The 144,179-nt window shown below is 38.8% G+C and overlaps 3 protein-coding genes across 3 annotated transcripts; 2 read left to right on the top strand and 1 right to left on the bottom strand.

The window, feature by feature from the left end:
• Window positions 1–75,006: 75,006 nt before the first annotated feature.
• On the top strand, window positions 75,007–95,809 carry TMC3 (transmembrane channel like 3). The gene is made up of 22 exons (XM_032700584.1): window positions 75,007–75,131; window positions 76,388–76,531; window positions 77,295–77,370; window positions 80,135–80,216; window positions 80,931–81,037; window positions 81,838–81,936; window positions 82,029–82,171; window positions 83,602–83,749; window positions 85,038–85,081; window positions 85,237–85,384; window positions 86,154–86,263; window positions 86,419–86,497; window positions 86,976–87,209; window positions 88,803–88,931; window positions 89,589–89,656; window positions 89,897–90,025; window positions 90,809–90,919; window positions 91,342–91,467; window positions 92,823–92,901; window positions 93,099–93,141; window positions 93,563–93,857; window positions 94,593–95,809. The coding sequence occupies exons 1-22, from the start codon at window positions 75,022–75,024 to the stop codon at window positions 95,401–95,403; spliced, it is 3,315 nt and encodes a 1,104-aa protein (XP_032556475.1). The 5' UTR covers window positions 75,007–75,021; the 3' UTR covers window positions 95,404–95,809.
• Window positions 95,810–96,506: 697 nt separating this feature from the next.
• On the top strand, window positions 96,507–99,562 carry STARD5 (StAR related lipid transfer domain containing 5). Its single transcript, XM_032700583.1, has 5 exons — window positions 96,507–96,612; window positions 96,727–96,776; window positions 96,874–97,006; window positions 98,333–98,450; window positions 99,445–99,562. The coding sequence occupies exons 1-5, from the start codon at window positions 96,523–96,525 to the stop codon at window positions 99,540–99,542; spliced, it is 489 nt and encodes a 162-aa protein (XP_032556474.1). The 5' UTR covers window positions 96,507–96,522; the 3' UTR covers window positions 99,543–99,562.
• A 3,862-nt stretch (window positions 99,563–103,424) lies between these two features.
• Window positions 103,425–143,545, bottom strand: IL16 (interleukin 16). Its single transcript, XM_032700634.1, has 22 exons — window positions 143,448–143,545; window positions 133,974–134,027; window positions 129,457–129,862; window positions 121,608–121,744; window positions 120,774–120,906; window positions 119,043–119,136; window positions 118,547–118,689; window positions 116,554–116,664; window positions 115,780–115,894; window positions 115,498–115,571; window positions 115,191–115,404; window positions 114,512–114,629; window positions 113,201–113,333; window positions 112,247–112,334; window positions 111,046–111,521; window positions 109,380–109,521; window positions 107,093–108,182; window positions 106,405–106,588; window positions 106,096–106,197; window positions 105,145–105,397; window positions 104,153–104,278; window positions 103,425–103,889 (listed from the first exon to the last, which is right to left on the bottom strand). The coding sequence occupies exons 2-22, from the start codon at window positions 134,021–134,023 to the stop codon at window positions 103,696–103,698; spliced, it is 4,383 nt and encodes a 1,460-aa protein (XP_032556525.1). The 5' UTR covers window positions 134,024–134,027; window positions 143,448–143,545; the 3' UTR covers window positions 103,425–103,695.
• Between the last annotated feature and the right edge of the window lie 634 nt (window positions 143,546–144,179).

Raw genomic sequence — 144,179 nt, 5'->3', positions numbered from 1 at the left:
GGGGGAAGTCCACAAACAAAGGAAGGTACCATTTGGAACAATTTATATCACAGCCATGTGAACAGCCATTTCATCAAATATCATCTCTGGCTCTATTCTTTCAAATAAACACCGCTTTCCAAAGTGGCAAACAGGAAGAATAGGTTTTGTTTGTCAAAAGGTAAACTGGCTAATATGTTACCAACCTGTTTAGAAAAGCTGAGGGAAAAGAAAGCATCTTCCTAAGATTTTGGTATAATGGTACATGGGGACTTGAGAATTAGCAAAGAGAAGGGGAGTTCTCTTGTCTTGGAAAAACTGAGTGAGAAAGAATGCCTTAAAATAGAGTGACTATCAGTGATGGCATAGGATGGAGTGAAAGATCTGTAAAATAGCCTGCTTTGCAACTTAGGAAAACTCTGTCAAGGCTTTGAATTGCTCAAACTGGAATTAAATAGATTATGGGTTTGCTTCTGGTATTCTTTTTTTTCTTATCAAGGGAGAGAAAAAAAGGCAACCCCCCCCCTCAACTTCACAAAAGGGGAAACCATTCTTTTATTGTGTAGTGGTCTCAGTGTCACCTTGTTTAGTGTGAAGGCCAGAGTCCAAGAAATGAGATCACATACAAGTATTGGGAAGAATATGTACTGATAACTATTGTGTGATTATTTTTCTACTGTTAAAAGTAGAGCCACTTCAGGCAATATTTTTGTCTGGAGACAATTTTTGCTTCTCTTCTTTCACTTATGGGGATCATACATCTCCTCAATGCCCAGAACAAGTCCTTCTCCTCACCTGCATTTCTGAGTACAGCACACAGCTATCTGTCTAACATATTGAGACACTTCTGGCTAGATTGCAAAAATCACAGATCTAATTGCCTCACACAAGCTCTACAACAAAGCAGTGACTGGCTCTTCAGAGGCGTCCTGTATTTGCCCTTTGTTGTGAGCCTGTAGTGTTTTGTTTCTCTGGCATTTGGTTTCTGTGTTCATCATTCTGACTAATGCAGAGGAAATCTGGAGTCACACTTTCATGTCTCTCTTCTGATCATATTTGTTATTCTAAAGTAATGCCACTGTGGTGGTGGTTTAGTTAGCAAAGCAAATAATGTCTGTTCAAATGAGTGTAAAACTTATCTTCTTTTATGTCTGATGACGTGGTAACGTTAATATATATATATATAATAGTTTTGGGCAGTGTTTTCCAACAATGTTGCCTTTCTTGTTCTTTAATATGCAGTGTGATGTGATGTGTTTGAACTAAATTCTGGTAAACACTTGCACCTGTTGCAAGAACCTCCATTTGTTGTCACAGCCATCAGGGCAGTTAGAGATGCACTGAAGGAGGTGTCTTCAGTTGTAATGGATGAACTTGTGTTGCAATTGCTCACTCCATGCATAAACTAAGTAGCTCAGCCTCTTCTCTATACACCTTTCTAGTACAAATTTTCTTTGGCAAAAAGGGACAGTAGAATAAAAAATTAAATCTATTTGTGAAAGGAACATGGACAAACATCTAGGGCTTTTATTATGAATTAAGTTTTGGGATGTGTGGTCATTATCCTTGAATAAATCAAGTGTAGCACATAATAATGGCAAGAAATAGAATATAAACCAGTAGCAGATGGATAAGGGTAGTCCTAGAGTACTTAGGAAAAAAAAATCAATCCTTATCCAAAATGCAGGAAAAGTCACATTCTCATGTAGCATTTGCCTGGAAGCATTTTGGATGATCAATGGAATTTGAATCAATATCTTTGATTTAAAGTTTTATTGAATACTGTTGTGCTCCAAAATAGAGTATTGTAATGCTAAGCTGCTTGAATCCTGTTTTGACCAGTTTAGGTGTCTTTGGTTTTCATACTTTACCTGTCATTCCTTGTTTACAGGGGTATATGAACAGTTTGTCTTAATTTTCTTAGAGTCTTGCCCTCATACAACAACTAATACTGTAGATCCATAGATTAAATTCTGCAAGCAAATACATTCTCTGCTATTGTGGGATTACAGAGTTGTGGGTGAAGGATTAGGCTCCCCTGAGGAACTGACTACTTTTGCTTCTTGGAAACTTGAGCTGAAGTTACGTGTACACTGCTGTTTGTGGTTTCACTCCCTTCAGTTTATTTTGGTTTACAGTCATGGTTAAAAAATGAAATTAAAATAAAAATGAAACAAACATTACCCAGAGCCAATTGATCTGTGTACCATTTGTGTGAGAGAGTCTTGAGGTCTGGTTTTGTTGTGTCAGTCTGGAGCATAAGGCTAGTCCAAGGAAACAGCTGGCAATAAGTGCTCTGCTAACAACTAGGCAATTGCATTAAAGTAACACTAGAAGACTGAGAAACCAAGAAAAGAAATGCAATTCTAATGTAGGAACTGCACAGCATTCAGAAGTAGAAGAGAGTTTGCTGTGGCTTTGCTGCTTATTCTTGGAGCTCCAACTGCGTGTTGCTGAAAAGAAATCCTTGTCATGAAGAAACATTTGGATATGAACTAGGCCACTTTGAAATGCCCATTCTGTAAAAGTTTATAAGGAAAAAAGGAAACATGATAGCTGAAGTTGCAATGAATAGCCCCATTTGAAAATAATTCCCAACAGAAGCCAACCCCCTGGGAATTTAGCTTGGCACAGCCCAAGACAACTTCTGCATGGTTTGACTTTAGCTATACAAAACCAACCTAGGAAAAAGTGGTTTTAAAACTTTAGCTATTGCTTATAAGGTTTAGGATACTGGGGTGGAGGGAGTCTGGCTTGGATTCTTAGCTGCTGTTCTGTTTTCATATAAGCCCAGGTTGTTTTGTCCTAGAAATGCAAAATTCCAGAGTCATCTCACTTAACTGAGATGTTAAATTTAGGATCATACATGTCCTAGATTCTCAATATAGTCAATGAGATATAAGCATCTCTGAAGGGTAATTTGCCCCCTGTGTGAGCTGAGCCTGCCCTGAAGGTAACTTTTCTTTGTTCATATGGTTGTGAGAGTACATATGACTAGACCCCCAGTTTATAAGGCTAATTTGTGTAACTATCTTTGGGATTGTTCCTGAGCAAGTATGTCTTACCTGGTTTTACTTCTTTAAGCAAAATGCCTTGTGGTTTTTATACATAAAAAATTATCTTAAAATGTCTGAAAAGTGTGCAGAGAATCTTTCTGAAGCTTAAATTCTGGGTTTAGCTGCTAAGGCAGAGGGGCAGGATAAATAAATAGCAATAGATATTATGCAGCATGTAAGCCTGGGAAGTGCATGAAGCATGGATACGGAGAGAGACACCATAAATCCTCCAGGTTTTCAGGGGTATGGGTCAGGGAACTTACTGTCTAGTATTTGAGGTTTGAAGAAATTGAGAAGAAGAAAGATGTGGTGCTGACAGAGCATAGGTGAAGGGATGATCGAAAGCACAGAGCTGTGCTGAGGACAAAACACATAAAGAACAGAGACATACTGTGACAGTTGAATAGGGGGAATTGGGGCATGCTATAAATGCATTAAGGGTTATAAATGATGTTCTTAATGTTTTCCACATTTAGAATAAAATACATGGTGCAACCTCATTTTTGAGGGCTTTGAGCAATTCCAGCTGTCCCATCTCAAGGATATGATGGAAGTTGTGGAGGTACAAAAGAAAGTGAAATGATCAGAGGGGTGTGAGGGCTTCTGTGCAAGGGAGGATTCGGTGACCTGGGTCTCTCCAGTTTTGAGAAAGGGTGACTAATAAGGGGAAAGCAAGATATACTGAAGCTACATAAAGTCAGAAGGGACATGAAGACAGTGAAGAGATAGTGATTATTTATTCCCACTTGACAAAAAACAAGTGAAATGATCAGGCAACACTTAATTAAATTGTGGAAGCTATTGCTGCAGGATGTTGGAGATGCCAAAGTACAAATGGTTTCCTAAAGTGATTAGATAAAGCCATGGAAAAAGTAGTTCATAAAGAACCATTAAAGATACTGATATAGGGCTAGGCTCCAGCTCAGGAAGTTTCTAAACTGCAGGTTTGCTGAGAATTGGCAGGACATACTCTATACTTGCCCTGTGTTCATACCCTTTCTTTAAGCATCTGCTTTGGTTGTTATCAAAGACAGGATATGGGGCAGAGCTAAATGAACCTTTGGTTAACCTGCCATGTGGGCTCCTTGCTAAATGACACAGTAAAGGTCTGCACTGTAGACCGGATGCAATTTAGCTCTAAAAATCTAATTTCTACATGTATTACTATTTCATTCACAGTATTATTTAATCATGTGCATAAAAGTCAATCTGTTGGGCTAAATCTAGTTGCACAATTATGACTCTTTGTTCCCAGTGTGCTGTCCTGCATTGTATTCTGTATCAGGTTATGTTGATATTGGCCCATATTACGTGTATTTTCATTTGGTTTATGTAAATCATCTTTTGGTACTTCACCGTAGCTGTTTAATAAGAATACTGACCTAGGTCAAATACCTTTAATTGTCTAAAAGACTTCTTTTTAGGATAAGTATAACCTTGGAAAATTAGTAACTGATATGTAGACCCTGGTGTATAGGTCTCATTGAAAGCTGTTCCACAAGCAGCTAATAAACGAAATATAATGGAACTGCTACTATCTTTTTGGAGTTATTAGTCATGTCTTAAAATAGCTTCTGCTCCAGTCCCCACTGCTCTGTCTTCTTTAGATTAGCAATAATTGTAGTCTCCTGCTGAAGTACTGCAGAGAGAGCCAGAACTGAGTGGTAAGCATGGTGGGATGCTCTGTGCATTTTGGAGCTTTTTCTAGGGTTTATCCCAAGAAGACTTTCATACCTGTGTGACACACACATGCAGGCCAAGAAGCTTTTGTTTAAATTCATCATGCAAATTGATCTTAAGTTTAAAGATTGGGTGGTATTTTCTCTGAATGTTGTTTATTGGGGAATATCTGCCCTTCCATACATATGATCAGTATATATGGATAGTAGTCCCACTGATGCAAAATAATTTAGTCCTGTCAATACCCTTTAAAATTTTTAATGTGAGTCCTTTTGGAGAATTGTTTGTGCAAACTGGGAGTCATAGAAGTGTGTGTAGTGTATTACTGACATGCAATTGGTTGTTAACAAGCAACTGAAATAAAATATGCAGAATTTTACATTCCTGTGGAGGGGAATGGGGACTCCAATGTATTGAAAACACAAAAAATAATTTCAAATGTTTTATTGTCTTCCAGAGTAACAATTAGCTATCCTGACTTCTTGAACATTCTCTGTCCCAAGAGTCTCGATAGCATGAGAATCCTTGAGGATTCACAATAGTAGTGCATCACTGTGTGGCATGAGTGAATCCCATATTGAGCTAAAAGTCCCACAGCACTGAGCTGCCTGGTGTTTGGCCCAAAATCTGTAGGACCTATGAGCATAGTGCCATTTGCAGAAAAGGGTAACCCCAGGGTTTAAGTTCATGTAAACTGACGTTTTGCAGCACTTGGAGAGGTAGCCTGGCCGGAATTCAGGCATTCTTCCACTGTGTCTGCTGCTTGTTCAGTAGAGATTTCCTGAAATAGATGTTTCCATGACATATTCTTATTTAAACAAATTGGCACTTCCCAACAAAATTACCTCCTGTTAGAATTCCCTCACCAGCTCTCATTCAGACATCACAGGGGGTGAATATCTTTCTTTATTCTGGTGTTACTACCTTTACATTCTCTTCTCTCTTTCCCTCCATTTCCTTTTCTTTTTAACTTATTTCCTCTGAAAGTGGATGCTGTGAACTGATGCTACAGGTGGGTACCGGTTCTGATGTCTGTTGTGTGCTGCTTTGATCTGTCTTGTTACAGAAGAAATGGTAGTGATTGAAAGGCACTTGGTTTTTAAAAGGTAACTCAGATGATTGCAAAGACTGATTAATCTTGTTGTGTGAATCATGAGTGACTGTGGGAGCTGCCTGTACTTGTGTTACTCTCTTACTCTGTTAATTCTGTTAATGTGGGCACAGCCATCGATAAAAGACTACTTTGTAGGTTCAGGATTGTACTTTGAGTGTGAAAATCAGAATGTTTTGCACTTTCTGTTTTGTTTTAGGGTGTGTTGCCCTCCTCCTTCACCTCTGGAAGCATGGAAGGGTCTTGCCTGAGATATTATTTAATACCCACATTTAGCATTCACTTTGGAAAATCTTGGAAGTTTGCCAAGCCAAAGCAAACACTTCTTGTACAATCTTTTTCTAAACATGTAGGGAAGCCTAACAACCTTTAAAGCTACAAAGCATCAGACAAATCAGGGACGTTCCTAATGTTTGCATAATGCTACAGATATGGTGATACGTGAAAAGCTGAGCTAAGGAAAAAAGAAACAACAAACAAATCCCCTCTTCATTTATCCAGCTCTCAGGATAGGTGCTGTGAACAACACAAAGAGAGCAACTGCTGCTCAGAGAATGGAAAGTGGGTTACAGCTCGTAGAAGGCTATTTGCCAGGGGACAGAGAACATTAGGTTTGATCAAATGCCAGATTAATTTGTTGCAAGTTAGCTTGAGTAAATAGACATCATCTGAGACCTCCTAGTGTGTCATTAAAAGTATAGTATCAGTCATGTCTTACAGATGGGAAAACTGAAGAAGAGAAAGATTAAGTGACTTTCCTATGTGTAAAAACAGGGCACTGACAGAGCTAAGAGAAGAACTGAAGCTTCTGGAATCTCACTTTTCCTCTGTTGAACTGTGTTTTCTCAATTACTGGGGAGGGAACACTAAGGAAACCAAGCCTTGGGGGGCTCTCTCACTCTGACCTTATCGCATGCTATTCCTCTAAGAGAGCTCCTCCAAGGATTACAGCAAAAGAATGTGCTTCTAAAAGCCATTTTGATGAAATCCCAAGACTAGTAGCAGCAAGCAACCCTTTCTCACTTTGCAGCTTGATAACAAGTCTCACCGGTTGACAGTTTTCTTTCCAACAATCAAGTCTTGAGTGAAAGAGCACTCGATTCTTGAGTAGGCAATAACAAGCGTAGGCATGGAGTTGTTGCCACTTGTGCTTTCATTTCAACAGAAAAGTAGAAAACCAGATTTGCTGAAAATGAATTGAAATGTTTTCCTTAGACGCCTTCTCCATGTACATCTATTTTCTGTTCAGTTTTCTTAAATGGCATTCACAGAAGTTGACAAAGATTCCCACTTAGGTTTTTTGTCTCTTTCTTTTGGCTTTTCACTTCACGCTTATATAACAAGGTAAAATATTTATCAATCTTTCTAGCTTTTATAATGAAGTAAATGTCTTGACTTGCTGTCCAACTACGGATGTGGTGAACAGATAAGGTGAATCTGAAACAAAAGCGTTAAATCAAACAGTGAAGCTCACATAACCTTGCTATATGCAGTGAACTCAAATGAAGAGGGAGGTCAGTGAGCAGCAGTTAAACCCATGCCCTTAGAAAATCTGCTTAAATCAGGGAATGCATTGCCTTGCTTGTGTCTGTAGTATCTAGAGGGCAGAAAACACATAAATTATAGACTTGACTGAGGTATCTGCTTTGAAGGTATAATAGTGCTTCTGTGGAGCCTTTGTCCATTCCTATTTCATGCAGTCTTTTCCCATTTCCAGAGCTATAACCTGGGAACAGGACCAATATATAGGTATGCTGGCAAGTTTGGAGTTCCGGGGGGCAGGAATTGCTGCTGTTTCATACAAAACCCGGGGCACTGAAGTGGTGGCCTTGATTTGGATCCTGAGGGGGTTACTGTGCAGAAGCATTTTGTGCATAAGGGAATAGAATTATGGAATTACTACTGAATGTTCCCAGGGAGTGTCATGTCTAGAGAGACGACTTCTCATTTATTGGAGTAAGAAACCTTACAGATCATTGGCAGATACCTTACAAAACTTCCTTTCTCAAAGCTACCTACAGTTTTATAGGCTGGTTATTTTAAAGATATTCTGAGGAAACTTCATTCTGAATTATTTCAAATCACCATGGCTCCATTAATTTCTCAAGTTCATTAGCATCAGATGTTACTACCATTTCAGATTCCATAATTTCCATAGTGTTTGAATAGGTAGAGCCTTTAAATCCCATCCTTCATTAGAATAAAGCTATTTTTTCTTTATTTTATACTGTATAACAGGTGTTAATATAAGAAAGTGATCTGCCATCCCCAAAAATTCTTTGAATTTTGCTTCTAAAACTTTTCTTTGAATCATATTTTCTAGCACCTCTTGGGGCTTTGAGCAAAAAAAATCATTCTCTTCAGCATTAAGCAGACATTGACTGGGAAATCTCTTTATCAGTGGTTTGAATCAAAAGTAATTCTTTTCCTAGAATCCATTTTAGTCTCCTGTACTGCTGGTTCTCAGTGTGAAAGAATCTGTTTAACTGCCTGCTTTTTGGATGGCTTTTAATGTTGTTTTTAGATTTATACAAAGAGTATTTTGCCAATGAGCCTCTTCATCTTCACCACTAGAATGATTTTTAATGGACATCCAATAGTTTCATACTAAGTAGTTTCTTTTAGCTTATTCTCCCTGGGGAGGAATGCACTGAATGGCTGGAAATGTCAGCAGCTGCATTAGCTGAAGAGTTTAGCTGCTGCCACCTCCTAGATAAATGTTGCCCTTTTGCATTTCTGTGTTTCTTACTCTTTCCCTCAAAGTCCTCTGAAACTTCCTGAAGCCAAAGAAACTTCCTGTCTGGCATAACACAGATTAGGAACTAAATTAGCAGCTACTACAGATGGGCATTTTTCTATTTATTTCAGGGAGAAATCCATTAAAACTGGCAGAAGAGTTGGCTCCATTTCCATAGAGTCAACAAAATCAAATAGAAATACGAAGCTGAGAAAAAGACAGGAATGTGTGCAGCTGTGTGGAGTGCAGTCCAGCTCAGCCACTGGGAAGTGTAACGAGGACCTGGGCTGCCCAGCAGGGAAGGTGTGTTCCTCGTGGGCATGGCCACTCCCCTTGGCTGTTATCTAACACACAGGTGAGATTTAACATGAAAGTAAATTGGCCAGAATAGTTATTCTTTCTTCCAGAGCATCTGATCATGGGCCTAGTTGGAGACTGGAAATGAATTAGGTGAACCTTTGATATTATTCAGCCAGGCAGTTTCTGTCTTGCCCTCATGAGCTGATAAAGTTTGGCATTGCTGATGGTGATGACCTAGTGTTGTGTTTTGTCTGAAAATGCATAGACCCTTCTTCCAGGCCATGAGTATTGTTGATATTTCTTATATTTGTCTTCATTCATAAGCATGTTGTGGTGATTAAAAATAACAGCTGGATGGTTGGAGAAATTCTCTGTGTAGTACAATGCACCTGCCAGCACATTTTGCTGGTTTGTTGACCTCTCAGGAAAAGTCCATGACCTTAAATATCCATCCTTTTATTCATGGTATGTGATCCATAAATTCAGAATTCTAGTTAAATTGTTCATGTTATGTGGAAGTATCACAAATTGTGCCTTAGAATATAGCTCTGGATCTCTCCTTCATCCAAGTTCCTCAAAGAAATGAGAGTTTGTGCTTTACAGTGACAGAATTACATTAAACATATATAACTGCTTGATTACAACTGAGATCTTGTGTTCAAAGTTCTTGATGTTTAATATTGGAGTCAGCATATCTCACAGCTGTGCAGTTATTTCTAGAAATCAGGTTTGTAGGAAAGAGATTGTATGTGTGGAGTCATCAGTACAGATTAGCCCCCAGAAATGTTATTTAGTGTAATGCATTATTAAACTTCACGATTGCTTTCAGGAATGGGTGTTTTTACAGCTTTCTGGTAAAACTGTAATTTGAAATTTTATTTTTTGAACCACTAAAATATGGTGGCCATCTAAATGCCATGGTGCATGTGATGTTAATGAGAAGACTGGAAGGCTTTCCAAAAAAACATTGTCATATTTTTGAGTTAGTCAAGCATTTGGCCTCACAAGTTTGTTCCAGTTAGAAAGAGAATTTGATGTTGGAGACAAATGTCTTTCCTGTAATCCTGTTCATTTAAAAAGATGTGCCAAGTACCTTTTCCTTGAGCATAGGAGGATCAAACAACAGGAGATTGTTTTCATCTGGTATCCAGACTCAAAAGTTCTGTCTAGGATTTTCTCTGTGCAACATCTCACATTTGCCCAGCCTGCATCTGGATTTCCTTTCTAAAAATCTGCTTTTCTGTGCTGTTTCTGCTGTCTTTTTTGTCATACTCAGATGCCAGTCAAACAAATAATCTTTTGCATAACTTAAATTCCTACCTGTTCTTTTATATTCCTGTTTTGGTTTGTGACAAACTACATATTGGGTTCGAGGCTCTATTTTCTTTTTCTTTTTTCTTTCTTCTCTCCATTTTTTTTTTTTTAAAGTATATATAAAAAGTTAGACCCTTCTGTTTTAAGGGAAGAATATTGGTTACAATAACATCTCCAGTAGTCTGTTCTGTACTATTGTTCCCTTAAGAGCAGTAGAAGTTTTTTGATATTATGTGGAAAAGACCTAAGAAAACAGATCTCTTGTGTAGAAATGTTGTAGAATTGGGACACTCCCCTCATCCATGGGTTTTCTGAGTGTGAGGAAAGTTGCAATTGGAATTGTTTGTTTGGTGATTTTTGATTTTAACATCTGTATTCATCATTTCCTGAGTGAATGAGTGTTTCTCAGCTTTAAGAAAACACTCCACTATTCACCCCATCAGAGCCTGAAATTATAAAGGCAAAGAGCAGGCAATGATTTTTAGGTCAAGGTCCAGAAATACAGCCAGAGAAGTGTCTTTGACAGAGGTCCTTCCCCCTCCTACAACCTTGCTCATGGGAGTAGGGATTGATTGCTGACTGGTACCACCAGCAAGTGTGTCTGGGCTGTGAGGAGAGATGGGAGCTGTGCCTTGCCCACCTCCTCCTGCATCAGGTTGTTGCTGGGAGTGGTGATGTTAGTCCCAGGAAAGGATGGCTTGGCCACAGAGTAGGTGTAGCGTAGACCCAAGCCATTTACTGTCATTCCTGTATTCATTAAGATATGGCTCCTACGTATCATTTAGGTTAACTTGCCTTGTGTTAGCAGTATTATTGTTAAATAGTGTTCCCCTGGTGTGTCCTGACTGTGAACACACACCTTACCAGTCTGCTGCCTGCAGAGAAGAGCAGAATGTGGGCAAGAGAAAGGTGTATGCAGCACAAAGCAAAACTAAGACTCAGGTCGTCTGCCAAGTCACTACAGAGGAAAAGGAATATGTGTAAGTCGTCTTCAACACTTGTTTCAGAGGCTAATTTCTTATTTTCTTTTTTTCAGCACTCAGGTTACAAAATAAACAAGCCAGAATTTTGAAAACAGAGATGATGATGTTAATAATAATAATAATAGATTGTGTCTAGAAGATAACTAGGCTTCTGGTTGTGCTTCATTACTTACAAATCCCAAGCATATTTTAACATAGTTTGTCCAAGTAGCACAGTGCTGTTTTATCATGTTCCTTTCCCAGACCATCTATCCTTCTTGTCTAAATGTCCCCAGATTGTTTCATCTCTCTGCGGGAAACTGTCAGACAGTTATGCAGTTCCAGCAGGCAGAACGAGCTTTTCAGTGGCACTTGTGACTCTGAAGACAGGATTCCATCTTGCTTACAGCGACCCTTGGGCTGAGTCAAAGGCCACCCATTTACAGCACCAGAATTGAAGTTTTTCAAATGGCTTTTCCTTGGCTCTCTTAAGTAGAAATAGACAAATGGGGCACAGGGCTGAGTTTTCCACTTCCATACATACTTATGGATAACTTACTCTCGGGATATCAGATTTGCAATAACCTAAAGCCGTTAGAAATGGTTCATGAACATTCAGGCATGCATGCATAATTCATGTTAACTGAATACATTTATGTGCACGCTCATAAAACAGAAACAGGTTGCGACTTATTAGTGGAATAAATGAAATTGCTTCTTTATAGCATGTGTTTTATGCTTCTCCCTAATTTAAAGCTAGATCATTAAAGTATAAAATTGGCTGATAATTACAATAAATATTCCTATAATGTTTCTACTTGCCAGCTTGTACATAATCTTCCTTTGTTTCTCTTTAAAAACATTTATTCTATCTCAGTTTGTTCAATATATGCCATGAGGATTTCAAATCTGTGTACTGGTGGGTTACTAACTTCTAAATGAAGGCTTGAGGTAAAATGTCAAGTTCTACCTGAGTTAAATTATTCTTGGTGGAGATTCGTTGAAAGGATTGAATCCCTTTCACAATGGCTGTTGCTCCTGGCTAAATTCCTCCTACATTATTAGACAGCTTTACCAATGTTATGTCACAGTTGTCTAGAGGGAGGAAAAAAAAAAACCCCAAACAAACACCACTTTCTGATGTTGTGTTGTGTAGGAAAAAAAACGCAGTGGAAACATATATTACAATCTAAATCCTGAAAATGGAATAACTCTCAGCCATACCTTTTAATCTACATGAAATTAGGTAGCAGATCACATGTGACAAACCATTAGACTCAGAAAGCTGTTTGGTTTCAGGGAATACAATATGTGCCTCAGCACTGCCAAGTAACATGCAAAGGCTTTCTTAATGTTGGGGTTTTTTTCAGTGTTTTAAAATAAAAAAAATCCTGGCATAGTTACAATTTTGAGCTTCACTGCAGTAAAAAATAATTTTTCCTATACTCAAGAATTAATGTCTGTCTCGGGACTTGATATTTTAGCAGACTAATAAGCAGGTATGCAAGTTTAAATCTTATTGCACTCAGTGCAGGAAAAGGTGTCCTGTGAAATTGAACTTTGACAAAAGCCTTGGAATTTGAATATCTTGTGTGTCTACAATTTGAAATCTGATAAGTTTTAACTGTTTTAAGAATTTAATTGAAAAAAAGCCACAATAACCTTTTGTATTTAAATTGGATTAGATGGATTTAAATCACAATGAATTATATATTTGTTATTAAAACCCCCTGAATAATTTCATTATTTATTCTTCATTCTTATTTAGTAACTCTTTATTTTTGGGATTAAAGGCCATATGAAGGAATGTAGTTTCAAAGCCACAGATTTTGCACACAGTTAACTAAAGTTAGAGCAATTGGAATGACTTCTATTGATTCTATGATGTATTCTTTCATTAGTTTGCCACAAAGTGAAACAATTATAAGTCTTAAATCTGTACACACTGTGATGCTTTCTGTCCTTCTAATGTTCAGGTTATCGTATTTACAGGATTTGATGCATTAAGTTTCCTATATCTCTGTCCTTCCTATTTTAAGTGAGTTGAAATACCAATGGAAAACAAAAAAATCTCTGGACTTTTAAACCCCACACAATTGGATGGCACCTTTCTTTTTCCCTATGTCAAACTTCATCCTCAGTATTTCCAGAAATTTGTCCATTTCTTAGTCCAGTTTTATCAAAGCTGACACCCAAAGCTCCATACTACACAGCTTTCCTGTTTTGAAATACTCTAAAGCATCCTGCTTTTGTTGTGGGGTTTTTTTGCTGTTTGTTTGGTTTCTTGGTTTTTGTCTGACTGAAATCTCTTAGTTTACAAATGCTTTCTCATGCTGTACTAAGGAAGGCTGCCTGGAAGCTACCTGGATATAGTGAGCAGAAGACAGGAACATTTTCAGAAGTGTTGAACTTGGAAGGTTGGCTCTGGCACACAGTTTAAGTAGAAATCGTTGTTGTAATCACCCCAGCTTTTCTTTGGCAGATTGGTTAATAGCAACCCAGGGTTATGTGGCCATGAGTCTAATGTCTAGGTCAGACTACCCAGGATGGTTAGAACTTTAATTCCCTTGCACTAATCCTTTTGATGTATGCCATGAAAGCATAGCCTGTAGCTGTCAAATTATATATGCACTGTGGGTGTAGTCTGTTTAAGTTCAGGACTTAGCATCATGTATTCCAATTCAATTTATTTTTATATCTCATCTTTCACACAGAGGGTCTGAAAATGCTCAACAGTGAGAGACAGAATAATGAGATAATGCTTTACAGAACTGTGAAAAGTGACTTGCATATAGATAGCAAGTAAGGCAAAGGTTGGATTTGAGTGAGAGAAGACAGCTGTAAATTAAAAGCAGTAGTAGTATAAATACAGAGCAGCTCTGATAGAAGAGACTTGAAAAGTGTATGGAAAAGGTTTGTGTTAATGTTAACTTCTCGTGAGAGTCAATAGTAGAATAATAAAGCTTCCTACATATGCAGTGTTGATTGTGCTAAATGGTATTTTGTTTTGCAGGAATTTGTGTTATTGGGATTGAACTGCATGCTTCTAAATTTGTTACTTATGGGAGAAACATTATAACAATGGAAAGGTAAAAATCCTATTATAGCATGTACCTGATGACAAATAGAGTTCCTACTGAGGGTCCTTGAAGGGATGGCATCATTAAAGTGTGCGAGGGAAGGAAAAAAATCAAGAAAGTGGGCTATAAAGGTCATTTTAGATAAAATTAATCCTGATCTGAGCAAGAGTCATAATGACAAGATGGAAATGTTGGTAAGCCTTCTGTCAGGAAATGGAGGGGGAGGGTGTGATAGAAATATAGGAGTTTGGTGAGATGACTAGGTATCTTGGATTGGATGTTCATTCCCAGATTATTTCACTTGTCTTTCCTCCAGAACATTTTCTTATCTCTCCCAACCTGCAATATCCAGCACTGCATAAACAAAGAGTTTCCCACCATGGGATTTTATCCTGGTTTTCTTTGTTAAAATGCAGACTTTCTTGGTATGATCTGAGTCTTGTGATCTTTAGTGAAGTAGTAAAACTGAGTTCTTAGTTGAAGACAGTAGTAGCAGAATCAGGGAGAATATTTTGCCTTTGAACTCCTCTACAGAAAAAGACAATATACTATAAATTCACTTCCCCCACATTCGTGAACTACCTTAGTTGCATGTATACAACTGATAACATAGACCAAATTTGAGCTGAGGAATATTAACAAATTTACATCAATTGGTTAAAATTGATGGGCCAGGCTGAAACAAGAATAGAAGTTGAGAGGGGAAAAGTGAGATTGAAAGTTCAGAGCTTTAAGCAGTGAAAAATGGACAAGATGTATAAAGCCTAAAAGAAGTAGAAAAATGCTTCAAATATAGACTTTGCTCTTTCAGGACATCATCAAATGTTGGTTGTTGGAAAGGGTTGGGAAGGATAGAGTATAAATAATCAGTGTTTCCATGAAGATGGCTTTGGAGAAACCCAATATAAAAACCCAATAATTAAAATAAGAATGGAAGTGGCTCAAAGTCAGAGGGAGAAGGATTTGGGAAGAGAGTATCACTTCCATTGAATGTTCAGACAAATCCTGAGTCTTGCTCCAAAATTTGCCAAGTTGATTGTTTGGTCTTTACATGGCCTTCACTCATCCCCTTCTGAAAAGCCTTGGGTTTAGAAGGTAACCTCACTCTGATTTGCAGAGTTGTGAGCACCTGTGTACAGATTTCTGCAAATTTTTGATATACACCTTAATATGCAGTGTAGCATGCTATAAAATTGAATTACCACAGAAGTTGTTTTATTCCCAAACTTCCTTTTATATAAATGAGCTGGCTGGAAATAGTAGGCAATTGTGGGGTGTTTCTCACCCAGTGATGAATTTGTCATAGGACTACAATGTAACTAGTTATTAAATATTGTGAATATATTATTTGCTAATAAAAAAGTCAAACTGTTTAGCCGCATTATACTAAGAAACCACAATGACCCTTAACATAAGTCCTGACACAAATTATTATTGTTTACACAGACCTCCCAGGAGTCTGCTAAATGCAGTTTGCCAGTCAAAGTGTTGTAACTGTGATGCTTGAGACAGTCTATTCTTTTACATGCAGTACTGGGCTCTAATGCAGACTATTAGTTGAATAGTGCATAAATAAGTCCTGCTTTCTGCTCCTTTTCCATGTAAGTTATGAAAACAGAAAACGTGATTGAAATAGCATCCTCTCAGATTACCTGGACAATCTTGCATATTCCCTCTATCCTTTTTATTAATGACTTTGTTGGTGTAAAATTGTAGCCTGTTGAGAAAGGTTTTGGATCTAAAAGATTTCATCACCTTTAAATGACATTCACTGGGGGAGATAAAGTGAACACATGCTCTTTCTGCTCTGTGGAGTAGTTAATAAAATATGAACTTAGCACACAGTCTAATATTGATTTCTCTGGGAAAGTCTGGATTGATATTAGATAATGATGTTGCATATGGACAGCAAATGACTTAAAAGACCTACTCAGCTTTTTGATATTCACACTGCACTTCCAGCACATTCTGCAAATATATCAGAACATTTCCTATCTAATCAAAATGACTGCACCTGATATTTGTCAGAATGTTTGTCAGCATTCTATTTATTTCTCAGTGAAATGCTTTAGGTTAACTTTTGCAGTTTAGGAGCTTGGTTAGAGAAAATGATGATGTACCTTCTGAAATTCAAACAAGTAAACCTTCTGATACACCTCAAAATAACAAGGCTACAGTCTTTCAGAAAGTGAGTCAAAGAATGCTCAGCCCCCCCTCTGGGGAAAGCAAAACCTTCTGCTCCCTTGGGTTGCTAGACCAGAATCTGAACTGTACCTCTACAAAAACGTGAATGTAGTGAGGAGGGTGTCAGGGAATGCCAAAAATTTGGTTAATATTAGGATTGGGAAAGGTAGAGCTATGTCAGTTACTATAGTGTGTTGGGTCAGTCCTTCAGGACCTATTGGTGCTCTTTTTTTAATATGTTAAGCTGCAGATCTAATCAAAGGACCAACTAAACAATTTACCTTTGCTTATACTATGTCTTTATTGAGATTTTAAGTATATTGTATGGAATAATGGTCTATATAACTGAGGAGAGTATGTGGATTTTTTTCCTGTTTTTGGACCCTTGTAGTTTTGCAGTAATCCTCAGCCAGTGTTAGGGTAGAGTGGTCATATAAGAGAAATGGTTTAGCATTGGATAATGAAAGCCTAGCAGTAGAAACAGGGTGGAAATGTAAGCAAGAGGCTGGAGATTTGTTCTGTGGCATGTTGGATATGAAGAGGTATAGTTAAGACTGGAATGAATGTTTGTGTTGGGGTAGCAATAGAATTTCATAAATAGTGGGATGAATACCTCCCCTCAATAAAGCCTGAGTATCATTATGAAGAAGCTACCACAGCTCAGTCTGAAACTATAGGCCTGATCCAGAAATAATTGAGAGAATATTTGGCTTGTGGTATATTTTAGCTGGACTAGATGATAGAAATTGTCTACCAGAATTCAAAGGATCTGCCTCATAAGATGAAGAACTCTGGTTAACTTTTTTCTTTGTCTTATAGGTAACAACATCTGACATAAAATTCTTAAAAAACCTCAGCTAGCAGAAAGAAAATTTAAATATTTTACCTTCAAGTTGAATTAAGTGCACATACTAGATATCTTTCTTTTTTTTACTAACTTTTCCTTAAAGAATCAAGGCTTAAATGAGTGTTCATTAAGTTTATTGCTTATACATGAATGAAGACTGAGGTTTTCTGAATATAAGCCTATAGATAACAAGCTTCCATATTGAAGTTGGTTAAAAGATTGACAGAAGCTTATAGGTGGTTACTTGGTCCATGGTGTATAACTTTTTTAATGCGTAAAAACACCTTGTACATTAGGATAAATAGCCATGTGCATTTCTAACTGAATGCTTCTATGATGTATGTGGTGACATAAGTTCAAATGTTTTCATAGTTTTTTCTGAAAAGTGTGTTATTTACTTACTACATCTTTCAGATAATCTGGACTGTCTTTTCAGAGGTTGGGGTGGGTTTTCTTAAAAAAATAGATTGATTTTATTTTCCTTTCATAATTAAAACTAACATAAGTAATGTCATAAGGGAAAAGTTAAAAGATGTAATCACTCACGAGGATCAGTTGTGACAAAGATTTCTGTTCAGTCAAGTTTTAACCCTTGGAGCTTTGGAAGTGGTTAAATGCTCTTGTAGCAACGTGCTGGTATTGTCCTGGTTTGAACAACCTCAGCTGCAGGTGCCTCCTGCTCAGCAAACTCAGCCTTGTGATTATTTGCAGCACTGGGCTGCACAAACCACACAATTCCTTTACCCTACTGAAGTGTCAAAAGGAAATCTGAATGGGCTGCGACCCCCAAAAGGGAAACTTTAACAGGATGATGCTTGATTGCCACTAATATTCTGGAAAAGATACTTGGGGATCTTTGACCTTGTGCAGTTAAAGGTCTCTCTTTAGCATCTACCTCATCATAGAACATCTCTGGGTTTAACAGCATGTGGTGCCTTGCTTCCATACCAACTCCAAGGGAAGGCTGCCACCTACTGAACTCCCGATTCTGTTTCCTGCAACATCTGTATTTGCCAATTTGTCACCCAAAACAGTGATCAAATCCTGTCTTGCTTTTATTGTAAGGAATGCGTGATGATCGTTACATGGCACGGCTATATACGATGTTGCAAATCTGGATGAGATTACTGCAGCCTGGCATTTGCTAACAGATGTATTTTATTTCTTTTCATTGCGGGCATTAGAACATGTATTTTAACACACTAATTATAAGAAACTGCAATAAAAGTGAAGTTAACAGCAGCCCACATAGCATTACTATTATCTGACCCTGATTTGAACTCTTCACTGCTGGAAGTGCTAAAATATACTGCTAAGGATTTCTTTAGAAATTCACAAATAATTGATGTGATATTTCAGTCTCAGTCTCATAAAATTTAGAAGTGTCTTTAAAAAGAATTAAACCAATAAGACTTCTCCTGCTTCCCACTAGACGCTCAAGTGCATTTCATCAAAGTTTCTCATGCAAAAAATTTCAATTATCCATCCATAAATATTGATGAAATAAAGTATATATTTATCCCATAAACTCTTCTATTCATTCCAGCATGACTAAAATTGCAGATCTCTTGATGGTTTTTCCTTCTAAAATCTTTCTTTTGGCAAAGCAGAGGGAAACAAATTCCATTTTTGGAAATATGTATGTTCATTTCCAAAGGAAAACAGGACTTCAGTTTTGTGCAAAAACTGAATCTCATAGAATGAATATTTTGTGTGCCTTTCAGATATAGCTTCAAACTTTTGTTGAAAGTTGGTGATTTGGTTTCTCATGGATCATTTGGATTAGAGGATGACTTCATGGAACCAACCCAAGTATCTCCAGAATGCAAAGCTTTGTTTTACATGCCTCTACTAGGGAAAAAAATAGATAATAAAAAAAAGATGATGAAACACAGATCAAAATAGGAGCAATGAGGGTCTTTCTGATTATAAAAAATGTTTTGAAAATTCTTTAGAAGTATTTGCTTAGATTTGCATTACAGTAGTTTTGTGACCTTGTATAAACAAACTTCAGTGTGTGATAACTCGAGGTCTTTCCTTTAGGCAGCTGCTGGACCATTTGTAAAATTAAAATTGTTCGTAGTTCCTGCCACACTTTGGCAAAAGCTTCTGCAGACACTCCCTGTAAATTTGGAACAAAATAAGAGAATGAGCATGAAAGAAGTGGGGGAAAAACATGTAGAAATCACAATTGCAGAAGCAAAGCTAAATCAGCAAGCTCTTGTGTCACAATTTAGTTCCCAGTATTGCTAGACCACAGAGGTGACTCTCGGCCAAAAAATTCCCATTACTTCAGTAGTTACATGTTCCTTTTTATTGTGCAGTGTGTTTCTTAAGAGCCATCACAGTTTGCAATTGGTGTACTTTAGTAGAGGTAAAAGTTATTCCAGCTGGCAGGTGATTCTGGATATTCTACGCATTGGGGAAAACAGGTGGTGACTCGGCCATGGCAGAATCTACCCATATCCCTTCACCCTGTTTTTGCACTCATTTAAATGAATTATCTCATGGATTCACTCTTTTTCCTTTGAGGCAATCAGAGCCCCTGCTGTAACTCTGGGTAGGGTGTAGATGAGACCTGGTGCAAATGAACCAAAATGCTCACTCTGAGCTTGAGGAAAATAGAGGCTCTTGCTCTGTCTTTAGCTTAACTACATCAGCACTGCTTCAGGCATCCTGAACTGGTTATTTTGCTTTGAGAAAAGAGCAGCTGATGTAGCCACTCGTTGTGATGAAGCAGAAAATTCAGTAGAAACAAGCTGTTATAATGTGGGTTTTATGCCTTTTTCTTTGCCCTCCTTCATAGTTTCCATTCTTGGGTTCTTTTCAGGTGAGTTCTCCCACTCATGAAAGCTGACAGGCTTCAAAGGATGCTCAAACAGCTGGTTCTGATGTGATGGTTACCCTTTTCCAGCAGGCATTGGCTTGAAACACACCAAGTCTTAGAGATCTTTCATAGGGATCAAGGGCTCAACTCTAGAAAATATTAAGGCATCCAAAGACTTGTGATTGCAGTGAGATTACTCACGGGCTTAATGTGCTTAGTACCTGGCTGATTCATGCTGTAATAGGAGGCTCTTTGTGCTGTAGAAGGAAATAATAAGAGGCTTGACTCTGGCTTGTTAGGTGAAGTTCAATAGTAAAGCTCTTATCACCAAATAGTTGGTATTTAGGAGATGATTCTATTTATAGAAGCACACTTTCTTTGTTTTATTTCCATGCATTGTTTATTCCGAGGTTTATCTTTTCTGATTATCATAAATATGTAGGTTGCTAGAAGTGCTTTTATATGTCATGCTTCTTCCTTTGTGCAAGAACAAACTGATGCTTTATTCTATTTGCAGCAAATCGTTGCTGAGTATAGATGGTGCAGAGCATTGAGCTTCATGTGTTTGCTTTGTTTCTTTGCAGAAAAATGAAGTGACAGGTGCTTAGCCTCATTTTTCATGCTAGCTTTGCCATGCCATTTTCACCAATAATGAAGGCAGCTGCCAGAGCTTGAGGAAATCAGGCGAAAAATTCAGCTGGCAGGTAGACCCAGTCACTTTAAGAAATGTAATCTTGTGTTAGCAGATGGTAATTAAAAGGCAGAAGAAATAAAATTTTGTCTCAGTTTTCTGCACTGTTACATCAATTAAATCTGCAGTAGAAATGCAAGCAGAAAATATAGTTTATTTTCATGTGGCTACACAGTATGATTGTATGCAAATCTAATGATTTGTTTTGCAGAGACAATTGCAATTTTTTTTAACCTAAGTAGAATAACTGATCATTTGCAAGGAGTATGTGTATGCAGTAAATCTTCAGTCTTTAATATCCCTAATGCAATGAAAAGCATCTCCTTGTTTTCTATTAGTTGTTAAACCTCAAATTAGATTCTGCTGTCTATACACTTCCAGCTTTCAGTAACACCAATTTAAATCCGAGCAGTTCAGTATATCTTAGTGTGGAGAACTAATCTAGCTCAGGCCTCAGCAGGGGTGCATCCTTTTAAAAGAGAATATCCAAAAGGGCAGGATTGAGCCTGGTAATAGTTGTTATGACCTTGCAGGAAAACGATGTTTCAACTCTGACAAGATTCCTAAGGATTTTCCGTTGTTCCTACTACTTGCAGACGTCTAGTTTTGAGCATGGAACCTTATCATTCCTCATATGTTACTACTTATAACTGCTACAATCATGAACAACATGTGGAAATCACTTCAAGTGTGAAATAATGACATAATTAAAGCTCATTATGGCAGAGGCAAAACCCTGGTGTAGCTATGTCACTGTTTCTGGAGCAAGTTGTGATTTGCAGGGGTTTTATGAGTAATACATAAATATTCACCCAATTTTATAAAAATTCACCCAATTTAGAACGTTACAGTATAGTCGAATTTGAATGGTATTTTACTAAATGCTGTTATTAATTTTTAAAAGTCACAGGGCTGTTTAGTTTAAAATTGGTTGAGTGACCAGATGTTTATTTTTTATTTCTGTAACTTCAAGCCAGGTTTGTATGTGATGCTAAAACCACGCATTGTTTTCCTACCTCTCTTGCACCAAGTCTGTGTTAAAGACAAAGAAAAATAACCTAGATATGTTTAAAAGCACAATTCCCTGTTCTTCAGTCCCGTTGACTGATTGCTGATGACTCTGAACATAATGGAAATTTTATCATTGTATCTCCCATTGTAGTGAGACTGATATAGCAAGCAACTTTTTTCAGTTTTCCTTAAGTGTTCAGTTGAGCAGAAATGCAAACACACTCCTTAAAGCTACAGTGATCTAAAGCATCAATTCAGATCAAATGATTAAGTCTAATTGTGTCTGGTGACATTCCTGCTCATTTAAATATATAAAAATAGTGATCATATAAGGATGTGGGATTTTTATTAGTTCTTATGAGTAACAATGAATATTAGTTTTGAATCATAATTCACATTTATTTCACATTTGCCTGTGGAGTATATCCATGGATTTGCATCTAAGAAAAGACATTGCATTTAAGTGAGAAATTTCACTTAATCAACTCTACTTAAGAGAGAGAAAAACCTGGAGCGGGGGAAGTGGGGAAGGGGCATCTAATTTATTGAGACAACCATACCTCTTTTGCCAGGTGCAGATTTACCTGTGTGGAGTCACCAGTCATAAGGATCTGATGGGATGGGTACCAGACTCTTCGCTAAGCACAGAGAACCCTGCAGGAACAGGGTAAGACAGAGAGCAAGTGTGGGGGCACGGCTTCAGATACAAATTAGACTGATGGTGGCTGGGAACGCTTTTATCTCCTGACATAATCCCTGAGGTTGGCTTTTCCTGTTTTTTATTCCAGGTCACAAAATTTGCCTCGTGGACCCTGGTGCTGAGCACTGATGTCCGCAGATGTAGACTGGATGCAGTGGTAGAAAGGGAGTAGAGATCAGAGACCTAGACCAGGGCTGACTCTTGGACCTGGCCTAAAGGTTAGACCATTTAACCCATCCTCCCAAATATCAGCTTGTAACTTCCTAGGTTTTACCATGTTTGCCTCACCACATGTTCGAGCTTTAAACACTTGTTTAAACAAGAGATTACAAAGGAACAAAATAAATAAAGGAATTAGCAAGGTAAAAGGACAAGTCTGAGAAACTTTCCCTGGTGCTCTCTGTTAAATGGGGGAGCACTTGATATAATGTTACTTAGTATTTTTTAGTTGTTTTGTAGCCTTATCATTTTGCCTGGGCATTAAGGTAGTCTAACACTGTTAAGCCTTTTGCTTTCTCTAGAGACTGACATTTAACCTCTAAGTTGTTCAACCAGAGATTTTAGATCAGGAATCTCCATTTGTACCTGGCTTTCCCACACACAGGAAGCCTGTGGGAGAATCTGAATTCTTATGCTAGCTGGGGATGTTCATTGTTGCAATGCTTCTGGTTTTGAAATTTTATCTGTGTCTTCTGAGAAATGATCTTTTTATATACCCAGAGGACAAAAACATTTTAGCTAAGGCCTTCCAAAAAAATGAATGCTGTATTCCTCCTGCTGGGACTTTGTGTTGAAAAAGGAAACAGATGCTTCACTTGGTTTCTCCTCTCACACAGAAATCAGTGAAGAAGGTAATATAAAGTCAAACTCTGAGAATGTGCAAAGCAAACTCAATGCACTGCCATTGGGCATTCTATAAAATAGTTAAATGCCCCTAGGACTTTTGTGGCCTTAGAGTATCCCATTTCGGGCACTTACAGGGGCCCAATAGTCTTAAAATGCTGAACAACCTTTCTTGATAAATTGGGGTTACTACTGGGTGTGATGCATCCTTCACTAAAAGCATTGATAATAAATAAATAAATACTTGCTTCAGTATTCATGCCCTGTCCCTTATTAACCTTCTAAGCAGTTTCCTCCTCCATTTTCAGAGTTGACAGAAATGTTGGGAGTGGCTTGAGAAATGGCAGGGATGTTTGGGCTAGGAAATTCTGTGGTCTGAATATAAAATCAGAGGGGGTTGAGTACACTGTTAAAGAAGGGGTGAAGTGGGAGAATAAAAAAATAGTTTGAATTCAGTTTGACATTTTCTTTTATAATACTTGGCCTCAGTCAGCTCGTGCAGTGATAGTAATTTCTCAGCACAACGTCAGGTACATAAAGGAATGTGACAGCCTTCCCTGCTAACCCAGGCTGCCTGCTAGAAATTATCATTTATTATCATTATTAGTGTAACTAACCAACCCCAGGTCTGATCCCATTCCAGTGGCACTGAAATGGCAAAAATCCCAGTCACATCAACAGTACAGGCTCAGGCCTGAAGCCCTATTATTTAAAGAAAGCCAGTGGTGATTAGTGACTGGAGTTCTGTTATTGTATGTGGGATTTATGTTCTGTTTTTTAATGGAGTGTGTGAAATGAGGAGCTTTAAAATAGTAGCTACTATGAGAAAAATAGTTTAATGTGATTTTAGAGGTTTTATATAATATATTACCAGATGTTTTACTCAATCAGTAAAACAGCTTTTCTTGAGCAGCATTCTGCTCCAGTGGATAAACTTCCATAATTACCCTGACACCACAATTAAAAATTATCTAGACTCCTTCCTTCTAGTTTGTTCAAGCTGATGAGAAACTGATAAGATGGCGTTTCAGTGCCTGTGACATGTTGTTATCACTTGGCAACATTTAAATGCAGAATATTTCAAAATCAAATCTCTAAGACTGAACATTACTTTGAAGAAACGTGTCAACAAAATGCTGTCAGCTCCTTGCCTCTTGACAAGCTGTACAGATTTCAGACTCTGAACCATAGCCTGTCCATCAAATCAGCAGATGTCCTTTCTGGCACTATTGGTGCCACTAACTGTGCTCAGTTAGGTTGGTTGGTGGCTTTTCTAAAAGAGACTGAGATTGTAACTGAGGCCGAAGATCTAGTCTTCAAGTAGAGATGAGCAACTCAGACTTATTGCTTATGTATCTGGCAATGAGAAGAAGGAAGCCCTGAAGACTTTGGTGCTTTGCTCATTTGATCTCAGACAGGGATGGGGTGTCCTGAAGGACAAGAATGGCTAATTGGAAGCTGCTTCTCTCAGCCCTAGAAAAGGAAAGAAATGCTCAGAGCACTTTTTCAGGCTGCAAAGTGTCACACATCCAGATGATTCTGACTGCTGTCACTGTAGTATGTAATTTCCTACTGTTTCAAGAAGGACAGCACTAAAATAGCACCCATTTCCCTGTCTGAGAAAACCCTCTGCTTGTGAGGTACTTCTGGCTGCTATTATCCCCACTTCTTGTGAATTGGCTTGGCTGGAAAGGTTCAGCTGTTTCTGGTTTTCGTTGAAAGGGATTATAATACACAGATTCAGCAGGTTTAATGTTTTACATGCCAGTTTTAATTGATTGTTAGACTCTGAAACATCTTGTCATGAGTTGAGAGATGATAGAGTGCCTTTTTCAGATTTATGTGTCTTGCATGTATCCTGGTGCTGTACTTACCTAGCGCCTTTTTGGGCCCATAAGCTGCTTTTATTCCCTAAGGCCACTGTACATATCCTTCTCAAATAACACAAAACTGAAGGCTATTTGTAGCCTACCAAATACAGGTTTGTAGAAAAGGAAGTTGATATTTTTCATCATATGGATTCTTCAGTTTTAAATTTAAATGGGTTGAAATATCTTTGATCAGTATACTTTAAAGTATACTTCTGTAAAACGTATGTGCTTTGACTCTGTCTTTGTTTGTAAATTAAACCTGATTTCCTTACATTCTGTAATAACTTGCAGTTCTGTTTTTCTTGGCGTAAAACCTCTTTCCGTCTGTCCTTCAGTTAGTCAAAGGTAGAAGACTCTCCCTGAGAGAGAGATTAGTTTTTCTCACTGGAATTCTTACTGCAGGATGACAGTCTTCTCTGGCACACAGTAAGCTCACCACCATCCACAGTATACATGAAATCATAATCAAAGACAGATGCCTTTGCCTGTTATAAATAATCAGTGCTGCTTGCATAGACCAGGAAAAATCCTTGTTTAGACTGGTCTTACTTTCTTTCTTGGACCTCTGTATTTCCCTTGGCCTTCCCTTTTTTCATCTTTTCTCTGTCTCTAATTCTAGATATTTGCCTAAGGAAATAAGAGGAATGGGGAAAGTAGGTCTTGGCACTCTCTGAATTCTCAGTGGATTACCCTATGGAGTGAAATTAAATACACATGACATATAAAAGGGAACAGCCTTTTAATTTATAGCAAAAATCCCATTTCACAATAAATCCGTTCTTTCCTGTTTGTTCATGTGCATGATGAGAACATGTCATATGCTTCTGTGAAGCTGATATAGAAGCTCTTTGTTCTGTGTAGGATTAATTTTTTTTGAATTGGTGAAAGGTTCTCTGTAAATATCAAATAGCAATTGTGGATATGCTTTTAAATTTGCTTGCTTTTATAGCAAAATCCAGCACAGCACAGTCTATTCTAACAGCTTCTTGTAAAGGCGTGGTCCTGCCAACTACAAATTGTCCTCAAATTGTGGTGAGATTTCTGACATGTCTGGGCTCAGATTAGAGCTTTTATGGGGGAATATTTTCAGATCTCTTTGTGGAAAAATTCAGCTCTAGAGGAAGATGCCATTGTGAATTTTTAGCCCCTGGGCAGTACACACAGCACTCCTTTGCTGAGTGTTGGGTAAGGTTTTTCAGCTGTAGTCACCACTCTAATAACATGCTTCTTATTCATATGTTCTGCACTGTTCCTGGCTAAACAGTATGTGTGAATGTTTTGCTTGTAGTGTTTTGTACTTTAGGCTTCCAAATTCTTGTGCTGGTTTATTTTTTTCAGGAATATATAGAGTGACAAGGCAGGGATTGTGAAGGGGGAGTTGCACCACTAATGGATCACTGCTACACAACCAACAGTGTCCTGTGTTCTTAGGGGAGTTTTGCAAAGACCTGGTGGTAAGAAGTAAGAATATCAAGGAGAGTCAAACAATGTACTTGGATATCAAGGCTCCATTGGATGATTTTGCTGTAGAAATGTCTGCAATGTGCACTGTGTTCTGATCCCAATGAGACTGAATTTGGTAGCAGAGCAAATCATGATCATTCTTACTCCATTCATCAGCAAAGTCTTCTAATGTGGACAGTAATTTAAAAAAATATCTGACTAAGAAGGGCTCTTATGATGGAACAGCGGGATTTTTATTTATTTCTTTATTTTTTAATCTCAATGGTTTACCATGAAAAACACCACTGCCAGTGCTTTGATTAAAAATCCAGTTTGTTCCCCTTCCAAGGGACCCATCATTTTCTCCCAAAGGTCAGCTTTGTTCATGATTAAGTGGGGATTGAAAAGCTTCTTTTTCTTCTTTCTTTTAAAACATATGGGCTAATTCCAGTATTAACTGCTGCAACTCTTATTTCACCATGGTAAAAAATAAATTACTGTAATTTCTTGCCTATAAGTATTTATAGTTTTCTCCTTTACTGACTATTTTCCTCCTCTGCACAAGACCATAAATACATTAAGGAGCAAAGGAAGTTGAGATCAGTTTGCCTTTGACACGCAAACTCTAAAGCTTGTTGATATTAGTCACATTAATTAATCATTTTATAGACTACAGGTTTTCTTAACGGAAGCATCATCTAATTCAAGTAATTAATCCCCCCCTCTGAAAAAAATACACACTCTTGACATTAAGATGACTTATTGATACCTGTTGCCACAAAAATCATGCCAAATAGGTCAGATGTGGTTAAACTCTTAGATTTCTGAGCAGTGTTCAGGCTTCGTCTGTCATAATTTTGCTTGATTTTCCACTTCTCTGGGAATCATTTAAGAATATAATAATACAAGTTTAATGAACTGAAATCCCCGTGCTTCAGCTGCCTTGGCACTATATTTTTTCCCCCTTCTGCAGTGAGCAGGATCTGATTACATTCAGGCACTTGCATTTTCCTCTCACTGAGCACAGAGTTGGTCAGCAGTGCAGGGCACGTGCAAGGGAAGGCACGAATCAATCTGTGTTTGCAGACCAGCTCTCTCTTTCATAGTGTGTACAACTTCAACACTGTTCTTTTATGATATGTCCTAGGGAATGAAAGCCCTATGGAGCAGGCTATATACTCAAACTATCACTGAAATTCCTGCTCTATCTGGAATGCCATAGAGTCTTTTTGAAGCCTTTGAGTTAGGAAGTGGCACATTGGGTTAATACAAGCAAAACAAACTGTGCTTGTTTCTGTGGAAGGGGTTTCCTTTTTTTTCCCCCCTCCTTTGCTTTTTCTTTCTTTCCACCCTGTAGTTTGATTTTTCTGTCTCTGATAAAATTACAAATTAGAACAAAAGCCAATTAAATTACTTTATTAGGGAATGCCAAATCATCCTATCTTTGGGTCATGGCTGCAAATGGAAGCATCTTGTCCAGAAACATGAATTTCACTAAAATGTTGCATAAAATCCTTTCACTTTAACCAATGCAATCTGTTTAAATGTTTGTTCTTGTAGGTGAGGTAAACCCAACCGATAAATATTTTAGGACAAACCATTAGATTAAGGTGAATTGCTAAAGGATGTAGTTTATGCTTTTGTGATTAACCAGCACAAGATATGTTGCTGTAAGCCATCTGTAAACAGTCTTCACCTCCAGCCTTTTTTGAAACTCTCTTTCGTGAAAACTAGGCAGTATAACAGTATCCTTTGCGGTGCACTCTCTGCATAAATAATACTGTTGCCACTGAAACAGTCCCTGAGACTGATTTTGTGAACGCACAAAAGGTATAAGGACTTCTAGTTAGTAATTGTATATTTGACCCAACACACTGTGTTTGCAATCCTTTCAATTTATGTCACTTGAAATTTCAAGTCTAGTTCCTTCTTCCCCTCACCTGGTGAAGGGTATCTGTAAACCAAACCCCATGCAACTGGGATTTTATCTTAATACCTGTTACACCACTGAGAAGCCTGGCTTAATGGTAGCCAGCTTGTCTGTGTGGAGACAGTGAGTGAAGAAATATATTTGCTATTTGTGCACAGGAGTGCAGCATGGAAGATTTCAGTAGGGGTGCTGTAAATAAAAAGTTCATTACAAAAGTAACCATATATGAGCTATCTAATTAGAACATTTCACTCTCAAGCATGAGTTCAGTTACTCTCTAGTACCCTGAGATCAACTCAGTTGGTTAGAGCATGATGTTAATAGCGCCAAGGCTGTGGGTTCAATCCCTGTATAGGCCATTCACTTAAGAGTTGGACTCGATCCTTGTGGGTCCCTTCCAACTCAGAATATTCTGTGATTCTGTCAATCTAGTAATTTATTAAAGCTCAGATGTCAAGGGCTATATAAACCTGGTTTAGCTTCTCTAATATGCATAAGTCCACATCACCAACTCACTTTGAAGAAAGTGGGTTTGGGAACAAGCATGGATCAGAGCAAGGCAAGTGGTTGCCAGCAGAGGAGACCTTCAGCTCTGTTTTCTGAGAGGTGTTTGTGTGTACAGATATGAAGGAGTGTACCTGTGCTTCAGAGGCAGGTATGGCTAAATGGGAACAGCCAGGAGTAGGGACAGGGACAATACTAGACTGGTGAGGAATAAAGAAGGAAGGCAACAGAGGATATATCAGAAGGAAAAGCATTCCGAGTTAGATATGGACCAGCCTTCTATTTTAGTTTACTAGGGGAATTAACTCTCTCCAGCACATTTAATAATCATGTCTGCCTTACTTTTTGGTAGTCTGCCTCTGCTATTCGCTTAGGTATTTAAATGGCCTTTTTCACTTGTTCCTCATCTTGGCAGTGTTCAGTGGGACTGCCAAGAAAACTAAACCCTCTTCCTTAGTCTTCGAAAGCATAATCAAGGAAGCCAAGATTAGTCTTGCTAATAAATGTGTACAAGAGAACTCCTTTGGGTATTTCTGTTTTTCTAAGTATTTGCTTTAAAGGATTATGAGTTTTTACCCTCCCTCAGGGAAATAGTTGGAGTTTGTCTCGTCCTTCTGTGTGTTGTGGAGGGGAAGAGAAATTACCCAATCAGTCTGCTCTTTGATTTTCCAGAAGACCCTTTTTTCACTTTTTTGGCAGTTGTAATGTTTTGCTTTCCAAGGACACTACTGAGACACCAGCCATCCCCTGAGGAACTGTGGTCAGTACTGTCTGTTTCCTCCAGGGAATAACAGCAGGGATGGTAGCTCTGTCAAATTAATGTGGGTTAAGGTCACTATCCCTTTGGGGAGGTTGGCTGGCTTGCCTTGGAGAAAGGGACAGGGGTCTGTAGGTAAAGAGAAATTGCCGTGCGATAACGAGCGTACACTCACACATATTCAGAACCCTTATTTCGGGTTGCTTTAGGCTGTGTGAGAACACGTCCCAGCGTATCTTTGTCTGATCTCAGCTCGTGCACTGGAAAACGAGCAGACGTGTGAGTGGGTGGAATTTCCACCCGGGAACAGAGGCTGTCCACCAGCCCATCGCAGAGCACATTAGCCTCTGTCGAAACAGGGTGAATGGATTCAGGCTGATCAATGGCTTTGTGCTGGCTGCAGTCACTGATTACTCTGAGACCATTCATAAATTATAGTTTAAACAGTAGCATTTTTCAAGAGCTTGAAACAATTATGTGCATAGATTGAAATAACACACTGTCATGGTAGTTTTACATTGCGTGTCTTGAGTGCATGGTATTTAGTCTTTGCTGTTGGGAGCCACCATCTGTGCAAACATTTTAACTGATAACTGTTCTGAGAGGAATTTGATGAGTGGCACAGGAGAAACAAAATTATTTAATTAATGATTTGCTTGCACATATGGACACGTAATCCCTGGCCAGATGCATTCTGACATTTTGGGTCTTATATAAGCAGCATGATAGGTCTTTACATGGCCAGTTACAGGCATCCACAATAAAGTTAATACTGACAAGACCCCATTTTGAGGGCCCTTTTTTGGGGGGGCTGGAGGTGGGAGCTGCTGTTTGTGTGTACAGCATACCTCATCCCCATCTTGTGTTTCTGTTTTTGCCTTTTGGTGCAGCAAGAACCCCTTCAGCTGAGGCCCTTCGGATTGCTTTGATATAAACATTCAAGAAGATCAAAGAGAAAGCAAGGCTCAGCTGGTGGCCTTTCCCTTTAAAGCAGTGGCTTTTAGGCCATGTCTCTGCTACAGATGTTTGCTGGCAGGGCTGTGTCAAGCCAGGTTTGATGAGGAGTTTGATCCCTGTCAGGCAGATTTGTGTGAGGAGAAGCCCTTGGAGCAGATGCAATTTTTCTGGTTAAGCTACATGTGCTTGCTTGGCAGGAGCGAGCAACAGATAGACCTGACTTATGCTCATGGTGCAAGTGCAATTTTGTCAGTTCAAAAGGAATTTGCACATGGGAGATCTCACCCTCCTCATGCAATAGTGCCTTGCTAGCATGACTTCAGCCCAGGCTGAACAGAGCTCATGGATGTAGCTCTGCTGCCCAGGAAGCAAAGTAACTGAGCCTAAAAAATGATACTGCTCTATTGGCAAGAACTCTGAAAGAAATGTGGTAAAACAACTCTCTAGTGTTGAACTGTCTTGTGTTTTAGCAACTGTTTTGGCCTATGCTGGCACAGAAGCATATGCTTGCTTAGGCAGGCTTTTTTTCAGCTGGAATGGATTTATCCTCTGTAGTTTAATTCTATCTCATTTGTTGGAAAACCTTTATGTAAAATCAAGACATCAGTTTTTCCCCCATAGTTGCGTTTTTAGTAGAAATCCTGCTGTGAAGACTCAGAGACAGAAGATGGACCTCTAAAATGTGGCTGGCCTCAGAAGCCTTTCCATTTTGGTGGAAATGCAGTGTTTCAGTGTTTGCCAGCATGGATCATAATTCCCGTGTTCTAAGAAATGTTTCCTCTTGGTAATGGCTTGGACATGTCAGGGCTTGGACATTTAGGGCACTTAAGAAAAGGAGAATTCCCTTCATTTTCAGAATGTTGTGTTTGTAGTGCCAAGGAGATGCATTTTGGGGAAAGCAGCTTAAACTCTAAGTCGCTAAGATGGAATTAGGGGCTGCTGAGACTGTACTTGATGGAGGTGCTGCTCAGGACGCGCATTTGTGCCTGGAACCAATATTCAGAACTGCACCTTCTGGAATAGAAGAAGAAATTACTCTAATTTTTGCAATGGGAGCTGTTCTTGGCTTGGTCTTCAAATGAAATTTAGGGTGTGATACTGTTCTCTCCTGCCACAACCTAGATACAATTAGACTAAATTAGTTTTCCTTTGAATTATTTTTTTATTTTATTTTATTTTTTCTTTTTTTTTTAATAGGTACTAAAGATGGTCCAGGATGTGATTACATGCAAACTTTAATGCATATTACTGAACTCCACTGTTGTGAAGTCTGGTAAGTGCTCTTTAAACAAAGTGTTTATTCAGTTGGGATTTTTAATAAGAGAAATTATCTTTACTGAAAAACAAGCTTTACAAATGCTATTTCCTAATGCCTTCATCTCTTTGAATGTATCTGGAATTTACACCTTTCCTGGACTTTTTGCTTTTACCTAAGGTTTTAAGGCTTATAGTGTTGCTAGGTTTACTGGGCTTCCAGTAAAGGATTTTTCTAAATAATGATTTGATTTGAAGGTGTGGGGTTTTTTTAAAAAGTATCATCTTCAAGTCTGCTTTTGCAACAACCTATTCACTTGGGAGATTGATCCAAAGCTCTCTAAAATCAATGGAAAACTTCTGACAGATTTCATGAGTTTTGGCTGAGGCCTTTTTTGAGGGCATTTTTGGGTTTCACTGTTGCATTCTTAAATCTGAATGAGCAGAAAAGTGGATTTATTACTAATAGAAGTGGATCTACAATAACAAAGGACCTGTAGTTCTCTATTCTAAGGGATATAGTTTGGCAAGATGTAGAGCAGGTAACTTTTACAAAGAGAAAAATGTAGACAACTGGAATTAAATGCAACCAAATGTACCCTGGAACCACGGCTGTAATTTATAATGCAGTCAGGAATGTATTGCAGACTCTTCAGTCGATAAGCTAATGAGAAAAAGGTCTGCAATTAATTAGAAATCAACTGGGTCAATATCCTGTAAATGAAAGATATGAAATTGCTAACATTTGGATGAAACTTCTTTGCCAAGTATATTTATAAACCTCATATAAAATATGATATTTATAAAAAGAGTAAAAGCTCCTTTCACTGTTCAAAGGCAACACTATGAATGCTTGATTTCTTTTTGCTCTGAAAATTCAGCTGAACTGACTTTATTTCAACAAGTTTTCTACTGTGCATAAAAGAACTAAAGTAATCTTTTACCTTTAATTCAAGACCCTACAGTGAAGCACAGGAGCTATAAATAGGACTCCCAGGGTGACGCTGCCCATGACTTAATGGTCAAAACATCTGAAATGATGAAAGTTTGTGGTCAAATGATTCTCCTAGTAGATGTCAGGACCTGATGCATTCTGAATGGTGACCTTGTCAATCTAACATCTTGTTATATTTGTAGAAATAGCCCCAAAAAGGGCAGCCAGGGAGTGAAGAGATTGGCTAATGCTGGCACTTGAAAGCAGCTTGTTGTCTGTGTGGGTCTCCAGCTTCAAAAGACTCTGTGCCTTTACAAGTTGCGAAACTGGGAGTGCTGCTTACCCGAAATCCTTTTCATCTGGCAGTGATGATTTTTTCCATATATATTTTATAACACTTCTGCTTTTTATTAAAAAGGAGGAGGACAGTCATTGCCAAGGAGGAAATGATAGTATTAAGCTTGTGAATCTCTACTTTTTTTTTTTTTTAATGAGATAAGTTTGTTTCATTATCTTGCAACATGCTTTTTATTGCCCTTTCAGTGGGGGTGATGGAAATCAGAGGATTGTACTGTAATTATATAACATTAATGAGACTTTAACTGAAAAATAACTATTCTTGAACTGTAACACATTCATTGATATTGAAGAATTCTTTTCAAGCAGATGGAAAAAATGCCCTAACAGACACTGACAGTAAAAGAAAAGGAGGACAAAGTTAGGGCTTTATTACTTAGTTTTTCCCCTGTACCTTCATAGGCCACTGAATTTAATTTTTGTCATCATAGGATTTCACAGAGATGTTAACAGGCTTCCCAGGTTGTCTGGGGTTCCTAAGATTGCTTGTTCACATTAAAAATATACCAGTCCTGTTTGTTGCAGAGAAGAGCAATTTCTTTTCAGCATACAAACAAGGAAACCAAATTCTGCCCACACATTGTTCCTGGTTTCACCACAGAAGTCCAAACCACAGCATCCCTGGGAGTTGCTGAGATGTGGTGTGTGACCAGGGTACCTTTGTTCTCTTCATCTTTCAGGGTAGAATGAGGCTCCACTTTCCAAGTTAGTGAAAGAAAATATTAACATGTGAAAAGAGAAAGAGAATCTGGAAGAGCATGTGGAAGTCAGTGAGCACTGACCTGCTGAAAGAGGGCCTGTGCTCTACACATGGCAAATGTCTGGAGCAACCCTTAGTGGCAGGGACAGGAAAAAAGGTGTTTGCTAACTTTTCTAGACTTTCCAAATTCGGAAATACATTGTTGATGAATTTTTCTTTGCCACTGTTTTGTTAATTTTTATTTTTAAAAATCTTCCTTGAGTCCCTTTTTATTCAATGATAAAATACTAATGAATCAAGGTCTTCTCATTTATGTTAAAATTCTGGTATTCATCTTGTAGACCCTTGACTGCAGGTTTAAAACATTAGAATGTTTGGTACAAAAATATAGTAGGCCTTGAACCTTATATACAAGGCAGGATACATAGTAAAAAATATAGCTAAGGGGTGTAGTATTTCATGTTTTTAGAGAAAAATGTCTGACAGCTTACATCATAAGAAATGACAGGGGTGATATCTGACCACTATCATTGCAGATCTAGCTTAGTGCTTTTTCTGACTTCGCTGCAACTATCAACACACCTGACACAAAAAATTCTGTGCTAACATTTGAACAACACTGAGTTGTTGTTTTTTCACCCCACGAATCTCAGTGTTTAGAGTATCTTGCTTTTTTTCTCCTCCTTCCCAGATTGTAATGTTTAAGACAGTGTCATCTCCATCTACCCAAAAATGAATAGTCCCATGATGACAGTAGTGAAGAAAGCCTTCTCAGAGTCTTGGCTGCTGTGTGGGTTCCATGAGACTTCTATGAAATGTCTTCAATCTGGACTGTGGTTTTCTTTTTAAGCAGTACATTGCTGAGCTAGGCTAGCTCTGTCGAGGCTAGAAGCATTAAATCACCACCAACATTGCAACATTTTAGGTGAAAGCATGGTCTGTCTCAATGTGAATGATGTCCTTGGCTCATAAACAGTTTTGTTGCTTGGGACAAAAGTGGGATCTGTTTCCAGTCCTCTCTTCTTTCTTGCAATGTATTTTTTCTCAGCATCTTCCAACAAAATCTGGGGGGTTTATAATATGTAATAAAATGTAGATATGTTAGTGTATTATAATATGTTCATTAGTGTAAAGGTAGGAAGTAAGAAAACCATAATAACTGTTCATGATTTTATTAAAGAAAACAATTTTTTGGGTGAAAATTATGTCATGATGATGGTGTGTTGTCACAGCAACTAGAAATTTCTTTGCTATTTAACTCTTTCAGTATATTTCATATACAGCCCAGAAGTTTTCATGCCACTTATTTTTCACCTCCAGACTTTTACTACTTCTCTTTAGATCATTTCATCTTTCTAGAGACTCAGTTCTGATTTGAGTTCCTATTTCTCACTTACAGTAACAGTGAGAAATATTAGTCAGCCTGACTGGAAAAGGAATTTAGAATAGAAATGTCCAGGCATAGGCTGTTTTTAAAAAAATAAAAATGCAGAATATTAAAAAAAAATTCCCAAATGAACAGTGAACAAATGAATGGCTAATACGATTTTAATAAAAGATAATATTGACACAACACTGACAAATGTATTATTGTTTTAGTCAAAATGTTAGTGGCGTCACTGGTGGTGATACAGGCACCTGCAAATTACTAGAGAAAATGTCTGAATTTCATATTTATAGAAATAACACTGCAAAGCTAGAACTGTTCCTATTCCAAACACATTCCACCTGCTCAGGAAGTTGCAGATAGATTAGAAATGTTGATGAAATCTGTACAGCAAGAAATTCTGTTACAATAACATCAGTTGATTTCCATTCAATGTGCAGAAGCACAATCATTTTTTTGTCTGCATTTTCCTCATTAGATATTCAAAAGAAATTAAACACATGAAATCTACATTATTATGAATATATTTTTTCATTAAGCTACAGAAAGTAATTGGCACTGAAATTAGATTTCACAATTCATGAAGTCAAGTATTTTGAAAATTTAAAACACAAAACAAATACAACCAAGAAAAACAAAACCTACAGCAGTTTTACATAGAGATATCTGCATTTTTAGTCAAATAAGTAATGCTGCCTCAACAACTGTTGTAGGCCATGCTTCATTTCTTTTGACTTTCTCTTAAGTTAATCATTGGGTTTCCTAAGTGCAAATTCATTATGACAATAATCAGGTTTTAATTTAAATGCATTCCTTTATGTATCAGGTCAAGAAGTCTTCCTTCCTTTCTTCTGATGTGGCTTTCTTTGGGTAAAGTGAGGGTAACATCATGGAAATTTTTTCTATCTTTGTCATTATTTAGTCAGTCACTCTCATAGGGACAAACTGTGAACCTTTCACAGTCATTAGAATTGTGAGGCTATTAGATTGACTGGTCTCATGGTGTAAGTGGGAGAAGAAAACAGTTGTAGTATGACCTTTATGAGGAATTTGTAAGTGATGCAGCACAGAAGAGTTGAGAGAGCTGGGAAGGGAAGACATCCTGAAAAATACGAAGCTAGAGGTTATTTGGGAAGACACAGAATCACAGAATATTCTGAGTTAGAAGGGACCCACAAGGATCATCAAGTCCAGCTCTTGAAGCAAATAGCCCAAACAGGGATTGAACCTATGAACTTGGTGTTTTTAGCACCGTGCTCCAACCAGCTGAGCTAACCTCAGAGTCACTTTCTTGTCTCATGCTATATACTGCTACTTCAAGAATTAGCAGTGATCAGTTATTTAAAAAAATAAAAGGAAAGAAAATACTTATCCCAGTATTACAGGCTTCTTGTACTTGTTTGTTTTGAAGACTAAAATTCTGCAGCATACCACAGCATGGTCATTTCATAGCTGAGCAGATGACAAAATAGAAAAACAGCCAAAGCAGCCTCTTTGATGGGGTTATTTCTCACCATACAGGCATGTACTTTCATCTGAATTTCAAAAAGGTAATGCAACATTTTCTTCTTTAAAAAGACTGGGATGGTGAGGAGAGGTGAGTCTGTAGTTTATATGGCCCCCACTTCTGTTGCATGTTCATCATTTCCAGCAAGGGAGGTGGCTTTTTGTTGGCAGCTGACATTAGGCAACAAATCATGCTCTGGAGGGCAACGAGCCTTTCCCTCTCAGAAACATCTGCTGTGTGGGGAAGGGCACCCAGGGAGAGTGTGGTGTATGTGTGCTGCTTGTATCCGGTGGGCTTAGTGAAAATAAATAGTGTGACAGGATTTCTTGCTTTGATTTCCAAGTGTGCTGTTACTTTGTTCCACCACCTTGCTCAGTTCAGTTCAGTTTACCTAGTTGTAAAACGTGTTTCATAATATTTATTTCATTTACTGTGATTAAATCTTCTGTTATTAGTTTAGGTCCCCTTTCTTCTAGTTATTGTGTACATTTATAAGAAATCGAAGTCTCTTCTTCAGTGAAGGTATTACCTTCATACATAATGTAGACAGAGTAGCAAGAGATTCTAAGATGAATTAGGGGAAGCCAGGCGTCTGGAAACACAGCTAAATAACATGGACATTCTTTGCAAAGAAAGCTGGAGATCTACTGGGTTTTGAACCAGCATCTGGTAATTGATGAATACATATCTGCTGTTTCTTCCCAAGGGGTTGATTTGACTTTTTTAACAATTTATTAAAGGATTTTCTGAAATCCTTAGAAGCTTACAAAAATAATTAAATAAATCACATATGTCTTTTGTGTGAACATTATAAAGTGAGTCAGGTAAAAACAATATCTGTTAGGACTGGACTTCTTAAAACATGTATTTCATCAAATTGACAAATGAAGAACCTTATTTCTGTAAAATTAAAACAACAGACAATTTGTCATGAATTTTAATGTAAACTAACTTTTGCCCTTTCCTTCTTGTATGTCCTACATAATTTCTGTAATTGGTTTTAGCAGCTATGTACATTTATTTAAATGATGTATCTGGAAGCACATAGTCCTTCTGATCTAGCTTTTAAGTTAAAAATACACACGCTCATGACTCATACTTAAGACAGCCTATAACAAAGCTCAGTTGTTTCGTTCTTAGGAGACAGCAGTGTAACAGCGTTACACTGGGTTACATGGGTTACTGAAAGGTGTGCTGTACAGGGCACTCTCCTGGATTTTTAAAAACTATTTTAGCATCCTGACACAGTGTCTCATTGGTATAAACTGCTACCAACTGTAGATACAAATTTAGTGTGTCCCCAACCTGTTTTGTGAAATTACGGCACAACATTTTGGAACTCTGCCAGTTTAAGATACAAGCAAAAAGTGCTGCTAGCTCAGGCTTGCTACTGTGAAACATTAAAATGATGATTAATGGGAAATTGATGGAATTCAGTCCTCCTCAGGAAATTCAAAGACCTAACAGGGAAAGGAGACAGAAATATGTATCATGGTTCTGGGGCCTGATCTGTTTTCTTGAAATTTGATTCTCTCTCTGAAATCTGCTAGAAGTTAGGAAAGATCAATAGCGTTTGATTGTGTGCCCTAGGCAGGAAGGAATTGCTCTAGGCAGTGATAACAAGGGGTAATTTGAATTTGATGCTATTTTTCCTCTTCTCTCTTTTCTCATCTGCCAAATTCACTTTACTTTGGCACTTTTTTGTCTATGACCTTTTCATCTAACTTGCTTCTGGGGTTTGTTAGTTATTTTCCTTCATTACCCTCATCATCTAACCCAAGTGCTTGCCACTGCTTACACGTCCTTCTGCAAAGGTAGGAATCAGAATCCAAATCCAGGAGAAAGTGCTTGGCCAGCATTAACAGCTGGACATCAGCTAGTGAGTGAAAAGTTAGTAGTCTGAAGAGGTGGTGAACACCAGCTTTTTCCCAGTTTTTGAACAGTTACACAGCAGTTTGGAGACCCCTCATATCACAGGGAGATACGAGAGAAAAAAAGGAAAAGACACCTGTTGAGAGTTTCACTTTATTGTCTGAAAAATTGTGCTTACTCTTATCCTTGTAGCTATTTCATCCTTCTTCCAAATGCTTCTGCTGTTTCCTCTTAACTTCCTCAGCTGCAAAACAGCAATACCACGTCCAGTAGCTGCTGCTGAAGTGATTGATTATTGTGTTGAAATTCCATTGAACGCATGAAGTGCGAGGATCACTTATCTGTTATTACTTATCTATTATTGTCCTAGCAAGATTCCACTCTGGGCATTCATTTTAATTGCTCAATAAATTTATTCTTCATAAATCCTCTCTCCCCAGTAGTTTGGAAATGTGGATGGGTCTGACTGACACAAGCAAAATCTGACTTGGATTGAAGATATATTGATATGTTCCTTTAACGCTATATTTTTAACAGGTGAAGTCAAGGGACGAGAACAGTTATATTACTTATGCAGAAGATCCTTCAAAAAAAGTCTTCACCAACATTGCTAGAAATACCCACAACTTCATTCCGATCACATTTAGGTAACTTAATGTTTTTGTATCTTGTACTTTTTGTTTTGTGGTTGTATTATAGTTGTGCAACAAAATTGAAAAGAAATACATAACATGTTTGGGGGGAATTTCACATCATTAAGTTGAAGTGTATCATTTCCTTTGAAAAATTAACATGGCAAGAGATTTAAATTTTGTGTTAATTTTAATAGATACAAATTACTGTAATCACATCGAGATATAAATTACTGTAATCATGTCCGATTAAATCTTTCCGTGATTATAATGCCACCGTTTTAGTGTCGTGTTTCTAACAAGATATTAATTTCTTGTTGCAAGTAGTTTTTGAATGGGTATAACCATGTATCTTAAAACTCACTGCTCTTGGGGAAGACAACTATCACTTTCAGTGGCAAAAAGAAGCGGTGCACAAGGGAAAGAGAAGTTACTGTAGGTGGATGTGCAGATAGAATAACTGCGAGTCCATGCTGACCTCACTGCTGGAGTGCCAGGCCATCATTACTGTTTAAAAACAGTTGTGGTGACTGCACAGGGAAACTGGAATCCAAGGAAGCCTTCAATGCCAACACCGACTTCCTCCAACTTAAAAGCAAAAAGGTGTGGGGAAGGGAAAAAACTTTCCACAGAGGAGACCTGATGTGTTTAATACACAGAGAGCCCTGAGGCTCTGTGATTACAAGGGTTTTTTTCTCCACTGCTGTATGAGCATCCTGGAATTTACTGGGGCACTGCACACACGCTGCACAGAGATCCTCTGTAGAGAAATCTGTGTCCCCATTGCTGTGGACATTTAGTGTGACTTGGAAAAATTGTTATGACAGTGAAAAGGGACTGCTATTTTCTACAAATTTAAGGGTAAAGGGTACTATTTAGCTCCTGTTCTCATCAAAATTAATGTGGACTTTTGTAAATCAAAACAAGGGAGAGAAGTCTGTTTTGTAACATTTTTCTGAATGTCACTTTTCCCAATGTGGGAAAGGGAAAAGGAATTGTTTTACACTTGAAACTCCTGCAGAATAATTGAAGGAGAGTGTTCACAACTTACAAGTATTTGCTGTGTCAGGGATTTCCCCCCCCTCTCTCTTTTGGGTCAATTTAAAAAAAAAAAAAAAAAAAGAGGTGAAATAAAAGAAAGTGACTTCCAAACTTCTGATTTCTTTTAGCCAACTCCTTGATTGATAGCAGTTTTGGCCACCTAAAATTTAAATAACTTTTGAGAAATGTATTGTCCAGTGAAATCTTTTCCTTCTTTAATCTTTTTGACTAGGCCTGTTCATTGAGAAGAAATATGTAAATAATGATATTACCAAAGAGGAGAGTTAATAGCCTTTAATGGCTTAGATTCTGTGAATAATCATGCCCATGAGGAACTCCTTACACAAGTAATCCTGGTAAACTCACCAGGAGTCTTCATGTGGTAAAATTACTCATACAAATAAGTGTTTGAGAGCAAAATGTCAGAGTTCCTTTGCCGCATTCCTCCTGTTCCTCCATGAAAAAAAGCCAGCACATGAACATCAGAAGGCATTTTTAGTCTCATATGTCCCAAATAAGGATTTAATCTAGACTAAACAACTGTTTTGAGTATTTGCTGTAACTATTATTGAAAATGTTTTGAATTTTTCTATTCACTTCCTAGCTTTTAGTTCTTGATTTAAATCATCTGTAGTGTTCCTTCTTAGTGTGTTCACTTGGTATTTAATGTTTAGAATATCTTTTTATTACAATTTAATAACCTCTATAGTTTAGCTGCATTTTACTTAAAAATGCATCCATTACTCTAAAAAGCTTTTGGAATGAGTGATTCATCTAAAAAGCTTAAATAGCTCAATATTATGTCCTACTAATAAGGCACCACATATTTGTTTAATTGTAAGTGCATATTCATAGCATTTACAATCAGCTGCAGTTTAGTTTTCAAGGACATACTGTCTGTAAGGAGCTGTCATTTTTGTCTGACACGAGGTTTCTTGAAAAGTCATAATTTCCCCTGCAGGTACTGAAGTTATCCAATTACACCTATTTATTTATTACAATTAGTGCATTCTTGGTAAGCTGTTTCATGGATAAATGTTTTATTTAATTGCTAAACCAACTATTTTTCTGAACTGGGTGATAAAACAGATCACAACAGACTTGTGAGTTTTTGGAAGCAGGTATGCAGAGTTTCCCATGGTGATTTTGGGGGGTTTGGTTGTTTGGGTTTGTTTGGGGATTTTATCTGTTTGGTGTTTTTTTGGACTGCTGTATTATCCTTGATCCTAATGGTAAAATAATAACTAATTGTGTTTAATTTAGGCTGATTGTGAGTCAGCTCTGTGTCTGCTGAGGAAGTTATCTGAGGCACCCTGTAATTAGGTCTCTGCAGCACCTTCCTCATACATAAATGGGCAAGTAGATTCCTGGCTGTTTTCCTGTGGTCAACAATGCAACTGAGGGACACATCTGAGTGTCAGGTACTTAGATTCATCTGGAATTTTTAATCACATCTTAACACTTGTCAGCTTCAAAGTATACACTGTTGGGAAATTAGTGTCGTATCATGTGATGCAGTGGTTGTAAGGCTGCAAAGAAAACAGATTGTTTGATTGTGGTTTTTTTTTTTTCCTGTGGCTAAGGTTAACTGTCTGGACAGCTGCGAGTCAAGCTTTCAAGACACGCTGCTTTATCTGATTGGTCTCAGTCTTGATCTGGCACATGAAAGGAAATGTGAGGAAGTTTCCAGCAGAGATCATTTTACGAGTCCAAAGATGAGGGTAAGGTCAAGTTCACTTGTATTTTCACAGTATCTTGTTACAAACATCAGCCAAAGTGCCACCTAGAAAACACGAGTTTAGTATAGCAGTGGTTTTCACCTTCAGGAGATTTCCATTGCTGGAGTATTTTTCACGTTCTGTTTACAAGCATCAAAAAGACCCACCACAGTCAAGCAAGAGCAGTTACATTTTTTTAAAAGTGACTCTTTCTTCTAGGGACCAAACATATGGGGACTTTATCCAGGTTCTGATGTTTAACTTGCACAGGTGTTGCCAACCTCTCATGGGGCTGCAGGGTAACCTTAGCTCTAGTTAAGGAGTAATTCATGTTACATTAATTTAGCCTGTAATGTTACTGTAATTGCTTTTCTCCTGTAGGAAACTACCACTTCTTCCATGCATTCAGAACTGTGGGGGATACTGAAGGACTCTATGAGGTGGGAAAATACAACTGTGCTTTTTAAAATTTATTTTTTAAACAGTGTCTTTTATGGTTACTGTGAGCAGCGTGTGAAACTTAAGACTTTTAGCCTGCAGGGTGGACAGATCTGCCTCTGCCCCAAGAGGCTCACCAAAAACATTCCCTGAGTTATGGATGAGCATTGCCTTACAAAGCCAATCCTACCGACTGCCTTCCTTCTGGAGACTGTTCCAGTCTCAGTGCTGGCTCCTCAGTTTGTAAAGTTTTCTCCTAATTCCACCAAGGTCTTGGTGAGATTTCCAAATTACTTCTCAATTTCTTAAATACATATACAGTTATGCTGCAGTGCTTTATGGCTTTATGTAATCAGTTTTTCTTATGGCAGAATTGTTGGTTAGCTGTACATTTCAGTGAAACCACAATTTAAAATTTTGTTAGCTGTTGTAACATGCAGTAAATTCTGTGGTTAAAGAAAGAGGCATATTGAGGGAGCCTGTGTACTCTTCAGTTCAATCAGCTAAAATGCTATTTTGTGTATGCTGTGCCTGAGGAACAGGTCTTCACACTTGTGACTGCTGTGTGAATATGATGGTTCTCAACATCTACCACAGAGAAGCAGAAGTTGTGAGGCTTCTTCTCTCCTTTTTTTGAGGTCTGCAGATGTCTTAATCTGAGATTTTAAAAAGTAAAGTTGTCATCCCCTGAACTAAAAATCCACACAGTTAAAAAAATTAGCCTTCTTTCATGATGATGTTTCTTATATATGCCATGAAAATACAGGATTATAAATTGCCTGTAGAATGTCTTAATAGCTATCACACAAATTATTCTATCACTCCAAAAATGTAAATAAGTGCAGTCAGTGCATTGGGTAAAGGAACATCTTTCTGAATCCTTTTGGCATCTTTTTTCAGATAGGAAATTATAGTGGTGCAAATTAAAATGTAATATAGAAGTTAAGGTGAAGTGTGTCTAGACAAAAGTTGAAAAGATAGAGGACTGTTTGAAATTAGTTATGGTTTTATTTTATTGTAAATTCTCCAAGGTTTTAGTCTGGTTTGGATTTGAGGATGGGTGGGTGGTGGTGGTTCTTTTGTCTTCAGAAAAGCATCTTTTATAATCAAAAAGGCACCGTCCTGGGATGCTCTGGTCACTTGGGTGGTTATTAGGGAGAGCTGTGTGCAAGCTGGCACCGAACTAAACTCTCAGTCCAAATCCCCACTGTGCTCTGAGAGGAGGATAATACAAAAAGGAGCATGTCATGTCCTCATGTCTCCTTTGCTGGTCTTAATAAGACCTTGGATGATTTCATGGGGAATAATGATAGGTGCATGTTCAGCTGTCCTACAGCAATGGATAGAGAAGTGCCCTCCCATTAGGAACAGGGTGTGGTCAAAAGGTTCAGTTTTAGGGCAGTTTTTATCACTTCCTTTAAAAGTTCCTTCATTTACAAATTCTCCCTGTCTCAAAGCATTTCTCTGTTTTTCTGTGCCGTTTTCATCATTTTCTCATAATACCAGGAAACCGTGTTTAACTTCATGTAATGCTTTCTTCCAGGGAGAGCTGAACTCCATACAAATTTATCCTGATCAATCTGTGACCAATCTGTTACTGGCTTGATCAGATAGAAATGGATGATATCAGTGAAGCTGGCACATTGCTCCTAACCTTTCCTGATGGTATATTCAATACTTCAAAATACCAAAGGTCTAAATTTAAAGGAGGATCTATAAAATCACTGTCCTCTTTCCAAGAGATATTTAATACATCTCTTGTCTCTCTAAAAGTCTTAATTGAAATCACATTTGCTGCTGTTTGGTCTTTATTTCTATTTAATGCCTAGGACATGTCACATTCCCTTAGAGTACACCCCTAGCTTTCAACTTTTCCTCATTATTTTGCAGGGTTTTATAAATAAAAGTAATGAACATTTGCCTTTCAATGGACCTGTCCTTCCTTTTCAAGGCAGTGTCTTTTATTATTGACTTTCAAAAAGCAAATCAATCTCATTAAACTGCCGCACTTTTTATCCTAATGATTTTTTCAATTGTTATGTTTCTTATTCTATCTGCATTAGTATAACTTTGGTCTTTTCCCTTTTAAAAAAAACCCCATTAATATTCACTTATGTCTTTTTGCTTTCCAGCTTTATTAAGGCATTATTGACTCTCACCTTTGTGAATATTTGCCCTTGAAGTTTAAATGTTTGTAATAAACACACACTTTTGCTATTATTAGCAGGTATGGCCACAAATTAGCTACTTCAGTTCAAATTCACCTCACGGTTCTCCTAAGGTATCATCAAGAATCCTTCTCTCCTGGCCAGCCTTACACCAGAGGAGCAGGGAGACCAATTTCAACATTTTAAAAACTACATCAGCATAATTTTGGTGGTAGTCAGGAATAAGGCACAACCAATAGGAGGTTGTTTTGGAGAGAAGTAATAACCAGTCTGTGATATTAGTTGAGAAAACTTCAGTGCTGTGATGAGTCAATTATAAGGAGTTTAAAAAAGTTCTGGCAAGGTCTTCCATGTTAACAAAATTTATATTTTAGGAATTTTGCATATTCTGTTGTTGATTTGTAATTGACATTCTGCACACACACCCCCACACACCCACACCTTTTTACCGGGTGAACAACACAGGTTGCCTTGGTCTACTGGCAAAGCCCATTTATGCAGCACATACAGCAGCTTTACCTCACTATAATTCAGCCTTTTCATTCCTTTCCTCTCAAGTTCACGTGGATTCCTCATGTGCAGGTATTTGTGCTGCAGATGTGTATCTATTTCTAAGGTTTGAGAAGACGAGTGTTAGCACCTTCTCACTGGAACAGACGAGATATTTGTCTGAGTTGGGAAGGTGATCTGAAAGCTGCAGAATAAGATTTCAAAGTCTTGGTCCAAGGGAGAGGCTAGAGCAGTATCAAGTCATCCTAGAAGATTTGGATCTAGTTACGAAAAGAACGGCTACACTCGAAGACATTGGAAAACTGCATATTAATAAGCTTTTCTAGGGTCAGTCTGTGGGGAGGTGCTGTAATACACAGGCTGGTAACATAGGCTGCTTCAGAAACCCAAATGTTTTTGTTCTTTGATTTTTAATTATTAATTTTTTTGCATTCTGCGCAATGTATTAATTCCTTTGTTTAAGTTACTCCCTAATTTACACACAAGTGTCCCAGGCCCCTTCAGTTCCTATCTATCTTAGAAGCAGCAGGAGGAATTCAGCTTTTCCTCACTTACTCTTCAGCAAAACATAATAATAATTGATTTTTAAATAGAAAATGAACTCAGGCAGGGAATCTTGCTTTTTGCAAGGCAACATTTAAAAAACCAAAGACTGATGGCCTCTGGTACCCATAATTTCTTGTTATAAAATGGAGTTTGAATTACTCTCGGTAGGTTCAGAATATCTTTTTTCTAGGCATAAACCCAATTTTTCCCCACTCTATCTTACAGAGGAATATACCATCAAATAATAAATATTTGATGCATAATTTTTTGCTCCCTGTGAGTTGACTCTTAAATATACACATTGTTTATATGCACACATATTGTAAATTAACAATAAGAAATCCTAATACAATCTATACTGAATAGTCATGTGGATTATTCAGGTATTTTAGTGTACATAATCCAATAATTCTTTTACAATTAGACAAAATTGACAGAAAAAGTTGTTAGGATGCAACTTTCCTAGTAAATTAACCCTTTGATATTTCCATATATGCTACAATTAGTGCTGTTGGGAAGGGTAAAATGCAGTGATCCTACATTGGTTATAGGATAGCTGTTATCTGGGCTCTGAAGGCCACTACACATACATATCCACCCTCCTGTTTTTACAAACTGTGTTTCCCAACATTGTTGCTTTTTCATTTTAATAAGATGTAAATGTATTTTTAAACAGCAATTGCATTTAAGGTGCTCCTTTAAAGGGTTTTCTTTTCTCTGAAAGGGCTTTCTGGCCTCTGGTTTCTCCAAGTCCTGGAAGCTTAAATCTAAATACTCCCATTAGGCTGGTTCAGGCGGATATGGACTTTCAGGAGGACCATTTATGTGTGTTTGAGGTTCATCAGTAAGGAATGGACACAAAGGGTAGAGAGGTGTTACAGACACACTATTTAGCTTATGCCTCTAAGCCAGTCACAGCCAACAGGTACCTCCTTAGCAGCCTTGCATGGACTGACTTTTGTGGCGGGTGAGGATGAATCTTGGGGCCAGTCTTTTTGGTGACAACATAAATGAATGTCAGGAAAATTAATTTACTGTATTGTCTTCTAGGTCTTTGTTTCATCTCTGGAGGAAGATGGAGGAAATCCATGCATGAAAAATCTACCAAGGGATATCCAACAAAAAAGACAACTGACTTGAAGTCCCTGAGCCAGAAATCTTTGGTAACTGGGAGAAGACACCTGGGGAAGTGTTGATTACTCTTTTGCTGTACTTTTCTGCATTTGTCTTTTATCACACAAGATAATTTGGCTTAATCTAGTACAGATGTTCTTATGTCTTGCACTTGGATATATATGGATTTATTTACACACGGTGGATATTTATATGTCTGTTTTAACTACTATGTGGTAGTTAGTTTTCCTAAATCCCCTTTAGAGCCAATGGGGAGCAAAATATTCTCTCAGAAAGTGTTTCAGAGCAAAAAAAAAAAAAAAAGTCTAGCTTGGGTTCTCTTTCTGCAGGTAATCCTCGATCCACTGATAGCAGAGGGAGACAAAACAGCTGAACTGGCTGATATAAACTGTTCAATGTTTGGTGGTTTACCCCATCATCACTGAATGTACCCCTTTAACACAGAATGTGCTCAGTCTGTGGCAAGTCCTATGTAACAAAAATTTGTGTTGTGCTGTTTCAAAATACCACATCAGATTTATCAGCAAATAGCAATCATAATGCAATTGTTATAGCTACAAGGAGAGCTAGACACAATGGGGCCTTTTGTTGGGAGTGTGTGGCTTTTTATCACTGTTAAGCTGCAGTGTAAAATTCGCTGTATGTCTCAAGCCCCCAAGGGGCATCTCTTGACCCTTCTGACTGCTGCTCAGCAGGGCGGATGGGGCAGCTCTGTGTCTCTGAGAATTCCTGTCATCCTGGGGGTGTGTTTGCTGCCAGCACAGTTGTAGCACAGAGCCCGACAGAGGAACAGCATGCAAAGATTCACCCGTGCAGGGTGGGACAAAGGGGAGGCTGCAGTAGGTGGGGTGAGGTACCACAGTTTGGAGTTTCTGGTGTAAATGTTTGTGACTGAACGTGCACCTTGAGCTGTGCTGGAGCTGCCATGGATCCTGGTCCCATGGGCCTCCAGCTCTGCCTGTGTTTTCTCACTTTATGTGAGAGAAGCAGCAGAATAATAAAAGACTATTTCTGACACATTTCACCAGGTTTCTTCCCCTCTCTTTGTCTGGGATTGTGCTGAATATAGCTGAAACCCTAGTGCCCTCTTCTGATCTTGAACTAGGTGTCAGTTCTCAGCACACCTGTCCCTGCAGCTCCCGCTCAGCAGCCAATTGTTTGAAGTTAGGTGAGCATTTGGGGACATGGATATTTTAATTTGTAATCAGCTTTAAAGCTTTCAACATTTACTCTGATCAGAAACAGGAGCTTAGTCAGAAATTAGCCTTTCCTATTTAAAAAACCATTTTTTTTCTCCCCTGGCAGGAGCTGTAGGTTTGATCTGAAGTCCACAGAAGCAAAAGGATAAACCCTTATCAGCTCTGGCCCAGCCCTTCACTCAGCACGTTCCCTGGCCAGTAGAGTCACTTAGGCTGAAAGAGGCATACTATTACAAGATCTTCAAGGGACAAAGACTAATTAAGGATAATCTTGTAAAAAATGTTACCTTTTTCGGACATATTTAACATGGGAAATACTGGTAAGTGGTAATTGTACGATTTCTTACTTTTGGGAGGCTTTCCAATGCTAGTAAACCAAATTTAGTTTGTGTCTGTATATCTAGACAGACATATGTAATTTCATATTAGATATATCTCTTACACTCAGATAGCTGCAGACTGTATGAATTAGTTCATTCATCATTTCCAGGCTGCCACCTCTGGGATGGAAGGCAGCAGCTGGCAGGGAGTAGACAGCAGTGCTGCACAACAATGTCAGAGTCAGAAACTCTGCATCCAGTTTGCATCGTAGGGTGGTTCCATGCCAGGGGAAACTAGAAACCTCTTCCTTATAAAAACACGTTTGTTTTCTCAAATCATCTTCAAATCATATTTTTTGCTGATCACAATTGAAAAAAATTCTAATAAAATGTTCACCCTTAAGGAACATGATATATCCAAAGTATTCTAAATGTTGGTAAATCTTATAACACTAAATTTACTGCAAAATAAGGTTTTGAATTCATTTTCACGGTCCTGGCTTTTCTAGAATGTGGCTGTTTGCTTACATTTTAAGCAATTAATATTCTGCAAACTGAGAGTTGTGCTACTGCAAATAAACACTCTCTACTGACCAAACTATTTGTTGATAATTTTAGATGGGAATTGTTGAGAGACTGATGGGCAGATTAACACTAAAGGCCTCTCTAGCAAGAGGTTTAACAACACATTAAGCAACAAAAGGGATATTTATAGCACGTTCCTGGAATATTCGTTTTCCAGCTCTCTATTGCCACCTTGAGTCTCTGACTGCCTTCAACAGAAAAAAAAAAATGGGGCGTAACACGGAGAGAGACAAAGGGAAAATGGATTTCCAGTCCTGATGACCAGAGCCCTTTCCAGTCATCAGGTGTAAGTCATCAAGCATAACAAAAACAGCATTATGGGCTTCAATTGAGGTTATGCAAGTTGTGACACACTAGAACAAGAGCTGAAGTGAAGCGCCAGGGCACTGTGATGTTGGTGCAAATTTGGTGTAAGGGGTTGCAGAATGAGGTTCTTGGAAAGCAGCTGAGCTTGGGGCCAATGGGGAATTCTTGGATACGTGCATCACACACACACCTCTGGCAGAGGAGCTAGTCAGAGTTGACAGTGTATTTGCAGGGGAATAGAACTGTGAAAGGACTATCCTTCCTCTTATGCAGATGTTTTGATAGCATTCTTTTTGTCCTGTAATTGCTCTTTGTCCTATAATTGCCCTTCACAAATTTTTCACTGTCCTCTGAAAACCAGTAAAACAGGAACTGCAATACCTGATCTGTCCAATCTCATACTAACTACAGACTAAAGAAAAACTATGGATTTCCAAGTCCCTTGAGATAGGTGGCATAAAAAGTAGAAGCCTGAGACCTTTCCTGTGTGGACAGTTCTCTGACACCTCCTGCTTTCTACCTTGTAATGTTCAGATTTCTTTTTATAGGTTTATAACTTTTGGGAGTCTTTTATTATTATTATTCCCTATTCTCTCCCATTGCCTTATTTCACACTTGGTGACAGTGTTTTCAGACAGTATTCAGAACTCAGTATTTTATGAGTAATGAGTGTCCCAGGCAGCAGGAATACAATTGTGAGATCATTGTTACTAACTGAATACTTGGTGGGGGATCTCTTTCCCTCCACTGAGTGCTTGACATGTACTAAAAATAAATCGCTAAAACTTGATTCTAATGAAATCTACTGTCCATAGCCCATTTTAGACTCTTTAGTGTATTTGGGCATCATATTAGCAATCCCAAGTACTTTCCTCTTCCAAACAGAGGATACTGTTTTAAGGTGCTATTTACGCTCTTTTCTAATAAATCCCACAGTCATAGACACTTAGACAATTTAAACTGTGCTAGTTAGATTTTTCACCCTGCTTTTTGCTGCTGCTCTACTGCAGCAAATATTGGTCTTCTCTCTTGGCTTATTGACCTGTGAGTTTCTTCAGCATGTGCCAAGCTGGTAACCAGCTTCCAGACCCTCCTGCCTGGTGCAGGGAATATGCTGGGGTGAGATAGAGGTGCCATTCCTTAATGCCCCAATGCAGGTAGAACTATGAAGGTGTCAGGCCTCTAGACTGTTACTCCATAGAATAGCTGGCACAAGGGGAAATTGTATGTTTTATTCCTGCCACAGCTGAAAAAATTGGTATGTCCATAGTCTTCTGGTTTTATACTCATTTCAGTACTTGCATTGCCTTCCTGGGATTTGGGTGATTCTTCAGATACTGGCTATGTATCAACCTTAGCATTTCTTTGAAAGAATGGCCTAATTTATTGGATTCTGCCTTCTGTACTCTGCTGGCAATGGCCTTCCAGAGAGGTACTTTGGCACATCCATCCTGGGCTCTCAGAATTCATACAGCTGATTATTTTTAATAGCATTCTTGGAATAAACTCTGGATGGTGTGTTTTTATTTATATTGATGTCATCACACTGCTGCAGTTCTGCCTTCAATACTCCTTTTTATGTATTTCCTGCAAGTGCCACATTAAATGATCATGGGATTCTTGGAAAAGCAACAGGAAATTATATAATGGTGCCCACAAGTCTGTGTATTGACTTTTCCACAGACTTGCTGGTCTCTGAGCCTAAAAATTGTTGGTAAAACAAAGATATTTGATCTTATTTTCTGTTCTTCATTCTTGTTAGTGTCCAAGATGCCCTGGTCTTTTGCTGTTTTGCTGTGTAAAAAACAAACAAAAAAAAAAACCAAACCAAAAAAACCCCCTAATTATAGAGATTATTGTGGTTTTGATTATAAGGATAGTTGTTTAATTTAGTTGCTTTATATTCCTAAGTAACTACTAACAGGATTTCACATGGACACACTGTGTTATCTTCAAGTAAGCTACAGCTTGCATTGAGATGAGCAGAAATGTCGGTATAGAATCACAACTCTGGTACAAAACTTGTAGGACATGGAATAAGTAATTGTCTTTCAAATCTACCTCAGTACATTTAAACCATAAAGCATAAGCTGTAAAAATGAAGGAAAGCTACAGGGAAAACTGTTGTCTGTGGCATTGTTCCTCAGTAACCTTACAGAGATCATGAGCTGTGGAGGGCAAGGCAAAGATTTTTGTGGAAAATTATGGAAAATCCCCTGATGCCAATGTCACAGAATAGCTGCAAGACCTGTGCTTTTGGCCCTATCTAAGGGGATCTCAAAGTGCTTCTTGGAATATTTTGGATATTTATAGCTGAGAATTCAAAATCTTTATCTCTTTGTAGGCCCAAAAATAGCTTTGCTTTTGAAGATATGATGACTCTTTCTGGTTTATTGTGGTGATTTAACCAAAAAACTTTTCTCTCTTATGGGTCTAGCTTTCATCTGAGGGATCCAGGGATATTCCCTAGATGCTAGAAATAAATGACCTATTAGATTGTTTGAAGCCTTCCAGCCTCATCTGGATAATTCCTTCAGTGAATTTCCTTCTTGTCTGGGATAGTTGATCAATTGCCCAGGCCAAGCCAGGTTTTCACCACATTCCTTTAAAAGTCTCATTACTGGATAAATCCCAATATGTCCTTGTCTAGCACAGTGTCAGGGTGGTGACACTGCCTGGCAAAGGACTGTCTCCTCACTTGTGCCATTGCTGTGACACCGGCTTGCCAGGAGCCCTTGGTGATGCTCCTGCCTTGCAATCCCATATATGCTACTGCAGAAGGTGCAAATGCAGTCTTAAACTGATAGTCACAAATCCAAGGAAAGGAAAAGAGCAGTCTGCCTGCTCTGAAATCTGCAATCACAGAATCACAGAGTCAACCAGGTTGGAAAAGACCTCTGAGATCATTGAGTCCAACCTGTGGCCCAACATCACCTTGTCAACTAGACCATGGCACTAAGTGCCACAATCAGTCTTTCCTTAAACACCTCCAGGGATGGTGACTTCACCGCCTCCCTGGGCAGCCCATTCCAATGTCCAATAATTCTTTCTGTGAAGAACTTCTTCTTGATGTCCACCCTAAACCTCCCCTGGCACAGCTTATATATCTTCTATATCTTCTTGTCCTAATATCTTCTTGTCTCAGGCTAGTTGCCTAAGAGAAGGGACTGACCCCCACCTGGCTTTCAGGGAGTTGTAGAGAGTGATGAGGTCTTCCCTGAGCCTCCTCCTCTCCAGGCTAAACAACCCCAGCTCCCTCAGCTGCTCCTTTTAGGACTTGTGCTCCAGTCCCTTCACCAGCCTCGTTGCTCTTCTCTGGACACACTCCACCACCTCAATGTCCTTCCTGAACTGAGGGGCCCTCTCTAGAGCCCTCCTGCCCTCCAGCATTCCCCCTCAACTTGGTGTCACCTGCAAATTTGCTAATGGTAGACTCCATCCCCTCATCCAGATCATCAATAAAGATATTAAACAGGACTGGACCCAACGCTGATCCCTGGGGAATGCCACTAGTGAATGAAGCCTTTCACTGTGTTAAAATAGCTCTGGTACCAAGAACGGTCTAATCTTACCAGGGTGAGGTCAAAAAGTGCTGTTTTACCCTGAAGCAGAATACTTGACTCAAGCAGTAGATGAAATTAATCTCTCCTGATCTCTCCATTGCAACTTCTGGATGGCTTCCAAGGCTCCAGCGGGCCTGTGTAGCATTAGCTTGAGTACTTCAGGATTTCTGTGGTCTGAAAAAAGACATATCCTATAAATGCTGCTTCAGTTCTTCATTCACAGTGCTGGCAGCTCTGCAGCAAGCAGAGGACAGGACCCAGTGGCAGATCTTGGCGGTTGCATTTACTGAGCCTTTTCATAGGGCTCAAACCAATTGCAGCTGCCCTGGTTCTAGTTCATCAGTCCCAGTTTTTACCCTCTAGAACAAAGACACTGACAGTTGTCCTAAATCATTAAGCACTTATATGATAATTAAAAAAATAAAATTCCCAAAGACACTTGAGGTGTGACTACTGGGAACTTTTTAACTCCACAGGCACGAGATTCTCACACCCACTGTCCTGAGTTTCCTGCTTTGCAATTAATTGAAATCAAATATGGATTTGTATTTTCTGAATGAGCACAGCCCCTCTTCAGCATTTATTTTGTTAAGATAGGCAACACGCAACAGAAATTCTGAAAAAAACCTAAATGGTTTAATGTAGTAATATAGTGAACAGAAAGTTTACTGAAAAATCATTAAATTTTTCCCCTCCAGCATAGAACCACTGTATTACTGTGGTACATGAACTGTTTGCTTTCTACTGCTTGGATGTTTAGACTGTTTGGAGAAACTGCAAGTGAAAACAAAAAGTACTGGAAAACTCTAGAGCATTTCCTGAAAAAGTTCCTCTTTAGTTGTTTGCTTAAATCTTTTCCCAAAGTAGACTTTCGTAGCCGTCTTATATACTATCAAAAAGGTTTGATTCAAATGATATGTTTTGTTGTGATTGAGAATGAAGAAAAATTAAACTGCTTTCCATTGTAAATACTTACATGTTGGGTGTGCAAAAATTTGCCTTGAGATAAGTGTTTACAGTGCAAACACTGACCGTTTTTTAAGTAGCCATAATATTCTGAATTCTGTTGCTAAAGCTTAGTTACTCTTTCTTCTTTGTTTTCTGACAGATTGTATGATGAAACCTCAGGTAGTACACTTTCAGAGCACGAAGCATCATCCCATTTTATTGCTTTAATCAGTGTGAAAGGAATGATTTCATTCACTATCCAATTACCTTCCTGAGTGTGCTCATTTTAATAGGCTCAGTATTTCCCTAATTTATCTGCTAATCATTAGAAACACATTTGGCCTCAGCTCAGAGACTGCTGTGTCCTAGGTTTCAAGCTGGGATTAACACAGTTCTAAGAAATCCAAAACAAGTCTGTGTAATGGAATTAGAGTATTTTGCACACACTCAGGTGACAACAAGTAGGGCTGATGGTTTGTGCTCTGAGGGCTGTGTTTGCTCATCTCCACAGGCACCCACAAAGGTCAGGATTTTCACTGGTTGATACAACTTCCTTAGCAGGGTTTAATTACCAGAAAAAGAAGTGCCTACAGTGACAGAAAAGTCAGTTTATCATGTAATTAAATTGGCCCTGCAGGGTTTTAAAGCGGTGGTTTCGAACTGGTTGAATATTTGTGTGTTCTTTGATTTTAGGGACTGTGCTGTAAATGGATCCATGTATCTTCTCTGAAATGAAACATGTTTTTCAGAAAAGTTTACCACTTGGTAGGAGTCAGGCAAGGGTGAGATTAACTTGCAGCATTATCACAAACTTGTTCAGCGCAAATCTGCAAATTGAATTTATAAACCAGGGATTAGTTTTGCTAGGATGCTTTCCCCACACCAAATTAAACGTCTTAAAAACATTGCTCATCTTGCTTATCTAGCTGCAAATACTCAGTATTTATTTATGGAATTATGGATATTATTGGTTTCTACAACATTATCTTTAGAACTAAATTTTTATTAAAAATAAGCCAAACCTGAGCAGTGAAATTAAAGGGTGGGTTTTTTTAGATGTCTAAAGTTCAATCAGGTTTTAACTTGGACCTGCCATGAAGATAGTACCAAGAAAAAGGTTTCTAATAAGTCTCAGAGGATACTGCTAAATAAGAACTTATCTCAAAAATAATCTGTTTTAAAATATGATTAGGTGATTTCATAAAATCTTGAGTCTTTATTTCTCTGCAAATGGCAGCTCTTGGACGTGATATAATGTTCTGTTTCCTGTTGGCTATAATTAGACCAAGAAAACCAAGATTCCCATACCTCCCTGGAAATAGGCTTATTCCCAAAAAGAAAAACTGACAACAAGAGCTATTAATGTCCCCAAAAGCAAACTCCTACTCTGCAAGATAAATAAAAATAGTTCCGTTTTCTGCAATACTGTGAGTAGAGTTAGGTAGCTTGTATAATATCTGGAGTCAAGAAAAAAGATAAAGAAAAAACTAAAAGTCATCCTATAGAAAATACAATACTTTGTGACAGCTACAATATTTAACAAAGTACATATAGAAAAAACAGTATTGATATCCCTCCAGAACACCTATGAGATTAATAAATATAATATCCTATTATATTTATATTTTTATATAGTATATTATATAATATATTATATAGTATATTTTATATAGTATATTAATATTATATATTATATAGTATATAATATATATTATATATTATATTAATATTATTATATTATATATTATATATAACTTTAACAGAAGTCCTTTAATTGAGATAAAATGTCTATTTTGATCCTCTCTTGGAGAACCACACTTTCATGTTCCAGGATGACACACTTGTTGCTTTTAGCTTTTTATGTTCCTAGTTCTGCAGTGAGAGTTGATTGACAAACAGTAAATGTCATATGCCTCCTCCTCACCCTGCAGCCAGAAGGTTGGGGTTAAAAGTCAGAGGGAAAAATGGGAGAGGAATAAATGAGAGCACAAGAAATTTGGCAGCATCAGAAATCTGTATGTACAGGGCTGAATGACGCATTAAGGCAAACCACCTTAATTATAAATTATATGTGGTAAATTACAAGATAAAAATATTTTAGAAACTAAATCCATCCCATATTGGTGTGTTGCATTATCCTGAAGTGACCCTGGGCAGCCAAATGTTCTTGCAGTCTGTCCTTGGCTCCTTTTGCATTATACAGGTTCCTAAGCCAAATTTGCAAAGTTAAACATCTGAGCTGTAAATAAAGATTCCCAAAGCCTACTGTGCTTTCCTTTTTCTAAGGGAACCTTCACAGTATGGCCTCAATTCAACTAAGTACTTAATATGTACTTAAATCCCACTTAAATCAATGGGATTTAAACATTTGCCTAAATGCTTTGCTAAATTATGGCCTATTAAACTGTCTGTGTTGGAGATCAAACTGTAATTTATATTGCTGTGATTTCTTCTTCTGATGTTATATATTAGACACCAAACTACATTTCACTATAGTCTTGCTTGACTAAAGCTGGAACTGTTTAAAGTGTGCAAGACCTGTACTCCTCATGTGCAAGAAATAGGTTTCATTTATTTTGGTCATCAGCTACTGTAAACTTCTGTTCCTGATAAAGTAAGTCAAATTAGCCCAGTTAAGAGACAGAATGTTTTTCACACACCATCATTTTGAAGATGAGTAACATGAAGTTTTCCTTTTTCAGTAATAATTGCAAACCCTGGTAAATGTGGGAACATACAGTTTTTTACAGAATGTAGACACATGAAAATATTTGAGGAGGAAGAGAGAAGATTTTTATTCTCTGGGTGATTTGTTGGCAATCTCCTCTTTGCTATTTTTTTTTCACAAATGCAACTAGGATTGACAAGAAAAACAGCCTTTTGTAGCTGAGGAGGCAGCAAGAAAAGAAGTTGCCAAAAGAGCCGTCAAGGCTCCCCAAGTAATTTGATGTGTAGGGAAAATATGTTGAAAATATTGCAGCTGTATATACTATAAATTTTTTATAAGAGAGTCAGATGTCCCGCTATGCCTGAGATGCCCAAAGAGATTACTCTGGCCTTATCACTAGTTTTTCTGGAGAGAGTGAGGATGAATGGTGGGAAAGTGAGGACACTTCTTGACTTGTCTTGTAATGCAAGCTCTCTGCTTGTAGTGGAAATCAGCCAAAAACACAGCTCATATGCCAAGAAAGCCCAAATGAAGAGATGAGTGGAAAATACCAGATGCTTAAATTTGTCTTGAATTTTCTCAAAGCTGCTAATACTGGTTTTCTGCTTAATTAGCCAAATAAAGGATGGACTCTGTTTCTCTTTCACTTACAGGTACTTTTTGGAATGTATAAGGATGAGTTAGCCACCTCCAGGGCACTGCTGTCCATGTCAGAGGAAGAGATAGCTGCTGGTTTCTTAAACAAAATTCAGAGATGATAGTTGCTGTAGAGCCCATCTCATATCCCTCACCCACAACACCACCAGCCTACCAGAACTGCCCCAAGATTGGGATTCCTGAGACAGCTTGCTGTGTGGAAGTTGCTTTACATTTCTATCCTAGGAGGGAATTACTCTCAATACGTGCGTTTTCCCAACCAGACGAGATTTATTTTCAAAGTGCTGTCTTTTGTTCACAGCTCAGTTTTCTTTTAAGCAGCTAAGCTTTTCCCAAGAGATCTTGGTATTTTGTCTATAACCTCTGGGGTATGAATGGACAAATAAGTCTACCCCTCTTGGGCATCAGGTAACCTTTCCACAAGGGATGTTTTTTCATGGGCATCTCTAAGTGTTCTTCAACACTTTTGTGCCGTCTGAAAGGTGAGAATGAGTCAGACATGCATTGAGGTTGTTTAAAAGTACAAAATCATGAGACCACACAGATGGGCAATTGAATTTAAGTAAAGAAAAGGTGAGCAACCTCTCCACTGAGAAAAACTGTATGATACCAATCAACTGTAGAATCTTCAGAGTACAAAAGCAGATTCTGGAGAGGAGTAGGTGGGATAAACAACATCATTGATATTTATAGTTTACTTTTTCTTTGTGTCACTTGTTTGCTACATAATTAGAAACCCTACAGCACTTGATTAGTCTACTGAGTAATCTGATATGGCCTTTTCTGACAGCAGATATAAGGGGTCTGAATGCATACAATTTCACAATAATTTTAATATTTCATTGATTTTCATAATTGTATAATATATACATATATATTAATATTTATGTAGCACTTATAGAAAAATTAAATACATGCAGCATAGGTTGTGATTTTAAAACAAATGGATATAAAGGTAATGTTTATATTCAGAATAGAGTTTCATAATTATTTAATACTAGCACGTAAAATTCATGTGTCACCATTTGGAAAAAAATCCTACTTCAGAATGCAAAACATTCAAAAAAAGTTCATTTCTGATTGAAAATATTTGTTATGTATTAAAATATATATCTCTATCTATAGATATATACTGTAGATGGGTAGATAAATATAATTAAAGTGTTTCTTAGCAGGATTTTTTAACTTCTACAGTGAACCATTACAGGACTTCTGTGAAAAGGAAAAAATAGTAATTTATTGAGCAGGGGATGTAACTTTTTCTCATACTTCATCTGATGATACAAGTTCTTCATCTTTCTTTGTTCATTGAGGACTCTTTCTTTTACAGCTTCCTTTGTTCCCAAGCCTAGATAAAAATTATCATTATTTTTGAAAATCTTAGAATGCTGCAGTGCACTTTGTTTCACCTCAAAGGCTGATTTGTGAATTGTACATGAAAGTGTTACATGTTTTCATGTTCTTCTTTTTAACATTTAGAGTTTCCCCAAATATTTATAACTACCCACTCTTTTCTCACAACTGAGAAGTATAGATATAAAAAAGACACCACCCCTTTTCACACTCTTTATCACATATTGAATTAAATTAGAAGGGAAAATGGAAGAGAAATTAAATTGCAATTATGTTACTTTCTTCAAGTGATCATAATTTATTTTCTAATAAAATATTAATAAAATATTAACTTTTCTTGGAGAGAAATTCCATTAATGGAACAGTTTCCCAGGGAAACAGAAGCAAAGTGATTAACTGTCATTTCTGCTTCAGTAATGAGATCTTTCTAAAATAAATAGTTTTGCTTGGTTTAGCATTTGTCTCTCATATTTATGCACAGATCTAGAACATCAGCCTATATGTGGTATGTTGTGGACCTTGTTTTGGGGTCTCTTAACTCTCCCTCTTCATTCTCACACTTGTTAGAGTGAGTACAAGCAGCATACAAGAGAATCTCATTCAGATTCTATAAGGAGAAATAGGGAAAAAATCATACACATGTCTAATTTTAGTGACACAATGTCTGAAAGTATTTTCAAAAAAAAAAAAAGAAAAAAATGTCCATATGCAAGTTCTCATGAAAAGGTTCACAGTTCCTAAATTAGATAATTTTAATATACTCCGATGGTTGTTTTTCAGTTAGAAAATTGAACTCCAGAAATGTCCCCCTGGCTAAATGAGGCTTTTGCAATGTTGAAATTAATCAATCAGCTCTTCAATAAGAGCCAAGCCTCAAATCCACAAGCATGAAACAACAGCTAGTAATGGCTATATAAATTGATTTCAGAAGGTTAAATGTGCACATTCAGGGCTTAGAACAAAGTCTCCATGGCCTTATCCAAATGGGATATCTGTGTGATTTACATTACTTTACATGCACTGTAATAATGAAAATTAAGGGACTGGGTTTAGATGAGGCCATGAAGTTTGATTCATAGTTGAAATTTAGAGTAGGACTTTTTTTTTCCTGATGAACAAGGTCCATGGAAATCTGACACTGAATCATTTTGTTCCCTCCTGTGGCAGAAAAAAGGATGTAAAAAACCCAAAGGTACTAAATATATGTGTGAGGGTAGATATTTTTTTTTTGGTTGACGGTTGGGCACATTTACAGGATGAAATATGATTTTTTTGTTAGACCTAGATGAAAATTAAAGTTGGCAATGGCAACAGTAGTTGGCTTCCATGCTGAGGTTGTGGCTGAGGTTGGCATCAATACTTTGACTAAACTTTAGAAGAATCAGTCTGAAAAATGGGTGCATGATAAGAAAGGGATGTAAATCTGTAAGTAATCACATCTGAAGTCTGACTGGGTAGAAACAGGTAGGCTTTGATTTACTGTTTAGCCAGAAGTTTGTTCCAACATAAGCATACTTAATTCATTTGAACTGGTGTAACAACTGAAGGGCAGAGAAACCTGATAGAGAGCCAGGTTTCAACCAAGAGTGGGATACAGATGGATTTTGGAGAAGTCTTTTGTAGGTTTTCTCTGTAGGACTTTCCAAACTAAGGCTATTGTTAGATACAGACTGAAAAAGGGATTCTGGGCTTTGTGACATTTAATCTTTGTTACAGAAGAGGTTCTCAGGCTAAAATCAATGTTATGTCCTTTAGACCTCAGAAAATTACAGTTATGAAAAGGGCATGTAGATCTCCCTGGACTAAAGTTTTTGTGTAACCCATGCTAAAACTGTTTCAGATGGATGAAGTAGAACTTGGATTTCAGCTGTTCACATTCAGGCAGAGTGAGTAGAAGTCCTTGGCTTAGGTTGTTGTTTAGATGGTGTTGATCTTCCTTGTCAGGCCGAGGTTTCCAGCTTGTGTTCAGAATTATGTATATGTTCCTTGGCTGAATTAGAGCTTAAAATCTGCAGCTGGTGTCAAGCTAGGACATGGAATGGGCAATAATGAAAAAAATCCAAAATTAAAAGGAATGGGTGCTGTGGTGACCAGGCACTGTGAACAGCAAATGACAGCCAAACACGGGACAGATGAAGGGTTTGGTAAACAGTGTAATTAACACAAAAAGCCTAATTGCAGAAACACAGTGACTTCATAAGATTTAAAAAAAAAAAAAAAAAGATTTATTTTGAAAAAGCAGTAAGAAAAAAATAATCTGATGTTGATGATTTGAATCATGTGCAGCATATAACCAAAAATGAGAAGAAAAAAATGCAAAACCAGAAACAGGAAGAAAAAAAAATGTAAAGGAAAAAAAAGGGGGGGGTGTTGTTTAATTTCTTTTCTTTTCTTTTTTTTTTTTTTAATCCTTTTAAATAAGGTTTTGGCAAATGTCACAAGGATTGGCATTTTTTAATAGAAGTAACTTTTTGGAGTGACCGTGTGCGTTTGAGATACTTTGAGCCCTTTGCCTGAGACTCCTCCCGTTGAGCGGCGATGCCGCAGTCTCTGCAGCCACCTCGCGGGGACTCTGTGCGCGGTCACTGAGGCAGAGCCAGGCAGGGACACTCAGCTGTTCAGCAGCACAGAGCCTTGCTGGTAAAGTCTGATCTCTAGGCTTTACTTCCTTGTCACAATGAACTTTTACTGGGGCAGAGTAAGCAGAGTCCTACAGCATGTCAGTGACTTGTGACTGTAAATAGTGGCAGGAAATTTCTCATTTACATTCAAATCCTGGGCTTCCCTCCCCCCCACCCAATCACCATAGACTTACTATCGGAGTAAGAATGAAGAACCTGAGGCCCTGGCTGCAAAACAAATGAAGGTGCCTTTCATGCTGAAGCTACATCTATGGTGTTATGGCAGAGCATGACTTCCCAAAGGAGCCTTGGAAGGTTTGGTCATGTTTGACAGCAGTGCCAACAGGCTGCAAGGCTGAACAGTCTATTTCTGTTTCCTGCTCCTGTCGACTTAGATGCCTTCTGTTTTCCTGTTCTCTCTGATTATACCCTTTCTGTTCCCATCCTTCCAACTCAACCAGCCAAATTGGACTTGGAGATGATGATATTTCCTTTTTCATAACTGTTTTACTGTCTTCCTCTCTATGTCTTGGCAGTTTTTTTCTCTGCAAATCAGTGAAAGGATGCTTACTTCTCTGGAAAGAACAATGACTGTCCTGAAGGTTTTGTGTTTTCAGCTTACAGGAAGGCAGAGAAACAGAAGGAAGATTCCCTCAGAAACTGATTTATCCTGACAGGATCAAGTGATGCAGGTACAGGCCATTCACTTCATGAATTCTTCTCTAAGGACTCCTAGTGCCTTTTGACTACACTTATCTCTGTGTCCCACTACCAGCAGTCAGCCTTTTGCCACAGCAGGTGTGGTTACATATTCCAGCTGAAAGTTCCCTTTCTGCTTCTAGGAATTCGCTGGCAGTTTGGGACAGAAAGGTATCAGAGGTTGTTAACCCAGCCAGGTAGAAATATGTACATGACACCGAATGTAATTTTCTTTTAGTTCCTTAGGGAAAGTTCCTGCAGATCCCTGGCAAGCTGGCCCATCACTGCCATTTCCAGGTGAGCTGGCCATGTTTAACCATCCACTTGACAATGGGAGGATTCCAGTCCTCAGGTTTGTCTCCTAGTGACCTTGTTTCCTTGGTATGGTGATCAGAGTGGAAATGTTTTCTTGCTGATGATTTGTGCCTTTTTTTTCCTAAATATACACCTGGTTTATCATGAGCAAATTCCTGAACTGGAAGCCAGGATTATCTGTGCACCATTCTGGGAGGTCATGGCAAAAGGCTCCCATGAGCTCATGTTCAAAGCTTTGTGAAGAGCTGAGTAGCTGGAGAAGCTGTAGCCTCCATTTCCTCCTCAGGTTTCTCTAGCTTTGGTCCACCCCTGAAGGTAGCTCTGTCAACTGTGCTTCAGAAATGCATACACAGAAAAGGTTTTTAAAAATAGAACTTGCTGTTTGATCAGGGAATTGCAGTTTGTTCTAGCACTCAAATGCTCAGAGACTATTACCCCCAACAGATTATCTTGCAGTGAAAAGGTTTAAACAGCCAAACCACCTACGTTTGTGTAAAAAAGCAACATAAATTGATCAGGCAGTTGTCAACTGGATCTGAGATGTGGGATGAAATATGAGAGCTAAATCGAAGTGTAATTACCAAGAGTGTAATAATTATTGATGTGGCAATCCAGGTTTTCAAAGATGTTTGTTACTAAAAGAAAATCTCCAGATATTTCAACATCTCCCCTGTAACTTCTGTTCCTAGGAATCTCTCAAGAATTTGCCCTAACCTGATAATTTGTCTTTATTTGTCACTCATGTTATTTGCCAAAACATCGATGGCTCATGAGCTACAAGTGAAACTCATTGCTAAATGATCTTTTATGTATTCTGAGATCTGGACATTTAGGCAACATGCTGTTTTTCACACCGGTGTCCCAGAGGAATTCCTTTCAGACTGGTTGGGATGTGGGATGAGTCGGAGCACCCTGAGTGTTTCCCAGCATCAGGTCTGATGGAACCTGTTCCCCTCCAATTCTTTCTGTTGCCATCTGGTAGCTACATTGCTACATTTCCCACTTTTGTAAAGTTGTATCTTGCAGACACTTCCCTTAGTCAGGAGAGAAACACTTCAGGCATTGCTTTTATGCCTTGCTTTTTCTTTTCCTTGTGGAATTTCCTGCAAGGTGCTGCACTGACCATGAGGAATGGGTGCATGAGAATTTTCACCTTCTAAAATGGAGATCTGTGATTCAGTGACTTCAACCTTTCCCTTTCAGGTATTCTTGGTTTCTAATTATCTACAGCAATTCACATTAATGTTAAATGCTCCAGGAAATTAGTGCATGTCATCTGAAATGATAGAATCTTGTTTAGCTACGCTCATATCAGATTCCAGTTGTTTTGTCTCTGTGTATGTCTGTGGATTTATTCTCCTGGCTTTTTTTTCTCAGAAAAGTGCAGGTTCCTAATCTCATTGATCTGATTTCTTCATCTTAGGTCATGTTACAAATTCCAAATCAGGTTACAAGAAAATCATGTTCGTTTCTTATGCTTAAATAGAACAGCTTCAATGTCTGGACCTGGTACTTAAAAGTTTATGTTTTACAGAATTTTTCTACTTTAGGTATGCAGGAGGAGCAGAACACTCAGTATTGAATGCATCACCCCCTTAATTTTGTTTAAAGGAGACTTTCCATAGTAAGTAAACAGAGACTACTTTCTCGGTAAATCTGAGAAAGTGGTTTTCAGAAGAATACTCTGGTATTTGAAATTCTGCTTCTGTTTCAACTGTAAGTTTCCTTTACCTTCTTCAGAAATTCCTATGAACATGACAGATCACTTGGTCTGCATTCCAAGCTTGTTTTATGTTCTGGCACTTGCAGTATATTGATTTTATTATTCATCGTTACGAGAAGAAAGAAATCAGTTCTACAACAAATAGATAATGGAGTCATATTTCTAGGAAACACATTACTCATTGGAATCAGATCTCTCTTTTGCATCAAAAACATTATATTACTTGTGAGGACTTCACCTTTCAGCAGAAGATGTTATTTCTCTAAGTGTATTTATTTATTTTAGCTCAGAGGGTGTGGGACCAGACTTTGAAGAAAGCTGTATTGCATTCCCACATTTTCAGCTTCTCTGTGTTGGCCAATGAATTGGAGCCTCCATCCTGTAAACAATATTTCCAAGGTCTTTATGGCTGGAATCCTTGGTTGCACTAGAGCATTTTCAAAACCCTTCACAAGCACTGGAAAAACTACAGAAAACTTTCAGTAGGCTAAGAATGGGAGCCTAAATATCCCTCCATTTAGATTTCCTGTTGATAAACGTTAATAAGAGTAATACAAATTCTTTATTTGTCTACAGATATTAGGTGTTTAATGTGGCACTGAATATTTTTGTTATACTGAAGAAGTAGTGCTTAAAAAGTTCACTGAAGATTTAAGCAAAAAGTTTAAAGTAAAAACCATTCCATTCTTCTGATATTAAAAGGAAATGAAAAAAACCCAACCCTAAATGAAAAAGTGATGCACCTCGTATATCTCAGAGAAGAAGAAAGGAGGATAACAAAAGGATCTTGCATACTGCATAGTTTTTCTTCCCCCCCCCCTTAATTTCTCACTTCTTGTTAACAAATCAAAAGAATGGTCTCCGAATTTTAAATGCTGATTTGGACTTTAAACGAGGATTAAATTTTTTCTTGATTTCCACATCAGTTTCCTATGACTTTAGTGTTTCTGGGCTTCTCAGCTTCCCAGCCCCATCCTGTGCTCTGCAATTACCCAGATACATGTGACTGTGTCTGGAGTGTTTGGGTTTGTGGGGTTTTTTATCTGCAAACATCTTCTTTTCAATGTTTTGTTTGCTTTCCCAAGAATTAATTGAAGTTTTATTAAGGTAAAACACATTTACCCAAGGAACCTGTTAGCTCTGACAGTGAGCAATGTACAAAGGAGCAGCTTGGCCACAGGGTGGAGCATTCAGCTCTCTCTGCAGGAAAAAATGGCCAAAAAGCTGCCTGACTGCCAGGATCCTCCACTAAACAGGGAGATATTGAGTTCCATAAGTTCTCTGAGAAACACTGTTCTTTATGGTGATTTATGCTTATATGGGTAATAAGAGGTGAGAATTGCTTTCACCCCAGAAAGTGCATCTAATAGTGAAATTAATTACTAATGCATTTAATTTAGACCAGCAAGTCCAGTTTACCTTCAGCATTATAGCTGCACTCTCAGCTGCTGACACATGCAGGTGAAGGGGCCCTCAGCCTATTCCTCACCCCCAGATGCATCAAATTCATCACACATACACATTTATGTTACAAATAAAAGCAGTATGCAATCCTCTCCCTGTTTCCCCACTGGACTGCTGCCTACAGGATGCTCAGTATATGCTTTGCTTTTCTCCAGGCTCATCTCTTGTTGTATTTGACTTGAATCACATGGAGGAGAAAGGCTAAGGACCAGCAGCAGATGCAGGAACATTACTTAATAAATTGCTAATACATCCTCATTAACAAAGAAGCCCTTCCAGAGTGGATATTAAGACGGAGAGCTTTTGGCATTTGTGCAGACTTAAGGGAACATCTGTGTTTGTGATGGCAGAAGATTCATTGTGTGATGATAGAAACAGAACCTCAAAGGAAAATCGTTTTGCTGATAAAAAGTAAGACTTCTTATAAGAACTTTCACTGATGTTCTTTCTTTTTTTTCTTTCAGATGTCATTATTTTCATCATATTTTTTTACCTATTGATAGACATGTTATCCCTTTTGAAATGAGTGGATGTCTTGAAAGAACTAATTAAATGATACACCACTTCTTTGAGTTATTTTGTTTTCTTGTTCATTTTAGTGTGCTTTGAATTAGAATACAAATCTAAAGGTCTGCATAGGGTGACTTAAATAACTTCCTAACTTGGAGTTGGTTCAGTTTAATTCTTTAAGCATTTAAACCAGTTACCCAATTAAACAAATCAGTATTAGTTACAGCTAAGATGATTTACAAGATGCAAAGATATTGCATTCAGAATCAAAACATACAAAAAATGGATTCAGTTCCATTGATGTAATTTCTGCATTTAGGTTTCAGCTTAGAAACATTTTTAAATTGTGAAAAGAACTGCACATCTTAAAACCTTGAGAACATTTTTTTTTAATGAGTGAAAATTAAATACTGTGATCAGAAGAGAATTTAATGATTATGCCATAAGCAGGAAAATACAAGAAAAAGGAGCAAAACAAAGGAGATCAGGCTAAGTTTGTTGTGTAATATTAATGAAAAACTAAATATTAGTAAGTTGTGACTCACAGCAAGATTTAAACTGCTTTCCACGAACTGAGCCTTAGAGGCTGCCCATATGCATCTTCATAGCATATCTCAAATCTTACATGTGTTAATTTAGTGAAGCCCATGCTGGCTGTTACAGGGCTTTCTCAAAACATTCCGCCTACAAAGGATATAAAATGTACCGTAAGACCAGTGAACACAGTAGATGAACTTACCAAAACCAGCATGTGTTTAATGTGTGCTCACAGGAAGTTCATTACCACAGTATGTGAGAAAGTCTCCTCACTGCTTATATAATTTGAGGCTTTTCTTCTAACTTTTGGGCTCCAACGCTTGATCTCCATAACCTCAATATTATTTAATTGAGCAGCAGAGAAAGGCTTACATATTTGAATTGGGAGATCCTGGGAAGAAAGGACTTTTTGAAATATTTGTATTAGGATTTTGTTAGTGTTTACTTAATATGCGTAAAGTACATTTTGTATTCTTTCTATAATCCTTTTGCACTGAGGGTAGCACACAGAAAAGCCCCTAAATGCAAGCAACAAAACATTCCTAGATCTTCTCTCCAAAAAAATGTGAAGATGTGAGTGTTCTGTGTGGTCTTCCATGAACTAGGCTGTGAGCACTTATTGCAAAGACTTACCATCCACTGAAGTGAGGGGCAAAAATGTGATTTTATTCATCATTGCAGTGCTCCTACTGTTCAGCTGAATTCTGTGAGTTGGGAACACTCAGAAGCTCTATAGCTGTGTCTTTTCCTTTTGAGACTGAAAAGCTATTATGAGAAAAGTTGTTACATTGAAAAGTGAGGGTGGTAATGGATTATTAAGTGTCTGGGTCAACCTTACTGGAGATGTTTTCATTGGGATAATTCAATTTAATACAGTATGATAGAATTTACTAGTATTTGTTAAAGTCCAAATGGTGATGTGTAAAAGCAAAGACAAAAAGTCCCTCTGAGAAATCTGCTTGAAAGCTGATTATTTGAAATGGCTGTAACCTTATAACGGCTTATTTCCAGTGATGAGATAATGACATAATTTAGAGACGGGTGGCTTAATGATATATGTTTCATTTAGATTCTTCCTAATAGGTGATATTTATTGAAAGATGACTCTTGAACTGTGTTGCATGCCTTGTGCTATCTATCTGCCTTGGAGCTGTTGGACACACTGTAATTACATTTTGTTTCATTTCCCATATAATTTATGTGAAAATCCTTCCATGGTAGGAAAGTATGAAGTCCAGATAATGAGTACATGACAATGTGTAAGATTTAAGATGGTTGTTTAGATTGCAGCTTGAACTGCCCATGACTCAGGCACTTTCAAGGTCAAACAATATATAGTAGGCTCAGGTATCACAGAGCTTCTGAGACTGTATAAAATTAAAAACATTTTACTACTTTTAATAAACATGAATCTTTACATCATAATTCTTAGCTATATAGATGGGTCTTTTGGGTAGAGTAAGAAGAAATGTCAGATTTTATTGTATTGAGTTACTGCAGCATTTAGCCACTAGCACAGTGTCTTTGTGTGAAGAATATTAAGTATAGTTTTGAATAGTTTCCTGTAGGGGGTAATGTTTTGAAGTTCTCCAAAGCTTTCGTTTTTTGTTTTGTTACACTTTCAAAGTTTCCCATCGGCACTTTCTTGATGGTACAAGGTCTGTTTTTTAATTAATGTGTTTCTTAATGCCTTTTTTTTTTTTCCTTTTAGAAAATTCTTGCCGATAAACCACTGTGCTGCTTGTTCTGCCCATCATGAGCTTGGTCTACATTGTATCTAGAGATAATCAGCTGGATTTGTTTTCCGGCCTAAGGATATTGTGTATCTTCATTATTATGCACTGTTTACTCAGGGTTTGCAGACTTTACCAAGGTAGACTTTCTGAATCTTGTTTTAATATTGCAAACTCTAGATATGCTCGAGTGTCTTTTGTTGAATTCTTACGTATGCTTCCTGTGCTGAGGAACAGAAATGGACCACAAGAAAACAGCCCATGAGCCCACTGGCGGCTGAAAGCCACATTTGATTTGCTTTGCTTCCTTGGTCTAAACAGAGAGGAAGTTTGCTCCAAATTCCCAGCAGCTTTCCCTCAGAACAGTGGATCTTGGTGAACTCTTAAACACCTGATCTTGGAAACACTAAAGGAATTTGGTGACTGAGTAAGGAAACGAGGAGATGAGTTTAGCAGAGGAAGCAGGTGTGTTTCCAAGGAAGGGAGGAAGGGACCAGCCAGAGCTTGAAGGAAACATTCTGCACAGCGTACAGTGTGTGAATGAAGTGCTGCAGAGGAATCCTGTGTCCCTCAGACTCTGACACAATTGTTACATGGTACCTTCGACATAAATCTACTCTACTATTGAGAGGGATGGGCCCACCTGACTCCTGCATCCCCCTGGTTCATTCCCACCAGCTGTCTTGTGCTCCTAGTAAGTGTTGTGCTGCTGAGTGATAGTTGAATCAAAGAAATGCTCTGCTGAAAACTAAGATGGGAAGTGGGGAGAGGCAGAGAATTGTCAGAATGATTATGCAGAGGTGCTGAATTCAGGTGATCAGCCTGGTACACCCAGCTTTTCCAAGTACTGTGTTGATGCAATATCCTGGAGAGCAAGAGGTACACGCTATCTCTTTGCAGACAGTAATTTGAGTAGCTGTATTTGTGTTTTTTTCCTTGAACAAATGATATAATTGTTGTTTGCTAATGTTGAGTACCTAAACAACCTCCCAGGTGATACAGGAACAGAATTACTAACATTCGTCATGCAATAAATTAAGCTGATCGGGATTTCCTCTCCCATTTTTTATGAACATCTCTTTTGTGAAGACATTAGGCAATAAATGTAGGTGAACTAATCTTACTATTTCAATGCCAAAGGCCCTCTAAAATTAGAGTGTAATTTAAGGCTGGGAAACTGAGTGGATGTTACAAAAAGCAAAGAAACTGGAAAAAGATTTTCATGGATGTCTGCTCCATACACAACCCTCCTCTGCCAGTCTTTTGACTTTCAGATTGTCCCAAGTATCACCACTAGAAAGCCCTGACTATTGAGTTACTTCTTGCCATTGTCAGTTTCTGGAACTCTTCCTCTCTTCTTCTAAAATGAGACGTTTATTTTTATTTATTTATTTAATTTCTAAAATTATCTTCTTCATTTTCACAGACTCTTAGGTCTGGCTTGTAACAACTCACGTAAGTCTAGAAAATAATTGGGTTACAGTGCTTTCAAAAAGGTCTCTGGTGAAATGCTTATGTCTGTGAGATTCACATTGTGTTGCTGGATAGGCAAAGCTGCACAAAACACAGATTTCTTGATAGCAGAAGTCGCTACAGCCTATGTATGCTCCTGGAAAAATAAGTTTTCTGATGGTGTCTAATTTTTTGCCCCCCTGAAAGTAGAGAGCTGCAAGTTCCAGGGACAGTGTGCCATGCAAGCCAGGGCAGTGCTGCAAGCCATGCACATCAGCTGAAAAGGCTTTAAAAGCTGTTGGGGCCTTCTCTGCCCCACCATGGGTGCTTGGCTCAGCATGTGGTTGTTTCTGTTTGTCTTTAGCCCCTCTTTGTTTTCCTTCTTTTTGTCCTTAGTCGCTGTCCTAGAATTGGCCTTTAAAACACTCTTGACAATTTTCTGATTTCAGTGTATTCTCTTGTGGATTGTACTCTCAGAGAAATGTATATTTTAATAGTCATAGCACTCATCCAAGAATAAAAATAGTCATCTTATGATGCTGTAAGATCAGTTAACCGCACAGGAGGAGCCTTTTAAATGGAGTAATTTTTATGTGGGATGTGAATTCACAAAGAAAATTGAACCACGGTGGGAGTATTCCCCTTGATCCAAGCATGATAAATGTCAGCAAGAGTTATGAACATGCTGAAATTGAAGAGCAAAACGTACTGTATGAAATTAAACTGTCCAAACAATCTTATGGGGTGACAATGATTTAACAGAGCTCAGTAGATCAATTTTACTCTCGGTAAGTGAAGACGATGGCTTTGCCATTGTTGCCCTGGAAATCCCATAACCGCTCTTATGTCCAGCTGCACGTCTGTGTCATCTCTGGGGACTAAACAGGTGAGCTGAGATTGCAATCTGAGCAGGGAGTGTTTGTCTTTGAAGTCCAGCTGGGTTGCCTTTTGATCTTAGTTCTTTCAGCTCTAAAAGTAAATGTCTTCAAGCCAGGAGGAGTTTCGGTGTTTTCACACAAAGTTGGATGCTGTACAGCATCATTACCTATCACTGGTTTCTATGGAATCAAATGCTTTAAGCACTGCTGATAATTAGTTCGCTTAAAGACACAAAAATCATCTTTTTCAGTGTTTCCAAATAGTTTTTTTCCACTTGTTTTAGGTACTCACGAATCTGGAGAGATAATATTCTCTTTATTACAGAGATGGCTGGAAAACTTGTCCTTTTCTTCATGTTTTCTTTCTTGAAATTGGAATCAGCAGTGTTGTGACTCTCCTGAGCAGGGGTATTTTGGAAAGGTCCCAGAGTTTGATTGCACTGATGGGTAATGATGGGTAAAATTCAAACTGTAACTCTATATGAATGGAATATATAGAAAAGAATATAGCCTTCTGTTTCCCTGAATTTTCAGTAAGCAGAGTTCACTAGCCCAGCTTTTTCCTGGATAAATGTTTGAGAATGCAAAATGATCCTATGGATCAAATGTGAGGCTTCCTATTACGCACAGAGAGCTGCAAGTTTTGCAGTAAAAGGTTAATGTCCTGTTTTACATCCAGTTAATGGCAATTGAAATCAAATCTATAACTCCCGTAGTATTCACTCAGAATAAAACAAACCCCAGTAGGTTTCTGGATTCAATAGAGCATATTGAAATGGGCAGCTGGGTGTTCTGGCTGCTAAACTGCTTGCTGAGTTGAAAAGCAAAACCAAAACCCTCTTTGTGGTCTGAGTTAACACTTGAGTCCTCTAAAGAGGCAGTTGCAGGGATCATGGGCAACCGAGGATGTCGCCAACTTCAGGGCTAAGCTCTTGAAGGCTGCTTTCTGTTTTCTCTTACAAAGCACTCTGCACCCTTCTGTCAGATGGGCTCTGAATCCATAAGTCTCCTGCTGCTCATTGTGCTTTTAGTGTTTGGTAGTAACTTTGTATGATGTATGTGCCTCGAGCACTGGCAGTATTAGGGTTGTATAAATGTCAGACTTAAATTGTCCCTTTGTTTTTTCAGACTTTAAGCTTTCTTCTAACAAAGGGAAACAAAATTTATGTGCCTTGCTGACACATTAATATACACTAGCCAATTAAATCTATGTAAATCAGTAATGTTAGTGTTTTAATGGTTTGGGTAGTGATATACCACTGTGATATTAATGGATACTGCTTTATTTGTGAAATGTAGCAATCCCTAGGAAATACTGATGATGTTAAGTCTTAATCCCTCTACTGTGGTTCCTTCAAATAAAAAGTAGGGCATCCAAAATCTCAGGGAAAAGTATGAAGCAGGAATGGTAATACAGAAGGAGAAATAGCCAGTTTTTGGAGATCTAGCTTATGTTATCTGCGGAATTCAGAATGTTATTATGTCAAAACCTGCTTTCTGGGGAATTTCCCTTAGTGAGGTATCTATCTGCAACATGACATTAATGTTTCTGCACGTAACTGGAATAAGCAGGCAGCTGATGGACTGCAGTAGACTGGTCTGACTAGAGAGGCACTTATTCTCATGAGCCAAGGCAGCAGAATCTGGCCCCCAGTGTTGTGCCACTGGCTAAGATGCAACGAAAAATAACTACAGCCAAGGAAATATATCTGAACTAACATATTATTGCTTTTAAGTTACAGAATTGAAAACATATCTTGTGGCAGGTTGAAAAAAGTGGTTTGTGGGTTTGTTTGCCATACTCTGAGGATCAAAGCTTTAAAGGGCGTTCCTGGCATTCAGAGTAGTTCTTTTGTTTTTCCAGCTGGAAAGAAGTGATAAGACTTTTAATGGAGATGTGTTTCTGGGCTGATACCCGTTCCTTTTGGCTGTTTGCTTTCACTTGATGAATGGTCTGACACAGAGAGGATAGTGGGATGTATCTTTTGTCCTGTGAACTGAAAGCCAAATAGGAAAACCATTCAAAGGTTTGTGGATTTAGAGTGCTACAGAAAGATTGGGGTGTCAAGGCTGTAACAGCCTCTATTTTACAGACTTCAAATGAAAAATAATAAAACACAGCACAGAAAAAGTACAATTTTTTGTGGTCCATCCTTGGCAAGCTGAAAACTGGAGTCCTCAGCCTTTAATCTCTATTGTGGCTAAAGGAGGTGGGTACAAGAGATGCTCAGAGTGGAGCTGGGACTAGAGAGTTCCATTCACAGAAAAAAATCCATGTAGTAAGTGTGTTTTAGCAGGCTTAAAAGTCATGCATCGTATGACATTCTGTGCTGCAGAATACAGCTGACTGATTTTACTGAACTCTGAATAGGGGCATTTCTTTACAGTTCTGGGGCTCTTCTGCTATGTGTTAATGAAACTCCCTGATTTCTGGGGAAGTTTCAAACAAGATACACAAAGTGAACTCTGGGCTTCACTGCAAGCTACATTTTGGAAATGCAGAATCGTCTTTTTCTAGAGCTGAATTTTCATCTAAAAAATGTGGAGTAAATTACACCAAATGGACTTACTCTTTCAGTACTGTAAAACCATACAAGTAATAAATAGTAAGGCTTGTGGCTACTCAGCCCTTCAATTATTTAACTCAGTGAGTATGGGACAGTGGACAGAACCATGATAATGGAAAAGTAAAATTTCTCAGCAAGTGGTAATATTTTAGATTAATTCAGGACAGAGGGAAAAAGCAGCCTGTGCAATTCTCTACAGGAACTTCATGTTCTTTCTTGTCAGAGGCTGCAAGTAAAAGTTAACTACAACAGACCACTGATTTATGCAATCAAAACCCTTGCTGCACTGTGCACAGAGCTATTAAGGAGAGAAAATACCAAGTTAGGAACAAGTGAAAACTCTATGTAAACCCTTCCTTTCTCTCCCACTTTTTGAACATCAAATTATGGCCACAGAAACTACTAATGTAAAGTATTTTTGTGTGCTCTGTTTCAGTAATGTGACCCAGAACACCCACAACTTCTATGATGGAGAAAAGCATGGGAAATTCAGCTGCCCTGGTCCCAGCAGAGCTTGGAGCAGTGTATTCTGTCCTGGCCAGTATCACGGAGATGCTGATGGAGAGGTGGTGTTGGTGATGACTATAGGAAGGGTGTTAGGGGACTCTCCACCACAAAAATATGGCTGCTGGCATGTACAGTATGTCGGTTGCCCAATGGTTAATCTTGGATTAAATAAATGGGTGTATTACTTTTTGAGTAGATGGAAACTGAGTCAAAGCCACTGGTACTGCATTTGGTTGAGACATTCAAAACTGGAAACTGGTGTTTTGCTTTCAGTTTTATTATGCAATTGAAATACTTGGAGTGAATTAGGAAGTTCATGCCTATGTGATTCCAGTGAGTACATCATTCCTGTGAAATGCAGAAGTGTTATCCTTATTTAAGGAGGGGAAATGAGGCTTAAAAGAGCAAGGATTTGCCCCAGGACATACAGAAAGAGAGAAAGAGAAAATAGCCATTTAATACAGGGTCCTCAAGCTCGCAGCACCAGTCCATTTTTTGTTTTTTAAAGTGATTCCCTGTGTTAAATATACTTCTAGTATCTAGTGAATTAGTTTTGTAATAAAATTAGTTAAGTAGTAGAGCTGAAGAAACGGGGGAAAAAGAGCATTAGGAGGTGATATTTTCCAGGGGTTTAGCTCTAGGAAAAACCATTATTATAACATATCAATAATCTAGTCAGTGCTTATTGTAAATGTTAAAGATGGTACAATAATTGATGAAGTTGAGTATGATTAAGATACTGCATCTACCAAGAAAAAGCAAATTGCTTGGTAATCAGAACTTGTCTAAATAAAAGGTATTTTGATATCTCCAAGACATAAGCCAATAAATTAAGGTAAAAGGAATGAAAGCAATGGCCGGTCTTGGACCCAGGAAAGCAGCAGCATCCTGTTCTGTCAGGGTTGTCCTCCAGGAGAGGATCTGGAAGTCTGTTAGGAGAATGATATTGCACTTTACTCTGTTAGTAAAGGCCAAAAGGTAAACCATTTTGCTTTACCTGAGCAAGAACCTTTTCTCAAGCACATGAAGCAGAGATGTCAACAGTACATCCAGTGTGATCACTGGGAACATCACCCAGAGCAGGCCAGTGGGATGGTGCTTTGAGGGAATGCCTCACCCACAACAAGGAATTAGGGGCTGTGAATTAAGGGCTGCAGCTGGACCACCTTTGAACTCAGCTTCCCACCTTGATCTGGGCACCTGGCTTTGAGGCACCGAGGCAGGGCTGCTGCATGCTGTGGCTTTAAGGCACTGCCAGACAGCAGGTCCTCTCCAGGCTGGAGCACCAGGCAGTGATCCTCTGCTCCGCAGGGCTCGCAGCACTCGCTGCTCTCTGCTTAATAACATTTGGCTGCTTATGAGACATCTGACCTCAGCTCAAAGCTGCCTTCCAGCGCGGCAGAGTTCCACCTGGTGCGGGCGGCAGCTGCCACCATGGCAGCAGTGACGGGCTCCCCTGCCGCGAAATCTGCCAAGTCCGGCAAAAAGCACCGCACGGCGAAGCGTCACGCCGGCATCTACACCTACCAGGAGCCACCCCACAGGTAAGAGGCTCCCCTCTCTCCTGAAGCGAGTCTGCTCTACCTAGCACAGGAGTGGGATCTTGTCTTTTCACTTTCCTTCAGATGGAGCGTGGTAACTTGGAAATGAGCATGAGAAAAATCCCTCTTCTCTCTGTTTTTAGATGCATTTCAAACCTCTTTGGTTCTTTTTATTTTCTTTAAAGTTCACGCTTCATGCCAAAACGTCGACACTGTACATAAAGCAGTGTAACTCCAATGAGTTCAGGGCATAGCAGAGTAAGAAATCTCTTTATTCTTCTTCTGGATAATTATAAATTTCCCTTGAATGCCCCTGCGACTGAAGGGACAGGACTGCAGATCAATGAACTGGTGGTCTGATGAAGTATGTCAATTTTCTTACGTGGCATAGTTTAGGCTATGATTTGTTTTTAAGTGATTAAAAGGTGTTGTTTTTTTAGCAAAATTGCAGGGAACTTTCCCAATAAGTACATAGCAATACCAATGGGAAAATTCCTGGCTGGTGGCTGTGGCAGTCCTTCAGAACCCTTCATGTCAGTCAGGGAGAAAGAGTCACAGGGTTTTAGACCTAAGGCTCTTCAAGAATGACTATTGCTGCTGTTTCACAGACTAGCAGGGAATTGCAAGAGCTATAGCTGAGCAAATGTGGCGACAGCATCAGAAAAGACGATTTAATCATTCACAGAAATCTGTAGCAAAGCACATGAATCTTTTTACAGGGAGGAATAATTCTTGGTGTGTGGGGTCCCACACTGCCACCCCCCTCAGCAGGGAACAGGATCAAAGGGTGACTGCAGTTGAACCATCTGTTCCCCCCATTCTAACAGGAAAATATTTTATCATTGTTACAATCAAAATAAAAGGTGTGATGAATAAATGAATGTTTCGTGCTCTTGCTGGAAATGTTTCTACAGCACCTTGTTCCAGAAAAATATACAGAGAGTCTTGCTAGCATGATGTACAAGCTGTATGACTGGAAATACTCAGAGAGGAAAGACTGGGATTTGTGGTGGGGAGTGGAGATAATTTATAACTGAGGAGAAACTGGTGGGGAGGGAAAGAGGCACATCCTGAAGATGGGGAATACATCCAAATTATTAATCAACTTTAAAACAATACTGTCATGCGAGTTCCCCAGCTCACTGCTCTTATGTTGCTCTAATAGGACGGATCCTGTGCAAATCAACAGTTGGCTGGGAATCTGAATGGGAATAATTTGTTTTGTTTTTCCTCTCGTGGGGTGTGTGCTGGGCTGCCAGCAACTCGGATGACGATATCGGTGAAGAAAAGGCTGAGAGCCATGACCCAGAGCAGATCTTCCAGAACATCCAGTACCAGAAGGAGATTATGTCCAACATCCGCTGCCGGCCGTGGCCGATGAGGCAAAAGCTGAGGGCGCTCAGGTAACGGTGTCTGCACAAAGGTTTTCAGGCTCACTGACTGTGACAGTGCTTGCAGCCTCAGGACTTTTCCAGTGTAAGCTGGAAGGGTTTGTGCCCAAAAAATGATTAAGAGCTGCTAGGAAAGCATGCCATGAGGATGCTCTGAGATCTGAGAGCTGGCTGAAGGCAGCAGCCTCGGGGTGGACAGTCTGTGGGTGAAGTTGTCTCCTGTACGTGCCTGTGGCTCCCTTTAGAGAGTAACAGCATAAAAGAGAGCAAGAAATCATACTTTGTCTATTACCACTAAAAGAGTGTGTCAACTCTTCAGTGATCTAGAGAAAGGCTTTTGATAATGTTCTGTAATAAATTTTTAAGCTAAATTGTTTCACTGTGTCCCAAAAAGGAAAACCAGCCCACCATTTTTAAGGTAATTGCATGGTATGAGAACAGAAGGTGGTCATATCTTCAGGTAACATGTTGTGCCATTTTAAAAGAAACATTTTGAAAAAAGAGGGCAGAGAAATAGGTGAAGAGAAAACTTCCCCTGCAGTCTTTTGTATGCTGAGTTCTCTCAGGCAAAATTCTGAGTGGATTTAAAATATCAGTCAAAACCTCAATAATCAAAGAAAAAAGCTTTGCCTGGATGATTGATTGAACGTTGATGATGAGACAGTCCATGGCTGTATTCCAGAGCATTTGACAACTTTACTGGTTGCTGCTTGTGCAGAATAAGGGCCCTAAGTAATGGAATCAATGTAGAATGAACCTCCACCTTCTTGTGCAGGCAGGCGAAGGAGATCGTGCTGAAGTACGAAGGGAGGCTCACTAGAACCAGAGGTTACCAAGCTGCTGGTGCAGAGGTATGGGTTGTTTTTCTTAAATCTCAGCTCTTGTCTATACAACAGCCATTTGCAGTTCTCATTTACAGAAGCATATGCTTGCTGGGCCAACTAATTTCGTGTGTTGAGAAATGGATGTCCTTCTACTAACGCAGTATAAACTGTCTTTTCAGAGAGTCTACAAATATTGATGCCTGCTGGAGGGGTAGTGGGATATCAATAACGCAGTGCAGTATTCTCTGAAGAGCTATTTCAGCAGCCTCTGGGGCCACAGTTCAATAGTTTATTATGAAAAATGTGTCTAGCTTGTGGTTTGGAAGATAATCCTACAATAGTTTGTGGTAAATACATTGTTAAAGAAGGTTTTTGCTTGCATGATACTCAAAAATTTGAATCAAATCTTAGCAAATCTACTTACACCACTGAAAATAGACTCTGACGAAGGTTTCTGGAAATGTATAACATGGAAGAAATTGTATCTAATAAGCAACTAACACAGAAGAGTTCTTTAGTCATCTAAGCAGTCAAGAATATTTTTGTCATCATAATAAATAGACTTTTAATAACTAACTTATCTTAATTCAAAAAGGCAGGGTTGTACCAATAAGCAGTATATCACACATTTTGTTCATGTGAACAAGTCAGAGGCTGTACATGTATCTGTTGTACGGCAATGTTGGGCCACAGCAGGTTAAAAGTACAACCCTCCAAGGTAGAAAGAGTAAGCTTTCTTTGTTCTGTCTTTGCATGTGTGGCAAAAGCAGTGGAAGTAACAAATGCTGTTAAAATAATCACTAATTTTGCCTTTTATGGGAGGGGAATTAGGATGTTATCTAGAAAGAGAAGTGCTAAAGGTCTGCAATACATGTCAGTAAATCACAGATTGGGCTTGGTACTTTTTTCATGTTACTCTTCCTTTACAAAACCAGAAGTTTTCATCTTAGAGTTCACATGTAATACAAGTTTGTGTCTAATCTAATTGCCTCTATTGTATTTGCTTGAAGACATTCAGCACAGGGATATAATTCAGCAGCTAATTAGTACTGCTCATTATGTGTAGAGGATCTGTATTTTTTTTCCCAGCACAAATTAGTAAATATGGCCTTTTCATCAGGGCTAAATTCAGCAAATGCAACAGAATGAGCTGTGGTTTTCCTTTTTCTTTTTTTTTTTTTTTTGTTTGGAAGAGCTTTGTTTGCACATATTTTCTTAGAAAATAACATGGTGACCAAGGAGACAAAAATTGCAGCACAGCAAAACAAGCACTACATCATCAAAATTAAGAACTCAGTGGTTGAACATGTGCTAAGAACAAAATGCAGCTGTTAAGTGCATATGTATTTAAATTAGGTTTTTTAATTGTCAAAATATATGCTGCTCACAATTGGACAATCCAATCATGATATTATATATGAAAATCAAAATTAAAATACTTTTTACTGTCTCGACACTGAAAGCAATTTTTTTTTCAGTTCAATTATTTTACACTTCCTTTGTATTTTTTTTTTTACATTTCATTTAATGCTAGATGCCCATACTCTGGATTCAGAGAGTACAAATTATCTGTTCAGGTATGTAGTAGGGAGGAAATGTGGTGTTAGCTATCAAATTATAATTTTAACAAATACTACTTCCGCATGACACATTTGTATTCTTTATAAATCTGCAGGCACAAGCTGATGGAGTCCTTTCTCAGCCCTGAGAACCTGTTTTCAACTGAAAGCAGCAATTCCAACAATTCCCATGCAAATTTCCAGCATCTGCACTTTCTTTTTTTTGTTGTTAAAATACTTCCCATTCATGCAACTAAATATCCATATCACCATAAAAATTAATTAACTTTGGCCAAAGAGATTGATTAAATTTTCAGTAATTAAAATATTATTTACTCCTCTTTGGTTTTAGGAGATTAGATTACATGATACGACATTGACACTGCTGCTGCCTAAAATATAGGTGGGATTCTTAATACCTAGCTGTACTAAAAATACTTTATAATGCCTGAAATACAAATACTATTTTTTCTGTTGATACTGTGAAGTTATAGCTCTAATTCAACAAGTCAAAAACCGTATTGAATTTTGCACAGGTGGATTTTGTTTCTTCTGCCATGGGTGTATGCACACCCCACTGTGTGCAGGAAGGTCCTCTGACCGTGCAAAAAATGAAAGTTGAATAAAGACTCTACAAAATATAACCAAAGGTTTTCTGCAAGTGTCGGCTGTAATACAAAGAGCTGAAAATATAGCAGTTAAACATGCTGCTATTGAATATTCTTCCCCTAAGAAAATTTCCTCTAAGGCACTATGCTCCTTTTAAATTTGAAGTTAGTGGTCTTTTTATTTGTTTGTCCGAAAAAATCAAATTTATTATGTGTAGTGCAGCAGGATTCCCTCATAGATTACCCGGAGGGTAGGTGTCCCAGCAAGAAGGCAAGAGGGAATGGCACCCACTGTCTTCTGTTGGTTCCTTATGGTCTTTATGAGCAAAAGATGTAGATTGGTGGCTCCTCAGAGGTGAATAAAGGGCACTCTGACCCTTCTTCGTTTGCATTTGGCTGATAAACAGAGTCAAGGCATCCTGTCCCCCACATGTTTTGTCTAAAACCTATCATGGTTTGTTTTATCCCTCTTTACCCACAGATGTGCTCTAAGACCTTAGTCATGAATATTTGTAACAATTCTTGTGGTACAAGATAAGACAAGAGCAAAATACTCTGTTCTTTTTTTTTTTTTTTTAACATGGAGAAGTGTCATATTTCTCATTTCTCTGCTTTTTTTCTCAGCTTTGGAGGAAGTTTATTCGACTTGCATATAATTTTGTGGTAATCTTTATTCCTTGGGAAATGAGAATAAAGAAAATTGAGAGTAAGTATAAGGATTTAATGGTATTGAATAGTAAAACACTTGCTAAAATGCTGAGTCTTACGGGTTTTTTTTTTAATGTACTGAATTAAATAATATTTGGGAGGAAATTAAATGCAAATTTTCAGCAGTGAATGTTTTATTTAAAACTTTGATTTTTCTTCTTCTCTGGGTGCCTTGGAAACTGCACAGTCCTCATTTATGGTCTTAGTTGGGAGGTGGTTAACTTTTGCAGAAGTCGTATTTGTTCTGTTGTATTTCTGAAAACACAGCAAGATTAGGTTTTAGTTTATCGCAGTCCCTGAGCCAGCATCCTTGGGCCAGCACCCCCACACCTGCCCAGGGTTAAATGTGGTTGTACCACATGTCACCAGCCCTTGAGTCTTTCAATGGACTTGAAAGCAGCCCTTGACGTTCCACCAGGAGTCAGGTCATACCTCTGTGCTCCAGTGGAAAAGGAAAATGGATGCACGAGGTCTCCCAGCTCGGCAGCTTCTTGCACAAATGCTGCTCGTAATTATGAGACGTCTCCAACAGAATTTGTTTGCAATTGTGTTTTCCTCAGTGACATGTTAACATTTTCTCTGCTTTGCTGTATTCCCTGAGTGAATAAGAGAGGTTTTTCTGTTGGTCTACTATTCAAATAATACTTCATGGATAAATGATATGAGCTTTTATAGACTGTGTTGCTCAGGTAACTATTTTCTGTGGTTTAAGGTCATTTTGGGTCTGGAGTTGCCTCTTACTTCATTTTCTTGAGATGGCTGTTTGGAATCAATATTGTACTTACCATAATGACAGGAGCATTTGTAGTCTTACCAGAGGTAAGAACATGTTGTTAATATTTACAGAAAAATGCTTAGTGCTGCACTTTCCATGCTGAAGGAAACAAACACCACACTTAAAGTCATGCATCAATTTGTAATGTACAATTTTACATGAATTATTTAAAATAAATTCCCCTATTAAGAGGTTTTTCTCTGCCAAAGGGTAACAGATTTTTGCTATTAGTTTTAGAGACGATATTTTGTCAACATGGTACTAATTCTTTTAGAGAATATGTTTGTATCTGATTACTAAAATAAAGGACCAATTTCTAAAAGCTGTAATTGGTATAGAGTATGTTCAAGCCCTGTTAGTGTCATTTACAGGCAGAAAAACATAACATACCACTCCAGACTCTGGATTATTGTCCATTAGAAAGCATTTAATAGAAATTCTGAACAGCCACAACTTTTAGTTCTTGCATGAAAGTAAGGCTGTCATTTTCATTTAACTTTGTTAATTATTTATAGATATTATTCTGCTTGACCTACCATGTGCTTTAATAATGTTCTCAAAAAACACGGGAATCTCTGATTTTTCTTCTCACTGCCTAAAGCAGAAGAAAAATTAAATAGCTCCAGTAAAAACAAAAAGTAGAGTGGGGAAAAAAAAAAAAAAGGTATTCACTTCCATTTTTCACTTTTTCAAAGGAAAAATAATTTAATTCTGAAATACCATTTTGAGATCAAACACTGTCGGATTTAATTTTACCAACATAGTACCACCCGTGCAGGCAGCTCTTGACGGGTTCTACTGTGCAGCCCTGGCTCAGACCTGAGACCTTCTCTCTCTTCCCCAGCTACTGGCCGGAGCACCGTTCGGCAGCACCGTCAGCAAGACCATCCCCAAGGAGCACATTGAATCTGCTCAAGACCTGGACACAATCTGGTCACTGGGGGCAAGACTCAAACCACTCTTTCTTGTTTCACTATTGCTGTTCTCTTGCAATCCTCGGTTACTGCTCTTACTGACAGTCTCTGGTCTTTGCAGGGCTACCTCCAGTACTCTGTTTTGTTTTATGGCTACTACGGTCGTGACAGGAAGATTGGGAAAGCTGGATACAGGCTGCCTCTTGCCTACTTCCTTGTTGGAATGGCAGTGTTTGCTTACAGCTTCATCATTCTTCTCAAAAAGTAAGACCTCCCATCTATTGCTCTTGATAAGCTTGTGTGTTCAGGCAATCAGTGATGGTATTTATACCACTTCCTCTGTATTTATGCTGTACAGTTCTATTAAAATATTCAAGCCTGCTAGTATCAGGGAGGCAGAATGAGTTTAATTCTAGATTGCTCTTTATCTTGCTATCATTAACTTCACTCTCTGTTCCATTTCCCAGTCTATAAAAGGAGGGCAGTGCAAATGATCATCTCTGTGCTTTGTGTTTGTGTAGTGTTACACCCAACACTCACGGAAAACCCTTCTGTTCTCCTCTTTTCTGTTATAAATATCGCTATGTCAGAAATTTATGTTTGAAGTGTAGTGCTTTCAGCATTATTATTTCTTTCTATTGAAATACAAATATAAAAATTCCCCCTTAGGTGTAATATCATTTACATTGCTTCAGCAGCTTACTGTCGAAGGGCCCGGAGTAGGAGTTACTTAGCAGAGAGAGCACAACTGCCAGTGCTGACCATAAATCCAGGGATGTGCAATGCTTGGAGAAGGGGCAAGGTCACTCTATCCTCTCCTGATTTGCTTTCCCTTCCCTTCTGGATACCTACTTATTTGGCACTGTGCAGTCCAGGGACAATTTAGCGCTGCCTGTAATAAGTCTCAGTTTTGAAGTCAAACCTTTTCATTTATTTCTATTCTATCTCCTGGTTCGTGCCAAGGGTCACTGGTATGTCTGACACTGATCTATGCATCTGCAGTTTCTGGATATGATTAGTTCTTCTCCTTCTGACTTAGCTCAGTGATTCTTTCCTTAGCTAGGTACAATTCCCCCTTTAATGTTGTCCTTTCAGATGCCCTTTTTTCATAAGCCATTATATTTCATTTCTTACACTTTGCAATATTCTGCCTCCTTGACTACCTGAGATGAGTAGGAGGAGTTTTCTTTCTTTTTCCCAAGGTCTGTAAAATAGCATTGGGTTTCTATTTGACAATAACAGATATTTTGAAGGTGTAAACAATATGGAAAACAAACTGATCTCGTCCAGGATCACTAGTTATGCCAAACAAGCTTGTAATTACAGTAACAGCAAACTTAGTGATGCTGTCTTCCAGCTGGATCCTACCTGGAGATTGTAAAACTGAAATATGTGTAAGTCCACAGTTCTAGTGAGATTTATTTGCTTTATTTGTCAGCTATAAAGATTGTAAATATCAAAATGCCCTTCCACAGTGAGTCACGTCTACAGTAGATGTAAACTGAAGTTTATGTGCTGAACCTCACCCTGTTTTCTGTTCTTCAGAAAGCTGCCAAAAACGACACTAATTTCTGCAAACCTTTTGTAGCTTTAAGTGAAGAGACATCTGAAAACTCTAAACAAACCAGTGGTTTTTCTTCATGTTCATCTTCACACACCAATAGCAGTTAAATGTTTGTTATTTTTTTTTACAGAATGGCAAAGAATTCAAGAATGAGTTTAGCAAGTGCCTCTGATGAAAATTACACTTTCTGTTGGAGATTGTTCTGTGCTTGGGACTATTTGATAGGAAACCCTGAGGCTGCAGAAAGCAAAACTGCTGCCATAGTCAACAGCATTAGGGTGAGCAACTGACCTTCGAATTATTTCAAGTTGATTTGCTTGTTAATCTGTAAGCCTTGTAAGTCCTTCCTCTCACTCCCCTGCACTTTCTTATGGTTTCTGGCATTCATTTACAGATCTGTTTGCCTAGGGGAGGGCTGGCATCACACCTGTGTGCTATTGCAGGCACATCGTACTTGCTGATATTCTGCCCCAGCAAGGCCATTGTGTCCTTCTTTGGGAGAGTTTCATTTAATGCCAATGTATGTGTGACAGGAAATTATATAACTAGAAACAAATTTGCTTGTGATGAAATTTCACTGAGTGGTAGAATCAAATTCATGTTAACAATTGCTTTGACGGGAGAATATACAACTTTATAAAATGCATAGTTGTTTTTATGCAAAGAGAGTGTGTTATGCCTTAGGGATTCCTTTATAAGAGGTGGAAAAGCAGAAACACATCTCATATTTTGCAAGGTGTTTTTTAAAATGGTAATAAATTTTATCTCTCTCTCTTACGGTTTATAACTTCCTGGACACAAATTATTGCTCTTTATTTTATCAGCTATTATTCAGGCTTCCTAGAGAGGGTCATAGCACCAAGCCTGTTGGAGTTCATCTGTATGATGCTCTTAGTCAAATGGTTGTTTTAAATAGTCCTATGAGCAGCAGGAAGTTGGACTCACTGATCTTTATGGGTCCCTTCCAACTTGAGATATTTTATGATTTTATATTTTATTTCATCTCTCCATAACAAACGGAGAGACATCTTACAGCTCTCTCAATATTAGAAAACTGCTATAAATACAGATGTTTTCCATTTAGAATTTCAGATCATATGTGGTGTTATCAAAAGTAATTAATTTCCCAAATTCAGTGTATTCTCATTGTCATTGAACAAAATTACTTCAAATTGTGCCAAGGATAAATTAGTAAGCTACGACATTTAGGTATTTCAGTGAATGAGGTTAACTTCTGACATTTCTGTATTATACTAGTGACACCCAGTTTCTATAGGTGTATCCTGCAAAAAATCTAGTAGTGTAAACTCCTGATTATATCTCCCTGAACATGCATGACCAAAAGTGGACAAGTATTTGCTTACTGTGTATTTGTTTCTCAGAAATGTCCTTCAGTATTTAAGCTCACATATGACTGCTACAAAGCAATGAGGACAAGGAGGTATTTCTCTGCTTGCACTTCCAGGATGTGATGCTTTTTTATTGATATACCTTAATTTCTGTGAAAGATATGTGCATTATTTTTGCTGGATATTATTAAAATGGTAATGCTGTGTTTCTTTCAAGGAAGCTATACTGGAAGAGCAGGAAAAGAAGAAAAGCAAAAACTTGTATGTATATGAGATCAGAGGTACTTTTCAAAGCACTGTTTCAATGCAGATATCAGTGCTAATCTGCTTGTCTCATACTTCTAAACCATGTTAGAAATGACCCCTGGTGTCGTAAGACAACCTACTGTGTTGGTTGTATTTTTCTTTTTTTCTAGGGCAGTGACTATAACTTTAAGAATTATTGCAAATATCCTTGTGCTTCTCTCACTTGCTGGAAGTATTTACATCATCTACTTTGTCGTGGATCGATCCCAAAAGTTAGAGCGCATCAAAAAGGAATTGACTCTATGGGAAAAAAATGAGGTACACTGCCTTTATGCCACCTCTGTGGTAGAAGCAGGATTACTGTCTTGGAGCTGTCTGTAGCAAGTGTGCACGTAGGTGTAAATCACAAGAGATGAGCCAGGAGAAATGAGGAATGAGTGGGTAGGGTGGTGCTTACCTGGATCTGTCTTCGCTCCCTTGCTCCCTTCGCTCTGCAGACAGGTGTTAGTGGAGCTGGAGTGGGCAGGGGGAGGCTGCAGGTCCTTATTTCACGGAGACTGCAGTTCTAGAAGGTCCCTATTTTGTGAGGACAAAACTTAAATCTCCTGTCACTTACAATTCTGCTTTTGCACCCATAATTGAGCTGAGCAAACGCTGGGCTGCTGGACCAGAAAGGAATCGACTTTGACAACAGTGGATTCCAGCTGGGGGATACCAAATGTTGTGTGAATATTTCCATTCAGAAATGGAGAGTAGGAAGTGATTGGGTATGGAGAAGCCACTCATTCATTTCAGAGGAAGATTCTGGCTTCATATTTCCCATATATTAGGTTTTTATTTCAATTAATAAAGTAGAACTTTAAAGCTACAATATCTAGAGTAAAGACTCCTGAGTGGTATTCCAAATCTATAACTTTGGATCATAACTACTCTTATTACTAATGTCAATAACAGATTTTTAAAGCATATCCTCCAAGAAGAGCAATCACCAAAGCATGTGCCTCAGCAGTATTTCAATCAGCACCCAAGGTTCCACAGAGGTTCTACATAAAAAGCTACAAAAATGCTGCATATTTCTGTTCTGTAGGTAAGCGTGGTTGTGTCACTGATCACAATGATTGCACCCTCTGCTTTTGAACTTGTGGCAGCTCTGGAGATGTATCATCCAAGGACCACTCTTCGCTTCCAGCTTGCCAGGTATGGGCATTATGAGGTGTAGAAATATTTGGGGAGAAAGGGAGGAAGAGACAAGGTATATTCTGGTCACATATTTTAGTCCAGCTAAACCAGAGAATGTATGAGAATTCCATGGGATAACAATGCTTATAACCTGTATTTTATTCTGTTTGCAGGGTTCTTGTTCTATACCTGGGAAACCTCTACAGTTTAATCATTGCACTCCTGGATAAAGTGGACAGTATGAGTGTCACTGTAAGTTTAACTTGGAGTTTTCTGATATATAAAGCTATCAGACTTCATAGATAGAATTCCATTTATTGTGATTTATATGAAGTCAGATGACAATTTATTTGAAATTGATTAAAATATATTACAATTCAATAGGATTGTAACATTAAGTTTAGTAATTTACTTACAGGTTTTTTAATTAGTTTTTTAGGATAGGTGGATCCATTTGACTGCTAATGTAACAAGATAAATAGATTTATGTGCACAGCTGAACTATTAAAAAAGAAAAAAAGCTATCACTTTAGGGCCAAGTATTTCCAGCTACCTAAAATCAGCTTTCAGTCCTGTCCTTACAAGTTCCATCTGATTCTGTGCACTGACAGCTACTTATCAGTCACCTAACTGCTGCTGGAAAATATGTGAAAGAAATGTGTGTAGAAGGGACAGACATCTGCACCTATGTAGAGTTAAAAATTAGCTTTGGGGACATTTATTATTTCAGGTCTCCAGTGTTAACAGCAATGCAAGTAATTCTACCACCTCCTTAGCAAGCAAAACTCTTTCTAAAGACGACAATTTGACTATTCCTAATGTACAAATTAAGAGAAGCGGCATTGTCACTCTGGAAGAGCATCGCACTCAAGACTTGATGGTCTCTGAATCACTGGTTAACAAAACAAGTTCCTTTAACACCCAGAACCCACAGGATCAGTGCTGGGAGACATATGTTGGTCAAGTACGTAACTGTTCTATTGTGTCATCAGCTTATTCCTAATCCATATTTGACAAAAAATTGAAGTCGTGTTGTGCTGTGTTCAGTTTTAGAGCTCTTCTTCGTATAAATTCCAGAATTCAGCTAATTTAGCTAAGGATTTTGTAGAATGAGTAAAGGCTATGCTAAGTCATAGGCCACAGATACAAGCTTGGATTTTGTTTGATATCTACAGTATGTTCAGTGTTATACAAATGTTCTTTTGCCAGGCTTTGGTCTCTGTCTTCAGCTCTGCACAGGCAGATCTGTATAGATGCATGATATGAATCCTATTTTAATAGGATATGTCCTACTAACTCATACAGAGAAACATGACTATAAAAACATATAAGCAACAACATGTACCCTGTGCAGATTCAGGTTACTGCCTCAATACGTGGAGATGCAGACCCAAAGCAAGCATGAGATTGTGCTCTTAGTCATTTGTACAATATCTCTGAAGTCTCTATTCATTCTGCCTCAGTAAATCACTAGAGAATCAAGTGCTTTTCACTCCTTCAGAGGAAGAGAAGACAAGAACAAAAGGTTTCAAAATACCATCAATTTGTAGGAAAGGGGCCAGTTGGGTGGCAGTGCCATGTTCCTGTAGTGGGATGAAGAAAATCTGCAGATTTAATATGACACTTTTTGCTTTCCTTTGTGTTAAGGGTATATTATACCCTTTGTGTTAAGGGTATATTATTTGTGGCCTTTACTTTGAATGACTGTTAGGGGCACTAACACAGAGAGAGAGAGAAATTTTAACCACACAAAATGCAAAAGGTGTAATTTGAGGCTCTGGTCTCTTTCAGTCACACTCATGTCTAGGCCACTGGGTTAAGAATGATGCTGGTGTGTTTTTGATTTGCTGAGCTCCTTGTTTCAGTGAGCATATTAAAGGTCTTGTTTGAGCGTTGGGAGAAAAAGACCTCTCCTAGTTTTATTAGCCTGACATCTATTCTCATACACCCCTCTTCCTTTTGTACGGTCTCATAGGAAATAGAGGGGTTTGAATGTTTGGTTTCTTCCCCAGAATGGGCTAGTGATGTTTGGAACTGAACATTTTCTATTTAATTTTATATTTTGAAAGTTCAATTAAATATAGGATAACCACATGCCTTTCTAAGCCCTAGACAGCTGTCTTTTATGGCTTGATGATCCTATGCCATTGGGGTTTGTATGAATAATAGGATTTTTCTCATTGTGAAGCACTTAGCAAGTACATATTGCAACAGTCAGTTTAATAAAGGACTTGGTGAAATAGAAAAATCATCCTATTCTAGTTTCACTAGATAAATTTTCAGAACAGTCATTAAAAAAAAAGTTTGATACCATCATAACCAGAGTTTTATTGCTGCAAGCAATAGAAGGCACCCTGGAAGCTTGATTATATTTATTCTCTTTACCAGAACAAAGATAAGCAAGGGAAAAGCTTAAAAGGAAGTAATTTATATATTCAATTCATATCTTATCAGAATACTGAGCTGAGCCAAAAATACAAGTACAAATGCAAAAGAGCCATATGCAGTCCATTTGCCTTCAGAATGACTCAGTATGTGTGAACAATGTGTATTTCAGGAGATGCTAAAGCTTTCAATTATCGACATGATTTTCACAGTCGCAAGCATCCTGCTGATTGATTTTTTCCGTGGACTGTGTGTCCGATATTTAAGTGACTGCTGGTGCTGGGATCTAGAAAGCAAGTTTGTAAGTACAGTCCTTATTTTATCAAACTAAGATGCTGAAGATGGGTGGGCTCCTTTCCTCAGTACTGAATATCCTTGAAGTCTTGGCACAAATGAATAATTTCTTGGTAGCACACATCTATAAAGGCACAGCTCACACTGAGTTTAAATTGGAGGGCACAGGGTAAATGCTGAGACTGAAAGTTTTTCTCAAGCCTACTCCCATGTCTCTGGTGCATTTTCCTCAAATGAGATCATGGAGCAATACCAGAGTCAAAGGTGAGACAGAGGGTGTGGAGTTGCTCCCTACTCTTTTCTGTAGCTGTAACATCTATTTGTGACAAAGATAGTGGTCCAAGAAACCACAACCAACAGCAAGCAGCCCTTCAAGAAAACTACAGTGAGTAATGCTTGGTTAGCAAGAAACTGTTGTTATGGAAGGCTGAGGAGTGTTCTTTCTCCTTAAGAAGTGAAGTAAACTACAGAGGAATTAGTTCATTTAATCCCTGGCTGCAGAGTAGGTTTTGCTGTGTTCCCACTGCCTGCCAAAAGTCGGTAGTTGATCTGGATGTTTCAGGCTGTGTGCTGTCTGCAAACTAATTCAGTCAAATGCTTCAAATAAATGTTCTGAAAACAAGATAAAGACAGAGGTATTCATCTTACACTGTGTTTCTTGTAGCCAGAATATGGAGAATTCAAAATTGCAGAGAATGTATTGCATTTGGTCTACAACCAAGGAATGATCTGGTATGTCGTCCTTAAGTGATTTTTCTTGTTCTTTGCTGTCTGATTGCTAAGTCAATCTGATGATTTCAATGAAACCTATTCAAGTAGGATATTGGTAATGTGGTCTTTTACATTAGCAGATTACCTATTAATAGTGAGCTGTTGTTTTCCTGTTGGAGTGTCTTCTTTTTTTAGTATGTGATGTTGCCATTCAAATGGTTCCTGGCAACACTGAGCACTGACATGACATTATTTTTGCAGGATGGGAGCTTTCTTTTCACCTTGTTTACCAGCATTCAATGTTCTCAAGTTGATTGGACTCATGTATCTCAGGAGCTGGGCTGTGCTAACGTGCAATGTACCACATCAGCAGGTTTTCAGAGCATCTCGGTGAGTCAGAATGAGAACTAAAGACAGGGAATAAATCAAATGCAGACAATGGAAATGTGCATATGAATCAAATTAAGGAGATTTTAGCTCTGAAAGTTGACAGTCAAATTTCACAGTAATACTGATAGCAAAGGTCTGTGGAAAAAACCAGTTACTAAGAGACTGGAGGTCTTGTAAAGCAGGGTAGTTGAAGATATGCAAGAACTGAAAAATATGTCAGGGAATATTCCTAGACAGCTATATATGGCCTGACATAAATGCTTTATTTCCATGCAAATATACTGGAGCACAATAACCTAGATGTGTTAACTGTTCCAAGTCCTATTTTTTCATGTTTCCCTCCTTGGAAGCTGTGAAGTAGATCCACTTTTGTCTGTTGCATCACACAACAGTTTCCCCCATTTTTCTTTTATCACGATGAATATCTTAATTGTTTACTCAAAAGAATCCATTATTTCTAATGTGTTTGGAAGATGAATCAGTTTCTGCCAATGTTCTTTTTCTCCCCCAACACAACTGGACAGTAAGGGCAGTTTTTATCAAAGGGTGCAGTAAACAGTTCTCTGGCTGCCACAGCGGTATCTGGAAAGCACCGTAAATAGGATTTTGATCATTAAGAGCCTGTTTATACCAGCTCTGTCCAGACTTTCTAATTACAGCAGAATGATTTTAAGGTTTCAGAAATGTAGATCTTGGTAGGTAGATACAGACTTGGACCTTTTAAGTTGCCTCTGTTTTTCTCTCTGATTAGTATAATCCGAAACTTGTTGCACCTTCTTGCAGGTCCAATAATTTCTACTTGGCCATGTTGCTGTTTATGTTGTTCTTATGCATGTTACCAACAATTTTTGCTATTGCCCGCTATAAGCCATCTTTAAGCTGTGGTCCCTTCAGGTAAGTTAGAACAGACTAATGAAAACTGCAAAGATTCTATTTCCCCCCTCTCACAATAAATGCTTTTCAGCTGCCAATATGTGAATATGTCAATGTTTTGAGTGTATTTGCTTTATAGACACAGTTATGTTTGCTCAGTGGCGCACTGCATTATGTAATCTCCCACACATCCCTGTCTTGTGTCTCAATTCAAGCACCCTCCAAGCTTTGTGAATGCTTTTGTGCTTTGGAAAAAACATTGTTTAAAAGCAACTAATGAACAAGTTGCTTTTATTTTTTTTTAATTTTTTTCCTTTTCACTATAATGTTCCAAAGTAGTTTTGGATGAAACTTCTTGTTTATTCAGTACAACATTGCTTAACAAATGTACCTAGGATTACTTACAACTTAATTTTACCTTTTTTCCCCCACACCTCTTCTAGCGGTCAAGAAAAAATATATGATATCGTTTCTGAAACAATTCAAAATGATTTTCCCACATGGTTCAACACAGTGATTACTTACATCAGCAGTCCTGTGGTTGTCCTCCCTGCACTACTGCTTTTATTGTAAGTACTTTGGTTTTCACAGGTGGGTTAAATTGATTGTATGAATACTGGCCCTATCTCTAGAGAGTCAAATGTTGGTACTGAGGAACAAACACTGCATTTTTGCAATTATATTAAGCATATGTGAAGAAAAAATCCAACACCTCACTGAATATATGGTGTATGGATCAGACAGGAATAAGAGTATGTTAAAGACTGTTACTGCATTATCAAGAGGAATTTCTTGTTTTGGGATACTGGTTTAGAGCAAGCTCACTATATCGTGTCAAGGCTTGCAGTGCTGCTTTTTCCAGGAAGTTAAGTTCACTTTCAAGAGTTCCTCAGAAATAATTTTTCCATTTCCTCATGGTCTTTAGTTCAGTTTATGACAGTGAACAGGGCTTAGTCTGTCATTTAAAGAAGCTACTCATTCATCCTGATTTCTGACAAGATAAATCAATTATGACTGTCTGCTCTTAAGTGTTAATTTAATATAACTTGCTGCAGACCCTCCAGTGGAAGTCTTTTCTTACTTAGATTCTAAATAATTGTTCCTAGCTGGGAATTAATATCAACTTTGAGATGTTTGAAATTCACTTTGCTTCTGTGAAATCTCTTTTGTCTTGCATGTACCTTTGTACCATTTTTCTCCCTGTAAACTAAAGACGAAGGCAGAGTTTGTTCTACCAGTGGGCTTTTCAAACAAATGAGAAAGACCAAGTCAACACTTCCTATTTGTAACTTTTTTCCTCTAATATCCTGGTCATGTAAATATGAACATATTTACAAATTTAAATAAATCTATTGACTGCTTCAAACTGATGGCAAAGCACATATGTAAATATTTGTGGTATGAAGTCTATGAGACTACTTCATCTGAAAGCCAGTGTAATCCATTATGTCAGGCCATAATCTGCCAGGATCTGATCTCAGCTGTGCCAGGGTAAACAAGGTGTTATTTCAGTTAGCCAACAAAATTACATTGGTATGAGTGTGCAAGCTCAGCCGTAATTCTGGTGTCTCTGTTCCGTCACCTTGGACTGGGGAAAAAAACACAAGACAATATTTAACAAAATTATGTCCAGAATTAAAAAAAAAATAAAAAAAAATCTAGAGATACACCCAGGGTTACATGGACAATGAAAAGAGCTGTAAAAAACACAGGTGAAATTAGAACTGCTGCTAAATCCATTTTCAGTGTCATTTATTTCTTTTATGTGTTTGCTTGAAAGAAGGCTGTGATCAATTATCGTTGTATAAGAAAATGATACAGAGCAACAACTGAACCTGTACATCATTTTGATGACCTATATACCCTCAAAAGGGAAACTGTCAAGAATGTTTGAAGTGACTAATATCACCTCTTTCACTTCTAGCATGCTAATCTACTACCTACAAAGTATTGCAAGATCATTAAAATTCACCAACAATCAACTGAGAATGAAGATCCAAGCAGTAAGTACAGTGCAAAGCAATTTTACATGTAATTTGGTGGGTCTTCAGCAAAGTTCAAGCCTAATTAAATCCCTAAAGTCAATTCCAGCGTTTCATAATGTAAAACCAATCCTTTATGTTTCATCTTTACAGAGAAGTGGATTTACTCTCTAATCCATAATAATTTACTGCTTCTCATTCTTCTGAATGTATTTTAGGAAAGAACTGAAGATAAGAAAAAGGTGGTTCAGATGGCAGTAGGTAAGTAGGTGAGCTTTAGAAATGCCACTATTAGTTAAGCATTTGGATGCAAAACCATTTTGATTTCTCATACATGTAGGGAGCTATAATTACATTTTAAAAACTGTATTGTGTATGTTGAGAACTAGATCAGGTATCTTGAAAAGAGGTAATGGCTTGTTGCGCAATTTCGAATCCTACAGTGCAACATCCAGTGTTTTTTCTATGTCCCCAATACTCCATCTATCATGTACTTCAGTATGAGGATCCACCCCTTTATCATTATGTCTCCCACTGTGGCACCAGTTTCTCTTTTCTGAACGCAGTGGGTTCTGTTGGCATTGGATCCCTGACTGAAGGAGGAATTTGTGCCATTGCATTTACACAGCAGCTTCGAAATGTAGAGACCTGGACAGTTCCTGTAATAATTTCTATTCTCTAGCCAGAATCCAAAATCTGGATATTAATGACAAGAGACCAGACCAAGACAATGATATCAGCCAGGAGTCTTCTATTCGGTCCTCAACTCCCCGAAAGAATGGCAGTGTCTTGAACTTTGAATCTCCTGTGAGCAAAGGCAGCAGAATACAAACCATTTCCCAGTCCGTGCCCCAAACTGTGCCCTCAACTGATGTTGCAAGACCTGTCAACGCAACTCCCACAACTTCAACCTCTTTAACGCCGGCTCCCTCCATAACAAGTGTACAGAAACCAAGAAATGATCATATCACAAACAGGTAAGTCTGCTTTGGTTTTGAAATGGCATTTATTCCAGCAGCTCCATGACTATGTGTGTTTATTGACAAAGTAGCTGTGTTTATTTACCAAATAGCTGTGCATTCGGTCTGTTTGGAGCTGTTAGCTGAGAAATTTTTTAAAAGCAGATTAATTCAGGGATACTATTCATATTGCTGGTGACACCACCTCCTTAACACTCGCTTGAGATGGGATTATAAACCTTTTGAAATTACGTAATTGATGGAGTTTACACATACCTTGAGCAAATGTAAATACTAAGCTTCCCCTCAGGCACATAATTAAAATAGTTTGTGTGGGATACTGTTTCCAAGAACAAGACAAACACAGTAAGAGTAAAGAAACTCTGTGCAGGTCTAGTTGTAGGGCAATCAGTTTAGGACATCAGCCGATGGATGCTTTAAGCTACCTGCTGTGTTTTTTTCCAAATGATCAGATAAAAAATAGTTCTCAGAATAATAAGAAAACAGAAAGGGAACGTAACATGAGAGGTCAATTGCCTGCTGCCTTTTCCCAGGGAAGAACAAATATACCTCCTAATTTCTAGGGTATGTTTCTCAAAATGGTTCTAAACATTTGGAACAGTGGAAATATGACAATCTCCGGTCTTTCAACCTAGTGTTTGACTTCCAGAGCAACGAATTTTTTATATGTTTTAATTACGTTAGTTGATAAGTATTTCAGTATTTTCTTTCTTTTTTTTTTCCTTCCTAAAGATACCCAAGTGTTGTGCATAGGAGCACAAGTGAGCTCTGCAAAACAAAGTCCTGTACACCAATGGCTTTCAAAAAGCACACTGAAAATATTCATTCTGAACCTCTCTTCAGAAAAGCCATTCGGCAGGTAAATCCAGATGCCCTTGGGGCAGGGGCTCCTGTTTTTGTGGAATGCAGACCATATGCTACCAGGTATTTTCTGGTTAATGAAAATGAGCCCCGCAAAAAATCGCTCCGTTCTACCTCCCGACTCCAAAGACATTTCAGAAAGGAGGAATCAGGAGACATTATCGAGTTGTATCCACGCCATGTCAGAAGATACGTGGTTCGAACACCACACGAGATGTATTCCTCTCATCCCAGTGAAGATGACGAAGATGAGGAAGAACTTGGGAGAGAATTAATGAGCAGATCTCACCGCCCTCGCTCTCTGTCTGATCTTCGCCCAGCACCGCAGTTTTACATCGGGGAACATGCTGCCAGAGTGCATTGCAAATCCTGGGATGATGGTTTTGAGCTGGACCTGGACAGGCCTCCATATGCTTACAAAAAAGTACACCTGAACTATCCCGAGCCCCGTGTGAAACCAAAATCAAAGCAAAAACAGGAGCAATCTCTAACAGAATCTGATTCCATTTCCATTGAGTCCAGCAGTGATCCACAGAACAGCAGCAATGACCAGTACATCCAGGTCATTCATAGCAAGGACAAGTATCCAAAACCTGGAACAAAACTCACCAAAAAGAAATCAAAAAACAGTGTTGATCTAAGTATGTCTGAGCCTAATGAACTGATATGCTCAAATGTCTGAGAAAGTGCCCCAACCTTTTTGTGTTTTCAACAGATGTATGTGCATTTACTGAACTTACTCTTTGAGGTCTACCAGAGTAATTGTGACAATTAGTAGTCTTTGTAACAACCTGTATGCAGCCACTCGAGGTGGAAAACGCATAGTTAGCCTTGTGTTTTACTGTACCTTGCTTTAATATCACAACTGAAATGTTGCAAATTTTGTAAGAGAAAAATATTCCAAGTTGTTCCTTACTGTTATGCTGTTAAAAACCCAAAATATCTACCTACTGGAAAATCAGAAGCTGTGTACCCGGGGCACTTGCTTTAAACCAGTACAAAAATACGTGAGATGAGGCTTTCTCTATCTGACACAGTCACAGCTAAAGATGCTTCCACTGAATAAATTCAGCTGGGAATCAGCTTCCCACAAATGGAGTTACTACTTAGAGTATGATATCTTCATGTGCCTTATTTGAACATACTGCGGCTCGAACAAATCAGGGAGAAAAAAGTTAATTAGAGCAAATAGTGAGGTTTTTTACAAGGCCCTGAATAATAATCTCTGGGTAATGGAGTTATTTGATCATAGCAATGAGTGCCTGCCTTCTAGATTAACTCCTAGATCCTCTGTTAACTTTCTGGTGAAACTCAGCCCAGCCTGATAAGCTTCTCAAGAGCGGAAAACTTTCGACCCATGGCCTTTAAAAAACTTCATTACTCCTAATTGAATTCTAAATTCTATCCCGTTTTTTCACGCACAATTGCAATTTTACGCTCTCTTTAGACGCTGAAGATTTTTATCCCCCCCCCCCCCAGCCCCGTGTCACCGGGATTGGGATCACACTATGGCGGGCGCGGGGCGGCCCCACCTCTAGGGAAGCGCACGGCAGCGCTCCGGCCCCCATCCCTGGGACCTTCCCGGGGTACTGGGGCTCGTTTCTCCGCAGGCCTAGGAGGGTAGCCCCGCTGATCCCGGGGGTCCCCACTGCCCAGGCCGTCCTCCCTCAGCCCGCTCCCCGGGAGGGCGCGGCGGGGCCGGCCCGGCGTGACCCTCAGGTGACGGGGCGGTGCCGCCGTCGGCCCAGGGGCGGCGCGGCGCGGGCGCTCAAAGGCGGCGGGGCGGCCCCGCCCGTCCGCCATGGAGCGTGAGGAGCGCGCCGAGGCGGCGGCCGAGCAGCTGCGGCTGTACCGGCGGGACCCCGGCGGCTGGAAGGGCTGCCGGAGCACGGTGGGTGAGCGGGACCCCGGCGGCTGGAAGGGCTGCCGGAGCACGGTGGGTGAGCGGGGCCGCGGCGGGAGGGACGGGGGCCGGCCCGGGTGCTGAACGCTTCCCCTCCCGCAGGGCGAGGTCGCGGTGTCCTGGAGACCCTCGGCGGAGTTCGCTGGTAACCTGTGAGTACGGCCCGTTCCCGGGGTGAGGGGGATCCTGCCCGCGGTGAGGGGTCGGGCAGAGTGGAGAAACATTTGGTTTCGTTTCGTCCCGCCGCAGGTACAGGGGAGAGGGGATCCTGCCCGCCAGCCCGCGGGATGTCTGGGAATGCATCAAGCCGGTGGCCGGCGGGCTCAGGACCAAGTGGGACCAAAACGTGAAGGACTTCGAGGTCATCGAAGCCCTCACCGATGTAAGTTCCTTAAAAACTGTCCTGGTGAGATTAACGCAGCGTGTGTTGAGCAGCGTTGGGCTCTGCACAGCCCTTCCTGTCGTGCCTCAGGAGACAGCCGATGTTATGTGCTGGGAAGTAAAGAGATCTTAAAAAGTTGTCTGGTGTCTCTGTCTGGATCAGCCTGACAATACTGGGATAACAAACCTGTTTTTTTCTTTCATTTTGGTGTTGTTTTTTTTTTCCTTTTCCATCAGTTTTATATATTGTATTAGGATATATATAAACAATGGCTTTTCATTCTGAAAGGAGCTGCTGATACATTCTTGCCTAATACTTGCCTAAGTTGTGCAAATGTATAACATTAAAGATTCCCACGCTATGTTGTTAACACTGTAAGTCAAGCTAGGTGTGATTATTTTTAATAAGCTCTTAGCTAAGCAGTGAAGCATTCATGTTACCAGCCTTTAATTCAGGGCCCATCTTTCACAATGGCAGCACAGACCCACTGCCTTTAGCTGGCCTTGGGACCCAGTGCTTTACCTCTGTCTGTCATTAAAATGGAGATGCTGCACTTGGAGGATGACAGATGAACAGGGCTATGTATGAGCAGCAGCTTCTGCTACTGCAGTTATAGAGTCTAGTTCTTTTTTTTTTTTTTTTTCCTCTTAAAAGGTGTTGGATTTTGGGATCCCCAAATCTGAAATGTATGTAGGTGCTGGGAGGCAGCCAGGTGCAAACACAACTGGTCCCAGAAATGCTTGTGGAAGTCCTGTGAAGTTTGTTTTTCTAGGGGGAACTGTAGAGGCATTTTGTGTTCATTATAAACTTGAGGAATGCTGCAACCTCCTGCTTGAAATTCATAGACTTGCCAGCAGTTACCAGTGTGATAGAATATTTTGGGGACCCTCTTACCACAGAGTCTCCACAGAAGGGGATGGTAGTGTTAATGTTTCTGCAGTGTAACAGATTGGGTTATCAAGTTGTGTCCCATGTATATGACACAAAGAAGTTATCTTTGCTAGCTTCCTGGGAAGAAGAAGCATTTTACCTGTCCTATAACCATAGATGTGCCAGATTTGCATTTCATCATCCCTTGTGATATCTGTCCTTAGTCAAACTGGAAGCAACACATTATCACTATGTTTTTCTCCATTAAACTGTCCTTATCTATGCAGGGTAGTGCCTTTTGACTGTGCTGATTTATATTTTGTTCAACAAAGGGTGTAGTAGAACTCTTTGATGGAGCTTAGAAAGTGTAACTGAAAGTATATCAAAAAGTACAGGTATTTTTCTGATGTACTTCATAAAGCATTAACTGGCATAATTCTGGTTTTTGATTTCCAGACTATCTCTGTATGCAGAACCACAACCCCTTCAGCTTTCATGAGGATTATTTCACCAAGAGAATTTGTGGATGTGGTAGTAATGAAGCAATATGAAGATGGGACATTGCTGTCTGCTGGTAAGGCTCTTGTGTTCTCAACAGGTTCATGTTACGTTAGGAGATATCCAGCAGCTACCAGAAACAAATATAAAATAAAAACTGAGTAACATGCTGCTCAGTAGTTGTTGACCTGATCTTGATCAGAAGATAAAACAGTAGTTGTTTCTCTATGTTGTTCTCAGACTATATAAATCATCTTAACACTGAGATAATGATGATAGTCTTGGCCGGGTTCTCCCCTTGCTATGCTTTTGAGATTGAATAAGTATTTAATTTACTATTAAGTTCTAGGATATTTTGTGTGTGGTTTTATTGTTTTACAAGTTTACAGAACTTTCTAAAAGAAGTCCTATTTAGGCTAAGTCCCCTTTTAACATTTTCTGCACTGCCTCTAGGTTTTGATGAAGCCACTGAATAAATGTACCACTCCTGTATGTGGAAATTATTATTTTTATGAAAACAAATGTAGTCCTGATTTTTAAGGGGCTGCCACTGTATGGAAGGATGTTTCTTTGTTTTTTTCACTTTCACTCTATGGTTTAACTGTTCCAAGTCAGTGCTTTTATTCCCTCAGTGTTCAGGTGTCCTGTTTGCCCATTGTGTTCGGGAATGCCTTGCCAGGAATTTATGCACTTGCTAGAGTGTAGCTTCTCAGCAACCAAGGGGCATATCCATGTGACATTTTTTATTGGAGGTATCCTGAATGACCTTGCACAACAGGGGTTCAATGCAACTCCCTCAAAGTGTCCTGATGCTTCCTTCAGAGCTCAGTAACAACTGCTTGTAAATTCAACCCTTCTTTGATTTCCCCATTCTAAGGCCAGAGTGGTTCCTTTTAATGGTCTTTCTTGCCAGTTTTGTGACACAGCCTCACACTTAAGAGGATTATATTGCCATTCTTTTTAAATATATTTTCATATAGTGAGTTTGCTTCCCAGTTGGTGCTTTGAGTACCGAGCACTCTCCCAGCTTCTGTAAGAATGACACTTTTCTTCACTGCTTTTTCTTACAGCCACCAACGTGGAACACCCGCTGTGTCCACCTCGACCAAATTTTGTGAGAGGTTTTAATTACCCTTGTGGCTGTCTCTGTATACCTGTTCCAGGGTAAGAAATTATCTACTTGACTTTTTTGAATTCTAAAGCTCTTCTTATCCATTGTGTGGTGTGTTTATGTGTATGTGGCCACATGTGACCTGTACCCTCTTGGCAATGGCGCGTGTCTGTCTTCCTGGTAATCATTGTGACTGAGTGCCCTTTTTGTGTTCTCATTTTTGGGCAATGAGTTAGTTTCTCTTCCTTTCCTGGAGGGAAGTATTTAATGTTACAGGAACTGTCATCATGGTAGGATTCTCGCTGACCTCTTAAGAAGAGATTCAGCAGAACATACAAATATGGTCTTAATCTTTTGTAAATGAGTATCTAGTTGTTTATTATAATTTATAGTAATTCATAAGCAGAGTCAAGTAGCTCATTAGGGCCTACTTAATCTGTAATTCGGTAGCTACATTCACAGACATTTGCTTGTTTGTTCAAAAGAAAAAACTTCATAGAAATATCTATTCTATTGAGTCATTGAAAGAGTCATTGAAAAGTTCTTAATGCTCTTAAACTGCTGGCTATAAAATCATTTGCATTGTCTTTTCAGGGAACCAGACAGGACTCAGCTCCTCACTTTCTTTCAGACGGATCTTGGTGGCTACCTTCCCCAGACAGTGGTGGATTCCTTTTTTCCATCTAGCATATCTGGATTTTACAGTAACCTGACCAAAGCTGTTAAGACATTAAAAGCATGACAAGAAGAGTTGCTGACATTACGAGCTGAGGGTAGGGAAAAAAAACCTGGTAGCTTGAGGGTAAAAGTAGGAAGTTGACCTCAGGACTTTTCAGTCAGCAAAGATACTTAAGAAGGGTGACATGGAACAATGAACTGAGTAAAATAATTTTTTAAAATAGCATTTTGTACCTGTCTCCATGCAGAACAATGCATTCTTTTCTAATACAAAATTCTTCACTTTTAGAAAAATATCCCACCAGAGGCTGGAAGAATCCTGGAGGCAGCAGTGGTGGCTGTCTCCAGGGACAAGATGCACATGCTGGATCTGTTCTTGGTCACACTTTGTCAATGTGTGTGAAGGGGAGCGTTGCTAAAACCCACTTAGTGCCACAGGGTTAGCCAGGTGTGGGTCAGCTCTGTTTGGTCTCTGAAACCCTGTAGATTCCTGTGGAACAGTGTTTCTTCCCCAAAAGAAGAACTTGTAGAGCTGCTGAGATGTATCAGTGGGTCTAAGCTAGGAAATGGTAAAAAGCCAAAATTGGATTGTGTGGAGGATTCCGCTTGTTTGTTCCAGCAGATGTCAGCAGTGATGGTAAATATGCCTTAAGTGCTTTTTTGTAAGTCAGGGTGCAGCAGTGCAAATCACTTCACAGGTCTGTGGGCTGGCAAATGGACACTCTTCCTTTCCCCTCTCTGTACCAAAACCAGTGATTTCCCCTGTGTCATTAAACAAACTGAATTGACACAGTGGCAATAAACAAAGAGGATTAAGCACTTTACTTGCCATTTCTTAAACTGCACTTGAAATGACCCTTTTGAACTGTGCTTGAATGTTTTTTGGTCTCCTGTGGGGAAAGATTTTAACGGGTAAATAATCTTGTTTTGTAGCTTTGTCTTAACAGGTCATAAGGACATTGCTTTTCTCTAAGACTGGTTTGCCTCAGCATTATCTTTGGAAACCAGCACCTGATTTTGTGTGCGATGTTGTGTCCATCTTTAGGAAATATCTATGGCATTGCTTGCTGCAGGAATGTCAGATATTACTGTAGGTGACATATAATTACAAAAAGAAAAATAATTGCTGAATTAGGAATTTAAACGCGGGTTGTGATTTTAATGCAGTAACTCGATTATTTAATAAGGTTAATATGCTCTGCTTTCTGTCCCTGTATTTTTTTATATTTATTATAGGGCATGGACTTGCACACAAAGCTTCCCATTGTAAATCTTACCCTATGGAATAGTTTTTTAAGGAAACAATTTTAGTCTCCTTTTGTATACAAAGATGTAAAAACTTGTGTGAGTGCGATGAAATAAATATTTTTTTCTGCTACGTCTTACTGTTTTTCCTGAATCATCCTTTAAAGTGGTTCTTTGTGCACCTGCCTTGCTGTCAAGGAAACATAAGAGCTACTTAGAGCTCCAGCATCTCTCTTAATTTAAGGCAACAAGAGAGGGAAAAGCCTTCCCTACCATTTGCAACCCCTACTACCTGGGGAAGAGGTTTTTTTGTGAGAACACTCACCCTTCAGAGGTTCTTTGCCCTTGGTTGGTCCTTATTTCCAATTGCTGCGTTCTGTACTCAGGAAGAGTAACAAATTCACTGAGAAGAGATTTGGGCCTGGATATTACAGAGGCTTATATGTATTTTTCTAAATGTACTGAAGTTGTTTGGCATGAATTGCAATATCTTGGCAAGTCTTTCCAGGATTGTCCTCAGTTTAATTTGCAAAAAGTTCAAGGAGCAGAGCTGAGATCACCACTCATTATTTCTGCAGGTAAACCTTTTGCAGACAATGTGGCTTCTTATTAGCTATTTGTATTTTTTTTTTATTGCTGTGAGCAACAAAGGTGGCAGGTGAGGCTCTTTATTGCAGTAATTTAAGGATCCCTTTTCTGAGTGCTCAACAACTCCTATCCAGAAGGAATTAAGAGACCTTAACCTTCTGCCCTGCCAAATTGGAGTTGAAAATGTCTTGGGAAAGAGTTTCGTGTAGGTACCAGTGTAAAAATGTACAAAAAGATTCACATTTTTCTCTTATTTTGGTTGCTACCCAATTAATAAAATTTTTGTTTTGAGATAAGAGGTTGTTTTTTGGAAAAGACCACTCTGTCGGTTAAGGATTTGGAAGGTGGGGGCAGATGGCTTGTCAAGAATGATCTTTCAAGGATTAACATACAGTTGTCTTGTGAGGAAAGGCCAAAGCAAATTAGATGCCTGGATTCAATTAACAGCTTCTGTTGCCTGTCCTACTTCCCTTTCTCTCAACTGCTGTTTCTGTGGCATTGTGTTAAGTGCACAGAAAATAGCTTCCGAGCTCCTTAATTTCTTCCTGCTGAAATTAAGTAACCGAAGAAGGGTACAGAAAATTCCCAACTCTGGGAAGGTGAACAGCCAAGGACAATAACCAGTGCAGCCATCTGGCTTTTAGCTGATGAGTTACTACTTCCTTCTTACCATTGCTTCTCTCCCTTCAGTGAAGCAGGTCAGAGAAGACCAGCTGGGGACACGGGACCATCTTGCCATAGATACACATGCTGCTGCTGGTAGAATTCCATACAGTGCATACAGAAAGCACTGCCACAATGCTGATAGCAGTGTTTGAAGCATATATTTGTCTCCAAGTTTAGTGTTTCCGGAATAAACAGTTCAGTTCAGAAGTACTTGGATTCTCACATGCTCTCATTGGTGCTTTCCCTTACGGAATTAACAGAGACCTTTAAAAAATAAGTGTGGTTACAAGGTAAGACTTGGTTCTGAATGGCCTTGTTATTTTCCTGCTGTATTCCTCTGAGATCTCTGGCCAGAGGAAGGTTAGGAAAACCTGCACTATGTTACCCTCATCTTCCTGCCTCACCCTAGGAATACTGTGAGAATTCCTTCCCATTCTGTGTTTGACTGCTGGAGTTGAGATGGCTCTGTTAACTGCTAGTAGAAAGTTACCTTGACAGGTTTTGGCTATCCTGGATGTTCTGTGAATAGAAAAGCTGGAATTTTCTAGGTTTTTGACAAACAGAGCTCCATGTGCCTTTCTCTGCCCTTTACATATTCCCTAATATGTAGTGTTTAGTTGAAGGCTTGTAGGCACATTTCTTCTTCCTGGGAAGGTAAGGCAAGGCAGGGAACAGGACTTGGAGAGTAGCACTGAAAACATAGCACAGGATGTGCTTATGGTATTTGTTTAGTTAATGGCTTAAAACAGGAGCATACTTTAGCTGTCAAGTATTTTATTACAGCCAGTATATTGTTAATAAAGTCATTATTTTATAATTCTACACTTTATAACATCTGTTTCTGAATGTTGGAATAAGAATCATGCCCATTTTCTGCACATCTTAGGCGCATCCCAGACAGCTTTCTCTGTACTGGCAGTGATGTCCTTTATACTCTTCATGTGTGCTTTCTGAGTATCTTGCTGTGCTCACCAAGTGCCTGCAAGTAATAAAATCCTTTGTTTGATTATTGGCAGTAGTCTAACTCCTCTCTTTACAAAGTTTTGGATGACTTGGTGGTAACAGAGCTCCGATTCTTCCTCTTGATGATGGCTGTGATGGGCCCATCAGGTAATGCCTTGATTACATTCCATGCTTCAAAACGAGTGAGTCCTTGCATGGCCGTTGTGTGCACTTGTAACAGCTCATCACCAGGCTGAACAGGGCTGCTCTGTTCCAATGCAGTCCCTGGGGAAAGAAAATGAATTCCCTTTAGTTTTTTTATGGGGAGGAAACTTTAATGGGTCTTTGACTTAGTAGTGAAATAGCTGGACCACCAGCATGTTTGGTATAAACCACCTGGTTCCAGCAGGCAACGAATTACTGGCACCAAACAAGATAATGCTGCATTTGCAAAAAATACTATTCCCACAGCTATGAATCAGCAGTAATGAAACCCACAAGTCTGCATCAGCTGGGAACATGTCGTGTATCCATTTAAGTGTGTTTACCTTTAAATATCCTGTTGATGATGATGGGTTTATCTCCCTGAACAGAGCCCTTCCCTCCTTCCAGGCTGAATCCCAGACCAGCAGGTGTTTTTTCTAGAGTTACAGTGCAGATTGTATCTCCAGTTGCTGGAAACAAATGGAGAGTTACCAGGTGGGCAGCACATAGTCTGAAAAGCTAAAACATCTGTTACAGAAAATGAACTTCTGGTTTGTTCGCAAAGGTACCATAAACTGTGAAATGAAAGAGAAAGTGAAAACTTTTAATTTCTCCTTTTGTCATTTTAAGACCCTCTGGGAAGCTGAGGAAAGAAAGTTGTGTTTGAATTCATGTGAGAATGGAAATACAAGACATTTACTGGAAGTATAAAAATCTGTTCCATGAACAAAATTTAAGGTAAACATTTGACTTGCTGTTAGTTATGAAATTGCTATCAGCTACAAAGCTGCTGATGTTTATTTGCAGATGGAAATAAAGCTACAGATCTCCAGATCATGCTTTAGGGAAAAAAAAAAACAACAACACAAAAATATCTTGAATGTGAAGTATTCTGCAAAATTCTGACCTTTCTGTGGTTCAGATGTAGCCACCTGCTACATTGAACAATAGCACATTGTTTGTTCAAAATGAAATTCTCTTTCACAGAGAACAAGTCTTGTAATAATATTAGAATAAAGAATCACTGTTCACTGAATTGTCATTTTACCTTCAATTAGATGTGTTGCTACAATAACCATCTTTGTATGTCTACAGAAATTCATATAGAGAATCACAGTGGGTTTTTAGGGAGTTCTTTTATTTTAGAAATCCATTCATTCTTTCTCTTTTCAATGAAGTTATTCCAAATGTCTGTTTTGGGAATGCTTTATTAACTGTGCTGTCTTTAATCGTGGTTTTTAGATTCATGCAGCCAGTGCTGCTTTATGAACACCTGGATTTCAGGTGGTGAGTAAACACTTATGTGGGGACTGCAGGGTAATGCCACTAAACTTACCAGACTCTTGTGAAGCATCACTTGCTACTGAAGATGTACTAGAGTTGATTGAAGCATTGAGATTTGTTTCTCCATCTTTAGGTTTTCTAGTGACAACAACAGCTTGTCTGGGTTGGCGGGCCTGTCGCATGATTGCTGAGGCATCGTTGTGAGTCACACCTTTGAGAGACTTTCCATTAATGGATAGTACTTCATCTCCTTTCTGAATAGTTCCTTCCTGAGATGCCAGTCCATTGGGAAACACTTTGTGAACCTGTTGAACAACCCAGACACCACACACACACACAAGGAAATGCGGGGGGGGGGGGGAGAGGTCAAATCACTAAATCATTCAGTTAATATTTTTTACCACGTGAATTTTTCATTCTTTGCCAGGAGCAAGTTGCTTCTATCATGTTTCAGGACTGAGGACTGAAAAAATTTGTACAGAGAAGTTCTCCTGTGCACATCCCTCCTCAAGCAGCCAGGCAAGCAGTTTGGCCCCCGTACCAGATGGCCCAAACTGTGCTGCCTGTGGTGTGTACCTTGTGTGCTACCTCCTGACCCTCTCTCTGCTCTGCTCGTGAGAGGAGGAAGGCATGAAGCTTATCTCTATCTTCCAGACCCCTCACTTATTTATGCACCCATCTCATTCCTCCAGAGCACACTGCTTGATCTTCTGTAAGCACAAGATGTTGGTTATTTCCTGCTGAGGGCTGTGTGCTCTGCCTTGGCTTTCAGAGCTGTTGGGGATTGGAAGCAGGACACTGCTGCCAGTCACCTGGATAGGCAGATCTGTGCAGAAGGATTCCCTTTTCACCTACTGAGACTGTGGTTCTTCCAATCCTATCAGTACAGCTGCCTGCTTTGATTATGCCAAAACCCAAACACCGGAGCAGAAAACCAGCAAGGTTTATGTTTTTAGACAGAGTAGTTGTTTTGGGAGTATTTTTTAAGAATTATGTTACTTACTGTTACAATTTTGTTTTCTAAATCAATGCCCCCTGCCAGGCTGAATCCAAGCCCAGTATCTTCTTCTTTATGCAAAATTGTAACATGAATATCATCAAATTCCTAGGCAGAGAAAGGAATACAGTCAAAAACTTCTCAAAAGATATGTCACAATGACTGGAAAATCAGCATGTTTTCTTTTTCTCTGTTGTGCATTTTATAATGAGACTTAGTGGCATAAGCATAACATTAAAGTTGCAAAGATTAACCAGACACATTTGCTCCACATCTTTCTGAAAATCATGCACAAAAAGAAAAAAGCGGGTTTACCTTTAATGTTGCTTCATCTAGTGCTTTGACTTCCTCTATAAGCTTTGCTAACTCCTCAGGGGAAAGCAGAGAGATGACTGACTGCCCTGACACACCGGATGCTTGAGGTGAGCTGTGTTCCTGTCTCTCTTCCTCCTTCTCATTGTCTGCCAAGCTCACAGTGTATTCTCTCAACTCAGAAAGGCTGTCCCATTGTGGCAAGAGTAAAAAAGAAACATTGAGTTATGAAAGAACATACCCAGAAAAGCAAAAGACAATTTTGGAGCGGTCATCTTTTGATTGTACTAGCCTGTACTTGGGGTGGTAATTCCTATAAGTATTATAAATACAGACAAATGTAAATTAATCATGAGCGTAACACAAGTAGAATCTATCACATAAAAGAATAAGAGTAATCTCTTGGTCCCAGGCAAAAACAGACTTAAATCTCCTTTATCATGGAGATACTGGAAATATTGCTCCTTAAATAGGAGGATGTTTGAAATATACATGGGCGTATGTAGCATGAATTAAAAACAAGTGTAACAGTCATATGAGTCATTTAACCTTTGTGGTCTAAAAAGATCCTAACTTAGTCTATGCTTTATTGTGGTGTGCTACTACCTCAGAACTTTAATCTGTCAGCAGATCAGCACAGATGCTCACCAAAGTTCATCTGTAAATCTGAGTTTTAAACAAGGTATCTTACTTTAGTGAAAACCCAGTGTCCAGGTGATGATGGTCACTTGCAGGTGAGATAGAAGTCCCGTCCTCCTCCCCAGAGGACTGAGACACTGTGTCTGCAGTTTCCCATGCACTGTTTCCAGGAGAGGCTGGAGACTGAGGAAGGCAAAGCAATGATTTCATTAAAGCAGATGACACCTGGTTACTGATGGAATAGATTTTGCTGCACTTCTCGTCATGTGGCTTCATCATCTCACAAGCCTGCCTGGCAGTAAGTGGGAAGCTCCGTGACCTTAGACTGTGTGCTTTTGCTACTGACACAAGATGGGAATTTGCAATGGCTCCTGTTGTTAAGAGACTTGGTAAAATTTCAGTGCTGGCATTGCTGCTTTTCTCTGAGCTGGTTGCAATATCCTCCCTGCGAGAGGAAGGTCTATCCAGGCTCTTTGTACCCATGGACACAGGTGGCTGTTGTTGGCTGGTTTCACAACGTTGGAAGAAGGGCTGGTTTGAATGGGCTGGAGCCACCTCTGGCTCTGCTGCAGTGGGAGAGGATTCTTTCTGCACTGATGGTTTCAGGCTGAACCTTCGATGTGTTTTTTCAGGTGACTGCGGAGCACTCAAGGATTCAAATGAGCTTATTCTTTGTTTTATTGATGATCCTCCAGGAGACATACGTGATAAACTGGATTGTTTTTTGGTGGAAATACTGTCAGGATTAAGAGGACTTTGATCTGCTTGTGGTTTTAGATCTGAATTTGCTTTCTTCAATCCTTTCAGGCTTTGGCGAAACCAGGTGGGCTTAGGTGCAACAGGAGGACCCTTTTTCACACTGTCATTTTCATCTGATTTTAGCCCTTTTGAACTGACTAACTCTGATTCTGATTTCTTCAGAACTGTCTCTGAGCTACTTCGATTTTGATTCTCTTTCTTTTTGTCAGTGTCAGGTTGTAAATCTAAATGGACGCTGTTTTCACTCATGGTAGGATTAAATAAGCTTTTTATGCAATCAGAAATTTTAACCCAAGGGTCTTCTGTTGTTGTTGTATCAAGACTATAATCTACCCGTGCTTGTCTTTTAAGTACAGGCCTTTGTATTGATGAAAGTGGAGTCCCTGTGTTAAAGAAACAGTGATTATAAACAAGCCTCCCTCTACTTCTCCGCTCCTTATCTCTGCATCATTATTAATGCAATAAATTTGAATTTCATTCAAGCTTCTGATAGGTTTTTTTTAAAGTTTCTGAAAAGTTTAAACTTTTTAAAAATTGATAACTCTTCATCTACAAGTTCTGAATCCAGACACTGAAATTATCTGAAAAACAAGGCTCTTACACACTTATATACGAGATCCCTTTTTAAAGGGTTTGCAAATTCTAAATGTAACCTGAATTCTGGGGTTCTGAAGTCATGATACAAACTGGAACAGTTAAAATAGAAGCTTAAAATTGTGATGTTGTTTGCAGCCTAGTGAAAAAGGTGGTGTTACAGTAAATTCTTTTTTAAAATATTTTTTCTTTTCTAGTTTTTTAAGTATATCCTGCTCTGAAAGGACTCTCCTAAGAAGATCTTTGATTAATATTTCTGCTTCCTTAAATTCCTACAGGTATTTCCAGTTAGTTTTTTTCTGAAAAGTAAAAACTTGATTGTAATGTAGGAAAATTTTTTACATCACAGGCTGATTACGCATTTTAATGTTAGATGTGGTAGAGCTGAACGGCAGCAAACTTTTGTTTGTGCAGTTGCACAGGTGCTGTTATCTGCTTCAGTGTAATTTTTTTTTTAAGGCATCATTTTTACTTTTTTTTAAAGATCTGAACAAGAAGTTATGGAATTACATAGCTATTTATGTTGTGAGAGACCTCTTGAGATTGTCTTGTTCCCTTAACACTAAGTTTCCTTGATTCTGACCAGCACAACAGAAAGCTAACTTATCAGTGGTTTGTACCATTGCAACACTAGAGCCTTGAAACTAGGCATAAAAATGTCCTTTAGAAGTTATAAAATTAACTTTTACTATAAAATATTCAATTACTAAGCAGCTTCAGCTGAAGAAATATACCAATATTGTACCTGTCCATTAACATTTTTTACGGTAAATCATCACTTATGCTGCTTTTGATCTAGTTTCTCTTTTTTTCCCAAGACTGGAATAATTTTTTAATAATAATTCAATAATTTGAAATTTCATCTGTTCACCCCAAAATTTACAGATACATTTAAAGAGAAAGGTGAAATCAGCTCAATACCCATTTTGGCATTAAAACCAAATACTAGGTTTAGCTGAAAAAAAAGTTAATGGAATTCAACATACCTAAGTTTTCTTTTCTTTCTTGATCTCTGCCCACTGGAGCAGCAGCTGGGTGTTCTGTATCATGTGCTGTAGGAGAAGTGGTAAAGACACTGTGTGTTACATCAGTTTGGTGTCCCTCTAGCATTGGTTCTCCAACTTCCTGCTGAACAAACAGGAAAAAGAATTGTGTCAGAACGTAATTATGCAAACCACAGTATATGTGTATCTGAAAAAAAAAAATCTGAAAAAAATACATGCATCTGAAAAAAAAAAAGAAACCACATACAAAAGTGTGGTATGCAGGCCTCAAACTGACTAATACAAAATGTTTGGGGAATAAAGGTTTAAAAAAAATATTTAAAAAGCAGTAATAAAACCTTCTTTTAATGACCAGAAATTCTGATGAGAAACCCTCTGTCTTGAGCATATACATACTGTCTTAATAGAGGAATTTGTCTTCCTGAACAGAGCTTGACTTTACTGATCTCAAGACATAAGTTTTTCTCATTATCATTTAGAATTACTAAGTACTAGGAACTAAGAAGTTGCAGTCAGTGATAAGTTCAACAAGTGTTTATTTCTCTTAATTTTACTTCTCAAAGGTGATTTTCTAGTCGGTGTTGATGAATATGTTTCTACTGCTCTTCTGAGGGGATGTTAAAAGAATGACCTTACATAAGGTGCATAACTGAAATTTCTCTGATAGTAACATTATGCTTGGACTTCAGTCTGATCTATATAGTTTGATTTTGATGCTGCAGCTTGGAAACTGTTTTGAGGGGTTTTGGTGGGGTTTTTTCTTTTTCTTTGCATTGCATTGAGAACTGTTAATTTCTACTGCTGCATTACTAAACTGGGTAAAAGAGGTTTCATTTTTTAAGTGAACCACAGTTTTGTTTCAACATGCAGGTCTCACAATCCTTCACACTCATGCAAATGTGAAATGCTGTCTTTTTGTTCTTTTAGATGAGAGGGAACTGAAATTTAGTGACGTTCAAATACACACTGATTCCAAGTACTGTAGCTCATCAACAAATACAGAGGTGCATCACAATTTAAATGAGTTTATTTAACACTTCCTGTTCTCCAGAAATGGATCTGAGCCCAAGAATACCTGCTGTATATAACATTAGTGCTTTCTTCCAGTAAAAATCCACTACTAAAATACAGAAATAGTTTTGTGACTTTTCTACTTCGTAAGTTATTTGACTCAGTGTCACAGATGGTTAGGATCAACCATACCAGGCTGGTATCAGAGGCTGTGTAAACTCCAGTCCCAGGCTGTAACTCATCACTCTCCCAGTCCACTGGAACTAGAGAGTGCTTGAGCCACCACTGACACATGCTCACGAGGAATGACAGGGACTCAGGTTCATTGTTTCTGCTCCTCTCACTGGGATTTTAAGTCAGATTCCTTGATATGGAATAAAATTTTCTTCCAGCGCTGCTCTGCCTTCTGACCTTAGTTTGAACACCACGTTTTGCACTCAGCTGGTTTTGCTAAGATACACACCTTGTTTTCAAAACAGAAGAGCCCCATTCTCTTCCCCCAAGTCACACATGTGTATACACTTTTTCTTTCTTCTCTGCCTTTCTTCCTGGTGTCATACAAAGTCACTTTGTCTTCCTCCTCCCCCTGCCTCACAAGTATGCGGATGCAAGAAAGATTTTGTAAATTTTGCTTTACCTGAACACTTGCAGAAGGTGATGCAGCCACTTCTGACACAAGCTTTCCTTTTCTGTCTGCGTTACACTGGTCATCACATGTGCAGTCCTGCTTAAAGTATTTCCTTGGTGGAGGTTTGGGCTTTGACGATTTAGGTTTTCTAACCAGGATCTCTGATGATTTCTTAGTGTTTTGCAAAGGTCGACCTACTTCACTACAGGTAGGAGGTGAATTTCTCTCCGAATTATGAGCAGAGAATGAGCACAGCAGGCCAGGTTGTCTGGTAATTGGTACATCAACACTATGTACTCTTGCTTTCAGGTCAGTCAGTTGGTACAGAGCACCATTGCCACACGAGGACCGGGGGTTGTAGCTGCTGTCGCTGCTGGAGCGAGTCATCAGCCTCTGGACCCTGCGGTTGCAGTAAGCAGCATTCCTTTCAATGTGTTTTTCGCACGGGTGTCTTCCATGCCAGCTCATTTCCAGTCTTTTAACACCTGTATGAGGAACATATTCAAAATGTCTGTTCAATACGTGCAAAGTGATCTTTTCTAAGATTCAGCTGATTAAATTTGCAGCTAAATACCATCATCGGTGGATGCCAAGGTGTGATTGATGCATTGAAGGCTGGTAGAGTGAAGAGTCAACAGGTACATTCCTGGACACCAAAATAGCATTTTCCATATACATGTGCACATATATGTATGTATGTCAGCAGTGTAGTTATACTAATGATAATTCTGTTACTTTTGGTCCTTTAGAAGACATGAGGACACTAAGAGGAGTATGTTTCTGTGGGAGGATGTCATACCTGAACTGGGCAAATAGCTCCAACCATATACCTTTCCTCACAATTAGGGGATTAACAAGCTGTTTGTTCCCAGCACATCACCTGCATTGTGCAGTTTGTTGCTGTCATAGTGCTATCACTGACAGATAGTTGTTTGAAAAGCTCTAAGCAGAGGTTGTAAATAAGGAAGGATGAGCAAATGTGAGAGGAAGTTTGCACAAAAATTTTTGTTGGTAATCAGACAGATTTGTTCTGTTCTCTTCACCTGGTAACATATCGTAAGAGATGTGTCAGGAAGGTTGTCCTGTGATGTTTGTCTTTCTGCTCCAGGTTATTTGACTGTTACCAAGGATTCTAATACAGCATGTACTCATCCTCAACATCTTTTAAGTCAAAATTACCATGTCTCAGTGAATGCACTTATTCCCTTACCTTCAGTGCTCCATTGATGTCTCTCCTTTCCAAATCTGTTGCTTTCCACAGCTTGTGCAACAGCTTCCTTTAGCTGTTGCTCAGACACCTAGGAAATATCATGCCATTATACTCTCATGAGATTGGTGTGGGTGATGATTAACATTTAAACATTTATTCCTTTCACAAAGCTTTCCAAGTCCTGCAGGTCCCCAAACAGAAAGGCATAGACCAAGTTATATCACACATCAGTTAATTTTAAAGCTCAGTGCACACCATTATATTTGTATATATTCCAGTGTAGATGAAGTATATCTATGGATGTGCTGTATAAAGTGGTTATTTAGGTAAAATGGGATCTTTCAAAGATAGATGTTCTTTCATATATTTCACTAGAAGTGGAGTTCTGGATTTACCAGTATAAGATGACTTAATGCAGCATAATTTATGCAACAATTTAAACTTGGTAATCATTTCTACAGTATTTGGTGTTAGGAAGCATTTTTTAATGAACATTTTGCAAGAATAAACTATTTTACTTCAATATGAATTTAATTATAAATATTGACTGGGCAAGACCTAAATTTTAATTACTGAAAGACAAGTGTAAAAACATTTCTTTAGGGGAAGATATGTTCTGTCTTTCAAATTATTTACTTATCATTGGGAATTCTTTCTTGGGTAAGAACTATATTTTGGTTTATTCAATACTAATTGAATGTTAGTTCTGTAATTTCCTTATTTAATGTACAGAAACTCATGTAAGACTGTCTCCAGTGATCTTCAAATCTTGCATGATTCTATTTAAGATAGTGCATATCTCAGGTTGGCTTGTGTGCAGTGATGATTATAGAGAGATCAACACCTTTGTTGTCAACATTTTTCCACCCAGTTTAGATTAGCACTTGCTCCCTCACTCACTCTTAGTTCTCAATATGTGCTATACTGAAGGTCAGAAAGAATACAGTGTGCTACCTGTGGTTCAGGGTGTCTGCTAACGATAATTTGTACTGCACCAGGATCACAATGGCTTAGCACAGCATAAACTTCATTGAGAGTTGTATTTTGTACTGAAGTTTCGTTAATTTCAATAATTTCATCTCCACACCTACAGAGATATTAAAAAAAAGGCAGAGGATGTAAACAAAACAGATTCTCTCCCAACCTTGTCTCACCCATGTGAAAGTATGCAAAAGGAAAGTCCATATGGTTGACCTCTAATTTGATCACAGATTAAATCTGTCTTTCTGTTGCTGTGACAGAAAATGGAATGGGAATGAGTTGGATGTCAGGGGGTTTTGATCTGTCTCGTTGCAAGCAGTATCTGAGCTTTCTTCATGCTCAGCTATTGCACACCTTGTGCCTGTGATCTTTCTGCTCTGCTGCTGCTTCCACCTACACCTTCCTTCCTTTCAAGTTAACACTTCACTTTTCATGTCTTTATGTTATGGTAGTGCTATTGAAGGTCAGAAAGGATGTTATGTTTCTGCTACATATGAATAACTTGTTAATAGAAAAATTCTAATAACAAGCAATTGTAATCCTCCTGACTGCTAGACTGAGTCTTTCTAGATGAAATCCAAATTACGCCCACATGGAAACTGAGACTATCTTTGTCTACTCTACAGCAAATATCCCCATATATTAAGAGGCTGACTGAAGGCACTGATTTGTATCACACAAGTATTCAAATAGTTTAAGACACAGTTCTTTCAGCTAAAGTCTCAGGCATGTATGAGAAGAGGGTTACAGAACACCTCAAATTAAATCAAAAAGCCTTCACTGAAACTGCAGTGTTCTGTTCAGTTCTCAGTATGTTCAACACTACTAACTGGTCATAAATTTTTGAAAGTGAATTTCTACATTCCCACTAAAGCTCACTTCAGAAAATCTGCATTTCTATTGGGCAGGAAGGGATAGCATTTAAGGAGCTTGTATCAGAAAAACCTCAAAAAAAGCCAGAATATGCCAAGTGTTTGAATTTTTCCAAATACTTTCTCATTTGAAAATCTCCTCCAGCAGCAATGCTATATGCTTGTCTAAGACCTTCAAAGCTAGCCCAGGCTGGGCAAGAGACAGTAATTTCACTGGGTTGCTGTATTTCTGAAAATCCCATATCTCCTGAATACACATGCTCAAACCCTGAGGATAGCACATGTTTAAAACACGTTATAAACCCAAAATTCACAGAAAGCACTATGTCTTCCTGCCCAAAGAGGTCGAAAATAAACCCATAAACCAGAGCAATGAAAAACTTGTGGCATAAGACAGTCTTTCTCATCCTACCTGAGTCTCCCATCCATATGTGCCACTGAGCCTGGTGAGAGGGTGTGAATAAAAATCCCGGAAATACACTGGAAGTAAGGGATGCTACATAACCCAATTCCAAGGCCAACACCTGGTTCTGAAAAAATTAATAATAATTAAAAAAAAAAAGGTAAGAAATAGTCAAAACAAACCATTGGAGAGACCTTTTCAAAAACTGTCTTAATTTTTTTTCTGCACAAACCACAGCCAAAGTCTTGCATTCATGAATGTTGCACTTTCAATACTGACTGCTGCTTCCACTCCTTTTTTTTCTTTTCCTTTCTGTTTTTTTATTGTGTGGTTGCTTTGAGGGCTTTTGTCCCCCTTTATGATTAAAGTGAGTGCACACCAATATTGCTTGTGGGGTTCCAAGATCTGGTTGTTGACAAGAGCTTTATTTTTTCATGTGAAGGATATGAATTTGATTCTGCTTGAGTGAAAAAAAAAATGAATGATTGGCTCTTGAGGACAGATGGTGTTCAAAATCCTGCTGTTGATAGATAGTTGTTAGCACTGACAGGCACCAAGTGTATTAAAAAAACTTAGTTCAGGAAAAGAATCAGGTTAGTGAGGAAAGGCTCACTGTTCAGAGAGCAAATGAACAGTGCTTCATCAAACAGTGCTTTGTTGTCAGTGATCAGTTAATTTCAACGCTTACCTTTGTTTAGGGTAACTTCCATTATGACCCTGTCATTGGGCTTTGTAGGATTTAATGGGAATGATGCACTTTCTGAACTGAAAGAGCTGTTTTCTTTGGTTATGCATGTGCTGGAGCTCAGTGACTGACACAAGAGGGGTGACTGACAGCTGGAAGCAGAATGAGGTGTGCTGAAGCTTGTCCTGACTGTAAGTGTCAGAAGACCCTTTTTGGCCTGTTAGAAAGAACAGAGAATGAATGAATGGGTTGAGTTCACGTGTATGTTGTGTGTAAAGACAGAGATTGTTCTGGAAGAAGATTATGTAACCTTGAATTTTTGTAAAGCATCATAATGTGTTAATCCATGCATGGATTCTCCGTTCAGTTCCAAGATTTCATCACCTGTTTCAAAAGACAAAAAATAATGTTACTATTACCATATTATGCAATAAGATGCATGATACATACGTGCACTCAAAAGTAGCCTTGTAAATGCAATAATGTAAGCAGGTTTAGAAGTCACTTATTGCTCATTTCAGCTTCACTTCAATCTGTCTTTAGGTATCATTTTTTGGGAAGTGGGCAAAGTGAGGGAAGAGGGATTTCCCACCTTCTTGTAGCCTTCCATCAGCAGCAGCAGCTCCACCAGGAAAGATGGTTTTGACATAGATGCCTATTGGTCCATAAATGCTGTCTTTCCCTCCAACAATACTGAAGCCCAAACCCTAATTTATAGAAGAAAAACAGTGTGTGAGGGCCCATGTTCAGTTATCATAATAGTTCATTTGCAGTTTCTTCTGCATTACCTATTTAGGCAGTATTGTCAATGGAGTAATATAATCCATGAAAAAATAGTCAACCACATTCCAATAGTAAGAACAAATGGGAATTTTTGCAAAATATCCTCATGATTTGCATTTTGTTTGTTGCAATCAATTCATTCACTATTATAAGTGCATAGAAAGGTCTGGTTTGTTCCTGGTATCTCTTCTTTTCCTTCTCAACAGAACTGTATTTATAGCTCAACTCTGACTTGAAAGAAGCTCTGAAGCTGCTGTGCTGGTGCAACTTCTGGATGACACAAAGTCTATGATTTCAATCCTACCTCCAGCTACCAGAAAGGGTAGCAGTGAGTGACAGTGTTGATGTTGCTGGCTTGATGTGGATGTGTTGTTAGAACCTGAAGGCTCTACCTCAGCAAAGAGATACTTCAGAAGGTTAAGAAGCAAGTGAATGGTAACTAATCACTCCTGGCAAAGCCAGGATATGAATTGGCAACCCAGAAGTAGCAACATTAATACCTGAATTCACTTCCCTCTGCATAGCAGATTACATTTGTGAAATGAAGTAAAACTCTATGGTAAATTAAGAGAGCCAGTCTTACCTTCCCTTGTCCTTTCATCAATACAATGTTTGAAATGACTGAAGCCTGTGAGCCACAGGATGTGTGCACTAGCTGCGCTGTACTTAGGGATCTAGATGATCTCGAAATTGCCTGTAAACATTAAAAAAAAAAAAAAAGAGCTCACAAAAAATTTTTAATACAGAACCTGAAATTTTTGGACATACATTACAACTACTTGTTTATTTGAAATTTTCCTCCTTATAACTGAAGGTACTAAAGATTTTTTTTCAGTCTCTCTAATTTTCATAAGCCACTTTTTATTCAGACAATCACTAATCACTGAATTTGTCCTGCAGTGATTAAACTGGAAAAAAAATAGAATGTTGATCCTTCAAGTATTGCACTGGTGTAGAAAGATGTATTTTCTTCATCTCGCAACTAAATAATTTTATCTTGGGACAAATAAAACCAGTTTTGCTCACGAAAGTTCTTCAGACTGTGAACTACTCTGTGCTTCTGCTTATGTGGTGAACCACCACATAAGCTTCTTTCTACTGCTGAAAGATGTGAAGCACATCCTTTTTGCTTGATAACCAAGGTGAGCAATTTCTCAGTGTTCTTCTTCCCTCCATTCCACAGACAGTGGATTTCATAACTCCAGCCCCTGAGATTTAACCCATTTTAATGGACATTTAATGGAAATCTCCTATTTCAACATGGAATTGGGTATTGCAAGCTAATTTAAGCCCTGACAAAAGTCATTACCTAAAGCTAACTATGCATGAAGTTCAGCAGGGCCAGAGTTAATTGCACTCATTACACATTGGAGAGAGTTCAACACTTTTTTTTTTTTAATGCAGCAAAGTGAAACTAACAGCTGTTGAAGCGTGGAAAATCAGCCAAAATTTTGTCTTCTGCATATGTGAAAAAATAAGTCTCAGTTTTGGCATAAAACCAAGATTAATTGTTCAACATGGGATTAGGAACATGATTGAGAGGGAGATGTCTGTGCAACACCAAAACCACACTCTCCAAAATATATTCCTCTACCAGATCAGAGTGATTATTTATTCCATTGTGGATCTTATAAATCTGAAACAGGAAATTTTCATGTGTCTTTTGCTTCTGTGTGAGAGGATGTATTTTTTATTTCTGTTTGTGGTGGGCAGTGATACCCAAAACGAGGATGCTGCCAAAGAGCCTCTGCCAATGGGCAGCACATGCCATGCAGAGCCTTTGAGGAGTAGGGAACCCAGTGAATCCCTGAGGGTCTGTCTGTGTGCATGGGTGTTGTTTGATTGGTCTCTGTGCTCCAGTTTGCCCTTCTTCACTTGTATTAAAGCCCTGGATGAGGCTGTGGCACTGGAAGGGTGAGGGACTGGCCAAGAAAAGAGAGGGAGCAGCAGTGAGTCCCCCAGCCATGCTTCAGGCACAGCAAGAGGTGACAGTGAGGAGCTTCATTTCCATCTCTCCCTCTAGGCTTGAGCTTGGGAACCACTGGCCATAAATACCATCAACCTCTTTGCCCTGCCCAGCCTTCGCTCTCCCAGACAGTGACGAGTTGTTGCCAGTCTCTAGCCTACATTAATGGGGTGTTTAAATCTTTCTCATTCAGTGTGGGCAGAAACTGAAGTGCCTGGCACAGCCAGTGCAGCAAGGGCAGCCACTTCCAGCCATCAGGTGAGTCCATCCTTCTTGTGGCCATGGGTGGGCCAGCACAGGTGACTCTGGAGGCTGGTGGCGGTGGGGTCCAAAGTGAGGTGGTGTGAACCACATAGGGGGATTTGCACACACCGTAAAACCTGTTGGGACAAAAGGAGGGAGAAGCTGCTGGAGAAAGGGGGGTTTGCTGGCATGAGCCTTTCCTGGTCTCCTGCCCCTCACAGAGGAGGTGTTGGGGGTAGAAAGCAGAGGAGAGTGACCATCATCCCTGACAAGGACTGGAGAGAAGCTGGGTTCTGGTAGGAAAGCAGCTACCACAGTCACCCAGAGAGTTTTGTTTGTTTTTCAGGTGATTTCCTGCAGCACTTACCGGGGCTCTCTGTGCAGAGCAGTCCAGCTGTTGGGAAAGAGATTTGCGGCTGGTGTGGAGAGTGTGGGGCTGTCGGTCCCTGAGGGGCACAGCTCTCCGGGGTGCCGTGCTCTCCACCTCCCCCATCCAGAACGGGCTCACACCTGACACAGAGAGGCTGTTATTGCTCAAACGTTGGACACTTCTGCACAGTCATTTTATCAGGTAAACGTTACTTAGAAATGTTTTTCCTCTCATAAATCTCTTTGTGAAGGGATCAATCTTTTCGGTCCTCGCTGGGGGGATAGCCATTAATGTTAAACGTAATAGAAAGCAAACATTCCCCACCAAACAACTTAGAGTACACCTTAAAAATTCCCCCATAACATGTAAAGCTTATGCACAAAACCTGACTGTTGCCATTTCTTTTAACACCCCAGTACCATCGCACGAGGAGGTGCTGTGCTGTGCATTCCCTGAGTATTACAAGAGAGCAGATGACTTCTCTGCCACTTACTGGCTGAGTTACTGCGAGTCCTCTGACATGCAGCTTTACTGTGCAGAAAACCATTCTGTACTTCCAAAGGCCTTTCCTTACCCCTTGGCGTTTCCTAAAACAAAAACAGACAAGCAAACAAAAGCAAAAAACAATAACCAGATAAACAAGAAAAAACCTCTATTGCTATGCAAGAAAATTTTGAATTGGTCTAATCTTAAAAATAAATTTTATCCTAATTTGACTGGCACAAATTTCAGCCTGAATCAAAATATATGAAGCAAAATTAATTATTTAAAATAGATAGGATGATAAAGGAGAATGCAGCTCAAAACTTTGTTAGAAATATTAGTGTAACAAAGTACTTTGTTAGAAATATTGGTATAACAAAGTAATAAGACAGAAATAGATTCTGGTCTTTAATCACAACAGACAGAAAATTAATTGGACACTCCCAGCTGGTTCAGGTAGACTAATAGTTTGATGTGTGGATGAATTGTAGCAAATGCTTGCCTAATTTCTGGGGTTAACTGGTGCTTTTGAGTACTCAAGCACCTTAGAGGGGTGTTGTATTCAAGGGAGAAATTCTTAGACCCAGCTTTACAATGGTGGCTAGGTGTTCAACTTCTGATTTCAGAGGGTTGTTTTTTAGTCAAAATACAATTTGCGTGTTTAAAAACCTCTGAGGACTAGGATTTTGTGTTTTAAAAAAAATCAGTATCTTCTACTTGGAAAATCCTGTTGCTTTTGAAAATATGGCCAGTAATTCTTGCACTTAAAAACTTGTAGATAAAACATTCAGGTTTATAAAGGCAGGTTTTTAGAACGGTTTGAAAATAAATAAATTATCACATCTGAATAACAGTTCATGTTAGGAGTAATTTCTGTATGTGTATAGTTCCTGCAAATCCTACTTTTGTTATGACATTGATCCTGAGGGAATCACAGTTGAAGGAAGAACGTTACTAAATACAGACAGAATATGGAAAGTGATATAAATACAGTAAAACTCCAAGTACAAAAGCGTTTTGCTCAGCAATATTCTGCAAGGGCTGAAAAGACCACAAGAGCAGCATAAGAGCACGACCTGTATGTTCTAATCTATCTGGAACCAACAAACACTTCGTTCCAGAATTCTGACTTCAGTGGTTCTGTTTGGAGACACCTCAAGATCTAATGAGAGAAAATTTTCCTCTTGGACAGCAGGTGGAGGTATTGCCAAGTAGCAAAATCCTACTAGGGCTTTCAGTCCCATTCCCTTAAGGAACTCTTCAGAATAAGAAATACAGAGAAGATCCTTGAAAAGGAATTTTGAAAATGATTTTGCAGTGTTAGGTAGCTTGGAAAGCCTTTGCTATTAGCTATAGATCCTAGATCCACAAAACTACTTCATTACAGGGCCTGCTCTCTGGTTCCTGGATTCATGGATCTTCCCTTAAATCCACCTCTCAATCTGCATTTGCTCAACTTCTAAATGGAAAATTAACATTGGCAAGCTATGTGCTTCTGAAAGGAGGGGTTGTACAGCCCTTGCTAGAGTTTCCCAGGGCCTTGGCCTCCCCATAGCTTCTGTTTATCTGGGAAAAAGCTATGCTGAAAGTCACCAGAGTCTGACCACAAGAGGTTTCGGGTTTTGTCAGGAAAGGCAAAACCATGTTCTTCAAACGTCCGATGAACAAATACCTCTCCTCTCTAAAGTAAATGTCAAATCACCCCACACTTGTGGGAGGGGACCACAGCTTTCATGCTTACTTTGTTAGCCATCAGGATGTTCACCAGTCGTGTCGTTGGGTGAATGAGAGGTTCAACCTCCTTGCTGGGCAGATCTTTAAGTGACTGTCCATTTAGTGTTAACAGTTCGTCCCCTGGGCTCAGGCAACCATCCCTTAAAAAAAAAAAAAACCAAACAAAAACCAACCAAACCGGAAACATTTGCATATTATTTTACAAAGAACAATATGGCACTGTTGTGCTACGTCTCCTCACTAACTGAGGAGTCGGCTGCAATTCTCCCTTTGCCTTGAAGAGGGCTGCCACAAGATGCCTTGATGTGTGATACACCCCATCCCTTGCTTGGATTTTCTCCTGTTGTTGCTCTATCCTGGTGATCAGTGGCTGCCTTTTGACATTTTGCTAACTTTTAGGCAAGATATTCCTCCTCTCTCACCATCTTGCATTTGCAAATTGATCAGAGACTATACACAGACTTTACTCCCTGTCAGAACCTTGGCTCACATTGTTTTCCAACAACCTTGGTAGGCTGGTGCCATCCTACACTGCCCTTTAATAGGGTGACTAGGAAATCATGTTTGAAAACTTGATGTTATGTACACTCTCTCTTTCTTCCAAGTTTTATTTCTTAGTGTAAATGGAGAAGCATTAGATCCCTGAATGTTCGTAGTTCTATTTTTCTAGAACCTTGACCCGTGTCTCCAACTTTAAGCGTTGTAAGAAGTTGTTCCCAGGCATCACTGCTTTTCTCTGGAACAGAGCTTCAAGGCATAGCTTTTCACAGAAAGCTGGTCATGCAAAATCCATGCAAAAAATTGGCTCTCTAATAACTTGCTGACTCCATGTGTACGGTACCTGCTTGCTCGGCCTTCAGCAGGCACGTGGCTGCCTGTGAGCCCTTTCCAGAAAGATGAACATTTTGGACTCCTGGAGAACTTGAATCCTGAGCTGCTGCTCCCCGACGTTGCACACAGCCTGCAGATGCAGCTGTCCTGATTCAGAAGATGAAAGATTGCATAAAAGAAAATGTACCAAGGGTGTTAAAAGTTGCTTACACTTATCTTGAGCCTTTTTAAGAAATATAGAAAGTGTTCACGTTCTTAGAACCAGATTGCCTCCAAGAAGAATAGGAGCAGGCCTTTAACACTGTGCAGTTGAGAAAGAACAGTGATATTACAGAGTCAGTGTTTTAAAAAAGTTGTTTTCCTTAGAACTTCAGTGGCTTCTGGCTACAAGACGGGAGAATTAGAAAGTAGTGTCCCTTTGCATAGAGGGGAAGAGAACAAATAATAGACTTTTCACAGTAACTGGGTAAGCTTTGCCTATGCTAACTATTATAAGAAAAGACAGGGAGGAAAATAAACACATGCCAGAAAATTAAATGCTCTGGAAAACAGAAGAGGTCTGGATGGAAAATAAGTGTATACAAAACACTAAAAGCTCCACCCCTGCTGCTGACTTGTTAAGTAGGGGCAGGGGAATAGAGAGGTCTGCAACAGTGGAAAATTCTTTGTCCACTCCAGACTGGTTGAAGTTGCTGTAGTCTGTGTTGCATCTGGAGGACTAATTGTAAGCATATTTTTAATGCGGTTGTGAATCATTAACACACGGCTACGCAGAAGGAGAAATAGTGTCTTAAGACTTTTAAGGAAAGCAAAGAATGGAGTGACTAAGCACATGAAGCACAACACATTTGACTAGGAAATATGCTCCTGTGGCACAAATATGTGAACACTTAAACATTCTAAAGAGACAAGGAAAGCTGGAACGTTAGCACACAATTTCTTCTCCATTTGCTTAGTATATGTCCTGGTTCAAGTATTCACTCATTCTGCTCCCAGCTGAACCCACCTCCTCTGCCCTCGCCAGCCTCTCCATACTCCACAAAGTGAAGAGGACTCTCAGTGTATCCTGGTCCAGGCTTGTTCCCAAGAGATTTGTGTGACTGAGGTATAGATTTCTGAAGGGGAGGCAAATTTCATATGTTAGGACAGGCCACAAAATATAGCAGTGGTCAACTGTCTGTATTGCTCCCTGGGCCCCTGATCAGAGTGGCATAAACTGTTTCCAGTAATCTGCAGTCCTCTGAGACACAAGGAAAGCTGTATAGCCACTTTCACCATCAGCAGGGCTCCATTTCTGCCCTAAGCAGAGTTCATCCAGCCCTGAGAGTGAGAATCATTATGCTCTTTCACCGCAAATCAATAGGGATCACATCATACCTGACTGGCAGCAAACACAAACTTCAAATTTACGGCAATGTCAATAAAGGTCATTATCTTTTAGGCTGACTGCTGAAGCCTGGCTCCCATTCTGAAACCTGCCAGAGTAAATCTGAGGCTGTGAATGAATGAAGTATTTAGCTTGGAGCCCTAGGCTCACTGCAGGCTGAGTTCAGTAGGTAAGGGATAAGGGCTGTACTTGTATTGACTGACTCGTTAACTCTGTGGGTTTACTTGCATTCCAGATTGTCTGCTTTTAACGAGGAGTGTCTGAATTTTACGAAGCCTCTTTTGTTCACAAAGAGTGCTTCTAGTGAGTAATATGTTGGGAACCATATAAGCATGGACAGAATTCTGTCTTAAACCAGTTTGTTTGAACTCTAATGTTAGCTTTGGAGATTCTGTATTTACTTTTCACCCAAGATAAATATCTTGGGAAATACTTACTTGCAATCAGGATTACATTATGTTCTTTTTTTATATCTTATGGCAGTGCTTTGAAGTCTTCGGCATGGTAACAAAATAAAGATTAAAATTCTGATACCTTAAAATTTGACATCTTGAGTAGCCAAAAATATGAGCTCACTTTTCTGTTTGTTTGCATTGGTCCTTTATTTCAGGTATGATTATGAAATTACAGGCCAAATTTTGCCTGAGTGAAGTATCCATTAAAACCCAAAGGGTTTTCAATAGGGTAGTGTGCTTGCTCTAAAACATGAGAAATATAAGATAGATATTAAAGGCAGGAAATTTTTCTCCCCATTGGCTAAATATTTTGAGATGTCATCTGATTGCAAATTGGGGGTGTTGTAAAAGAATAATGGTATTATAATCTCAGTGTTTAAAAAAGTTATTTCCTTTCTTTTTTCTGTAGTCAGAATTCAAATTTGGACTTGCCAACTTATCTTCTTAGGAGTCTTTACTGTTATATAATGCTCCCCTGAAGTATATGTGTGCCCTCTCACAGATACTGGTCAGACATGCACGCAGAACCTTGCATAGCTATTCTCCATACTTCAGTCTCTTCTTGATTTTCCAGCTGATAGGCCTTTTCAGACTGTCTCCAACTCACCAGCGTTAAAAGTAGAGCCGTGCTGATGCTTTACATATAACCTGTTCACAGTGTACAACTACTGTGTTAGTGGTACCTGTAAATATCCTCCTGATTTCATGTCCAAAAGTTATCTGGCTCTCACCAGTTTCACAGGACATCACAGAGTGCAGTGGGTTTGGCTTTGAGGTCTTTCATTGCAGCACCATGTGAGACCCCTGGGGAAGACACTGTGTTTTGTCCAATGGGACACATGACAGGCTGGAAAATCTGGGTTGTACTGGGACATACGTGTGAAATGACACTAAAGCAAAACTGATACAGATATTTTTCTAAGAGCTGTAAGTTGCGTGCACTTAGTCACTAGGAAAGTAGAGGTTAAATCTGATATACACTGCAGAAAAACCTTGGGAACATTTTTTGTTTACACATGTAGTCATCTTACCAAGCTGGGCTACATTTCAAATCAGCTCTGTGTCTCAATCGTTGCTGCAATTCATTTAGGTGAATAATTTAAAAAAAAAAAAAGTTTTTATTGGGCTGTGGACATGTGACAAGTATCTGCATGTTGTCAGCATCTGTATTTTTTGGGTCCTGGTTATAGATCACTGTGTTCATATCCAAGTTATTGCAACATGGCAGAAAATTAATAAAAGCTGTTCTGTAGAAAAATAAACATTTGACCCAATTCATGTGCCAGCAGTCAATTTGCTTTGCGTTTTGTTCTTTAATATCTTTTTTCCTGTCTCTCTGATTATTTTATGCATAGAAATACTGTGGATGGTTCCAAGAGTAAAGACAGCATTTATTTTTGCACCCTTCTCCTTTTCAAAGCATCCTGCTGGTTTTGAAAGGTAATTTATAGCTCGGAATGCAATGAGTACTAAAAATTTGCTAAAAGAAGGTTGGCAGGTTTGGTGAGGGGGCAGGTGGATTCTAGTTCAACCTTGTCTATTCAGTATTAGAACATATGTTTAAACGTGTATTTGCTGCCAGTGAATAAAATCTCTGCTTATAAGGGGCTTTGCCTTCAAGCACTTCAAGACTCTGGGGAAACTTTTATCTGTGTTATAATATGCACTCAAAGCAAAATTTGTATTTAAACTGCTTGGCTGAAAGATAAAAATCAAAGGTGGAGTTCAAGAGCCTTCTTTAATGCATTTTTTTTCATAGGTGAGAGCAGATTAATTTTTCTTGTATTTAGTTCTGGAAAAGTAATTTGCACATCCAGGCCAACTCTCTCTTCCTGTTCCCCTTTTTTGTCATGCAAAATGCAAAGCTTCTGAGGATGTTTTTTATCTGCCATTTAAAAGATTTCTTTTTCCTTCGTGTTTTCATTAGACATTTGTAGCCAGAGTCTCATCTCAAAACATCTAATTCCAGATGTTGTTTAGAAATAAGGGTAACCATGGCATCTGTGGAAAACTGAAAAACTTTTGTGCACTCTGAAAGTAAGACACAGTAGTTAGATTGTCTGAAATGAAGTGTTATACAAGGCTAGTTCAAGTAAGGTCTTGGACTCAGTTAACCAAGGGTATGACAATGAGCTGACTGACTGCTGGTTTAAAAAAAGAAGAGAAAAAAACCCAAAACAAATAAACAAAAAAATCTAACAACAGTACAATAATGAATTTAAATATTTAGCTTTTATGGCCTTCTGACTGTGAAATAGCTGGGATTCCCAAGAGAGTACAGTCTTTGGGGATTTTCTTCAAGAAGAATTTTTTTCTGCATCAAGTCTAACAAAGAAAGGGCCAGAGTCGCTCTGGCATAAACTCACTCTGCTGGTTCTGATGTATCCTAGCCTGATGCTTTGGTCTTTGGTCTTTTCAAAATATTTATAGTAAATGTAATTCATTTTCCCAGCAGCATATTCCCTGTGCAATCAATAAAATGGCAGAAGCTAGAAAGAAAGAATGATGCAAGGAGCAGGGCATGGATTTAAGATTCTGCCCTAGATAGGCAATTCAGCACATCAGATGTTACAAAAGGACCTTTCCACCCATCACCTGGCCTTAAGTATGTTTTTCTGGGAGCCTTCCCCCTGGCTTGTGTTTTGCAGCACTCACTGTCTTAATGCAACAGCCTCTTTCCCAGCTTTCTCTGAGGATGACATGGCTCTTGTGTAGCAAAATCGAAAAGGCTGGGAAGACAGAAAGAGAGAACAAGTAGGAAAAGTAAGGAGAACACGTAAATATCTAAATAAATGCAGCCTCCTCTCTTGGCTTTGTTTTTCCGTCCTGCCCACGGGCTCATGTTTGAGACATTACAGTCTGTTGCCATAGCACTTGTCCTGGTACCAAAGGGCCAGCTAACTGGGGTTTGCATAAAGGCAAGTTAAGAAAAGTATGTTCTGGTAGTGACCAAAGGAGAAAAATTACCTTTTGCTTTTTCTCTCCTTTGAGAAGAGGGGCAGGAACCAAAGGAAGCAACGGTACAGAAGTTTCTAGAACCAAATAGAGCCATGCAGTCAGATCAGCTCAGATCCAGTGTTTGCATAAAGAATCAGCCCTTCTCTATTCTGGTTTATTCTAGATGCTATTTCAACCCTGCTACCAGCCCCACTGACTGGTAACTCCCCATGCTTCCCAGGGCACTGGTGGTACAGGGAAGAGGTAAAGGAATGTTTCTTGAAGTAGTAGCTCTCAGACCCAGCAGAGACTGCTGTTTTCTAAAGAATAGGAGTTCATATTGTCTATTCCTGCCCAGTTCTCCCAATAACTGGCATAGTTTCAGTCTCTGTAGTGACATGACCAGGCAAGGACATCTTCCACAGTGTTTGCTGTGGCAGTGCTCACGGTATCAGATACTGCTTGCAATTTCTTTGGTTTCTTTTCCTTTCAGGCCACCTGAAAATTGCTGATTTTGTGAGAAGCAAGCTATAAGGGAGATCTGCTTGTTTATACATTGTCAAGCTGACGTTCCACCATGCCACACCAAACACACCTCATCTTGGAAGCTATGTGGTCTGGCAGCTGGCTGAACAGATAACAGGTAACCCTGGGTCTCTGGGCATGATGAGCAGTTGTCAGTATAAGTGAATAGTGGAGCACAGATACCAAATGAATTAAAAGACTGTTCATCTGCTCTCATCGTTGCTGACAGAACGCTAGAGAAGGAAGAGAAATCTTTGCTATTTAGTCTTGAAACACCATTTGATTTGCTCATGGTTTATTGCTTGTGGTGAATCTCATGCCCAGGGAGATACTTAAGGCTTTTCACAGAAAAAAGGATCTCGTATTTTGAATACTGATGTTACAGGTTCGCCCTTACTCTGGAGAAGAAATGTACCGGGAACATTAAATCACGCAGCACTTCTAAACATTCTCCTCTCCTTCCATTGTGACAGCAAATATTAAGTTGTTCAGTTCTGTGGGAGTTATTAACACCTTCAGAGTTATGGTTAGGGCTGCAGGTGCTGGAAAGCAGAAGAATAATGGAATAGCCTCAGCAACACCACTGTAAGAATGGAATCAATTTTCTTGAACAAAGACAAGGATTCTTCAGCTCTGAGTCACACATCATGAATTTCTAAAGTGTCACATGAAGATGGAGAGAGAGAGTATTACACTGGGACTTGAAAAATGCTTGTGGACTCCTTAACAAGAGAGGTCTTAGGCTTAAGCTTTGTTAAGACGTGGTACAGGAAGATTGTACTGACAGGCTGTTGCCATATGGAAGAGAGAGATCACTGCTTTCATAATACAGGGGAAGCCTCAGCAACAGTAGTACAGGATAAGGTCAGTATGGCTGTTACCAAAGTTCATCCTATTTAGCATGATGAGATAAGACTTTTTAGAATCACTCATTGATCCATGACTCTGAAAGGTATGGAAGATTAGTAAGTAGTATTTGAAGAGGTTTATATTGCTATGAGAGCTCTGGAGTGGGAATTTAATGGTACCCCTTGTCTACAGTGGCACTAAGCAACCCAAATGCTTCTGTAAGGGGCTGGGCTGATGACTAATTTATGTCACCATCCATCCCGGCTCCTGCCCCATCCTGGTCAGTGACACTGAGGCTTCAGCCAAAGAGTGGATTTATACCCTTAGCAGTTACAGTTTATCTGTGCAAATGTATTAGTTATGGGACTTACCCTGTTCCCCAGATTCCTATTTTAGCTGCTTACCAGCTATAAAAGCCAATGATCTAAACTTACAGTCTGCAATAAGATACTGAGTAGTTTCATATGGATATGGATCTCAACAGTTACTGGAGCCCTGCACACTTTGGAGATATGCAAGCAAGTAGACCGTGGCAGCTGACACACACCTAAGTGCTTCAACTTTTAAAAAGAGAAGGTGGGGAAGTCCACAGGGACCAGCCCTTCTTCACTCGCAGCAGGGAATCAGCAGTGTTCCAAAAAGGAGGAGATGGTATGGATTTCAGGTGACCGAGTGTATATTGGGACTTGGGTCTTGTTTTCTGTCAGAATGTAATAGCAATTTGTTTTGGTTTTGTCTTCATGCTAGGACTCTGCCGAGGGTTGAAAAATCTTATATCCATCCTACTGCAGTCCTTGCAATGTTGGGCATGCTGTGATCATTAGCAAGAAACTCAAGGAGTATGGGGAGATTCCGATTTTCAGTAACACTGTACCACTGTGTTTTAGACAGAGTTTTAGCCAATTTCTATGGGAGGTATGTAAAATAAAATAGAATATATAAGAAAAACATTTTAGGTGAAAGAATCAGTTCTTTCACATAAGCAACTATTTGCACAGATAAAAGGCATATAATAAAGGAGGTGCCAGGAGGATGCTTGCAGTGAGGTCCCTTTTACACATCAAGCAGAGAGAAAGTGGAAAAATTAGGTTATGCTACTGAAAAGGAACTTCCTGAAAGCATCTAAAATATGTTGTTCAGACTGAGAAGGTTTTGGATTGTTAGTGTTAATATAGTTACTTGATTAAAGAATAATATTGAAATACAAGACTGTTAAGACTTTTTATATCTCTAGGAATTGTGATGTCTCTGGTGGTTTTAGAGTCATCACTAGCTTCTTCATGAATCAGGGAAAGAGCATCTGCCTACTGAATCTCCTGTCTTCCACAGTATTAATATAATTCATGCTTGCATAGCTTATGAGATCTTATGGTATTGCACTCTACAAATGTACTTTACTATAGTGACAGCTTTATGTTTTGAGCTGGATTCTGTACTGCAGGTAGAACACACCAGCTGTGCTAATCTGAACACTGTGAGTGGCCTGGAGTCACTGATTTCAGCAGAACGTCGATCAGCAGAGTGCAACAGCACAGCAGGGATGCTAATACATTTTCATGCTGTTTATGCAGATCAGAAACACTGCAGGCTCTAAAAAGGCTGAGTAGAACCCTGTGTTCCTGAGAAATATGAGTTAATTTAGGAATTTATTAATTTAGAAACTACTGCAATGGGAAACATTACAATATACAGCACAAATTGCCTACCTTGGTGAGTAACTTTCTTCTCATGTTGTTGCAGTTCTCATTTGCAGCAGCTTTGGACTGGACCGTGCTGGTGATCACACGTGGAGGATCAGGTGGGCTGTCTTCTGTCTCTGATGTGCACGGCAGTTGTGTTCTAGGACAGCAGTCCAAGTCCTCTTGACCCCAACTGGTAGACATCTCCAAGGGATCGGGACATTTCTCGTCGGGACTTGACCCATCGTCACTGTTTTTGGCATTGCAAAGTATAAGTGATCGTGAAATGGAGCGAAACTTCCTCGACTTCCTGTTCCCAGCATTGCTCTTTTGATCCATCTTCAGAGAGCCGCTGCTCTTTTTCCTATCATTCTCCCATTTGTGTGGCATGATACTTTCAATAACTTTCTCCGCTTCTCTGGTGCTAAATATCCTCCAGGAAAGGAAATATAAAAAGTAAGTTGCAATATACCCCCACTTTCTCCCACTTAATAACCTACACTACTGAAAAGCCCTAATGAATAAATCGAATCAACAGAGCCTTTCAGTCTGCGAACAGCCACGTGATATCTCATGACTTGCTAATTCTGTTTCTGCACAGTGCTCTACTAGATTCTCCTTCACCTTTTCATTCTCTTGCCATGTTCCTCAAGCACAATGGAGTGCTTTTAATAAAAGTTTGTGATGCTTCCATTGTCTCCTGGCTTTGGGCATCTGCTGAATTTGCATGTTGAAATCCCACATTGAAAAGGAAGATACTTTAAAAGCATTATTCTATCCTCCTAATATTATTTGGAAAGAAGAAGCTCCTTCTGAAGCCTGATTCGTGAAACCACTATAATTCAAAGAAGATTAATCAAATTGTTGACATTAAGTTCTCTGCCTGGCTCATCTGATTTGTAAGTGGTTTAGCAAAAGTAGATCATAGCCTTGAGAAAATAAGGAATGTCAGGCTGCTATAAAACTTCCACCTTTGCAGACCAGAACTCACTTAAGACCGTGCATTTAAGAGTAACAGAGAGATCCATTGAAGCACTTAAGATGTGAATATCTGATTAGGGATTGAACTCTATAAAGGAATACAGCCCCAGTACATCAATCAAAAAGTGTCCTATTACAGAAAAGGTTTGTTTCAGCACATGATTCAGCATACAAAATTAAGGTAAAATGGAAGAAAATTTATACAATCAAAAATGTGGCAGAAGTTGGAGCTTTTGTAAAATGAATAATGAACGTGTTAATGTAACAAAAGGGGTCTTTGTAAAACTGTTTTCTTTTTCTCTCAGAAAAAGCTTTCTAGAAATACTTTAGTATGTATGCATCAGTGCTGAAAATTCAACAAGAGAAACTCTAAATTAATTACTTTGACTTTCTCACCATTTTTATCATTGTATTTATTACACAAACTTTTTATTCTCCTCACAGTACGTAATAGATACTGAATGCTGCCATTCTGGGGAAAATACCTATTGAAACTGAAGTATTTGCATAACAATGCTGTAAGGGTTACACACAAACCAGAAAATCAATGTAATTTGAAAAAAAACATTTCTTGGATATACTATTGAGAGAAAAAGTTTGTACATTGTGCTCTAAACTGGGTTTTTGTGTTTGGTTTGGGGGTTTTTTTGGTGCTTCTATGCAGAATTAAGTAGGTGCATACACACTTTGCACCTGAAGTGCCGTTAGTGATACAGAAATGGAAGAAGGAAGGTTTTCTAAAGGCTCCTTACAGCCACAACCATAAACACAGGCCTGCAAATTCAGACCAAGCCAGATTCATATAATAAATCCAAGTCAGCATTACAATACCTCTGCAGGATTATTTTTCTTGGTTTTTATTTTTTCCTTCTTGTATAAATAGGGAAAAAACCAAAAACAGATGATAAGCACTATGCCATTGAGTACCTGTCTGAAGGAACTCTATGGCATTGCTGAAGAAATCCACAGTTCAACATGAATCTGAATTTTTTTGATTTTGTAAAAATAAAAAAATTTGTGCATGGCTTTTTCAGGAGAAGTAAGGAGGCCCCAGGGAAAAGGAGGTTTATTTGGACAATCCTTTCCAGTGTATTTGATAGTTAATTTTACTTTTTTCTTCCTTTCAGAGTAGCCTCTCTTCTTATGAATGACAAGATTGCTGTGATGGGGGACTGTCCAACAGCACAGCCACGTTCCTTTCCTGTGATGCAGAGCACACACTGAATAAAAGGACAATCCTGGCCTGCATTTAAGGACACAGAGGCAAGAAGGGATGGGGAAAAATATGACATAGATGGAGTTCAGTTTTAACACATGTACTTTGTATTTGACACAGGGTCTTATTTCTCTAGGATTCATTTCTGTTCCTGCGCTATGGAGAGAACCTTCTTGTCAGAGCCTCTATGTGGTAATTTATTTTGAAGTACAGAGATGAAAAGTGCTATGAATTATATTAGAACAGTAATTTTGAGAACGAAGTAGTTGGTGGTTGTATAATTTAGCATCAAAAGTTTGCAATTTTTTTCTATGCTTCTTTGTTGATTACTTTAGCTAAAAACTGCCTGACACTATCACTATGGATATATAAAGACTCTCAAGGTTTGAAGATCTTGTTTGAGTCTTTTAAAAAGACAGTTCAGTCTACTATAATATAAATGAACTCAATTGCAATTTTTGAACTCAGAAATCCCTGTTAGCATCTCCAGCGTAGTAGAAAATAAATTTAAGCCTATGATGTTGCATTTCCTGTATGTCTGAAGGAAGGTAAAAATGCAATCTGGCCCACTAGACCAGAATGTGGAGTTGAAAAAGCAATGGGATGTCTAGGATGAGGGGAACTTCTGCAGATCTCTACTCTCAGCACCTGGGCAGGAAGCAACAAAGCTACTTGCTGGAGGTGAGTGGAGTGTGGATCACTTGAAAATCTGGAAAGCAATAGGAATCAGTGCTCCTTCTGTGTTCTGATAATTGCTATTAGACAGTAGCAACAAAAATGTCAGAAATGAGCCCAAGTTGCACATTCAGACCTAAACAATCTTGCCTACGGGGGGAAATCAGAAGAAATAGCACTTTTCATTCAGGGATTTCAATGTTGTACAAACATTAGCTGCACTCTTACGCTTCCAAAGAGGAAGAATTTAAAAAAGAGCTATTAAGCATGTGGATAAGCAGAAGACTTGATATCTTAATGGTCAAAATGCAGCTCTCTGGAGACTGGCATGCTAGCATGAAGGGTGGAGATATGCACGAGCCCTTTCTTGCTCTGCCTGAAGCTGCTGAGCTTAGGAAGGGAGTGCTGCCATCAGTACTAAATGCTCCAAGAGGTGCCTCTCTGGCTGTGCTAAGCATCTGGGATGCAGGGAACACACACAAGCACCTGTTGAAACAGGAAAGAAAACGTTGCTCTAAGTGCATTCTGCTATCCCAGCCCCCTGCAATGCTCCTGAGGACTTTTACCTGCAGCAGAGAGAACTCTGCTGCCCTGCTTTGTCAGCTGTTTCCTCCTCCCCCACCCCCATCATAGCTCCATCCACTCAAAACCGAGTTTAACCCTGAAGGACTTACCTAATCTCAAAGCGAGCCAGTGGTTGAGGTGAAAACAAACCCAGTAGACCTGAAGACCTCCAGTTAAATACTTGCTCTTGCTATAAGTATTTGATCACAAGTCCTAACTAAGGCAACATCCTCTCCAGAGCTGCTGATTCAGGGTTGCATAAGTGACAGAAATATAGGAGGTACCAAAAGCATAGTCTATATGTTTTCTGATAAAAATATCAAGAAATGTTATTTTACACAGAAAACAACATCACAAGCGCCAGAGAAGCTTTATGATTCATTGCCACCTTCCACCAAATTTAATTCAAGGTATTGATGGCACGGACAATTACTTCAAAGTCAATTCTCTAAACCATTCATCTTTTCCTCCAGTGCACTCACTGCTTGTCATTTTCTTTTGCCGTTCTTATACCTCCAGCTCGCCTGATGGAAGCTGTCTGTGGTTTGTAATGCAAACCAAATGTTCCTTCTCTGTTTCATTTTTTTTCCTCAAGCTTTATTTTTCCAGCTTTAAGTTTTAAAAGCCCGAGCTCAGTCTGTCTTCTACAAACAAAATACATGATTTGAGCTGTGCCCATTTGGTTCAAATTTTTGGTTGGATATTAAACCGAGCATTTACAAGATGCAAATAATCGGTGTAGCTCCCAGATTGAATGTGAATGCTCTGCTGTTAACCAGACAGTAGGAAAGACAGAACCTTTCTTTACTAGCAAGAACAAGATGAGATTTACATTACCAAGTGCTAACAGCATCCTCTTTTAATCTAGATCTCGCATTCTATTTTAATCTAGATCTTGTGATCTTTGTCAGACTCACTACTGAGCAGTATTATTAGCACTGAACTATTGCACATGTCTAGGCTTCCAGGCAACAGGAAGAGCTAGAGATTTGGAATTTTTATAATAAGGAGTAAGAAATTACTGTAGAGTTGAATTTACTGTTAAAAAAAAAATTAAAAAATTAAAAATACCTAATTGTAAAAGAAAAATTCAAAAGGAGGAACTTACAACAGCGAGGCAGACAAACCTGACTCCTGCAGAAGGCTGTTCCTCTTCATAGGCCTGGCAAAAAAAGACAGAGTGAATAATTGAAAACACACTCTCCTGGTGCCACGTGACTCAGTTTCAGTAATTCTGCTCAGTACATTGGAACGGAGCTATTGTTTCCTAATTGAAGAAAATGTCAGCAAGGCTAGATAAACAAAAGCAATGGGATGCAGTATTGGGGAAACTGTTTCCAACAGGCTCCCAGCTACCCAGAGGTGGCAAGACCATTTAAGGAGTTTGTGTCATTTGTTTTTAACCACTGCTCCCCTGTCCTAGGATTGATGGGGTTCAGGCGTGTTAACCCCACCTGAGGGGAGTTAGGGTGACAACCAGAGTCTGTGCTAATTAAGTGCAGGATTTTCTGCTGGAGGCTCAGATGGCAAACAGGTTTCTCATAAATTTTAGCAGATATTTTAACATTAAGCTAGTCAGAGTTTCATAGACCACTTCTGCTCCGGGAGCAAAAAGTAATGCAAAGCCCTTGTATTGTTCACCACGAAGTGACACGGTCCCTTTAACTTACCAGTTCTTAAATACTTTCCCCTTTATGGGCTAGACTGCAACTTTGTGATCCAAACTGATCAAGAACTCAGAAAATTATTGAGTTTTTTTCCACAGAGCATGCAGGAAATGAGAACTATGCCGTGGAATCCAAATTGCCTCAGTCACACCTTTCATTTGCTGCAGAGTAAGTGGTTCACAATCTATTCTCCTATTGTGGTGATTCCCTCCACAAAACACTGCTTGAGCTGCATCCACCATCAATTGTGGGAGCAGGCAGCTCACCCTTTCTGCCACATCTTAGTCATGCTTAGCTGTTTTTTATTGGTCACACAGATCAGCGTCAGTCCCCAGTTGTCCATCCTCAGTTCTGCTCACCCCGACAAATATCAATCCTGCTGCAGAAAACTACTTTTTGTGATAAGAGTGCGTAAATTAAAATATTTCATAGAAGAAAAAATTGTATCTAAAAGAGTTCATGTTATTTTATTGAAATCGTGAGGCCTCTTTAGAATGTTCTTACAAACCATAAATCCTATACCTTTCAGGAAAACCTAAACATAAACCTGGCCATGTCTGATCATGGAAATGCTCAACATGAGAGTGCTTAGACACCTGCTACCCTGTGTGTTCTGTGGCCTGAAGGTCCTGGTTTTATTGGTCTGTCACTAAACTTGCAAAAGAGAGAGAGGAATTATTAAATAGGTTTAAAATATTGCACTCATAGGGTCTCATGCTTAGTGGCCCTGTGACTTTTAGATAAAACTTGGACTGTGAGGACAAGCATCTGCCCTGTGAGAATGATTTCCCTACTGGGAAAAAAAGAGAAGATGAAATCGCTGATGTGTACATTGTCTTGGGAACCCTGGAACACTCTATCCTTGATAATAATATTGTGGGTATTCTGTATTTTAAATGTTTATGAAGAGAATTTGACATTATTTTCCTAACAACTAAGTTTTTAGGATGCTAGTTCTCCAGAGGATATCTTTTGTAAAGGATACAGTTTTAACTATTTTAACAAATAACATAGAACATTACTTAACTCTTTTACATTCTAATCTTATAAAAGAACCAAGATTTGGCAATAAGTAGTGATCAACAGCTATCAGGTAGCTTTGCTGGAGAGGAGGAGAAATAAGGACCTAACTTTGTATTTTGGAAAAGAGTTTTTCACTGTATTTGAATAGAAAGGACAGTGGCCTTGTACATTAAATGGGGTTTTGTAGTTCTAGTACTGTAAAAATGAAATATCAACAAGGGAGCAAAGCCACATACTGTTTACCACTTCAGTGTCTTTCACTGTAACACACACGTTTTTGTTTAGCAATAGAGAACTCATTCACACAAAATCTCAACAGCCCCTGAGTTTTGATCCAAACTGATTGAGCTGGAAGCTCAAAAGCATTGGAAAGCTTTTTTTATTTCTTCCCATTGTCACATACTTTTGCATTTCCTGACTATGGGCTGAATAATGTAGTCCCTAAGCCACTGGGAGTTTTGTTCATTCCAAATCTGGACTCCTGCCAGGGCCAGCAGCAGAAACATAAATATCACAAGGAGGGGCTGTTTTTTCATGTTGTTTCACTCTAACCTTTTGCAGTTTTTTCCATCTTCTCTGTACAGTAGTTGTTTGGTGCCCAGTGGTGAACAGAAAAGCAGGTTTTTAGAAGCCATAAGGAAAAGGGGAGGGAGAGAGAGAGAGAGAGAGAACCTCTACTGTGCCTGCCTTGTTGCACAAATGGTATACTTTGATATTGGATGCTGTGGTCAATCTTCATTACTTAGCTCAAAGGTATCATACCAGGAAAAGGGCTACAAAAACTGATCAGAGGCTGGAATTTTGTATTAATTACGTGGACTCTCCTTTGCAGAAAGGAGCTGTATTGATAAAGGTTTATGAGATAATAGGAAGTATAAGGAAAATCAGCTGAGTTTCTTCAATGCCTTTTCTAGTGAGGAACAGGAGAAGAAGAATGCAGTAAAACAGTGTTCAAACAAATAAATGGAAATGCTTAAAACCTCAAGCATAATTAATGTGTGGAACAAGAAGGTCCCAGAAATCATGAGCACTTTGAAGTTAGCTGTTTTGGCATTGATTTCACTTGGACAGGGATTTCACCCCAAGAGGTGAGTTGATGAAAATATATATCTGTAGATAAAGGGAATAGCATGCAGAAGGGCCAGCAATTCTTGCTTCAGAATAAAAGCCAAACAATACAAATTCACAGGTAGAGTGATACTGCTGCTGTGGAATAGGGTCCTAGCTACCATAGAATGGAGTAACTTTAGTGACATCTGGAGTTAGTGTGTATTGGAGGTGGGTAAAGAAAATAGAAAAGCCATTGAATTTAATAGTTATGGCAATTCTTCTCTTTTGTGTGACTAAAATCAGGATGTGTCTGGAACCACAGCAGAAACAGGAGCTGATTCCTCTTTTCTCCAAATTATTTTCCATATCCAAAGTTTTGGATTCTAGAGGACAAATATGCAGACTATTCAGTACTAAATATTTTGCCCGTTGCTACTGGTGATAACCTTTTCCAAAAAGGAGCATATAAATTTAAACAGAACATTAGTACTGGGCAAAGCAGATCTAAGTAATGGTGGAACTTAGCCTCAGTCCTGATCTCCACCCAGCTCCAAATACTGCTTGTGTTAATAGAAAAGAAAGCCAATAGTTTGGAGTGTTCTAGTTTTTGTCCTGTCCTTACATTGTTTAGCAAGCTGATAAATTACTTTTACCTTAGACAATTTTCACATTTTACCATATTTCAGACAACAGTTATGTTGCACGGGACAATCCATCCCTCATTGCTTCTAAGCCAGGACTGGATTAGTCATCTCTGTCTTGGGTTTCATGCCTTTCACTCTGCCCTTCCATCCATGAAAACATAGCAACATGGCATGTTGAGTCATCCATAAACCCAGTTAAACCAGTATCATTCTCCAGCAATTGCTTCAAAGGGATTACCTTGTAAAAAAAAAAAATAAAATAGGAAGAACCAAGAGAGAATTTGCTTTCAGGTAGAGTTTCTTCTGAGTACCTTATAGGTGAGAATAGACTGGCACTCTGAGGTTTTGTATATTATTCCAAAATTATTGGACCTTTTTACGTTATGGTTGGGTAGGTTTTTTTAGCAGAAGCCACAGCTGCCCTATAATGGATAAGTATTGCATTATGTCAAATTAGGTAAAACTCTTTCTAATTTCTTTCATTACTTAGTACCCAGCTTTTGCCAGGAAGCACAAGGATTTTATTTTTTTTTTTTATTTCTACAGATGAAATGAATCCTGTGTAATGTAACTATAATTTATCCATTTCTGGCTCCTATTAAACTTTTGATTTCAAGAGTATCTAGAGGCAATGAGTTTCATGTGTTACATATAAATGTACTTGTAATTGTTTTAAATTTGCTTCCTATAAGTTTTGTTCAGTTCTTGTACTAGGAAAAATATCTTGATCTTCACTTCTCTGTAGAATCCTTTTCTCATTGATCTTTGTACTGATGTCATCCTCTATCTTCTACATACTTTTATCTTTTCTTTTTTTGCCCTTCCTTCCAGCTTCCTGCTGCTTTCATATGTTTGGAACTCCTCCTTTTTCTTCAGATCACTTCCTTTTGTGAACTTTATTACCTGACTCTTTCATGGTGACATCCAGCTCTGCAGCCTCCAAGATTGTTTTCCAATGAACTGCCTTCCTGTGAGTTAATAAAAGTTCCTGAACCTCGTCTTGCCAAAAACATTTGTGTTGCAGGATGTGCACTCCCACTCTGCGTGGTTACTATCCTGACTTGTTGCAGTGCCCTAGAGGCAAACTGTAAAATATTGCTTATATAATTCCATAGAAGATGGTCTAATACTAAATGTACATTCATCAAAAAGTATTTTTGTCTCATCTTGAGAACATATCCTGGAATTCCATGAAGAATATGTTACTGTGTGCATGCAATGCTTTGTTTACAGAAAAAGTAGCCCAAGTGATTTCCATAAATGATTGTGTTAAGAGTGTGTGATGGAAAAATTACAGCACTATGAGTATAAAGTGTGTTGGCTGTAGCCATGGTGTGGTGTATGAGGCAAGGCAAGAATGGTACCCTGTTAATTAAATGTTGTGGGCTGTATTGTTATTTTGATATTTTTGTAGTGGGTACGTAGAGTAAGAGATTATGCTGGGTTTAGAGAGGCACTAGAGATTATTTTTGTTGGCTATGAAGTTGCTAAATAACTGGCACTGAAGGAAAGGTCATTCTTTTTTGCTTTTAAACCGTTGACCAATATACAGTTTATAGCTTACTGCAGCACCAGAGTAGCAAAAACATTATGTGAGCTCCCCTGTATGGTGTCATTCTAATTTAAGCCAAATATTTTAAAAAGTTATGACTTTGCCTCTTCTTTCCACGCTTTCAGTTACATAATGTTCCTTTTTCATCTGACTTAACATTCCCTTTGATTTATAGTCCCCTAAACTGTAGGTAGACATAAGGGGCCCTTTACGTTGAATGAAAGGAGAATTATCAATAGCCAAAAGCTATGATTTATAAGGAAAGAATGTAAAGAGCAAAAGAAAACTGAATTTACCTAAAAAAATTATATGAATATTTTCTCTATATTTTTGATTAGTTCAGTTAAAAGGTGTATTTAAACCTGTCTTTTTTAATCTTTTATTGTGAGCCCATGCTGGATTCTCTCATTCTTACTGCTACCTTCTTTACTCCTTGAACAACCAGATGTGAATGAATGAAGGTACTGAAAAGGTGAATATATTTAGTCCACCCAAGTACCAGTGGCAGAATTTGCTCCATGCTCCACACTCTGTTACAGGCAGCACTTGCTACAGCAGCCTGATCTCAGTCTCACTGAAATCGGGGGCTTGATATTTAGCATTTCACAGAGAGCATGCATGGTCCTGTCTGGGTTGCTGGTTTTTTGGTTTGGGTTGTGTTGTTTGTGGGGTTTTTTTGAGAGTGGATATAGCAGAGTTTTTTTGGTTTGGGGTATTTTTTGGGGTTTTTTTTGGGTTTGGGATTTTTTTCAATTAACACTGTCAAGGATTGTTGATGAATTACTCAACTTCTTCTCTTGAATATCTGTGTCTGAGTAGGATGACTTTACCACATTTGTACAGTTGTCATTTCAAGCACAAGGCTTAAGCAGTAGCTGCTTCCGAGTGTTTGTCATTCCTGGAGCTTGGCAGAGGCAAAGCTACTTAACACAGCCTGCTGCTTAAGTCTGCACTACAGAAGTCTTGAGGACCCTTCACATTCCTGCTGCTGCACCTTATCTCTAAGGCTGTGACAATCAGAATGAAGCTGAGAAGGTGGGTTTTGTTTGTGGTGTTGAAGATAACAGTATAAGCTGCAAGGGCAGCTCTCCTGTTCTTGGCAATACTGTAGGTTTTAACACTAACTTTAGTCATAATGTATATCCCCCATAGCATTATTGTTGACAGCAAGATGAGTCTAGGTTATTTTATAGGTTTCCCATGAGGGAAGCACTCTAATCTGTCACATAAATAGGTTCCTGGTAAGGCACAAAACACAATGCTTCTGATGCTTCATGAGATCTGATGATAACTTTGTCATAGGTGTGACAGATGGTGCTGGGGTAAGCTGTAGTATCCTAAACAGTCTAGGATCTATTGTCTTTGGGAGAACACTTTTCTTATGTGCTTCGAAATGAGCCTACACCTTCAGAGAAGTATCTAATGTTAAGTGGTTTGGAGGTAGTGGCTGAGAGATCTCAGCTGAGGATTCCCAATCTTGGGTTTTGACTCTCCTACAGAATCACAGTTTTCAAGACCAGAAGAAGTTGTTCTAGTTAGCTGGTATAATTAACCTGTCAAAGAGAAAAAATTAGCCTGTAATTCCTGTACTGATGGCAATAACTTCTGCTCAAGCTAAAGCTTATCTTTTAAAATAAGCACCAGATCTGAATGTAAAGACATTATTACATCAATCTTGAAAACTTACTATACTGTCAGACAGATTGTTACACAGCTTAGTTACCATTTCTTTTAAACACCACTGTATCCTCATTTGCCTTTATTTCTGTGTTTGTCCAGAAGAGCTTAACTATTACTGTTATGGCACAGTTTTTGAGATAACCTCAGTTTAAGCATTTGAAAAATAACTCTTAGGACCACAGCATCTCTAGTCCAGGGCTACCAGGTAATTAAGCTCCATAGCATTAAGGAGTGGAAGGGATACTTCAATTCATAAGAAATTGGTATAGCTCAGATCACAGGTGCTATATTTTGCAGCTGACAGAGAGGACAAGAGCAGATATACAATTGAATTGTGGGACAGGCTCTGCCTCCAGACACAGGGCTGTCTTGTGAACAGACTCCCTGGGAAGGCTGTCTGGAGATGTGCAAAAAGCTGGTGTGACACAGCATCCTGTGTCTCCCACAATGCCACCTACTACATCAGCTTGGTGCTGAGGACAACCACTGAATGACCCTGACCCTGGAACAGACATGTGCTCAGGGACATCACGTTTTCCAGTGTCTTTTCTTTATGTATGCTCAATTTTGATTCAGAGAATGTCTAATAATAATCTCTCCATAGGAACTAATGGTACATTCCTTGTCTCAGTTTGGATTTCCCAAAAGAAACAGCCTCTTCTGGAATTTAAGTCCCAAGTAATTGCCTGAAATCGCTTTCCAAGAAAACCATACAACCACCAACATAACCCAGAATTTCTTTTTCTGGTTCTTTCCCTTTTTCTTCAACACCTTTTAAGCTGATTATAAATTTATATCTTTTTATTTATGGAGTGAATCTTGAAAGACTTGACTCAAATAAGCATTCAGGAACACCCTGACCTTTTGGAGAACAGAAGTTTTAAAGGTGAGGGGTTTTCCCCTATTTCTGGTTAAAACAAAGGATCCTAAATCCAAAAAATTAGCAGCAGAAAAATGTTAAGACTTCGACAATATCAGTTTAGGCTCAGCATTAATCTTGGGCAAAGACATATATTACTTATAACTGAACCTTACCAACCACATCTAATGAACACCACTCACTATAAAACAGTAGCAATCTGCCCCAGCTCATTTTTCACTGAACACTGCACTGAGTCTGGAAATCTCCTTCCAGCTCTGATGGCAACCTACTTGTTTAACCATAGATAGGTTCACTTTCCCTGGCTTCTGAATCCTCATCCTCATCAAAGAAAGAGGCTCAAGGACATCACCATCTTTCTTGGATGTGTGGGGTGAGGATTTCTCTGATGAAAAATATTAAAAGATAATTAATATTTGGCTTTTTTAAAAATGGAACAATGAACAAAACAATTAACAGCTACTCTTAGAAAACAATAACAATTTGCTGCTGTCAGCTAATGGTATCCTACAGCAACCCATTTTGTATTGTGCAGAATCTATTCACAGAAATGTATTCCATATGATAAGGCATGCAAGTTATTTTACAGTGTACAGTATATGCCATACTGTAATAGAGACAGCATAAATATTGTAACAGCAGTAGGCAAAGAAAGCAGCAGATCACATCAGTTGTGCTCTCTAATAGCAAGGAGCTGTAAAAGTGATAAAGAGCCATCACCTGTCAGGTCAGTCCTTCAGCATAAATTGAGGGAATTTGACGGCCCCACAGGTTTATGTCATCCATTCCCAGGCACAGGCTGGTGCAGTGGGGGAAGAGGGGAGTGTTTCGTGCCCACCTCCCACCTGACAGCAACCCCCCCCCCTTCCCCCCAGAGGAGCAGCAAGGGGTTCTCCAAAGCCTCTGCCCTGACCACCTCTCCCAAGGGATTGCTCACCAGGATCTGTGTGCTCAGGGCTCAGCTCCACCAAACGAGGTTGCACTGGCCCTGTGGATAACAGATCACCAGGGTCTGTGTGCTGTACCAGCCTGCACGTTTTTTCTGTGGGCTCATACTGTTTGAATCAGTTGCTAATGGGGCACATAATAAAGGATACTATTAAGTGAACACTGCATTAATAACACTGGCAAGGTTTCAGGTCTACAGATGTTATTTATAGTATATGACTAAACAAATACGTATCCCCTTTGAGGCTGAGACTCAGAAGCAATTTACTGATTTCCTGTATAGGCTAGTTCATACAGAGATTTGAGTAAATACTACATTTGAATGTCTTGCTTGGATCTGTGCTTTGGAACTGTAGTAGATAATCATATTAATGTTTAATTTTAAAATGGTTTGGAAATGTGGTTTCAGAGGATTAGATTCTACCCCTGTCCAGTTCTCATGGAGAAATGCATTTTTCTGCATTCTTCTTTGAAGAAAAATAAAGTATTCAAAGAATATAGCCTTCAGTTACACAGCATAGTGGAAATGAGTAGGGAATCGTTAGGGAAAATTCTCAAAAAAAAAAAGTGTGCTTAGCAAAAGCTTAAAAAAATTTTAATATCCCATATCCTGTCCTTTCCATCTGGTTTTAAAATTAATTATTTCTCTTATTTATGAAGTTTAATTGCCAGTGAGATATTTTTGTAGATTTCAAATTTTTCTGAATAATGAATCATTTGATTTGTGATTTTGTTTCTCTTCTACCTCTTATAATATTGCAGGTTTATAGAGGCCTTAAAAACTGAAGAAAGCTGTGAACTCACAAAAGTCTCTGGTCCACTCTGCAGACTTTTATATGAATAATAGAAATATTATACAGCAAAATAACAGTGTCGTATATTAAGGTACGTCCATGTAGAGCATCTCTGTCTAATTCATAATGCTGATCACTGAACAATAATAATTTACTTCAAATTTTAAAGACAAAACAGTGATAGTGAAAAGACAGGAAAAAATGTAGTTTGTGAAGTACCTCTTATCTGTTTATTCTTCTCTTTCAAATTCTGAAAGTAAAACAGTTGAAAATAATACATGATGACATGTAAAAAGAGCTGACTGCACAATGTCTAAATAATTTGTTAAAAAAATATCACTTACCATTGCCAAGTATCTTCTTATTTAAATCCACTATTATCCTGCCTTCTTGGATTTGAAATATGCAGCAGAGTCAATTCCCAGTGTGTTAAATACTTGAGAAAATAATAAATGCAGTGTAACTCCGCAGTGTTTGGATATTTGACTGTAACTCCTAAGCATTCAAAGTGACTACTCAGTATAACAACTTTTCCTCTGCAGAAAATGCCTCGCTATTTGCCAGCAAATCTTTAATGCTTTAGATTGGGTATTTCCAACTACCGCCCTACTTGCTAGGCAGATGTGTATAAAAGAGATGTTATTTCACTGAATCAACCACTGAGATCGTAACCCTTTTCCTGTACCACAAACAGAAATGTAAAACCTCAGACTTTCCTTTTGGACTTTTACTGACTTGTGTCTGTTGTAAGAAAGCAAAACACAACTAGTCCAAATGCTAATATATGGAAAATGTGTTAAAACGTTTTAGATCATCTCATTGCTTCTCATTCCTGCAGTTCATTGGTTAACTGGCTCGTTCTGTGTTTATGTAGTTGCATGGTACAAATACAACACCTAAACTTCTCGCCTGAAGTTGAAATGATTCATTTATTACTTTTTATGCCACCCCCAAAGAAAAAAAATAAAAAGGAAGAAAGAAAACACACAGTGCTCATTTAACCCAAGTGAGTGAAAACGCCTTTCATAAGGTCTGTAAGGGCTTTGGGAGGTTTTTCTTGGGTGAATAAAGTCTGT

This window comes from Chiroxiphia lanceolata, chromosome 12, assembly GCF_009829145.1.
Source record: "Chiroxiphia lanceolata isolate bChiLan1 chromosome 12, bChiLan1.pri, whole genome shotgun sequence".
NCBI classification, from domain to species: Eukaryota; Metazoa; Chordata; class Aves; order Passeriformes; family Pipridae; genus Chiroxiphia; species Chiroxiphia lanceolata.
The sequence above is the reverse complement of the archived record's forward strand: the minus strand, read 5'-3'. Positions and strand labels throughout refer to the sequence as shown.

Excerpts from the sequence above, each read along its gene's own strand:
- TMC3 (XM_032700584.1), top strand. The coding sequence starts at position 75,022 with ATGGCAGCAGTGACGGGCTCCCCTGCCGCGAAATCTGCCAAGTCCGGC. Across the intron at positions 86,264-86,418 it reads CTTCGCTTCCAGCTTGCCAG|GGTTCTTGTTCTATACCTGG; the intron begins GTATGGGCATTA and ends TTCTGTTTGCAG. Across the intron at positions 90,920-91,341 it reads TTAAGCTGTGGTCCCTTCAG|CGGTCAAGAAAAAATATATG; the intron begins GTAAGTTAGAAC and ends CACCTCTTCTAG.
- STARD5 (XM_032700583.1), top strand. The coding sequence starts at position 96,523 with ATGGAGCGTGAGGAGCGCGCCGAGGCGGCGGCCGAGCAGCTGCGGCTG. Across the intron at positions 96,613-96,726 it reads GGAAGGGCTGCCGGAGCACG|GGCGAGGTCGCGGTGTCCTG; the intron begins GTGGGTGAGCGG and ends CCCCTCCCGCAG. Across the intron at positions 98,451-99,444 it reads TGGGACATTGCTGTCTGCTG|CCACCAACGTGGAACACCCG; the intron begins GTAAGGCTCTTG and ends TTTTTCTTACAG.
- IL16 (XM_032700634.1), bottom strand. The coding sequence starts at position 134,023 with ATGAAGAGGAACAGCCTTCTGCAGGAGTCAGGTTTGTCTGCCTCGCTG. Across the intron at positions 119,137-120,773 it reads ACATCCTGATGGCTAACAAA|GAAACGCCAAGGGGTAAGGA; the intron begins GTAAGCATGAAA and ends TTTTTGTTTTAG. Across the intron at positions 111,522-112,246 it reads ACATCAATGGAGCACTGAAG|GTGTTAAAAGACTGGAAATG; the intron begins GTAAGGGAATAA and ends TTCCTCATACAG.